At 40.1% G+C, this 144,179-nt stretch overlaps 1 long non-coding RNA gene across 1 annotated transcript; it reads left to right on the top strand.

Moving 5' to 3' along the window:
* Positions 1 to 50,439: 50,439 nt before the first annotated feature.
* Positions 50,440 to 118,600, top strand: LOC102147320 (uncharacterized). Its single transcript, XR_006698843.2, has 5 exons — positions 50,440 to 51,722; positions 52,010 to 52,091; positions 54,273 to 54,374; positions 113,186 to 113,354; positions 118,083 to 118,600. It is a non-coding gene; the product is annotated as an uncharacterized lncRNA (long non-coding RNA).
* Positions 118,601 to 144,179: the final 25,579 nt, after the last annotated feature.

The raw sequence follows: 144,179 nt of genomic DNA, 5'->3' as shown, positions 1-144,179 counted from the left end.
ATACCGATGACAACGGCTTGTGTTTATTGAGCCTGTATTCTATGCCAGGCATTGTTACAAGCTTGACACGCAATACTCCATCTTATCCTCAAAAAAGCCCTGAAAGGTGAATACAGTTAGCTTTGCTATTTCCTATGGAATCTCAGCAAAGCTAAGAATTTTGCTGAATGTCAGATATCTAATATGTAGCATACCAGCTAGGATGTTTCCCAGGTCTAACAATTATACTTTATTGGATTTCTGTCTTTTCAAAGAGGATCTTCAAGGTAATTTCCGTTTGTAAAATTCAACAGTTGTGAAATCTGAACATATGAAAGTCACTTTAAATATGTCTACAAATAAAAAAGACTTAGACTTACCCTTGGTTGGTTATAATTGTGAATATGCATAGATATCTACATTGCCTCATTGCAGTTTACCATAAATAATAACATATAATTTTTTATCAAATTTATGATAAAATAGCCTCACTACATGGTATTTGCTTACTCAGATTTGGGGAACTTAAATCTCTGGAATGTGGGATTATGACCTTTTACAGAGGAAGAAATTCAAATTATAGTGTATAGTGTAGGACTTTGAGATATACTTGCTATCTCATATAAGAAATGGCCAATGTCACTGTCTTTGTTGTATTTCTTACTATTTATGTAACTTAATTTTAATTTTATAATATGGATGATATTTAAGTATAATTAGTCTGTATTTAGAAGTTATCCTACTGCAGCTTTATTGGTAGCAAAGAAAGAAAGGTTTCCATTGGCTTACTTTAAATAAGTAAGATCTTTTGACTTATCTCAAATATATTCTCATGTGGTATGTGAATATATTTTCCAAAAACCATGACAGCATAGCTTTGTTGTTGTTGTTGTTGTTTTGTTTTTGAGACAAGGTCTGGCTCTATCACCCAGGCTGGAGTGTCGTGGCACAATCTTGGCTCACTTCAACCTCCACCTCCCAGGCTCAAACCATCCTCCCACCTCAGCCTCCTGAGTAGCTGGGACTACAGATGTGCACCAGCATGCCCGGCTAATTTTTGTGTCTTTTGTAGAGACAGGGTTTTGCCACATTTCCCAGGCTAATCTCAAACTTGTGAGCTCAAGCAATCCACCCACGTCAGCCTCCCAAAGTTCTGGGATTACAAGTGTGTGCCACTGTGCCCGGCCAACAGCACAGTTTTTATTGAAAATATAAAATTTGAAATGTCAAAGTAGCAACTGGCAGTCCACTTCTTCCCTGGCTGTGTTGTCAATGTTAGTGGGTTACCCAGGTCTTTGGCAGACCAGACAGGATTATAAACATGGATTCTACTGGCTTTATTCTTAGAGACTAGCTAGAGTGTTCCATTAATGCAAAGTCTAAAAGATTGGTTTGAAGAATTAAGCATGCACCAATTTTATATATCTGTACATATTTATTAATCACATAAAATGTATTTAATAATTACTTCTTGTGCAATTGTTTAAATGACTTATGGCAGTGTCTAAGCTCCCATAATCTTTACCTGAAGACAGTCAGCCTGGATAGCTTCATTTCTAGTCCTCTTGCCTTAGTTTTACTTCTTTTGGCTCTAACCCTGCTCCCTTGTAAATCTCATTCCTAACATTTGGAACCACTCTACATCTGCTGTTTTTCTCTCCTACCACTTCTGTTCAGGATAAATATCTTGAAATTCTAACCTCAGCCATCAATCTATCCTGGATCAAATGATGAAAGGACTTATCCAAAAAGCTATTTTGTTTACCACAAAAATAAGAGGGCATTTCTTCCCAAAGAGGAATCTATTGTTTTGTCTTATCTCCTTTAGAATGAAAGAATTAAACAATTGAACCAGCAGGGTCACTTGTTTATCCGCATGCTGACACAGTGCCAGGCAGTTGGTATTAATAGATAACAAAGGAATTTCAGCATAATTACTTCTTACATACATTCTTGGCCATGTGTCATGTAATTTCCCTGGTTTGATTTCCCCAGGAATTCCTAAAGCTAGGAATTTAGATTAGTTTCTGCTAACATTTAAGATCACCAAATTGGGGCTGTGATCTCCATTTCATACATAGCTCAAAGATAAATACAAATAATGAGCTCGAATATGTTGAGTCATGGTTAGGAAAAGTGAGGTCCAAATCTTCAGAGGCCGTCGGTCTAGGATGAGTCATGTGGTCTGCCCCTTCCACAACTGAGTATTTACTCGGGTGAAATCAGGGTAAAGCAGTGATCTGAGACAGCCCACAGAGCAGTCTCTGAGGTAGGGGTGTGTGAGGCATGCCTGGATATTTGAGTTGATTTATGGGGGACTTGTGTGTTTATGAAACTCATGGGTTTTTTGGTTTTTGGCATCACTGTCTAGACTGCTTCCTTCTTCCTGCTCCTCACCCCTATTCCAGAACTAGTGCTAACTTGCCTACTGTTGATCCATGGATTGTGCATACAAAGCTCCAGGCCAAAGATGTTCACCAGGGTTTAGAGAGAAACAACTTAAAAAATATATCTTTCAAGCAGTGCTTCACCCACTTGAGTTATTTGTGAATCCACCTTTCTAAAATTTACCAAATCTTAAAAAAAAAAGTTGACTCACATTTTAATTTAAATAAATGTATTATAGAAGGAAACAAGATATCCTATGCTATAAATAGGAGACTCCATTCAAAACTATGGAGAGAAAACAATGGTGTTTAGACTTTAAATGCTGAAAAGGATCTGAGATTGAGGCCTGTTCTTTTTTCTGAAAGAGATGTCAAGGTTAGAGAGGTGGCAAGGGCATACCAGTGCCAAACTAAAACTTTCTCCTTGGCTGGACGCGGTGGCTCATGCCTGTAATCCTAGCACTTGGGGAAGCTGAGGCAGGTGGATCTCCTAAGGTCAGGGGTTTGAGACCAGCTGGCCAACATAGTGAAACCCTGTCTCTACTAAAAATATAAAAATTAGCAGAGCATGGTGGGTGGGTGCCTGTAATCCCAGCTACTGGGGAGGCTGAAGCAGGAGAATCACTTGAACCCGGGAGGCAGAGGTTGTGGTGAGCTGAGATCGCACCACTGCACTCAAGCCTGGGCAACAGAGTGAGATTCCATAAAAAAAAAAAAAAGAAAAAAAAAGGCAGTGCGCGGTGACTCACGCCTGTAATCCCAGCACTTTGGGAGGCCGAGGTGGGTGGGTCACAAAATCAGGAGATCAAGACCATCCTGGCTAATATGGTGAAGTCCTGTCTCTACAAAAAATTAGCTGTGTGTGGTGGCATGTGTCTGTAGTCCCCACTACTTGGGAGCCTGAGGCAGGAGAATTGCTTGAACTCAGTAGGCAGAGGTTGCAGTGAGCTGAGATCGCACCACTGCACTCCAGCCTAGGTGACAGAGCGAGACTCCGTCTCAAAAAAAAGAAAAACAACTTTCTCCTTGATGTATTCAGAAGGATTGAGAGAAAACTGAAAATAGAATAACTTGCTCACTGTGTAAGTTAGCGTTACTTAATGCTGTGTTTGTGATCGACTTCATTTCACACACCTTCAATAGCATTTGTCTCACACAATGAGAAATGTTTTTAACTACTGTCTGGACAAAATAGTAGCTGGCAGTAGATTCAACATGGATTTATTGAATGCCTATCATGTGTATCATTTGTACAAGGTATTACGGGGAATACAAAGAAAGCAGATTAACTTGAATTGGGGTTAGAAGACATAAATAAAAGACATAAATAATATGTATTATGTATATTTGTGTGTGTGTGTGTGTGTGTGTGTGTGTTCATATATTGAGTATTTCAAGGATGTACTTTCCTCCTGGTGTTTACCATTCTTAAAAAATATGTAATCTTATTTTTTTTCAGAAATCCTTTGAGAATTGAATATTACATTGATTAAAACAATGAGGCAGTGCCGTGCGCATTGGGCTTGATAATCTTAGAGAGTAAAATAATATTAGATTTGGTGACATGACTGGTGTCTTGTTTTTTCCAGCTTTTAAGTCTAGCATTTCATAGAAAACAAAAAAGTTGCGTTTCATTTGGAACTTTAAAGTGCTCTAAGTGAAATCCACATGAGTGAAGGGGTGCCCAGTGGCTCACAGCTCAAGAGTGCCCCATTGACTGTGCCTTCAACTCATTTCAGAGAAGTTGCTGGCCACGCTTGGCCAAGTGTTAGCCTTCTGAATGAAATATAGACACCAAATAGGAAATCAGAACAGGTGGACTCTCTAAAGAACAGTTCTTTTTTTTTTCTTTTTCTTTTTTTTGAGAGAGAATCTCGCTCTGTTGCCTAGACTGGAATGCAATGGTGTGATCTCGGTTCACTGCAACCTCCGCCTCCCAGGTTCAAGCAATTCTCCTGCCTCAGCCTCCTGAGTAGCTGGGATTACAAGTGCATGCCACCACGTCCAGGTAATTTTTGTATTTTTAGTAGAGACGGGGTTTCACCATGTTGGTCAAGATGGTCTCGAACTCCTGACCTTGTGATCCACCCGCCTCGGCCTTCCAAAGTGCTGGGATTACACGCGTGAGTCACTGTGCCTGACAAGAACAGTTCTTTGATACAGTTCTTTAGTGAGAAGGACTTTCATCATGGAATCTGGCAGTTTTTATCTATTTTAGTGAGGACGCTCTCCTTCCAGGTTGCAGAAGCAGGACACATATCCATGCATTTCAGAGGTCCTGGAAATAAGGCTATTTTGGGCTATGCAGGACACTCAGGACATAAATCTGGCACCAACCCTGGGGGTGTGGGACAGCAGACAGCTCCTAGGTGCAGTTTTCTCCTCACCATGCCCTAAATGAAGTGGAAAGGTCACTTGGATAATGAAGCAACAGGCTTCGTGCTTGTATTCAGGCATGCTTTTACTGCATTTGGTTTAGTACCCCTAGACTTCAGTATCATACTCTGAATTTAAAACTCACCTTAGGCTGCCCTTTGGGACAGGTGTGTGCTCATCTGCATGTGTGTGTTCCAGTAAGGTCTGTCCCTGGATCCCTGGTACAGCTTTGAAGTGGAATGGTGGCTCCACGCACAACAATGAACAATTCTTTTCCTTTGTTTCCCCACACTTGCTCCCCCTGCCTTCTTCCCGGATTCCCTCTCTACTGTTCTTGTCATCTTCCGGTGCCCTGTCTCTCAGCACCATTTCTCCTTCCCAAGCAACTGTCCAACAAACAATTGCATCTAAGCAAACATTGTTCATCCAGAATCCTTTTGGTTATTTCTCAGAGGACTCCATTTGGAAAACCGTTTCTCCTTTCAGATTTGGGGAATCACAGTCTTAATACTTAATTCATTTATTCAATAAATGTTTCTCGAAGGCCTACCCTATGCCAGGTACTGTGCCAGATAGACACTTAAATAAATAATACATGTTCAGCACTTTAGGAATTTTAGAATCCGATGGGAGGAGATAAGCAAGTAAATCAATGATAATTATAAGTAATATATTAGTCATAATAAAAACTATACCAGGGGGCTGGGCAGGGTGGCTCACGCCTATAATCCCAGCACTTTGGGAGGCCGAGGCTGGCAGATCAACTGAGGTTGGGAATTGAAGATCAGCCTGACCAACATGAAGAAACCCTGTCTCTACTAAAAATACAAAAAAAAAAAAAAAAATTAACCGGATGTGGTGGCACATGCCTGCAATCCAGCTACTCTGGAGGCTGAGGCAAGAGAAGTGCTTCAACCAGGGACGCAGAGGTTGCAGTGAACCGAGATTGCGCCATTGCACTTCAGCCTGGGCAACAACAGCGAATCTCCATCTCAAACAAGCAAACAAACAAACAAAAAACAGACAAAAAACCCCAACACTATAGTAGATCTACTGGTATGCAGCTGTGCGAACAAGGAGAGACATCTCAGCCAGATGCTCGGGGTTCTCCCTTACTGGCCCTTTTGCCACATTGAGCCCCACATAGTGTTTACCTCACTGTAAGAGCAGAGTGTGGGAGCAGGGCTAGCACACACTGGTATGACTGTTCCCGTTGTTAAAACATTGAAATACTCCTGTAGCAGTAGGTGATGACTTCAGTGTCCCTTCTACCTCAGGAGCCCCAGCTATTTCCCACAGACTCAGTAACTAAGGACAGACTGAGGCCCTGCAGGCATAGTTCTAGCATTTTGGCCTGGGGCCATTCTGTTTAGTTGTCATCTGGGCCATAAAGATTGCTCGATCGTTTGAATATCCTCCCTGCGTACTGGACTTGTTGGACGTTGAATCTGCTGCACCCAGCACAGAGACTGCCATGTAAGTACTGCACAATAAATATTAGGTGGATGTTTAACGAATGATGTAATTCCTAGGATTTGGGATGGGGAAGTTAATAGAGCAGGCTTCTTGAATGAAGTAAGACTTCAATCAAGTTTTGGAAATCTTAATATTTTTAATTATGGAAAGAATAAATGCACATCATTGCATTTTATGAAAATTCTGTAAAGTACAAAGAAGAAAACAACAATCAGCTATAATGATACCACCCAGAGGCGGCCACAATTGACAATTCGATGTGTTGTCTTTTGGAATTTTCAATATGTGTATTTACTTCTCTCTTTCTCTCTCTCCCTCTCTCTTTCTGTGTGTGTGTGGGGCGGGTGGGGGCATGTATGGAAGTGGGCCTGTAAGAGGGGTGTGGTGGTCATAATAGTTTAAAATTGTTTGATGTGGCTTCTTTTTTTTTCTAAGCACTTGACCTTGGCCTTATTCTGCCTGATGTACCACCTATCCATCAGTCAGGAATGCAGACAGGGAACACAGTGATACTCAATTTTTGATATTCAATGATATGATTTTGCAGCAAATCAATAGTCTTGAAAATCAGGATATTTCTTGGAGAAAAATAATTCAAAATTACTTTGTTTCCTTATTTTTTAGCATATCAAAATCCATACTTAGTGAACTAGACCATAGGTAATTTCTTAATAGAGGGCCAGTCAGGAAGATTACAACAGTCTTCCAGTCTAGGGAGTTTGGGGGAAGAAGAAGGAAAGAGAATTGGGAGACAGAAAATATCAGATACGTGCTGTGAGTTAGAAAAATGAGGTGAACAACAGGAGTCTTGCCCACCTCCTCCTCCTGATGCCCATTTGGGGAATGGGGGAGGTTGCCACACTGGCTACCATGTATCAATCAGAAGTGAAGCCACAGCAAAATAAATGGTGGTACAGCAAGCTCAGGTGGAGAGAGGTCTTCAAGTTTATCTTTGTGGAGCTGTCCTTGGTCCCTGTGGAGTCAAGAGGGACCCAGCATGACTGCGGAGACTGTCAAACAGGGTTACCAGAGTGGAGGTGGGGTGCCTCTGTCACAAAAGATGTAGAGCTGACAGCTCAAGCTGGGGCTCAGTGGGAAATGTAAGACCTGAGAGAAGTCTAGAATGTCAAGCTTATCTAACCAAGCTGAGAGACCAGGTTGCCAGCTCCACCAGCTACAGATACATGCTATGAATGGCATTTGGGACTGTAGCATCTAGGGGGTGAGGTTGCTCCAAGGGCAAGGGAGGCCAAAGAACTGAAAGAAATTGACTTGGCTTTTCTGCCCTGAGGTCACATCTCCCCTCTTACCTTGAGATGTTAGCATTTCTATTCAATACTACTTAAAGCAGCAGTCTAATTTATAAAATCAGATTAAATGTTATATCTGACAGGGCACTTAGTTAATGTTTTCCCAGATAATGATATCTGAGTACTGGAGGGGAGGAACACATCATCCATAGATGAAAGAAATGATGTGTTTTCTCCATCTACCTGGGTTGTGTTACTTAAAATTATGCATGCACACGCACATTCAGTAAGAACATGATACTGGCTGCAGAGTTGTTCCTGTTAAAGTTGTTTTGTTGGCAAAGATCAGAAACTCCCTAAGGTTCACTCAGGTAACAGAGTAAGCGATAATTTAAGAATTCCAAAAGGCAATTTCATGGATATCTACAGATGAGAAGAAGAGAAGACAGGTTTCAGGAGACGTAGAATGGGAAATTAAAGACCATGTTTATACTCACAACCTCAGCGATCACAGGATGTCTCTCATTTCTGCTTCCCTTTGCTTATTAAGCTTGTTCTTGGTACAATATGTACCGAAGGCAAATAAACACACGAAAAGATGCTTAGCATCATTAGTTACTAGGGAAATGTTCATGAAAACCACAACAAGCTAACATTACACACTTATTTAAAAAAAAACTGGCAAAAATACAGAGCAACTAGAACTCTCAAACAGTGTTGGTGGAAATGCAAGAAAAACATTTTTTTATCTTGAAAATTTTTTTTATCTTTGGAAAACAGTTTGTAAATTTCCTATCAAGTTAAACATACGCTTCCTGTATGATGCAGAAATTCCACTTCGACATACTTACCCAAGTGAAATGATTTTTTAAAAGTCTACATGAAGGCTGGGTACAGTGGCTCACTCCTGTAATCCCAGCACTTTGGGAGACTGTGGCAGGTGGATCACCTGAGGTTGGGAGTTCAGGATTAGCCTGACCAACATGGAGAAATCCCCTCTCTACTAAAAACACAAAATTAGCCAGACGTGGTGGCGCATGCCTGTAATCCCAGCTACTCAGAGGCTGAGGCAGGAGAATAGCTTGAACCCAGGAGGCAGAGGTTGCAGTGAGCCAGGATCGCAGCATTGCACTCCAGCCTGGGCAACAGGAGCGAAATTCTGTCTCAAAAAAACAAAATAAAAACAAACAAACAAAAACGAATAAAAAGTCTACAGGAATGCTTATAGCAGTTTTATTTATAATTTCTCCAAACTGGAAAATAAAACAAAACAAATGTTCTTTAACTAGGAAATGCATAAACAAGTTGTAGTACATCGAATACAATGGAATACTACTTAGTAGTGAAAAAGAGTAAACTACTGATATATGCAATAAGATAAATGAGTCTCAAATGCATTATGCTAGTAAAATAAGCCACGTTTAAAAGGTGACATTCCATTTATACTGCACTCCCCAAAAGGTAAAACTATAGAAATGGAGAGTAGGTCAGTGGTTGCCAGGAGTTAGGGGTGGTTGAGGACATTGTCTGAAAAGGAGAAGCATAAGGGAATTTTTTAGAGTGATGAAGATGAGGAAAATATTCTGTCACCTCATTGTGATGGTAGTGATATGGCTCTATGCATTTGTCAAAAATCATAGCATTTTACACTAAAAAGAATGATTTTATTGTATCTATATTTTTAAAATTTTGAAAAAGGTTAAAAAGGAAGTAGAAAAACAATTCCAGTAAGACAGAAAATATAATTGACACTTCTCAGGTCAGATTACAATGTTGCTCCAATGGTGGATGATTCCTCAGCAGAGCCCTGAGCTGTTTCTCCAGATTTTGAGTGGTTCAGTAACCATGGGTTTGCAAATGAAGGGACTTGTCCAGTTGTACCTTGTGGCACCACTGATTAAGATGATTTAATGAGCATTTTCCCACGTCTTTAAAATTATCTTGTATGCATCTATTGAAAATGTTGCTAGTGACCCATTCTACCTATAAATGTATCTGCCAAGTTTCAAAGAAGAATTTGAAAATCATGTGATAACTAATTATCAGAGATATGCAAATCAAAACCACAATGAGATACTATCTCACTCTAGTCAGAGTGGCTACTATTAAAAAGTCAAAAAACAACAGATGTGGGTGAGGCTGTGGAGGAAAGGGAATGCTTATATACTATTGCTGGGAATGTGAATTAATTCAGACATTGTGGAAAGCAGTTTGGAGATTCAAGGAACTTAAAACAGCTACTATTTGACCCAGCAATCCCATTACTGGGTATATATCCAAAAGAAAATAAATTGTTCTACCAAAAAGACACATGTACTCATATGTTAATCATAGTACTATTGACAGTAGCAAAGATATGAAATCCACCTAGATGCCCATCAACAGTGAATTGAATAAAGAAAAGGTGGTACATATATACCATGGAATACTATGTAGCCGTAAAAAAAGATGAAATCATGCCTTTGCTGCAACATAGATGCAGCCGAAGGTCATTGTCCTAAGTGAATTAAGGCAAGAACAGAAAATCAAATACTGCATGTTCTCACTTATAGGTAAGAGCTAAACATTGGGTATTCATAAACACAAAGATTGCAACAATGGACACTAGGGACTACTAGAGGTGCGTAGGAGGGGAGCAAGGACTGAAAAATAACGATTGAGTACTATACTCAGTAGCTGGGTGATGGGATCAGTCATACTCCATACCTCAGCATCATATGATGTACCCATGTAACAAACCTGTGCATGCACCCACTGAATCTAAAATAAAAGTTGGGCCAGGCGCGGTGGCTCACGCCTGTAATCCTGGCACTCTGGGAGGCCGAGATGGGTGGATTACGAGGTCAGGAGATTGAGACCATCCTGGCTAGCATGGTGAAACCCCATCTCTACTGAAAAATACAAACAATTAGCCAGGCATGGTGGTGGGAGCCTGTAGTCCCAGCTACTTGGGAGGCTGAGGCAGGAGAATGGCGTGAACGCAGGAGGCGGAGCTTGCAGTAAGCCAAGATAGTACCACTGCACTCCAGCCTGGGCAACAGAGCGAGACTCCATCTCAAAATAAATAAATAAATAAAATAAAAGCTGAAATCATATATCTATATCTATCTATATATATGAAAATAACTAGATAAAGAAAGTAAGGAAGGAAGGCAAAGAAGCAGGAAAAGATCTAGATGCCATCTACTCTCAGAAGTGTCAGAACCAGCATCCACTCAATCAAAGACTTAATACAGAGAAGCAATTTTGAATATAACATTGTGATAAGTAGTTTGTATTGCATCAAAATATATACTAAGATGTAAACTTCAAGATGCCAAGGAGCTATCTAGTTAGAGGGTAAAACTAACACATAGAAAAAAGATACAAGTATTCCTATTTTCTGCTTAATATATGTTTCTAACAGTTTGCCTCTAAGCCTTGTAAAATTGTATTATATTAGGTACAAAAACCCTATAGAATAAGCCTTAGAAGTATCAAGGTCTGAAAATCTTTGAAAAGTGCAAACATGTTTCAGGTACTCTTTACCTTGTTGGTATAAGGCAGAGATGTTACATTTTGCTATTACTTATAGTTTGAAATAGCTTCCTTGATTTTTGTAATCAAGTATCTTTGTGCAATTGCTGAGCATCTTGAAAACACTTCAAAATCAACATAACTATATATTCGGTAGAAGTACCAAAGCAGCAGCAATTAAGCCCAGAGCTGCTAGCTGATATTTAGGAGTATCAAGTCACATTTTCTGCCCTATGAGAAATTGTCCTAACTTTGGTTTACAACATAAAAATGGGTGAATCAGTGTTATATCAGGAAATGATTAACACACTCTCTAGCTACTTCTCTCAAGGGAAAAGCCACATAACTAATGTCACTAGGTTTATATCTCTTCTTTCTAGGAATAATGTTTCTAGGTTAAGACTGAACTCAGTGGGAAGCGTGTGTGTGTGTGCATACAGGGGGAAGATGGGGGGCAGCCCAATCTCTCTTCACGCATCCCTCAAAGTGGCAAATATTAGAATGTTCTCATACTTGATTTTCTGATGAGCAAATACAGTCCTCATTTAGTAGGCTGCGTAAAAGAAAAATAGGAGATTTTCAGTAATCTCCTCTTGTCAGACTTCGCATAACATAAATGTATCAGTGGAAGATTAAAGGCCAATTCATGAAAATAAAATAGAATGACTTGAGGTGATTCAGGGAGAAGTGAACACAGTCATTGTTTGTAAATGAAGGTTAATGATACCTTTGCACTAGCTGCAATTTTGTAGCATGCATATTTTAATGAATTATACCAAGGATGTATCATAATTTGTGATCTATATTCAAAAGACTCAAAGTGAAGTAGTTATCCACATTTTATTGTCAGTCATTTCTTTTCTCTGATCAGAACCCCCCTTCCCCATATCACTAAACTCTCTCTATATGGGTGTATATATTTTTTCAGACTATTAGTTCCCCCTGGAGACTATGATAACACAGACACAACATGATAAAAGAGAAAGAAATAGTTGTATGAGTCACCTACACATGTCAACAGGGGCTCAAAGGGATGGCTTTAAATTTTTTAAATTTAGGTTTATTTACTTTAAAAATTGTTGATAGAGGCCGGGCACGGTGGCTCATGCCTATAATCCCAGCACTTTGGGAGGCCGAGGTGGGCGGATCACCTGAGGTCAGGAGTTTGAGACCAGCCTGGCCAACATGGTGAAACCCTGTCTCTACTAAAAATACAAAAATTAGGCAGGCATAGTGGCGGGCACCTGTAATTCCAGCTACTCAGGAGGCTGAGGCAGGACAATCGATTGAACTCTGGAGGTAGAGGTTGCAGTGAGCCGAGATAGCACCATTGCACTCCAGCCTGGGGGACAAGAGTAGGACTTGATCTCAAAAAAAAAAAAAAAAAAAAAAAAATTGTTGATAGAATTTTTACATTTCACCTCAAAAAGACTGTACAATATCACTGCTGACAGTACATTTACCCAGAGACTGACTTTATGCTAACAAATATTCTGTTCAGATTGTCAGCAAAACTGAAATGAATGAGCTTAGCACAATTCAAATGGATCTTCGGCATATCATCAATCAATTAAGTTCTCCCTGGCACTCTTAGGTTAATATCAAAGTATACAATACAACATCATCCATTTTATTTAGCATTCTTTGTGTGCAGTCCCATAAAACATGCTACAGAGGTTTCCTGATCCCTCGCTTCTAGACGAGAGTGACTCTGACAGTGACAAAGCAGAAGCTGAAGAGATGTGACCAGGGATTGTTCCCACAGGCGTCTTTGTCTCTGGGGCAAGGTGCGTGTCTCCACAATAATCAATACTGACCCTTGGTGGTTTGGATAAAGAAAAAAAAAAGACAAAAATTAAAGTTCAAAATAACCAAATTCAAGGATAAAAGTCCAAAAAGCAGGAAGAAATGGATGAGTGTGAAAATGTCAGAGAGATGGAGTAAACAGCCCAGAAAGCTCCACTTCAGTTTCTTTGACTCAGTTGCAATCCACCTCAATGAAAGAGGAGCAGAGAGAAATGCTGCGAGGGTGACGCTGAGACCATTTCTGAAAACTGGAAAGCCATTTTGAAAAAATTCCAACATCGATTCTTATTTAGCCTGGATTTAGTTTACTTCAGGCAAATGTATTAAATTCAAATTTCATTCAGAAGCAAAGTCAATCTTATTGAAATTACAGAATAGCCATTCTTGCCACGTTCAGTTTCTATGTGGCAGAGAACTACCTTGGGTTTACCTGCCACAGTAGGATAAAAACTTCTGCTTCAGAGGAAGCAAGAAAGAATAACAGGATAATAGTGACTGCAAACTCTGCTTTCTGACATGATTATTGTAGCTTGTGACTCTGGAGCAATGTAATGTTTCTCTTAACTATGTTAAATGTTAGCACATTTTGTATTTAAAGGATCCCAAAGGTGAATCTTCTATAGCTGCTATTCGTACTCTAAAAGTCAAGTACTCTTAGGCGTGAAAGTGGGGAGCATGGGGTATGATTGCAAAAGGGGAGCATGAATCTGTGTGGTCTCTGAGTGTTACTGATATGGACAGGAGACAGGGAAATACTGGGTAGAAGAGGGCAGTTCCCTAGCAAATTCCCCACCCTCAAGCCTGGAGACCCATGGCCCTAACTTGGAACAGGCATTTCTGTTTTCTGCCGAAGAGTTGCCTTTTGGCCCACCACAACCCCCTATCCTGTACCCGTGTAAACTGCAAACCCCAGGCTCCAGAAGCCGATGAGGAGAAGAGCAGACAAGGAGACTAGGAGACAAGCAGACGAACAGCAGAACAGTGTTGCAGAGAAAGAGAGAAGGGAAGGAATGTCTGAAAGCTGAGAGGAGTTTGGCTGGGGCCGGTCAGAGGGGAATTTAGCTGCTGGACGGCCAAACTCCAGGGGAAAATCATCTTCCCATTCCATTCCCCCTTCCAGCTCCCCATCCATTCTGCTGAGAGCCCTCTCCACCACTCAATAAAACCTCTCATTCATCCTTCAAGCCTGTGTGTGACCCAATTCTTCCAGGATGCTGGGCAAGAGCTCAGGATACAGAAAGCTGTCACACTGGCCTTCTGCCTTTGTGAAAAGGCAGACGGTCCATTGAGCTGGTTAACACTTTAACACTTAAGCTGTCTGTAGACAGCAAGGCTAAAGGAGTATTGTAACACTGGGGCTGCAGGCACCCACCCGTAAGCATGGGGCTGGAGCCCACAGCACTCACCGTGGCTCCTACACCTGCCCATCTGTGTACTCCCCCTCCAGTCAGGGGTTTGAGCAGCAGCAGTGACCAAACAGGCTAGCCACAGCCCTGCTGCATGTCCTATGAGGGGGATCAGGGAACTTTCCTGTTTCATTACTAGTAAAAAGGAATGTCACATACATATATACTATGTTAAATGTATGTATAATATTAAAAGAAATTAGAAGAAATTCCTTTAAAATTGTGATTGGGTTCATAAAGTTGCCTTTTAGCTTTATGTACTTTCTTTTACTTATTTTTAAGAGATGGGGTCTTGCTTTGTTGCCCAGGCTGGAGTACAGTGGTGCGATTATAGCTCACTGCAGCCTCAAACTTTCCAGCGCAAGAGATGGTCCCACCTCAGCTTCCTAAGCAGCTGTGACTACAGGTGAGTGCCACCATGCCTGGCTAATTAAAAAAAAAAAAATTGGAGAAGACACAAACCATCCTTGCTATGTCCTGACCCACAGACTCTATAAACATATTAAAATAGCTATTTTATACCATGAAGCTTTGAGGTAGCTTGTTTTGTAGTAAAAATAATGGAAACAGGATTCTTCTAACCTGAATAAAAACCATAACACTAAAACAAAATAGACCATCAAACTCAAGGAATTTGCAAACCAGTGTCAGTCAGTATTCTTTGGTTGCATGCAACCAAAATCCACTCACTTAAGCAAAAGAGAATTTGCTGGCAGGATTTGAGGCTGGAAAGGTCTAGAGGAATTAAGAATAATTCCACTTAAAAAGGCCCTCTGAGGGCCTGGGCAGAAGGAACTGATGAAGAATTTCTTCAAGTCTCAAGCACTGCTATGAATGTGCCCTGACCAGAGTCAGTTGTGTCACTCTGATTAAGATTTTAATTACAAGGAAAGCAATCAGTCAACCCAGACTGAGCCACATGCCTGCACCTTGTCTAGCAGAAGACGGGCACAGTGATTTGCAGCTTCGCCAAGATCAGCATGCAATGGGGAAGGGCTAAGTACCCCAAGGGAAATCAGGGTGCTCTTATTTACAAAAGGAGGACTAGATATGCAAGCATCCAAAACTCATGTTGTATGGAACTAGTAATTCAAATGTTCTCTCACTGCACCATGAGGCTGGTGGCTTCAGGTTCTGAAAGCAGCTTTATTCCGGTGTTGATAGTACTCAAAGGTGACTGAAGTGGATTAGGTTTCTGGTGGTTGTTCAGTGCAGACTGGAGTTTAAGGTGTTTCCTGCTTCATATTTGCATAACCAATACTGTCTTGGGTACTGAGAGTGAGTAGATGAGTCATTCTTTAGTTGATTCATAGTAAAAGTAGTGGAGCTTGTCTATTGCTGAAGCTGACTTTTTATATTGGCAGTAGTAGCGCTCACCCAGGCGCCCTATCCCACAGCTATGTGACTGTTGGTTGCTAATGACAACTACTTTCCCTTCTCCAGATAACTGGCCTCAACTGGGGAGGACTCTGTCCTCCCTATAGTTAGTGACTTAGAAGGGCTTATGACAAAGGTTAGCCCTTTGCTTCAAAGGGAGATAACTCTGCTGCACTCTAGAGTTTGCAAACTCTAGCTGGTTCCATATGGCAAGCTTATTTTGAGGAAATACACCAACCATATGATTTCACTGGGAAAGCAGAGCCCTCATATTGTATTTCAAGATCTGCAGTACTACTGCTGAGAAAACATGCATTATGAAATAGAAAACAGGATCTGGCTCCATTGTTTATATAAATGATGCTTAGTAAAATCCATGTTAGAGGAATACCAATGTCATGGGCCGAGTACAGATTTTTTGATTCTAGAGTTTGCACTCTAGAATCCTCTTCCTGTGAATCAGGCCAAGGAGAGACTTCACCTGAATTCACATCACATGCTTGCTTGTCTCTGTCCCTTTCTTTGCTCCACTTCCTTTCTTACAGATTTCTACTGAGAGACGGTCCTCAATAAACAACTTTCATAAGAATCCCCATCTCAGGCTCTGCTTCTAGGTAACACCACTTAGAACATGAATCTGTGTCTGTGGTTCTCAAACTTTTGCGTTCATCAAAATCATTTGCAAGGCTGGTTAAAAACACAGATCACTGGGCCCCTTATCTCAGAATTTCTGATTGAGTAGGGCTGGGGTGTGGTCAGAGAATGTGCATTTCTAGCAAATTCCCAGGTAATGCTGATGTTGCTGGTATAGGTACCACATTTGGAGAATCATCGTCTTGGCGATTGCTAGGTGGTATGAGAAGTCTCTTCCTTACTTCATTCCTATGGCAAAACTATTTTGCCAAGTAGCCCTGCCATGGAACCTGAAATTTATGCTCAACTCTCTTGGGTTAGGAGGTTGAAGACTGAAGTATAAATGCAAATGTTATGCAGAAAAACATAACATGTTATGTTTTATCCGTTACATTGGCTTTAGTACAGTATGGTTTACTTAGCCAGTTACCTGGTAGAGCTCCGAGAGAAAAGGCAGTAAGAACAGGAAGGTTTTGACAGGGTAAAAACAATCAAGAAAGTCCCATCACGGTATATTTCCAACTCACTTTAGTCACAGAATTCTTTCTTCAAACAAAAACTTCAGAGAAAGTCCAATATAGGACCCAAGTGGAAAGACTAAAGAAATCATTAGGGCTGACTGGTCTTCACACTGGCTGAGTTGGCTGGTTCAAGAGGTGCAGGATCTTTAGCTATTTCTGTTTGATCCAGGCCTGCTCTGGGGCTGGTTCCATATGGCAAGCTTATTGTGAGGAAATACACCAACCATATGATTTCACTGGGAAACCAGAGCCCTCATATTGTATTTCAAGATCTGCAGTACTACTGCTGAGAAAACATGCATTATGAAATAGAAAACAGGATTTGGCTCCATTGTTTATATAAATGATGCTTAGTAAAATCCATGTTAGAGGAATACCAATGTCATGGGCCGTGTACAGATTTTTTGATGTTTTCCCTTCTGTGTATTTCATGGTCTTGCTTTTTGTTCCATTAAAAAAGTCTAGGGCATATGAAAATGCTTAAGTAACCACACATTGCGGCCAGTGATGGCTTGGTTTTGATGAATGATGTGGGATTGCGCAGCTCATTGCAAAGTAATGCTTTTAACTTAAATCAAATCAGTTTTAAGTGAACATGTTTTGCACATTTATGCTCCAGAGTTTGAAAAAGCTTTCTTCTAGGAAACAGCACTTCTTCAGACACTCCCACCAGTGGGGGGTTGGGGGGCCGCCTCTCTGGCTCAGTCAAGGAGAGTGTTTACTTGCTTTGTCTTCAAACTGCTACAAGTTTAGGGCCCACAGGGCTGCTGTCTTCTTAATGAAGCGGTTAATGATGTGTGAATTATAGATCCTGACAACCCCTTTAATAAAAACAACAGGACTGCATCCACAGTATAGTGTGGCTGCTAAGTAATGACAGACTGTCTACTTAACATAATGCAGTGTCTTTAAGTAAAGCGCCATTCTTGCATGGCGGCATTGAAAATTCCTAGTCAGTGCGGAGAAGAACAAGCATCCTGAAGAACACGTTGATGCACAGGACACTTCTTTTCCACTCAGCTGGGGCTTGGAGTGCAGGAGCCACAGAGGTTTTAGAGACACAGCAGAATCACGAACAAGCAGCTGTTTATACTCTTTGCTTTGTCGCCTTTGCTTTCCTGTGAGGTGCCCCTGATAGCAAAGGGCTGTATGATGGATGTTTTAATAGTCTAAAAGTTGCCCTCTTCTCCCCCTCCTCCTCACTGGAGCACAGGAATGCTGGCTTTCCAGTTGATTTCAAAGAACTAATTGTCTGCTCTGAATACCTACTGATGCTTGGATGGGATAATATGTGCGCCTGGACTTAGCCAGACAAGCCGTGCGGAGGCCCAGCTGCGGAGCCAGGCACATTCTGGTTGCTGACCTGGACAGTCAGAATGCATGAAAGCCAGGCTTGTGGGGAGCTGAAACACAAACCCAAACCTAAACAAAGCCTTTTCTCCATTTAATTTGGTGGCCACTTTTAAGAAAAAGTGAATTCACTTTCAATCCCTCTATAGGCACTGAATGTGGATTCACAGGCCAAAGTCCGATCTCTTTATCGTTATCCCGGGGATGAGAAAATCCAAGTCCGCCTTGTTTAGGCAGGGGTAGTTTCCCTTTAAACAGTTCAAGGAACTGTTTGTCTAACCCTCACCATTTGAGGTGACAGATAGCAAAGCAAAGCAAAGAGAATGGCATGCATTCACAAGCGCACACAAACCTTTCCGTTTGTTCCCAGAGCTGGGAGACCAGCCCAGCAACAAAATCACTACACCACTGAAAGGGCATTGACATGCAAATGAGGCTCGGGGCACCCTGCTTGGTTTCAGAAAAGCCCTGCTTGCCACGCTGGGAAAGGCTGCCTGATGGGACAGGGGCTCGCTATGCCTTCTTCTGAGGTTCTCTCAAGCTGGAAAAGCACCTCAAGGGGAAGGCCAGGATCAGCTCAGGTGAAGCTGAGTTTTGGGGAAGGGGAGGGGAGGGGAGGGGAGGGGAGGAGATTGAGTATCAGGCAAGTCATTGCAATTAAAGGGTGAACAACTGTCCTGAAGACTGAGGGGAGATCTGGGATCCAGGATTTCTCAAACTGGGACAAGTTGGTCACCCTAGTTAAGAATGATTTGCTACCCTTAGCTTTCTCAAGTAGAAAGCAAACAGGAATCATTGTCCATTGTGGAAACAATAAAATCCACCGTGAATCTTGTTAAAAGCTGGATGTGGTTGCTCATGCCTGTAATCCCAGCCCTTTGGGAGGCCAAGGCAGAAAAGAATCACTTAAGGCCAGGAGTTCGACACCAGACTGGGCAACACAGCAAGACCCTGTCTCTACAAAAAAATTTAAAATTAGCTGGGTGTAGTGGTACACATCTGTAGTCCCAGTTACTCAGGAGATTGAGGTGGGAGGATTGAGGAGGGAGATTGACCTGCTTGAGCCCAGGAGGTCAAGGCCACAGTGAGTTATGTTTGTGCCATTGCACTCCAGCATGGATCACAAAGTAAGACCCTGTCTCAAAACAAAAACAAAAACAAAAACAAAACAGGCAGGATGTGGGTGGCTCATGCCTGTAATCTTAATCCTAGCACTTTGGGAGGCAGAGGTGGGTGGATCACCCGAGGTTCGGAGTTCAAGACCAGTCTGACCAATAGGGTGAAACCCCATCTCTACTAAAAAATGCAAAAATTAGCCAGGTGTGGTGGTGCGCACCTGTAATCCCAGCTAATTGGGAGGCTGAGGCAGGAGAATTGCTTGAACCCAGGAGGTGGAGGTTGTAGTGAGCCAAGATCATGCCACTGCACTTGAGCCTGGGCAACAGAGCAAGACCCTATCTCCAAAAAGGAAAAAACAGAATCTCTTTATAATCTGCTATTTCTGCTATTTCTTTGTTCTCCTTCATTGATTTCCGTATCTTAAACACATCTACTATAAGTAGCAAAATTAACTAGTTAGATTTTCTTTCTATTTTTTAGTCTCTGAGCTCCTCCCATGGGGAGAAGGCTAATAAATCAAGCGACTGTCTGTGGGAAACAAAGCACATAGAGCATTCATTATAATTATTAGTGACCTACTATATGCTGGGTGTTAAGTTACAGCTCTCCTGTTTATTCATTCGCTGACCATTGTCAGTGGTCCTATGAAGTAGGTGACACTTTGCCTGTTGTGCAGGTGATCAAACAAGGAGCTGATAGGTTGAGTATGATTTTCATAAGTTTATACAAGTGGCGGATCTGAAACAAAACTCTTGATTCTCCATCCCCAAGTCCTGCGGTGCTCCTCACAACATCACATTGTGTCTTAAAGCATTATTGGCGATTGGTGTAAGGAATATCTGTATAATACTGAGCCAGACAGTTTACAGGTTTTGAAACAATAATGTCATTCATCAAATTCTACATTTTGCATAATTATGATCAAATTAATACATGAGTGTTGTAAAATCATTAATATAGCTATGAATATAAAATGAAAGAAAAAAGTTTCCCTACTCAATCTCTCTCAGCTCCCCAGTCCCTGGAGGCAACCACAGCTATCAGTTTCTCGTATAACTTTATGGAGACTTCCACATATATAAATATTATCTCCATGTCATGTCAGTACATAGTATGCAAAGAACTTTTTATTTTTATTTTTTTAGCAACTGGGCTGCACCTCAATCAGATAGTGGTATTCTGACACAGGAATGTATCACTCAATTTAAACTGTTTCCTATTAAGGATATTGAGGAAGTTTTCATTTTTTTTCTATTACAAACTATACTATGATGAATATTCTTGTACACATATTTGTGCTGTTTTTTGGGTATATCTGAAAGGCAAATGTCTAGAAGAGGTGCGGACATTTAAAATTTTGTTAGGTATTGCCAACAATTTGTTCAAACGCATTAATTTTTATGCTAACCAACAAAGTAGGAGAGTCCTTGTTTTTGTTTCTCATCCTGGAAAACACTAAATGTTAGAAAATGTTCTAACATATTGGTCAGTCTAGTAGCTAAAAAACCCTCCAATTTCATTGTTGTTTTACTTGCATTTATTTATGTGAGCACTTGAGTATCTTTATATATGTTTATTTGGCATCAGTATTATCTTTCAATAAATTCTTGCCTGTGCCTGGTATTGTGGTAAGCTCCAGGAATACAAAGATATACAGGATAAGACGCCTTTCTTTAGGGAACTCATGGTCTATCAGACACATAAACAAAAACTGCAGTGAACTATTATAGGCACCACAGAAAAAGTTCATATAGAACACTGAGAGAGTCCAAAGAACCGTGTGGGCAATTCTACTACGATAGGTCAAGGCTACAGGTCAAAGGGCACGGAGGAGCTGACCCTTGAATGGGACACAGTGGGAAAAAAATGAGTTTTAGAGATGGGGAGGCTGAAGTCCTGACTATGTTACTTATTGTGTTATCTTGGGGAATTTCTGTGACCTCTCTGACCTTCAGTTTCTTCACCTGTAAAATGGGGATTACGCTTTCTAAATCACATTGTTAGGAGGATTACATGAGGGAATGCTGATGTGTCAGTAACTGCTCCACATGAATTTTGTTGTTAAGAAAAAAAATTTTCTTGTTTATTAACTAGCTTTTCTTATATCCAGGTGATAGTACTTCCACCCTCATCCAATTTTCAATTTTCAAATACAAATTGGTAAGTATAGGGACTTCAGAGCATACCCTTGCTTCTTTGTGGTAATGTCCTTAAATCACATAACTGCTGTTATTGTTTGTTTGTTTGTTTGTTTGTTTACATGGAATCTCACTCTGTCACCCAGGCTGGAGTGCAGTAGCACGATCTTGGCTCACGGCAACCTCTGCCTCCCGGGTTCAAGGGATTCCCCTTCCTCAGCCTCCCAAGTAGGTGGTATTACAGGCATGTGCCACCATTGCTGGTTAATTTTTGTATTTTTAGTAGAGACAGCATTTCACCATGTTGGCCAGGCTGGTTTCGAACCACTGACCTCAAGTGATCTGCCCACCTTGGCCTCCCAAAGTGCTGGGATTACAGGCATGAACCATTGTGCCAGGCCAACTGCTATTATTGTTATGTAATGCAGCTGACTTATGTTTCCATAGTTAAAGACAATAATTACTTCCTGATAGAAATGGTTTATGAAACTGTTGAAAGAATGCTTAATGCCAATTGGAAGATAAGAGGAGACCGAATTCTGAGTTGTGATTTGGAGAGAAGTGTGGTTGAAGCCATGTCTGTGCACTTGTGAGAAGCTAGAACATCTTCCGTACCAGCAGTGCCTTGATGCTCTCCATCAAAGATTGGGAACCATTTAGGATTTCCCAGTACCAAGTGAAGTGTTCAGATATGCTGAAAGCAGACCAAGAATCTTCCAAATGACATTACTCTTTTAGCTTCCATTTTAATGTAACACGGATTTACTGAACTGCTTACCAAAAGGAACAGTTACTCTTTGGGAAAGCTCCTGGGGGACATTGGGGTCCAAGAACTTTGCCTTTATGACTGGAAAGCAGCAGGTTTAATCGTTTTAAACAAACATCATTCATTAAAATAAACAAGTATCATTTGTGAAAATATTTGTGTATTCTGTTTTCCTTAAGAGAGCATGAATGGATTTGTACACTTTGAATGTCTCCCAGTGGGTTTTGATACTTGAGAAAATCCACTTGGTCATTTGCTGATGTATATAACATGTTTGCAAATGGGCAGTTTTCACAAGAGGGCTGCCAAAACTACCCGTGGATAACGAAGAGCTCATGTCAAGAAGAGTTTGTTGCTTTCACACTCTGAACGGTCAGTTCTGAGGTCACATGTGGGCGGGCCTATGCTATACTTACCACTTGTGTGCCCTAACCAAGAGTGTAGTGCAGCCAATGGGTGGTTTGCCCTAAATATAGCCAAGTTCCTATAATATTTAAGAGACAGTAACCTGCAGGGAACGCAAGTACTTTTCTTGGAAGTCAGTCATCCAAAGCCTCCAACCTAGAGCTCAAGGTGTGCTGAAAGTGGCAGAGTAACTTCCCCAGTGCTCGTTACCTTCCCATAAAGAGGAAGGCCTTTAGAAGCCCAAAGTGATGACACATTCAGGTGACTTTTTTTGGTCTTCTCTCCATGTCATTTTTATCGAGGTGTAGCATGCATATAGTAACCTGCACAAATCTTAAGTTTAGATTGATGAATTGATATCTGTCTCTCATGTGATTTGACATAAAACTTGAGTGCAAGCTGTAAAACACAAGCTTTGCAAGTATTTTGATATTAAAAGGATTTCTTTTTATATTTTCTGATTGCTAATTCTAGATAAGTTAATTAAAGCTAAGCTTATCTCTCTTCCTCTCTGTGTGTTTGCTTTTCGTGTCTTAAGCACCAGGCTGATCTGACTCTGTTTAGTATAGCCCTGCCTAAGAACAAGAGAGGGAAGATTGTCTCCCCTTAGTGGTTCCAGAGGGTGTGCTCTTGTACCCATGGGAGCTCAAAAGAGAAAATCAGGCTGAGAAAATCTCTGAACATCTTGGCAATGTGTTTGAGGTGCTCTTAGGCAGTGCTTATTGAAAGCTACAGAAATTGTGACTCTGGGTTTGAAGCAATCAGTAAATCAAATGTAACATCTAAGGTAATTTTAGAGCATTCCCTGGGAAACGTGGCTCATTCGGTTACTCCTCTATCACTTAAAACAGAGTTCTTTGTCTTTGGGGTTGATGAGTAGGTATAAAAGCAAATCCAGAGCAAACTGTCAGATAAAGCAAACTCAATTCTCGTCCTATAATGACAAGGTCGTGCACCACATAGAACTGCTTTTAGATTGGCTTTGAGTAAACTCAGATGGAGAAAAATTTGTATTGGAAAAAAAAAAAAAAAAAACTGAGAAAAAAACACCTCCCACCTCACCTGAGAATACACTGGCTCTGGCAGGGACACTAGCAAATAGCTGTTTCCATTATGACTTCTTTACATTATTGAATACAATGGGAACTTTAAGGGCGACTGCAATAAGAGTTTCTCATAAAAAATTAACAAAGAATTTATGGAAATGTAGGAAAAGTCCCAAAGCAATTAGCTTAGATTTCTCTGGAGTCTGAGAGAAGCCTGGATAATTGCATGCAGAAACCGCATAAAGTGGCTATTTTCGTTATCGCTGGATACAGAAAGTCCATTTTCATCACAATGGGATATAATGATGTTAAAGCTAACAGGGAGATATGTTTAAAAAGGTTACAACACGGTTTACCAAATGGTTTGATTTATGTAACTTCGGAGATACACACTTAAGATTAGTGTTAAGGGGACTGGAGAGGTTACCCTTGAAATTTCTAAAGACTTCTATATGATAGGAAAATATATTACAGTTTCTGAAAGCTAATTGTACATTACCACTAGGATGCACAAGAATGAATTTAATTTGTCTCAGAATTGAAAGCTGAATGGTACTACAAGCTGGCACATGAATATCCATTCTGACTGACTCTCTTGTAAATTGGCTATTATGTATGTTTAGAGGTGCACCTAGGGCTGGGGTCCTCTCCCTGAATTTCTTAGAAACTCTGAGGTCCTGGCACCCTAAGGAAGCAGAGGCAACATTCTGAAAACCTGCAGAGTCTTTACTAGGCCTAAAAAGAAATTAGACATCATTATGTAAATGTCACTATTTTCAGTAAAATAAAATAAGACGAAGCGCATCATCTTTTCTTGTGATGTTCATTCACCAGCACTGGCAGTTTAATGACTCTTCCCAAGTCCAAGAAAGCCATCTTCTCCCTCGCTGTCTGTAAAGAAATGGGGAAAAGACATAATACAGTGCGCTTTTATCAACCCCCAGTGTCCTCTGCAATGTCACAGACACGTACAGATCTGGATATCCTTTTCTAGCTACAAAAAGCTGTAGTTAAGGCTGTGCCTGGGATTTGAATGATTCTGGAAACCATTAAATAGATTCTTGCTCTGAAGCCCACAGAATATTAATAACTTTTGTTAGCTACAGTGTCAAAAGGATCATACAGTCTCAATCTTATTGGGTAAACACTCACTGTTAAAAAAAAAAAAAAAAGAAAGAAGAAAGAGATTATTTAAGTGGTTCCAACAAAAGCCTCAGCAGAGGTCCTACTCTGAATGGACACTGCTGCCTGGGGACAAATGTCAACACAGTTCAAGCTTTGTTAAAAGGACTGAAAGGATCTCCACGCCTGCACATGGGCACGCTTATGACCAGCATTAAGAAAATCAATCTAAAATAACAACACCTCATTCACGTCCCAACCTGGCCAATACACTTCCAGCAGATGTGACAATCATATTTTGACAGTTCAGATAGCTGATAACGGATGGCAAAAGAAATTTCTATTTGACATGGGACCTGAGTTTACACAATTACAGCCCTTCTGTTTGTCTGGGGCACATTAAGGACACAAAAAGTGGAGAGAACGAACAGAAGCCTGTATCTTGGTATAATCAATGCAAAGTGATATAAACCCCATCAGGATCATTCCAGTCTACTTTCAATTTTTATTTCCTTCTGCATTTAATAGTAGCCCAAAGAATAAATTAAGATTCCTGCAGTCCTCCTTGTTTCCCAGTCTGCCATCTTTTTGCTAGGCTCTTTGTCATTTCAAATACATTTTTTTAAGCACATCATTCACCTGGCTAATGAAAGAAAGGAAGGAAGAATGAATAGAAAGCTTTGTTGTAAATGGAACTGGCATTTCACTCAGGCATTCTGAGCAGCTCTGACATTCAACACCCTTGTTCCTGAAACTCCTGGACATCTCCCATTCAGGCAGGTCAAATAAAGCTGTTCCTAGGGGGATAGTTTAAAACTACTTGTAACATGTTTTGATTTACAGATTATCAATTCTGCTGAGCAACAGAGGGACATATTTGGGAGTTGCATAAACAAATATATTCAACGGTGTTGTGGATTAACCTAAAGTGACACATTTATTTAAAAATCTGCCTACTACTTGTCCTCATTGATTAAATGCCCTTAAGAAAGTAAGTCTGATGAAATGAAAGCCATTAAGATGCAGCACACCTCCTCTTCTCCTTTTGATGGTTGACACATTCCCTGGAGTGGGAGATTGGACGGCTGATAAGCTAACACTGAATTATAAGCATTTTGTGGAATGTCACTGGCAAATGAAAGATCTACTGTTTTGCTTGCAAAGCAACCGTATGCCTTAACAGCACAAAAATGGACACAGTGCAGAATTATTTCATCCTCTGTGCTTAGAATATAAACGAATGTGTACACTGTGCGTGCATTTTCACAGTAGAGATCAGCTCAGAGCCAGCTAGGCTTGTCTCTGGCTGCAGTACCATTGATCATGAAATTGAAGGGCCTGCCAAGGACTTTGTCAATGTTGTCAGGACTCCAACAAGCATTGGTTGATTTTGCTGTTGCCTGTTGTTACCTGAGCTTTCACAGTTTTGGAGAGGGGAATGTGTAGGGGTGTGAGAGTGTGTTGGTGGTGAAACTGAAGCATGGAGAGGTTAAATGGAAAACATTTTTTATTTTTTTAAATTTTTTTTAGGAATTAGAGGTGTAAACAACACTCGAAGTGTAGAGGATAGGATGCCAACGTGGAGTTCATGCCATGCGTTTCCTTACTAGCCTTATGGCTTCGAGAAAATCACTTCAATTTGCTGAGTGTCCAGTTTCTTAAGCTGAAAAATGGAGCTAATAATGTTTGTTTTTTATTGGATTGTGGAGAGGATAGTGGGGGATAATGTACAAGGATGTGCTTTGTAAACAGTGCAACACCATATAAACATCAGGGGTCATCACTAACCACAATGAACTAGAGCACCAGGTGTTTGCTCCAAGAGGCAGACACTCCCATTGAGGGGCAGTGGGTCCCGAGGACACTCCCACTGAGGGGCAGTGGGTCCCGAGGACACTCCCACTGAGGGGCAGTGGGTCCCGAGGACACTCCCACTGAGGGGCAGTGGGTCTCCCACCGGCGTTGGCCTCCCTGCCGTGTCCTAGTTCTCCTGCCTGGTGTCAGGCAGAATCACCGTGAATCTCCTTTGCAGACTGTTCAAGGCCCTAACAGAAACACAGAGAAGATCTGAAGCATAGTTTAGACCTCAATCTGAATGATGTAATGATGTTTAAGATTCGCAGTAATCACACTGTCTAAAATAAAAATAAAGGGACCCTGAAGTGCAATGAAACACTAGTAAATTTTGGAATTGCTTTGAAACTAAATTGGTGACAAGACTTGAGGAATAGTCAAACTACTTTTTTGTTGCCGTTTGTCTTTATGAGCAACAAAAATAAAAATAAAATCTTTAGTGAAAAGTTAAAAGGCTGGCCAGTGGCTCACACCTGTAATACCAGTACTGTGGAAGGCCAAGACAGGAGGATTGCTTGAGCCAGGAATTCAAGACCAGCCTGAGCAAAACAGCAAGGCCTCATTTCTACAAAAAATTTAAAAAGTTAGCCAGTAGCTGGGCATGGTGGTGCGTGCCTGTAGTGCTAGCTACTGGGAGGCTGAGGCAAGAGGATTGCTTGAGCCCAGGAGGTTGAGGCTACAGTGAGCTGTGATTACACCACTGCACTCCAGCCTGGGTGACAGAGCAAGACCGTGTCTTAAAAAAATAGTTATTTTAGGTCTATCCACATAAATATTAATTTTCCTTCAAACCTTTCTCTTGGGTTTTGCCCATCAGGCACAGGCTTTTTTCCCCCCAAAAGCTGTTTTGATAGCATTGTTTGTTCCAAAACATCTGTGATTGGATCAGGAAGAATTTGGGGCTGAGCTGACCCGTGTCCATATTACTATGGCTCTCATGAGGCTTTCTCTCTGAGCCTGATTCTGGAGAGGGCTCCGGCTGTCCTGTTCCAGTCTGAAACTCAAGGTGGGGGTAGTACAACCAGTCCTGTTTAACCTCCTCCCATGTGGTAGCCATAAAATGAATTTGGCTCTGGTTTTTGCTTAGCCACTGCTAGCTGTGTTGCCCTGGACTTAGCTCTTAAAATTCTCTCATAATAATAATGATGCTACTAACTAGGATAATAGCAAGAACAATGATGATGACTTCCCATTACTGAGTGCTTCTCATGTGCTGAGCATTTTTATAAGGGTTCATATGTTGTATCTAAGGCCGGGCATGGTGGCTCACGCCTGTAATCCCAGCACTTTGGGAGGGCAAAGCTGGCGGATCACGAAGCCAGGAGTTCGAGATCAGCCTGGTCAACATGGTGAAACCCTGTCTCTACTAAAAATACAAAAATTAGCAGGGCGTGGTGGCACGTGCCTGTAATCCCAGCTACTTAGAAGGCTGAGGCAGGAGAATTGCTTGAACCCGGGAGGCAGAGGTTGCAGTGAGCCGAGACTGAGCCACTGCACTCTAGCCGGGGACAGAGTGAGACTCTGTTTAAAAAAAAAAGTTAATAGAATTCTCCTAGGAAGCTGACATAGTGGGTACTGTTATCACATCTGTGGTACCAGTTCAAATTCCTCCCTCAGATTCTATATCTGGTAGATTTGAAAAGAGGGATCAAACCCAAGGCTGGGTGACTGAATCCTGAGCTGCATCCACCTTGCTCACCTCACTGGGCTGTGGAGAAGATTAAATGTGATCATGCCTGTGAAATCATTTTTAAAAATATTTATTTATTTATTTAATAATTATACTAGTGGCTGGGTGTGGTGGCTCACACCTGTAATCCCAGCACTTCGGAAGGCTGAGGCGGGCGGATTACTTGAGGTCAGCAGTTCGAACCCACCTGGCCAACATGGCGAAACCTCGTCTCTACTAAAAGTACAAAAATTAGATGAGTGTGGTGGTGCACATCTGTAACCCCAGTTACTCAGGTGGCTGAGGCATGAGAATCTCTTGAACCAAGGAGATGGAGGCTGCAGTGAGTGAGATCATATCATATCACTGCACTCCAACCTGGAGGGCAGCGGGGGAGACTCTGTCTCAAAATAAAAGATAAAAATAAATTTCAAAAATTGTTTTAGCAAACCGTTTCTTATAAAAACTTTGAAATCCCTAAAGGAAGGAAAAACCACTTATAACTCTATTGCTTTTTATAAAAAGATGTAAAGTCAAAAGTCCAAATCCCTTCCTATACCTCCCACCCCATCCCTCAGAGATAAACTCTAGTTAATAGCTGTTTTGTGTGCACTTCCAGATCTTTTTCCTGACGAAAGTTCGTTGAAGAGTAGCACACTTCAAAATCCAAGTGTGAGCTTGATTTGCTGCTGCTGCGGCATGAAGGTCACAGGCTGTCCTTGACCATCCAGCGTGTCAATTTCAGGATGCTCTGGCTGGCTTGAGCTGTGTGACGCTTCTGCAAGACCATCTGTGTGTGTCGAGGGACCGACGGCCCCCAGCTGGCCCATGTGCTGGGGAACGTGCTCTGACCTGTCTAGGATGTTTGTCCCAGAATGTGTCTCTTTGCCTCTTTCTTTCTTCCTCTCTCTCTTCCTTGCCTGCTGACCCTCTTCTTTTAGATTGTCCCCCATCTTGATGTCAGCAGAAAACATTCTGAAGTGAAAGTGACTGGTGGGAACGGGAGAAGGGGAAGAGAAAAAATTATCAATGTTCTATTGTTATTTTTAGCTGCTGAGACTCCCTTCTCGTGATTTAGCTAAGTGCTTTGGGGCAGAACCAGCCACCACACTTGGTAGCTTCAGCAGATGTCCTATTGCTCCCAAGGGAATAAACCAGATACCTGGAAGGAAGGGGAGACCTTGGAACTTTATAGGAATTGATGAATAGGTGGAAGAATGAGCTCATGTTTATTCTCCAAGTGCCTGGTGAAACCCCTGCCCAAGCTCAGAACCCGGGCATAGAGCTCACCCTGGGCTTCTCCTGGCTGAAAAGCCCTGAGTGACAGTGGAGCTAGTGGCAGCAAGACTGATTTTCAAAGGATAAGTCCAGTGAATTTACTTGGTCAAATGGGGAGAACCAGTAGCACATATTTCTGCTGTTAGGGCCATTTTATGCTGAAGGTTGGAAGGCATTCCATGGAATTCAGAGCAGCCCAGTGGGCTTCCCTGGACACCCAGAGCAGCACTGCCTCCACCGTGGTCCAGGCATTCTATCCATCTGGAAAACACAGTTTCTTTTTCAGAATAATTGTTTAAGTCAATACCGAATAGAGGAAATTGTAGTGACAGGACCTGTATACTTGATGTACACATCTTCTGCTCTTCACTTCTTTTTTCTTTTTTTTTTTTTTGAGACAATTTCACTCTTGTTGCCCAGGCTGGAGTGCAAAGGTGTGATCTCGGCTCACTGCAAACTCCGCCTCCCAGGTTCAAGCAATTCTCCTTCCTCAGCCTCTCAAGTAGCTGGAATTAAGGAGATAGAAGTTCCACTAAGAGAGGTTAGTCACTCGTGGCATCGTAACCATGAGAGGGAATCTATGAGTGGTTTATCAATGTCAGAAGGAGCCAGAGATCGAATTACAACTTAATATGCACAGTTGGGTGTATTTTACTATTTATAACACATGCTTCATTTTTAACACTCCTCTGAATGCAATATCATTCTTCTGATGGGTCTCCTATCCTGAACCCCTCCCTCGCCCAACCTCCATCGTTTAAAATACTGTGAACTGTTGCTGTCAGGCAGGCTAGTACACATGGAGCCAGAGATATCTGGTTTCATTTTGGCTTTTTTTTTTTTTTTAAATAAGTCAAGTCTAGGTCTCTCAGTTGCGTATTCCAAAAGCTTCATGAATTGAAATGAAGAAGAAATATTCTATTTTTGCATTAGTATATAACAAAAAGAGCTCGTGCTTACCTAGGAGATTCAAAAAACAAAAATAATAGACTCATTCAAAACTATCTGTGACTCTCCGGGAGACATTGTGCTAGGCATTCGGGATACAGACATAAGGAATTTGACAGGGATCTGCCCTCATAGAGCTTACATTCTTGTTAGGCAAAAAGCAAGATAATTATAGATTGCAACTGAATGCTATGATCGAAAAACAGTAACTCTGTATGATAGAGAATCAGGGCCAGGCAGAGGAAGGGGCAGCTGTCTGGTGATTCTCCACACAGGGAGGGGGCAATTAAGCTGGTTGGGGCAGAGATGTTAATTTTCAGATCCCTGTTAGACCATTTATAAACTCTATTGGCAGGTCTCGAGCAGCTCATCATTGTAACATGGACAATGAGCAGGTTGCAGGAGGGTCACATGGAGGGTTCCCCCTGGAGATCTACTGGTTTGCTAGAGCTGCCATCACAAGGTACCACAGACTGGGTGGCTTCAGCAACAGACATTTATTTTATCGTAGTTCTGGAGGCTGAGAAGCCTGATATCGAGGTGTTGGCAGGGCTAGTTTTTGGTGAAGCTTCTCTTCGTTGCTGTAGATGGCTGTCTTCTGCCTGGATCTTTATATGTCACCGTTTGTGTACGTGCAAGTCTGTGTCCAGATTTCCTTTTCTTCTGAGGGCAACAGTCATATTGGGTTAGGGCCTAACTTAGCGATCCTATTTTAAGTTAATTACCTCTTTGAAGACCTTATTATCTTCAAATACAGCTACTTTTTGAGGTACAGGGGGTGAGGACCTCAACTATGACTTTTGAAGGAACAAAACTGAGCCCTGCAGGAGGGGAAAAGAAGAATGTCTGCCTTTCTGAGAATGGCTGTAGATTTTTGTAGGGATGCAGTTTGGGAACGCTATCTTATCCTCTAGGTATCTTGTAATGTGCTGCACCTTGTGTCTAAGAAAAATGGCCATCAGATGACACATTCAGGGACCATTTTGCATTTTTCAAGTAGACTGGGCATCAGTGGGTAGGTCCTGTCACGGGTGAGCCTCCTAGGAACCTTGGACTGGGCTGCAGATTTTTTTTCTTTAACAAAGTTTTACATCTGTCATTCAAAATGGGAAGTTGATGTGACTACCACCTCTGAAAAGGTGCTGCCAAACATTCTGTATCTAATTGAATATATATTAAAATTACCAAGCTAAATCATTAGAAAAAGAACACCTACTTTAAAAATTTCTGTTGATACATTCATAATTTTGTACCACAAAAGGAAATCAATTGACAATTGATTGAAACCTATATGGTCAGCACTCTGCTAAGGGGGAACTAGAAACACACAAATTGATTTATTTTTTCTTTCACTCAGCAAATATTGAGTCTTTAATGTAGGTTTGATCTACCATGTCCATTTTAGAAAACCAGAAATTAAAGCCAGAAATTATCTGGCTAAAGATAATTCAAGCATGATCCGAGTTCACTAATTGTGGTGGAGGTGGATATTAAAGTAAACAAAATGGGCCAGACTCAGTGGCTCACGCCTATAATCCCAGCACTTTGGGAGGCCAAGGTGGTCTGATCACAAGGTCAGGAGTTTGAGACCAGCCTGGCCAACATGGTGAAACCCCATCTCTACTAAAAATACAAAAATTAGCCAAGCATGGTGGCGGGCGCCTGTAGTTCCAGCCTCTCAGGAGACTGAGGCAGGAGAATCATTTGAACCCGGGAGGCGGAGGTTGCAGTGAGCCAAGATGGTGCCATTGCATTCCAGCCTGGTTCGCAGAGCAAGACTCCATCTCAGAAACAAACAAACCAATTAAAACAATGTGACACCTGAGTAGAGTAAGTGCAAATGCAGGCATGATCTGAGTTTATCCAATTTGTTCCATATGCTTTTTATTGTAAAATCCCACTACAAACCACTGTGCTGGGGGCGTAGTAGAGATAAGACCAGAAAGGTCTGGGATATCACATAACTCAGAGAAGGTTTCCTGAAAGAGGAATCCCCAAGAATGAGATTGTGAGGGATGTGTGTAGTTGGTATCTACACAGAACAAAGGAGATGGTAAGGATGGAGCAGCAAGTTGTGAATAGCTGGGAAAGGAGTTAGAAGAAGAGTGGCTACAGAAAGGGATACTGGCTCCCATGGAGTTTCTGGGCAGAACCTGTGAGTCTGCGTGTTTCTCTTAGTAGACTTGATTAGTAAGTATGTATCAAAGAATCAAATAAAATGGCCAGGTCTTTGTTTTACAAAGACACTCACATGAACATATTGAAACTGATACTCCCAAACTTGCTCTTACTCTACTCAGGTGTCACATTGTCTTTTGTTTTTGAGATGGAGTCTCACTCTATTGCCCAGGCTGGAGTGTAGTGGCACGATCTTGGCTCACTGCAACCTCCGCCTCTGGGATTCAAGCGATTCTCTTGCATCAGCCTCCTGAGTAGCTGGAATTACAGGTGTGCACATCCACACCTGGCTAAGTTTTGTATTTTTAGTAGAGACGGGGTTTCACCATGTTGACCAGGCTAGTCTCGAATTCCTGACCTCAAGTGATCTACCCACCTTGGCCTCCCAAAGTGCTGAGATTACAGGGATGAGCCACTGCCCCCGTCACATTGTCTTAATTGTTTACTTACATATCCACTTCCCACGTTTAGTCTGTGCTTTTCTGTAGTGCCAGAAGTGAAACCCATTGAATGCTTGATAAACATTTGTCAAATGAATGAATGAATCAATTTGGAATTTCTTGGAAAGCTTTTCTTTGTGTAGGTTCTTTCAGAATTTGTAGTAACTATACACACACACACACACACACACACACACATCTATACACACACACACGTATTTGCATTATTTTGTATTTTTTAAGAGACTGGCTCTCACTGTATTGTCCATGTGGGAGTGTAGTGGCCATTCACAGGTGTAATCACAGTGCACTACATCCTCAAACTCCTGAGCTCAAGCCATCCTCCTGTCTTAGCCTCCTAAGTAGCAGGGACTACAGGCATGTGCCACTATGCCTGGCCAATATATTTTTGAATTAGATTAAAAATGCATCCCTAAATTGTGGCACACAATAGTATCTAGACAGAGTTCTAAAGTACATTTGGATGCATGCATGACAAGCGCGATCTGTTAAAAGGGTTTTGGAAGGTATCTTTTATGCATTGCCTAAATGGAAGACTACTAAAAATGCATGAGAAAGAGAATGAGAGCACAAGTGAGAGTGAATTGAACTTAGCATTTGGAAAAAAAATGAGCACCTTGGCCACATTCATCAATTGTACCAAGATATTGTTCAGGCCTTGCAGAGATGGGAACACAGAGTACCGTGGACTCTTAGTATTCCCAAGTGTCAGAGTTCCCTGATATGCTTCTCTGTCATATTTGTGGGCTCACATAAAATCAATAGAAGTTCCAGGAGAGTCAGGAAAATATGTGAGGATAACTTCTGGTTTCAGGGGATTTCAACTGATTCTAAGAAATTTGGACAAAAGACCAGTGAGAATCACTTAGCAAAACAAAAACCGCTTTTGGGATGAATTGTAACTAAATGAACGGGAAACACCAATAATTATTCCTATGTTGAAATTAATAGTATCTGGAGACAAAGTGATAGAAGATGAAATAGGTACATTGGAAATCCATAATATAAAGTTTATTTAACCTTTATAAAATCATCATATTCAACAATAAGGGGTAATTAAATTATGATACATCCTTATGATAGATTACCTGATAGCCATTAAATATTATATATTTTTTAAATTTAAAAGCTATGAAAAATACTTGCAATAAACTAAGAAGTAGGTTACAAAAATATATAAATATTAAAAACACAGTTGTGTAAAAATATGTATAGGAGAAAGATCAAAGGCCTGGCTGCCAGAATGTTAACTCTGGTATTTTCATGTGTATGTATATGTAATATGCATGGGGGAACTATGGTCAGTGGTTTTTCTACATAGCTATTTTCTTATATTTTCCGTGCCTTAAAAAAAATTTCTTTTAGGCCAGGCATGGTTGCTTATGCCTGTAATCCCAGCACTTTGGGAGGCCAAGGCAGGTGGATTACAAGGTTAGGAGTTTAAGACCAGCCTGGCCAACATGGTGAAAACCATCTCTATTAAAAACACAAAAATTAGCCGGGTGTGGTGAGGCACACCTGTAGTCCCAGCTACTCAGGAGGCTGAGGCAGGAGAATTGCTTGAACCCAGGAGGCAGAGGTTGCAGTGAGCCCAGATTGCGCCATTGCATTCCAGCCTGGGTGACAGAGTGAGACTCTGTTTCAAAAACAAAAACAAAACAAAAACAAAAAAAAAAAAACAAATTTCTTTTAAATTATGAAAATTTCAAAGAAATAGACAAGATTGGAAATCATGGAAATGATACTTATGCACCCATCACAAAAATTAAACAGATGCTGATAATAGGCCATGTTTGCTTCTGGTCTCTCCTTAAAACATACAAGAAATTTGACATTATAGGTAACAACTTTAGTCTCACTACTCTCTCCTATTCCCCCACCCCCGCTTTGTAGAAGTAATCATGGTTTTTTTCTTTTGGTACATGTTTGCCTAGAATAAACATTGCATCTCCCAGATACTGCCATTTGAGTAAATTCTGGCCAGTGGAAGTGGAATTAAAGTAGAAGTTATATGTACAACATCCTGGAAGATTCCCTAAAGAAAGAAGGGCCCCTTCTCTTTCCTCTTCCTTCTTCACACTGGCTAGAGTGGGGCTATCATGGTAGGAGCTCTTTTGGACCACTAGGTAGAAGCTATGGGCTATGGATGGTGGAACCACGAGACAGAAAAATTCTGTTTTCTTCATGCCTGCAGAGTTGCCATCTCAACTTAGGCAACTTACCTAGACTTCTATTTGACAAATCTAATTCCAATGTATTTATGCCACTATCACTAAATTTCTTGTCACTGGTAGCCTAAGTTAACCCATATACTGTGCATTGTTCTGAAATATGTCTTGTATTTTTTAACAAATATGTATGTATCCTAAATAATATATAGTATGTGTTATTATTATAACTAAATATTACACTGTACATATCCTTTTGTAATTTGCTTTATAAAAATATAACAAGATATTTTTCATAATCATTCGTGTTGATATCTGTAGATACAGTTCACTAATTTTGACTGTTATATATTATTCTACAGTTTATGTCTGTCCCCCTTGAGGAATATATAGATTGGTTTCACTTTTTTATTATTATAAAAAGTGCTATAACAAACATCTTTGTACATGGTTTGTTGTGTAAAATGGTGAGTTTCTCGAAGGTGGGTACCTAGTGGTGGAGTTTCTGGGTTAAAGAGTACACATGGCCAGGCTTTGTGGCTCATGCCTGTAATCTCAGCACTTTGGGAGGCCGAGGCGGGTAGATCACCTGAGGTCAAGAGTTCAAGACCAGCCTGACCAACATGGTGAAATCCCATCTCTACTAAAAATACAAAATTAGCCTGGCGTGGTGGTGCATTCCTGTAATCCCAGCTACTTAGGAGGCCGAGGCAGGAGAATCTCTTGAACCTGGGAGGCGGAGGTTGCAGTGAGCCGAGATTGCGCCACTGCACTCCAGCAATGGGTAACAAGAGTAAAACTCCGTCTCAAGACAAAAAAGAAAGAAAAAAAGAAAGAAAGAAAGAAAAAAGAGTACACACATTTTAAAATTTTACTAGGTCTTACCAAAGTGGTTGTTCTAAAATCTACTCTTTCCGGCAATATAAAAGAGTTTCTATTTCTTTTTATCCTGATTAATGTTTGATATTATTGGGCTTTTCAATTTTTGCCGATCTGATAAATATGAAATGGTGTTTTACAGTCATTTTCAATTTCTCCATTTTTCATGATGAAAACGTATCACCTTTATAATTAAGAAAGATAAATATTAAAACCTCTCCCAGCTTGAATCTCAAGATGTACATTAAGTTGCTTCAGGGAGTCTAGACATGTATCAAGTATCAGTGGGGAATCTTTCTCATCCATATGGTTCTCTCTCTAAGCTCCTAGAGGCATCTAATCTATTATTCTAGAAATGCTGTGTACAGTAATACACGACAATAAACTTTTGTTCTGCTTAACACACTTTTTATGAGAGTTTCAAAATCATAGTGCTGAAGCCAACTGAATTGGTGACCTGTGACTTGGTGTTTCTGGATGCCGTGCTACAAAATTGTCTTGTTCTGCTGCCATTGTAAGCAAGTCTCTTAGCTCCCTTGTGTTATCTACCCTTCCAAAATATTGTGAAATGGAGAAGCATGGTTTTGCTTGATCCCCCTTCTCCCCGGCAATGTCTTCTGTGATTCTCTCCTCTTGGTGAATATCTGCCTTCCTTCTTCTGCTTCCAGAGTCATCTCCATCTTACCCACCTTCCCTTTTTCCTCCCTCTACTGATGGCCCTATCTTGATTCAGATTTCTATAGACCAGGGATCTGAGCCCAACTGACAGTTCATCATGCAAAACTGCTCTCTTGAGGTCATTGCTTTCTGAAGGCCTTTTGTACTTTATTTTTGAGACAGTGTCTCACTCTGTCTTTCAGGCTGGAGGGCAGTGGCATAATCACAACTCACTACAGCTTCAACCTCCTGGGCTCAGGTGATCCTCCCACCTTAGCCTCCCTGGGGGCTGGCTCTACAGGCACATGCCACCACACCTGGCTGTTTTTGAATTTTTGTAGAGACAGGATTTCACCATATTGCTCAGTCTGGTCTTGAACTCCTGGTCTCAAACTATCCACCCGCTCCGGCCTCCCGTAGTGCTGGGATTACAGGCGTGAGTTACAGTGCCTGGCCAGCATTTGCACTTTAATAGGGGACTCTGAAAGACAGAAGTGTCTTTGAGAAAGGACTAGATCTCTTTGAGTAGAATTTAAGATATTTGATTAGTGCGAGAGGGAAAGGTTTGGAGCTTACAGACTTCGTTGAAGGTGCCTAAATGATAACATAAGATTTAACTAATGTGAATCAACTTGAGATTGGCCCAGCACTTAAAAAATATGTGTACATGGCTGGGTGTGGTGGCTCACGCCTGTAATCCCAGCACTTTGGGAGGCCAAGGTGGGCGGATCACAAGGTCAGGAGATTGAGACCATTCTTGCTAACACAGTGAAACCCCATGTCTACTAAAAAATACAAGAAATTAGCTGGGCATGGTGGCGGGTGCCTGCTGAGGCAGGAGAATCACTTACACCTGGGAGGCCTCAGAGTTTGCAGTGAGCCGAGATAGCGCCACTGCACTCCAGCCTGGTTGACAGAGCAAGACTCCATTTCAAAAAAAAAAAAAAAAAAGTGTACATGAAAATAATATGGTAGTCAAGTCTTGTTAAGACAATATTTCACATAGTGTATGTTTATTTCCAGATCTTTAAGGTAAAATTCTGGCAATGACCAGAAAAGCCACAGTTGTATAAAGTCTGAAGGTGCTGAAATGATAGCATAAGATTTACTAATGTGAATCAATAGGGTTTTTCTGTGTCACCCAGCCTGGAATGCAGTGGTGCCATGATGGCTCACTGCAGCCTCTACCTCCTGGGCTCAATTGATTTTCCCACCTAAGCCTCCCAATTCGCTGAGACTACAGGCCCATGCCACCACACCTGGCTAATTTTTGTATTTTTTGTAGAGACAGGGGTCTTTCTATGTCGCCCAAGCTGGTCTCGAACTCCTGGGCTCAGGCATGCCTCTCACCTCAGCCTCCCAAAGTGCCAAGTTTACAGGTGTGAGGCACCACGCCTGGCCTAGAAGCACCATGTCTTATTGTTTCTGAACACACAAATCAAAGACACAAAGGGTGACAAAATTTAACAATAATTTTGGTTTAATACAATTTAGATATGATTGTTTTCAATATTTATAATTTTGTTCCCTCTGTGAAATAATTATTTTTTTGAAAAAGAGAAGAGTGAAACACTGTAGAATTTATAGCTGAATTTCGGACAGATTAATACAGTCTTCTTTTCCACGCCTCAAGGCCACCTGCAAATATCTTACATAAAAGTTAAAGGCATTTACCTATTTTTTCAAATCCAATGGAAACATTCATGTTAAAGAGGTTTTATACAAGTCAGCTTCACTTTAAAAACACTTCCAAGGGCAAGTTGATGATCTAAGTGTCCTTATGTTCTGTTTTACTCCTAGAGTGTATTTAGACTTTTGCATTATAATGGGCAAATCTATATACCAGAGGATTTTAGTGTTTGAAATTTATTTCACTTTGTTCACACAAACTCAATTATTCCAGAAATAACAATTCCGGTGTGAGTCACTTTTACAGAGTTGGGGCTTTGCTGCATGTGAATTTCTGGAAGCTCAAAATAAGGTTTCTCTAGGGGAAATATGTAAATTTGTTTGTTTTACTAGCAGCCTTTAAACTTACATGATATTTGACACATATGGAAAAATACACACACACACACACACACACACACACACGTATGCTTATAAGCATGAATAAAACTACAACAAATATCCACCAAATTACCTGATCTCCATCATTGTGTTATCAAAGGCAACCACTCTCCTAAACTTTTGTGTTTAATCATTCCCTTGCTTTTTCCTTTAAACAGCTGTATTGAGATATAATCCACACCCATACCATATGCCCATTTAAAGTGTACAGTTCAAAGGTTTTTTTTATGATATTCACAGAGTTCTGCAACCATCATCACCATCAATTTTAGCATATTTTATCACTAAAAAAGGAAATACTGTACCCGTTAACAGTTAACTTTCTTCCCCATCTCTCAACTCCTCCTCCCATTTTTAAATATAACTTTTAACCACAGATGCACAACACATATGCCTTTATCACTATGTATTTAGCTTTGATTTCAAATATAATACAATTTTTTTCATACTTTACTTTTTTCATTCAACATGTTTCTAAAATTCATCCATGCTCTTGTACATAGCTATAGTTAATTCATTTTCATAACAGCATATTTGTACTGTTTGAATATACCCACAATTTGTGCATATCCTTAATTTGTTTGGTTTTAGTTTTTTTGCTACAATAATTCTGTTATGAATAATTACATACATGTCTTCTGGTATACATATGCAAAAGTTCCTCTAGCATAAATTGGCACTGCAGTTTTTGGCTGCGAGTTCACTTTTCCAAACAATACAAAATTTCATTGCAAAGTAGTTAAGATAATTCATATTCTCATTAGTGGAGAGGTAGATTCTTCTTCCACACTCTTGCCAACATTTAGTGTTGTCAGGTTTCTTAATTTTTGCTGTTCTAATGGATGAAAAATGGTATCTCATTGTGTTTTAATTAGTGTTTCCCTGACTGTGAATGATGTTGAGCTCTTTTCATAGGTTCATTTGCCAGTCTTGTTTCCTCCTCTCTAAAATACCTGTTCATATCTTTTCCCATTTGGTTGCTTGTCTTAATGATTAACAGCACTTCTTTATATATTCTGAATACCAATCAGTATTTGGCTCTGTATGTGGCAAATACCTTCTTCAAGTTTCTAGTTTGTGTTTGTGCTTTTCATTGGTGCTTACCTCTCTCAAGTTAACAATTACTTGTAAGTATGTAAAAATATCAATTATAATGTTTTTGACTTATGCGTTACTTAGAAGTCTTTTAAAAATGGCTATACGAATTTTTCAAAAATTCACATAACTTATTTTAAATTATTCATTTCTAACTTGATTACATTATGGTTAAAATCTGAAATTTGTTGGTGCTTGCTTTATGGCTTCTGTGTGGACGATGTTTTTGTAAATGTTCCATGCGTGCTTGGAACATTATATATTCTCCAATTGTTGGGCACAGCATCTTATTTACATCTTTTTATTATTTTTTTTTTTTTTTGAGACGGGGTCTTACTCTGTCGCCAGGCTGGAGTGCAGTGGTGCGATCTCAGCTCACTGCAACCTCCGACTCCTGGTTCAAGCCTCCCTCAGGCTCCCAAGTAGCTGGGATTACAGTCGCCCGCCACCACGCCCAGTTTTTTCCTGTATTTTTAGTAGAGACGGGGTTTCACCATGTTGGCCAGGATGGTCTCGAACTCCTGACCTCATGATGCACCCACATAGGCCTCCCAAAGTGCTGGGATTACAGGCGTAAGCCACTGCGCCTGGCCGCTATTTACATCTTTTATGTCGAGCATGTGGATTGTGATTTAAAATTTTACGTATTTACCACTCTTTTGTAACCTTGAGCCATCAATTATGGAGAGATATATACTGAAATGTTCCACTATAATGATGGATTTGTTACTTTTTATCTGTAATTTTATCACTTTATTGTTTTGTACTTTTTGAGTCCCTATTTGGTGCATATACATTTTGAATTTTTACATGTTTCTGTTGAGAACAACCTTTACCATGGTGACACATTTTTTTTTGAAAAACGTGTGCTTCTTAAGGTCATGTTTTTCTGATTTAATATATTTAACCCTGTTTTCATTGGTTCATTTTAGTCTTACATTTTTTTCTCCTTTGACTTTCAACTTGATCAATTTTCATTCTTTTACTTTCAATCTTGCCATGTATTCATTTTTAAACTTTACTTTGTGACCAGCATATAGCCGGATGCTTTCCCACCCAATCTGATTATCTCTATTCCTTGGCTGGACAACAGAAATCATTTACATTTATTTTTATTAGTAATATGTTTACATTTGTGTTTTCTGCATTACTTCGTAGTTTCTATATCATGACTTTTCTGTGTGTACAAATTTGAGTTTATTTGTTTATGTTCTTATTCTATGTTTCCTTCCACTTATTTGGATAATATTGAGAGGTGAAGCCAGCTGGACTTTTCAGTCAGGTGGGGACTTGGAGAACTTTTCTGTCTTACACAAGGATTGTAAAATCCACTAATCAGCACTCTGTAGCTAGGATTGTAAAACGCACCAATCAGCACTCTGTGGCTAGCTAGAGGTTTGTAAAATGGAGCAATCAGCAGGATGTGAGTCAGGAAAAATAAGGGAATAAAAGTTGGCCACCACAGCCAGCAACAGCAACCTGCTTGGGTCCCGTTCCACACTGTGGAAGCTTTGTTCTTTTGCTCTTCACAATAAATCTTGCTGCTGCTTACTCTTCGGGTCCGTGCCACATTTAAGAGCTGTAACACTCACTGCAAAGGTACATGGCTTCATTCCTGAAGTCAGCGAGACCAAGAACCCACCAGAAGGAACCAACTCCAGACACAATATGACTGTCTGTTTTTGTAGTGGCTACATGTGAAATTTTACTATGTATTTGGATTACCACTACTATTTGGACTTACCGAAGTCCAAAGTTAGTCTTATCTAAATGTCTTTCCAAACCGTACACAAACTTAAAACATTTGTTATTCTGAGAACCATTCTCCAAAATACCTTTTATTTTTGTTCATTATTTTAGTTTTTAATCCAATGACATCAGACATTAGCATCATTATTATTGTATAGAATGTTTGCTTAAATTTACATACATGTTTTCCAGTTTCGTTTTTCTCATTTTCTTCTTCTGTATTGGGCAGCTGTCTTTTTTTCTGAAATGTATTTTTAAAAGTTTCAATGGTGAAAGTCTGCTGAGTAGACTGTATCAGTATTTGCTTATTTAAATATGTCCTTATTTCATCCTCATTCTTAAAGGGTATTTTGCTGAATATCCTGTTTTAGGTTGATGGTTGTATACCTTAGCATTCGGATGGCATTCTTTCACTATCTTCCAGCTTTCACCACAGCTTTTGAGAATCTTGCTTCCCATTTAATTGTTTCTCTGATTTGCAGTTTTCCTCTACATGCCTTATAATCCTTTATTTCGTCATTGATACTCTGCTCTTTGACTATAATATGTCTAAGTGTGGATTTGGCTTTATCTATGCTGTTTGATACGAGTTTTGCATCCTCTGTCTGAAGATTCTTGCATTTCATCAGTCGTGGAATATCATCAACCATTACCTTTCTTAACATTATTCTTCTTCTTATTATTTTTTGAGGCAGAGTTTCACTGTTGTTGCCCAAGCTGGAGTGCAATGGCGCGATCTTGCACTGCAACCTCGGCCTCCTGGGTTCAAGTGATTCCCCTGCCTCAGCCTCCCAAGTAGCTGGGATTACAGGTGCCCACCACCACGCCTGGCTAATTTTTGTATTTTTAGTAGAGATGGGGTTTCGCCATGTTGATCAGGCTGGTCTCAAACTCCTGACCTCAGGTGATGCACCTGTCTTGGTCTCCCAGAATGCTGGGATTACAGGCATGAGGGATCGCACCCAACAACCATTGCCTTTTAAAATTTTGCCTCTCCTCCATTCTTTCTCTTCTTTCCTTCTAAAAATTCAATTAACTGATTCTTAGTCTTCTCACTAACTCTTCTCCATATTTTCTATTCTCTGCACTGCATTGTGAGTAACTTTTAAATATCTATTACCCCATTATCTAATTTTTTCTTCAAGTGTATATGATCGACTGTCTCATACTTCAATAGAGGTTTAAATTTAAATGCTTATAATTTTTATTTTTGAAAGTTGGTTTGATTCTTATTTAAATCTTTCTGATAATTTTGTAAAGTCTTTTGTTGCTTGATAAACCAAAAGTTGTTTTTGAAAAATTACATATTTTTAAGAAGTACATCATACCTATTTTATATTCTCTATCTTAGAATTATTCCAACAGTAAAATCATCGAGACACTAACTTGATGGATTTTTGTTTCTGCTGACTTCGCTTATAGCTGCTTATTTTCTTGTGTGGTTGGTAATTTTTGTTGTTGCTGTTGTGAGCTCCTGTTTTGCTCAATTTAATCTCTAAGAATCATGTGAGACTAAACTGGCAATACTTTCTTTCAGAGAGAATTTGTGTTTGCTTCTTGGAGCTGGGAGTGGGGTGCTTCTAACCTGGGATCTCTCTAGCTGTTTTGGAGGATCCATACTAATGCATATTTCCCAGATTCAACTCCCTCAACCTGCGGCAGTGACAAAATTTAGCCACCCACGTCCTGCACTGCTGTTGAAATTTACTCTAGGTTAACTCCAGATTTGATGATATCATTCACCTATCTGACTTCAGTTTCAGCTTGCTACTCCTTTTCTATTTCTTTTTATCTCTTTAAATTGTTTTTTTCTTAATTCCCCACACTACATTAAAAAATTGTTGTTGTTGTTGTTGTAGTTTACCCAGGATCAGTGTGTCCCTAGTCCTATGTATTGCCAAAATCTGATATCCCAGACCTTTTTCACTTACAGTAGTAAACATGGCTCGGGGGCTTTCTTCTCACACACGCTGTTTCGAAAAGCGCTTACCATGTGCCAAGCTCTGTACTGGATGCTGTAGAGAATAATGTTTTTGTTTCTGAGAGCTTGGAATCTGATGGGAAAAATGGACATGTGCACCAGTAATGATTCTATAAGGCAGCCTGAGATGTGTGTTGAAACAGCCACAACTACCAAGCACGGCCAAGGCTAAGGAGGGAGGACTTCGCCGTCCCTGGGGAAAGCTGAGATTGTGAGGCGCAAGCTCGTGCATTGAATAGAAGCTTCCATTTCATAACAGTCCAAGGGTGTACTGCTGGGCAGAAGTTAAATCAAGTCTCTTTCATGTTAAGAGTGACTGAGGTGAAGGGCATAAACTTACTGCAGATATCTGAAGAAACATTCGAGACAGCCCATGCTGTTCTCCTAGTCACAAACCTCCACTTGTACTAGGAGATTATTTAGAAGGCGCATGGCTGAGTAAAGATGGAACACATTTAGGTATTTCAAATATTTCCCAGGAAGAAATATCCAATGCTTATACTGCTATTAAAGAGAACTTCTGAAGTGACTACTGTTTGTCTAATGGTGTTTTCTATTATAACCCTATTTTAAGAGGGTTGTAACTTGACTGTAAAAATTCCCTCTGGGTGAAAACTTGGCATACCAGAGTGCTCCCTTTGAATAATGCTTACTTTTTTTTTTTTTTTTTTTTTTATAACAGATTTGTTTTACAGTAGCCAAGGTCTTTGAAAGTCAAAAAAAAAAAAAAAAAAAAAAAAAGACAATGAAGCTCTTAGTATTAGAGGGAATTGATTCTTTCTATGAATGTTTGCACTCTGTACTGCATGGAAGATAAAAAATAAAACAAGAATCAAACCTATTTATCTTCTTAATGTACAAAACAAATATCCAATTTTAGATAAGAGTCTTCATGCAGTGTGCCCAAAATTACAATAACAAAGCTATATAATGTCTACTAAAGGAAAGAGTGTTTTTTATTTTTTTTTTAAGTAACAGATGCAGTTGTAAGACACCAGCTGGCTAAAGTAGTATAACCCAATAGATGGAACTTACATAGAAGCAGACAGCAGTTTTGCTCTTTCTACTGAGTTAGATGAGTTCTACCAAGACAGTGAACAATATTGTAAAAACTCCAGCGATAATCAAAGAAATCAATATATTTAACACTAGGCATTATGTGCTTTGCATTAAGGAACAGAAGGAGACAGTGAGGGATGGAGAAGATATTCTACTCAATGGGCATCACATAAGGCATAAGGGACTTGAGATAGGAACCTGAAACTGTTGTTTTTTTTGGTAGCCTCAGTTCCCACATGCTGCTTTTCTTGAAGGGCTGAGTGTAATTCCAGTGACTGAAGATATATAATCTGAGTATGAGTAGGTGCCACAATAGAGACAAAGCCATCTGGTCTACCACTGAAGGAAGTGCTGGCTTTACTCTATTTCGAGTGAGTTGGCATGTATATCTACAAAGTGGTGCCTTTCTAAGAATTGTTAAGGTTAAGTGTTCTTATATACAATTAAGTTTGAACTCATTTACCAGTTTTAGAATCTAACGCAGAGTAAGATGTGACTTTGTATTCTGTGTTAACAGAAATCATAGTAGGAAACAATGTGTTCTTACCCTTTAAAGTTATAGAGATGAGAAGGAAATTATAAAAATAGAATTATAGAAATAGAGATTAGTGGTTGCCAGAGGTCAAGGAGGGGCAGGTAGAGAGGGCAGTGGGCGTGGCTAGAGAAAGTCAACATGAGGGATTTTTGTAGTACTGGAAATATTTTGTATCTTGCCTGCATCAATGTCAATATTTTGGATGTGATACCATGCTATCATTTCTAAAGATATTACCACTTGGGGGAAAGGTGCACAGAATTCCTCTATATTATTTTTTACAAATTAATGTGAATCTATAATTATATCAAAATAAAAAGTTGAATTGAAAATAATATCAGGTTTACTTTAATAATACATGTATTAAGAAGTGAGACCAGTAACAACATGGATTCTAGTAGAACAGGGATCAGTAAGTTATGGTACACAGGCCAAGTCTGGCCCACTGCTTGTTTTTACAAATAACCTTTCATTGGAACACTGCTGTCTTCCTAAATTATGTATTGTCTATGGATGCTGTTGTGCTACAATAGCAAAATCAAGTCATTGCATTGGAGACTGTATGATCGACAAAGCCTAAAATAATTACTATCTTACTCTTTACTAAAAAATACTAAAAAATATTTGCCAGTATAGAACATAAACTAGGCTGGGCCGAGTGACTATTGCCTGTAATTCTAGCATTTTGGGAGGCTGAGGTGGGTGGACTGCTAGAGTTCAGAACTTTGAGACCAGCCTGGACAAACTAGGGAGACCCCCGTCTCTATAAAAAATAAACAAAGTAGCTGGGTATGGTGGTGTGTGCCTGTAGTCCCAGCTTCTTGGGAAGCTGAGGCAGGAGGATCGCTTGAGTCCAAGAAGTTGAGGCTACAGTAGTCATTATCACACTACTGTATTCCAACCTGGGCAACAGGGCAAGACCCTGTCGTAAAAAAAAAAAAAAAAAAAAAAAAAAAGAATATAAACTCTACCAGGGTAAGTACCTTGTCAGCTTTATTTATCACGCTTTCTTAGCACATTGCCTAGCACATTGCGGGTACACAATAATCATTTGTTAAATTAAGGAAGCAGCATACTAAGGACATTTGAGGGTGCTAAGAAGAGGATGATTGAAAGAATTTAAAAACATCATCTTGGGATCATGACTGTACATTTTCTAAAGCTCATGGCACTGAAAAACAATGCCTCCTGCCTTTTATAGACCAATGGAGGAAGAGGAGTGTAGGTCTCACATAAGCCCACAGGAGCCACATGAGACCTATGAAATGAAAAGAATTTTTAAAGGCATGAACTAACTGTGTAGAGGGTCTAATATAATTCAGGCATCTTACTTCCTTTTAGGTGTATAACATGTAGCAATAGTTCAATCTTTGAGATACGCTTATAATTAAGTCACTAAAACCAATTAATTTGATCAGAAGATTTCTACCTGTTTTGGGGGAATGCTCCTGTTATCTCATTACACAGGCATCTCACTTTGTTCAGGAGAAGAATTATTAAAAACAAGAGTGAAAAAAAATCCAAACTTTGAAGTTGACTCTAGTTTTGAAATTTTGGTTATACCAATGAAGGTTTCAATTTAAATGGACTCTTTTACAAATACTCCGTATGGTGAAAATGTTCTTTGATAATATCAAGAATAAACTTCTAAATTGTTCGCTAAGTTTTGACTTCCTCCAAGGCAGGAATAATATGATCATACTGTAGTCTCAAGAATAGTTTCTAGGAAATACAGTTGGCGCTGGGAAGATGAGAAGAGGAAATAATGAAAGCAGAGTCTGGAGCCAGACAAAACTGGATTTGAATCTCTGGGCCTGGAACAATTTAATTTTCCTTGCTGTGGCTCATCTGAAATGAAGCAAATGATTCCTGTCTCATAGGTTGTTCTGAGGATTGAATCAGGGTGGAGAGTGCTTGGGCCATGGAATATACTCATAGACGGTCATTTCCTTGAAGTAAAAGACAAAGGACATAGGGATAAGAGAGAGGAGGATCTTCCAGGATCTGCAGTCAGCAAAAAGGAATACCTTGCCTGCGTGACACTATCTCCTAGCTGTTTCCCTGGGAAGGAGCAGGACTCTGCTTTGTGTTGTACCTGCAGCATTGTTCTGCAGTTTATCTAAATGATTGATCGGGCGCGTTGGCTCAGGCCTGTAATCCCAGCACTTAGGGAGGCCAAGGCACACAGATCATTTGAGGTCAGGAGTTGGAGACCAGCCAACATGGCAAAACCTCATCTTCACTAAAAATACAAAAATTAGCTAGGCATAGTGGTGTGCGCCCGTAATCCCAGCTACTCAGGAGGCTGAGGCAGGAGAATCGCTTGAACCTGGGAGGCGGAGGGTTGCAGTGAGCCGAGATCACGCCACTGCACTCCAGCCTGGGCAACAGAGAAAGACTGTCTCAAAAAAAAAAAAAAAAAAAAAAAAATTAGATTGGCCTCCATGATATTTCTAAAAGATCATTTTGTTCATGGAACATAACATAGCGGCCTAAACAAATCAAACAAACAAAACCTTCTTGTTTGTGTGGGACGTTGGGCTGAAGAGAAGTTTCCAATAAAACTCTCATTTGCAGGTGCTAGCCTAACAGGAATGACTGTCACGAGCTGACCATGCTGGAATCCATTCCTTTAGTTTCTTGAGGTACCCTCTGCCCTCCCATTTTGGGGCTCTGTCTAAACCCACAGGAAAATTGTTTCCCAATTTGTTTGATTAAAATGTCTATTTAAAAAAAAAAAGAGATTTGTTACAAAAAGTCTTTCTTATGCCTGGTTTCCTTTCCTTTTATCGTGTTAAACACGAAACAGTAAGAAACAGCGTTCCCTGAGAGGCAGTGTTTTTGTACTTCCCAACGCTGAGGGTTTGACCTTGAGTCAGTTCTGTGGCAACTCTGTTTTGTTGCCGTTACAGACTGCCCATCAACGACTGTGGCCGTTGACGAATTCAGCATGAAGCCAAATTATGATGAAGCACCTTTACTATGGATAGCAATTCATTATTATACTAAAACATCTTTAAGGAGAAAATGTGACAAGAAGAAAGGTAGACAGAAGGTACTGTGACTCTCTGGGGATTATTACCTTACCTAAACTAGGGAGAAATAATAAAGCAGGCTGCAGACTGTGAACTGTGTCAGCTCTGGATAAGTAGCGAGTCTAAGACCACAAGCTTACCCTGTGACAAAATACTTAGCAGCCACCAGGCAAAGCGAGTACGGGGCATACACCAGCTTTGCATTTTTAAGAAATGTTTTTAAATTATTAAATACAGCCAGTATTTTTTCCTGCATTTTCTTTTGTAGCTCTGTTAGTCATTTTTATAATATCCAAGACCGAAAGCCACATTGTTAGAAAAATAATGCACAGAACTCCTGTTTTCTCTTCCCCAAATGGCTGTTAGTTTCACTCTGAATTATTGTATTCGCTTTACAAATAAACGTTGAATATTATAGGAAGAAACAGAACTGAGGAATGGGGTGCTTCCAGCTGGTATGTTAATTGGACACTGTTTATTCAACAGCAGCATTAAGAATATAAAAACCTCATCACCAGTCTTCTCTGGAAAGAAAGCCTCTGCAAATAATAGCACTTATGTAAAACTTAAGGCCTGAATGTTTCTTGTTTATGAGTAACGTAGTATTAGCATATTAAAATCATTACTAACCAGTGCTGGAAGATGTGTTCGGAAGCCTGTCAATGTGCTAATGGTAGTAGTCTTGGAAATCCACATCTGCCACAGGATTAATTACTCACATAAAACATTATCATTTCCCACATATCCTATGAGAAGGAGCTGCTGCTGGAGTGATTAATGACTCTGAATGATATACAAAGGAATACATAGGAAGGGTACCCAGAGAGGGAGAGATCTGCTCCTGACTCATACGAGAACAAGTTGAAGGACCTCAGTGGTGTAACATTTATTTCTCGAGGCCTTTAAGCAATTAAAAAGAAATATCTGGCACAAGCTCTAAGAAACTTATTGTTTAAATGGCCAATAGTGCCTTCCCCCAGAGGCCTTTAAATACGAGAGGATGAGGGTGGAGAGAAAGTTAGGTCAGAGTGAAGCTGGCCGCTCGGGGTTGGTGAACTAGCTACTGCTTGTCGATGCCACATTTTCTAGGTCCTTCTGTCAGTGTGTCTTAGTCACTGAAGCTCAGCTCAGAGGTGACTGCCAAGGTCTGCACTGGCTTCTCTCCTTCTCACCACTACACCTTCTGTTAGATGTCAAGCTGAGGCGGATTCAGTTTTGAGAGGATGGAGGCAAAGAAAAGCAAAAACATTTGAAAGACAATTTATTGTTTACAATTAAAACTAGGGGATTATAGTTCAAAGGTGAGAACCCAGTCTGCAATTAAGGCCTGCGAGAAGACTTAAACAAGCTATTATATGACAATTACCACAAATGAGAATAGGAGGTAATCTATCGATTGTGTCCCTGAGCACCCCTCCATGTTGTCCATCATTCCAGCCAAGCACCTCTGTCAATCCCTATACACTACCTCCAGTTTACAATAAATTGACCAGCCTGATTGTTTGTTTGTTTGTTGGCTCTTCTGTGTTTCAGAAAAGAGAGAAACAGACTTTCCAAACAAAACCAGTCTTTGAGTTTTGAAAATGTATCCAATTTCATTGCTTCTATCTTTCCTTTATTTTCCATAGGCCTTTTCTGTGGGGGGACAGACTCTCACAGTTGAGATTTGGGAAGTTAAAGCTGTAAGTGCTAAAGAAGTCAAGACAATTTTCAAAGCCTTTCAGCATCATTATAAATAGAGACAGAATTATAGTGAAGTTAGTGGTAATTCAAATTGATCAGCTAGATAGCAGATGATGAGTGGTTTGAAACTGGCAAATTTAATGCATATCTACTTGGTTAGTGGATGTGGGTTAGTTGGCCAAATGTGTAAGCCCATGAACCTGTGGAAATGCTACTTATGCAGGTGACAAAGCTTAACACTCTAGGGTTTTCAGGGAAAATGACACTGGCAGGGCATCCTGTTGAGTTTTCTTACTCCCTGCTAAATGACTTTGATTAAGCATTTAAATGCTACTCTTTCTGCAGAAGATCTTGGGAGAACCCACTAGAACCTCAAGTTGTGTTCTTAAAGTGTCTCCATTTTTATCTAGTTGAGTGTTATTTTTTCATTAGGTGGATCCATTGTGGCTCACAGGCACTCTGATTTTCCAAGGACTTACATAAGCTTGGGCAGAATCATCTTGGCCCGAAGGATTGAGGTAATGAGGGGGCGATGGTGGAAGTGGGAAGAAGAGCGGGGAGAGAGATAGAGATAGAGAGAGAGAGAAACCCCAATGAGAGTCCTCTTAGAGGATCATCTGTTTTCCATCACAAAAGTATTCCTTGTTCCACATTATTCTTTTGAAGTAAAAGAAGATAAAAAGGCAACCTAAATCACAGCTTATTTTCTGTTATGCCATTATTTTATTTTCAAGTCTCTCTTTTTTTGAGCAGGGAGAAAAAAACAAGTCTCATGAAGAAATAAATAGGAGTCGATACAAGTATGGTTGGGAAATTATACATTCAACCTGAAGGATGAAGGTTTGGACTTTTGTTGCTGGGTTTCCAAGAGCTGTGTTGAAACTTGAATTTCGTGGTCAGATTCTTAGCATTTTATAGAACTCAAGAAAAAGACTGGTGTTGAATTCTTCAAAGCTTTTGGCTTGAATATGGTTTAGGTTGGAGCTTCAGCAGGAGCTTGCCAGGGATTGGAGAAAATGTCCCTTGAACCCTATTACCCATGGATCATTACATCATTGATCTCTCAAGGTGGTGGTGCTGCTACTCATGACGTTGACATGTAGTCTCATTATACATTCTTTGATACAAGAGATCTTGATCTTGAGTGATTTAAATTGTTCCTTTTTGGCTTTAAGGTTTAGAAAGCAATAGATCTAGTTACTTATTGTAATTTCCCAAACCTTGAAGAAAAACATTTTTTAAAAAACTAGCAGAAACTGTGGTTTCCTTTTCACTTTCTTGTTTGTAATTCCAGTTACAGGGCTTATTATAATAAGTAAAAATCCTCTGAAGTTGACATTTTCTATCACACAATATTACTGCTTCAGAATCCATGTATGTATTTTCACCAGAAGTGCTAAACCTTTGAGAGAAGCAGGTCTGACGATTGAGTGTCTGGCTGGAAATCATTTACTATCGATGGTCACTCAGCTCAAGATTGTATCGCTGAAATGACTTAGGAAGAAAAATCAATAATACTCACAGACTGTGCAGTCCTCTTAGAGGATCATCTGTTTTACCTCACAAAAGTATTCCTTGTTCCAGATCATTCTTTTGAAATAAAAGAAGATAAAAAGGCAACCTAAATCACAGCTTATTTTCTGTTATGCCATTATTTTATTTTCATGTTCTCTTTTTTTGAAGGGGAAGAAAAAAACAAGTCTCACGAAGAAATAAATAGGAGTCGATACAAGTAAAATGGAAAGCTAACGTGAGTGTGCTTGTATTATAATGTAAATTGCTCATGTTTTCAACTGAGAGAAAACCTGCCTAGTGTATAATTAATAATATCTTAATTTCAAATTGTTAGATGAAAGGTGAATAGTTTTCTCCCCATAAAATGACTTTTGTGAGTGGAAGATTGATTTTACACACACACATGCATACACACTAACACAAACATACACAGGGCACACATGGGCCACCATCACTTCCATTCTCAGTTAGACATTACACTTTCATTGTTTCTCTAAATTGAATTCTTTTGTTTTACCCTAGCCTGGATCCAGACCACATTTTGGAATAGCATTCTGGTGAAATGCAGTGGGATGGGACCTGCCTAATCTGGGAGAGGAATGACGTAAGTTATTGAGATATAAAATTGAAATCCTCCTGGAGTACATGCACACCAAAAGCTAAGTGAAGGAGTGAGATGGACTGGATTTTCCTTAGTTGCTCAGAAGGAAAAGCACAAATGGCCTGCTATCGCAATTGGCCTGGAGCTCTCCTTGGTGCTGAGATAGCACCCGAGGGAGTTTCTCACATGGTGCTGACCTATGCGTGCCTGATGGGTTAGACTGGATCAGTCATTTTTATAGGGGATGTGTACCACAGAGGCATAGGAGGTGGTTTGACAAGGAACAAGGGCAAGAAACAGCATGAAAAGAGTTTGAATTTATGATGAGAACATTATTCCTTTACTAAAGTCCTCATCTTCACCTCCTCACCATCAGTGTTCATGTGACTGTCAGAACCCAGATGATCCCATCTCCTTTCACCTCCCTCATCCTTGTCTTTTTTTTTTTTTTTAATGAGATAAAAGCTCTGGGGATGCTTATTCCTTTATCTAGATTTTACCTGCATTTCTGGTTGCTAGCTTTGGAGAATTTCTGCTCTGGTTTTAATTTGAGAGACCTAATGCATATCTTAATAGAAAGTGCAAAGAGATGAATCCATTCTACTCTTTTGGTCTATTTTTAACACCATGGCTGATTTACTGGCTTTAAGAACTATGACATTTTTCAATGTGTTAAGCTATCTGAGGAAGCTGAGGGTGTAGATAAAAAGACTAAAAAAATTTCTTTCTGTAGGCCAGGCACGGTGGCTCACGCCTGTAATCCCAGCACTTTGGGAGGCCGAGGCGGGTGGATCATGAGGTCAGGAGATCGAGACCATCCTAGCTAATACGATGAAACACTGCCTCTACTAAAAATACAAAAAAATTAGCCAGGTTTGGTGGTGGGTGCCTGTAGTCCCAGCTACTTGGGAGGCTGAGGCAGGAGAATGGTGTGAACCCGGGAGGTGGAGCTTGCAGTGAGCCGAGATTGGGCCACTGCACTCCAGCCTGGGCAACAGAGCAAGACTCCATCTCAAAAAAGAAAAATTCTTTCTGTATTAAAACAAAGGATATAGTTTTTGGTTTTGATGAAACTGGTCTCTATTAGAAGCACATCATGCCTTCAAGAGCTTATTTCATTAAGGAGGAGGAAGCAGAAGTTTCAGGTTAAGATTGCAAATGATAAACTGTGGCATTGAGTGCTAATGCCAATAGAAAGTTAACTGTGACTGTATATTTATGAGAGTTGTTATTGTTTTTCTTAGGGCTTTAGTGACAAAGTTCCATAGATTTTGTCCCAACACTACCCCCAAAGCCTTATTAAGTATAGTACGCAATTGTACAGAATCTATGGCTTTTGAGTGTGTGTTCATGGAGTTATCACAGAAATGGTTGTAAAACATCTTGAATAGCTCAAGTTCATATCTTTGGGCACGAATGTAACCAGTCTTTTGCCAGTACAGAAAAGGCAACTGAAGAGAGCATTGCATAGACATGAGACACTTTGCAAAGTCCAAGGGCCTCCAGTATTCAGCCCATGCCACAAATGCACATGGGCCTAGACACTAGTGATTTTGGCTTGTGGAGCAGCCGCAGCCTTTGTATTCTCCTTCCTACCCTGTGGGAGAGAGATACTGCTGGCTAGGCTCAAGGACTTACAAACCTTCTAGTCCAGGAGAGTTAGCCCTTGTTCCTTAATGCATTGTTTTTTTTTTTTTTTTTTTTTTTTTTTTTTTTTTTTTTTGAGACAGAGTCTTGCTCTGCTGTTCAGGCTGGAGTGCAGCATTGCCACCATGGCTCACTGCAGCCCAAACTTCCTGGGCTCAAGCAATCCTCCTACCTCATCTTCTTAAGTAGTTGGGACTACCTATGTGCACACTACCATGCACAGCTTTTTTTTTTTTTTTTTTCTGTAGAGACAGGGACTCACTATGTTGCTTAGACTGATCTTGAACTCCTGGGTTCAAACAATCTTCCTGCCTTGGCCTCCTAAATGCATTCTTGGTTGCATTTGAGAACCAAGTCATCCGCTTTTCAGGTATTGTGCCTTCTGCATGGGCAATGCTGCCACATCTCTATCTGGACACATCAGAAAAAAAAGTCATTGGAATTTTGGCAAACTTGACAAGTGTTATGTATGCCCCTCATTTTATACGTGTACTGTATACTTTGAGTTCTACAATAAAACCTGTTTTTTTATTCCAGATGAGTTGTGTGACATCAGCTGGATTACTTCATCTCTGGCTTTTGGGTCCTAGGAACTGAAATGCAGACAGCATTTTAATCCTAACATCCTTTCCTAGCCTGGTATGTAAAGCACCTGACAGTTACTCTGTTTCTTTCTGTGAAGTCTCAGCATAGTCACCACACCACAGTCCTTCTTCTGGGTTTGGTTTCACTGGACTTGACCAGTAACTGGTGTTCTCTCCAATGGCAGCTGACTCATAGGCTGACATGTGACCTAAAAAGAGTGTGGCCCTAGTCTTCATTTCAGCTCTTCATGAGCTAACCGGCCAACCCTGCCACTTTGTCACTTGAGTGGCTTTGAACTTCAGACTCTTGGCATTAGTTGGTTACAGCAGAGGGAGACCAATTAGAGACTCAGCTACAGGGAGAGAAGCTGCATCACCCACTCTTGTGCAGCACCTGAGAGGGCAACAGCAGAAGTTAGCTGCTGAGGGGACAAGATGGTTTCGTGGCTGCTCTTGGTGGCATTGTGTCTTGAATGATATTCTGGCCTCTGTGAGGTTTGGCTGGGCTTAATTGGGATGATTTGCTGACTTCCTGGCTTTCCTGTGAATTCTTATTTAATAGTGTGTTTTACCATTTCCTGGTTCAGGGGCCGAGGGTGAGAAGGAAGTGGGGTTTGAGGAAGCTTAAGCCCAGTTGTATCCGCGTACAGGTGCAGGGACGTTTCTTTTCATCCTACTTGTTCCCCACGGGGTATCCAATTCCCTGTCCTTCTTTGAGGCTTATTGAAACTGGGTAGGTTGTTGAGACTGACAACATCTGGGGCCAGATTGGCATTGTACTCCCAGAGGTTCACTGAGGAAGTACTGCCTGCTGTCACAGGGGGTTTTTGTGGGGTGCAATATGGGAAGGAGAGACAGCACAGTTCTTTAGAGAAGCGGGGTGCATTGCTTGCAGGTAAGGACTAGACAGTCTGCAGAGGTGAGCAGTTCCCAGAAGCTGCTTGCTGCTGGCAATACAGGGGATATTGAAGGAGGAGAGGCCAGGCAACCCAGGGACCTGATGTCACTGCTGCCTCACGGTCACTCCAAGCCCCTTCTCATTGCAAACCTGTACATGTCCCTTTCCTTTGGTTCCTTCCCTCAGCACCCTTCTTTCCCCACCCTTGGGAAGCCAAGGTGATCTTGATGTATACGCAGGGGAAGGGGCAGTAGTTCTTATTCCTTTTGCTTTTTCATGTATTTGATTTCTGGCTCTTCTCAGGATACCAGAACCTTGAAACTCTACCCAGTCAGACTTTATTTTTCTTTACTTTTTACTGCAGTAACCCTCCCTTGAGGCAGTGAATGCCATGAGCCTTGTTATTTGAATGAGGGAAAGAGAGTCCAGGGAGTGAGGTTGATAGGGGAGCCTCTACCATAATGAAGAGAGGATGAAAAGAACTCTGGTTAATAAACATGTACAACAAATCCCATGACCTTTTACAAGTAACCTGAGCACGTCTCTTTTGTGCATCTTGAAAGAGCCTAACATGTATCTTTGAGTCTCTATAGAGCAAAATATTTCCAAACCTCAGTGAGCGGGCCATCTTTTTCAGATGATAGGAGAAGTTATAGTACATCTGAGTTACTTGGAAGGCCTTTGAAGTTTAAAACACACCTGTAAAACTGAAATGGAGGAGAATAAATGAAGGCCATTAAACTCTTAAGATATTGATCAAATAATATCTTGAATACCAGGCTTCCGTTTAGGATGGATCCAAATATAAGAATTTATTCAAGTGGCCAAGTCAAAGAAATAACTTAGGAATGAGCAAAATCAACAGGATAGAATCTCTGATTTGGAGCATGAAAGCAACTGCAAGTTGTGTTAAAATACCCACCAGGTTTTCTCTTAAATACACTCAATTACAGGTGAAGCTCCTAATGAAGATGAACAATCACAATCAAATGGAGCTAGCTAGTGAAGACCGCAAGGCCAGAGGCTGTGTTTACCAAAGAGGCTTTTAAAAATAACAAAAATACATAATGGTGAAATCTTCCAGTTTTTGTGAAGTGCAATTATGATCATCTGGTGGCAAATGTATTACTCCTTTTGTAGATAGTTGCCGTCAAATACACATCTCTTCTGTTTTGCAATTTGAGTCAATTAAATGTTTTATACAAAGAATGCATAAATCAGTTGCTGCACAGCCCTGTAAAGTGCCTAAGTTTGCACAGCGAAAGTTTATAGTACACCACATTTCCCAGGAAGGCAGAATTATTTAAGAGGGTTATGCTGAGGACACAAGGGACAAGAATAAAACGTCATTTGTGTTCCATGGTTACTTACCAGGTAAATATGCAAATAGGAGATGCTACTAAAATTAAATGCATCTGAATGCAATCAGCAGCCATAATTATATCTTGCACCAAACTTCTCTAAAAACTATGAAGATACAGGTCGGTTGTTCACGGAAAGCTTCCCAGAGGAACTGACTTGTAAGGTAAGTACTAATGAGTAGGAGGAAGAGTATCCTATAAGGTGAGGGTAAAGTATTCAGCAAGGTAAGGGAAAAAGTGTGACTCATTCAAAGAGCTGAATATTTAATATGGCTAAATCATGGAGTGTATTATGTGTCTGCATATGTGTTTGTATGTGTGAGTGGACTGGTATGTGGAGGGATGAAATGTAAATACAAGGAGATGTGATCTGAAACACTAGCAAAAGCTGGACCATGAAGAGCCTTGCTGGCAAGAGTCAGGAGTTTAGACTATCCTAATGACAACCAGTGAAAAGGAATTGATAGATTTTAATCTGGAAGAGGGCGACATAATTCTGTTTACATTTTGAGAGTATACTTCTCTGGACCTGTGCAGGATGGACAGGAGACGATGGTGGCCCAAGCTAGAGTTGAAACAAGGATGATGTTTAGAAGGCAGATTCAATAGGATTTTGTGATAGATTGAATAGGAGGTGCTAGTTGTAGAGACAAAGTAGGGTTTGAGTTTCCTGGATTAGGCAACAGGGGTGTTGGTTATGGCATTAATTAAGTTGTGAGGAACAGGAGGAGGGAGAGTTGAGGGACGTGATTGGTTATAATCCTAGGCTTTAGTCCATTCATCTGAAGGGAGCCTCTCACCTAGATGTGGAGGATGATTTGGGTCTAAGAGACCCTAAAGAGAGGTCATTAAATGTCTTTTTTTTCTTCTAACAAATCGCCTTCATATGGTGGATCATGAGAGCTGAGGAAATCTTCCTCTTTATGCTTAGTAATTAAGTTCCTAGCATAAAACCCCAGCTAAAACAACCAATGGACCATCCTGTTGCTTCCAATATGGTAGCCCAGGCCACTCCCCCGAGGACAGCCCCAGTGATTGCCCTCCAGCTCTAAGTGTGACAAAACTGCCAACACCGTGGCTATACAGGCTCTTTCAGATCAAAGTCATGGAGAACCCAGTTTACTGGCTGAACTTGCCATGTTGGCAAAGCTGGTTCCACTTTTCTCTTCCCTATGGAGAAGATGGACTAAATTGAACAAATTGTCTCATGTTATTTTTTTATCTGACTTTGAAAGAGCAATAACTTCAGGGCTGGCACTCCACAAGCACACCCTACTGAGCCCAGACTGATTCAACCCCCCTCCCTCAGCCCCTTTGTCTCTCTTTCCCAGCGTCCTGACTCTCTCAAAGGGCAGAAATGTTGATGTCGCTTGTCTTCTAGTTGGTCCTGGGATATATTGATTCCTACTCAGTCCTGTCCCTGCATAGCTGGCAGCAGAGCAGATCTGCTCAGTGATTATCGATGTGAGCTAATGCCTTGGAGAGGTGTAATGCGGGAAGGCAGGTGTAGTGGGGAAGGAAGCTGTGCCATACACAGCTGTCAGGAGCAGTCTCAAGTAGGCTGATCCTAAAAGGGATCAGTGAAGTGAGAGGAGCAAGGGGCTGCTCAGGGAAGAGCAGGAGTGATGAGTAGCCAGGACCTTTGTAGGTCTCAGTGACGCACTGATTGCCTTAAATGACATGTGGCATAGGGAGGAGTCAGATTTTGCTAGAAACTATTGCCTGAATGGTGTCAGTTGATTCTTTACTGTGGCTTTAAGCCTGAGCACAGGACTTAGAAGAGGAAAGAAGGGGGAAACTTCTGTTATTAGAGAATAGGCAGCCCTCTTCATGAAGGGTAGATTCAAATTGGATTGTTTCAGAGTTGGTGAAAACATGGCTATTGCTACTCCACACAGAAACTCTCTTCTCCGTAGGAGCTTGGAGAGCTATGGGGTCACGGGGAAAATGACAAATAGTTATCCGTGGTATGAGTGTCTGACTCCAACCCTGCTCTGCTACATGTTACATTTACTTCCCACTTTTCTGTGTGGTCATTAATATCCCTTGAGTCACTTAGAGAGTTTCTTGAAATTATATTCCATTCTCCTTTAGACAAAATTTTCACATAATTTGTTTTGTATGCTTATTAGCTAAGCATAAAATTCACACTTATTTGTATTCCCCCCAACTTGTCAATTAAATGCTTTCCATTGTCCAATTTGTACCCAATAAAAATATAGAAATGTCCACAGAGTAGCCACCTTTGAAATTGTTCTACTAATAGCTTTCTTAGTAACCTTTTAAAACCAAATCCCTTTCACCTTCAATTTTAAATGTCTCTTGTCCTATAGCCTTAAGTAGCCTATGGCCTACTTAAATTTTAAATGTCTCTTGTCCTATAGCCTTTGGGAAAAAAATAAGTCTGATCCAGACAAACATGTCCAGTATATGTGGTATTATATTAGGAATAATGCATTTATTAAAACAGAGATGGGATTTCAAATGAAATATGTACTTGTCCAGTAACATACATTTTCATAGTTCATAAGACAGGAATCTCCAGAAGGTTTTGGGATGAGAAAGAAACTTTTGACTTTCATGAAAGGATAGCAGTGGGGAAGGGTAGCCAGTGACGAAGTGATGACGAAGTCCAACTATGGAGATCAAATTTCATACAGTTGCTTCCTTCCTTCTGGAAATACTGGCAAATCTCAGAGAAGCCACGTGGAAGTAGCCATTGGCTAGAACTTTTACCAAAAAATGCTTCTTGATTTACAACTTCAAGTGCCAGTACTAATTTATGTGTTTGCTCTAAAGGAATCTTGCTTGGAATGCTTCTTTAGGAAGGGACAGTATTGTATCTGATAAGAAGACATCTGTTTGTTAAATTAATTTCTCTTTAATAATCTGGAGAAGTGGTGACCCTAGGATGGGCTAACTGACCAAATTGTTTATTTAAGGGAGACACGGATTTAGATGATCTTGTCAGATTGAAGGTAAGGAAAAACTACAACCTGAAAATAGAATTTTTGTTCTGTTTTATAATTTACAATACAATGTTACAAATTCTACATTTAACATAAAAATAAGAATAGTGGTTGAACTAATTCTGCATTTCTTTTTCTTTTCTTTTCTTTTCTTTTCTTTTTTGAGACTGAGTCTGACACTATTGCCCAGGCTGGAGTGCAGTGGCCTGATTTCATCTCACTGCAATAATACTACATTTTTTTGTGGATGTCAGAGACTCTAGGGTAAGATATTAGTATGGCCAATAAAGACCTCTCCTGCCTCAATTTCTGTTTCCTATTTCTTGGTTTGTCAGGCCTTTGGACAACCTCTTCTTGCATCAGGAATACTTCTCTCCTTGTCCATCTGGTAAACCATCACTCATCTATAAAGTTCTGTTTATTCTTCACCTCCATAGTGGAATGGTTCCTGGCCAGGTCTCTCTCTGCGGAAGTTGGCTGCCATCCTTAACTACCCTGCACAGAGTCTGGAAATCAGTAGGGGTTAAATAAGGGTTTGTTGGGTTAAAAAATATTTACTCTGTAACTATTAGATAAAGCGTAGTGAGGGAACCATATAAAATATAAGGCAAGATTTCAGTTCATTTCGAGCTCATATCTAGTTATAGTGGCAAGACAGAAGCATCTAAAAATGCAAGTGAACAATGCAAGGCAACAAATGATGAAAGGCAAGAGGGATGACTCCAGGGCCACAAATAATAATGTGATAGAGATCAGCATTCCTTCTAGACTGGCACAGCAAACAAATCCTTGAAGCAATTTCCCTGGAGAGAAGTCATCTGTCTCCTTCTTTTGAATTATAAAATTATGTATCTTTCAAGACATGCATCATCTTCTACATTGTTGTATAGATATTTGTGTCATGTGATATCTTTTCTTCTTTGATAAAGTAGATTTTATTCATTTAGAAAATGTCATACAGTGCAGGGCTTGGCATTATGTTAAGGATATAGTAGGTGCTTAAACAAGTTCCGTTGCGTGAATGAAAACCTTGCTCTGGACAGTGAGTGCTACATGAATTCAAGGCAGAGAAGTCCATGACCTGCTCTTTTGATCATAGAATGCTTGGAAAAAGAGAAGCAATTAAGTTGTATTTTGAAGTGAAGAGTAGATTTATATAAATAGATTCAGGGAGGGCATTCTGTAAAGGGAGAATGATATGAGCAAATACTTCAAAGAAGGGTAGCAAAGATGGGGGAAAGTGGGTAGAAACAAAGAAAACTCATGAAAGAGAAGAGCAAGGAGTTCCTTTGCACAGTGCAGTGGTTAAAAATACACAAGCATGACGGCAAAGTAATAAAATAACATGATTATAGTTATTTTCTGGGCACCATTGTTTTAGAGAGGAACCATCTCACACTTAAATAACACTCACTTCCTGATCATAAGGCATTTGCTGCCATGGATTCTGAGCACGAGATCGTTTCCCAACAACTCTTTTTTTGTCTGCTTGGTTATGAAGAATGCTTTGGTGGGGACAAGAAGTTTGAGCTGCCCTATGAATGTGTGAGGTTCATTTTTGGAAAAATGAACAGTGTTCTTAGAAATCTGACATATGGCACATGAGGGCAAGCTTGGAAGCTGGGCAGTACAAATGTCCCCATCCTGGCATTTTATCTTGCCACGTGCAACCTATGGGAAAGGCGGAGCTTGATAACATAGAATCAATATGCATTTTCCATGTTTATGGGGATTGCATCCCCTTGTCTGACTTCCCAAGTAAGTTTAGTTCCTGCTGATACCACAATGGCAGCCATCTTTGCCCACCTTCACCACTGAGGTGTGGTAGATCAAGAAGGATATAAAGGAGTAGAAAGTGGAGGAGGCAGAGGACAGAAAGAAGAAATAGACAAATAAATGTGGAAAAGGCCCGGTGTAAAGAGTTAAAGGGTCCTGGAGAGTTTTTGAGCTAATCTGGCAGCAGTAATGGCCTGGCTTCTGAGGTTAATTGAAAGTTGATAGAGTTGCTGAACTAGAAAATTTCCAGAATTATGAATGTTTTTTCTTGTTTGGGTAGATCCAGGGCAGCATGGAATTTATATCTTTTTTCTGTGTAAAGCAATTGCTATCTCAGCAAAAAGACTCATTTATTAAAATCTTGCTATGGTGAATTGTTTGACAAACTATTGGTTTCTGCTCTGGTATTTTTTATAAAGAACAAAAGGGACTCAGTGCTCCACATTCTTTGATAATCTTAACATAAGCATAGTGCGACATGGTCGAGTTCAACACCATGACTGTATTAGACACGGGCAGGCAAATTCACTGGCCATAAAATAGTAGTGGGGGTTTCTCTGTAGGTAAAAACAGTTGTAATTGTATCCATCACAGAGGGCAGAAAGTGATTGTACACAGGGGTCAGGAGAGCAATCTGCCAGCCCAAACCTCATGGCATCATTGGGCGGTGCATTCATTTTAAGCCTGCTTCCCCTCCTTTGAAGCCGGAAGTTATTGGCTACTGCCGGAGGCCTGTTATGACCATGTGAGGATCAAAAGCCCAACCAGGGGTGGGAAATCCTTTGTTCCTGGCTCTCTCATAATAGTTTTTTCCTTTTCTTTGACTGAGAGAAGCAAGTCAAATAGGATTATCCTAATGGAACAGAAGTGTTTTATATAAAAAGTTCAAAAAAGAAATCCAAACAAATGCCAATGTCTTTCATTTACTGAATACTGTTTTATTACAGAGCCGAAATGGAAAATATGTTGGTGGCCAGAGGGCCATTTTCTGAGGCTCTAAAGAAGCTATCCTTTCTCAGCTTATGACTGATTAACAAGCAAATGTAATGGTCCTTTTAACCACAGTAAATAAGTAAAACAAATGTTTTCCCCAAACTCAAAGTCTTTAAAAGTACAGACTTCCAAGACTGGCCTCTTCTCAAATTACTTTACTCCAACTCCAACTTATTTCAATTGTTGAAAAACTGCAAACCATATGCCCTAAAATGAAAATATACACTTAAGTGATACCTTCAGGGTATAATAAAGTACAATATAGGTGCAAAAAGCACCATGCAGTGGTTAAAAATATACAAGCACAACGGCAAAGTAATAAAATAACATGATTGTAGTTATTTTCTGGGCACCATTGTTTTAGAGAGGAACCATCTCACACTTAAATAACACTCACTTCCTGATCATAAGGCATTTGCTGACATGGATTCTGAGCACGAGATCATTTCCCAACATTTCTCTTTTGTCTGCTTGGTTATGAAGAATGCTTTGGTGGAGACAGGAAGTTCCTATGAATGTGTGAGGCTCATTTTTGGAAAAATGAACAGTGTTCTTAGAAATCTGACGTATGGCACACGAGGGCAAGCTTGCAAGCTGGGCAGAACAAATGTCCCCATCCTGGCATTTTATCTTGCCGTATACAACCTGTCTTGACTGTTTCAAAGTAAAGGACAGACTCAGGAGTGCTGGGGTATGGGGAGGCTTTCTTCAGCAAGGGGCTTGGCAACATGCTTTGGTGAAAATCCTGGAGAGAGTTTGGCTATCTCTTGAGATGCCTCCAGAGAGCAAGTTTACAAAGAAGGCAGAGGAATAATTAAAGCAATCTACTATTTATTTATCTGAGGTGGAGTCCGGCTTTGTCACCCAGGCTGGAGTGCGGTGGTGCGATCGCAGCTCACTGCAACTTTCACCTCTCGGGTTCAAGTGATTCTCCTGCCTCAGCCTCCCAAGTAGCTGGGATCACAGACACACACCACCATGCCCAGCTAATTTTTTTGTATTTTAGTAGAGATGGGGTTTTGCCATGTTGGCCAGGCTGGTCTCAGCCTCCTGACCTCAGGTAATCTGCCTCCCGAAGTGCTAGGATTCCAGGTGTAAGCCACCATACCTGGCCTAATTTACTCTTTTAATTAAAATTTATCTGGGTAGCTGGCTGCCAGTTTCTATTTTTTCAGAAATTTAGGTAGAAAGTGAGGAATAGCTGGATTGCTGGATGGATATATGGAGTAAGATAAATCCTACCATTTTCTTTTCCAACCTCCATGCCATTTTAGTATTGGTAACACCAGGGTAAAATGACGAGCTACAACAGCCTGGAAATGGGAAAGGTATGCAGGCGTTTGGGCATGGGCAGTGGTGCCTTACTTTGGTCTTGATGCTGCGGTTTATGGATTAATTTTGTAATTAATGTATAATACATAATGTATAGGATATATAGTATATTGTGAAAGAGAGTGGTAGGGAGAGAACAGGAAACAGTGCCAGGTCATGAGGGAGATTTTGTGTGTGCTTGAAGTGGCCTCTCCTTGGGGCAGGTGGTGAAGCAAGACCAGAACAAATGGGAGGCTGGAGGGGCAGGCTGAGCTGAGGTTTCCCTGTAGAAAAGGCAGCTCAGTCTAGGACAGAAATCTTAAGGCAGAGGATGAACTCAAGGGCCTACAGGACCAGTGCTAATGCGGTAAGTGCCAGAGGCCTGGAGATAAACTGGATGTGAATTGCAGAATACATGAAGGCCAAGGTGGGCAGCCCTGCTACTCGTAGCTCTGGACTCACGCTACTACGCCAGAAACCGGGCTAATGCTGCCAAAGAGAAGCTGGGAATTCCGATTTTTTAATATACGAATATCCTTGTTTTAAAAAAGTGGCAATTGGTTAGATTTTTTCTTAAACATTGAAAAGCCAATTCCAGCTGTAGTGTTAAGTTTTGCTTCTGATTGCCAGTAAGACCTCTGTTTTGGTATCTTAGTCCTAGGATGGTCACATTCAGGTGATATGGGAGCAAGTCAGGAAAAACATCCCAGGTAGAAGTTTCAGAAGGCGAAAAGACACAGGGGTAGAAAATAGCCTTGGGTAGGACTGGGGCACAAAGCCAGGAGGAGAGCCAATGATGATGGAGATAGCCAATGGAGGGGAGCTAGATCGAAGGAGGATGGGCCCAAGTCACAGTAACCATGGGATCAAGATTTACAAGGGGGGGTGGGCACGGTGGCTCGTACTTGCAATCCCAGCACGTTGGGAGGCCGAGACGGGTGGATCACCTGAGGTCAGGAGTTCAAGACTAGCCTGGCCAACATAGTGAAAACCCATTTCTACTAAAAATACAAAAAATTAACTGGGTGTGGTGGTGTGAACCTGTAATCCCAGCTACTTGGGAGGCTGAGGCAGGAGAATCACTTGAATCCAGGAGGTGGAGGTTGCAGTGAGCTGACCACCATTGCACTCCAACCTGGGCAACAGAGTGACACTCCATCTCCAAAAAAAACATTTACGAGGGCTTGGGATTTATCTTGTAACCGTTATTGCATATATTGGGTGTTGCTAGTTAAATTGCATTCCCCCAAAATATACGCCCAAATTCTAATCCCTGGTACTTGTCAATGTGACCTTATTTGGAAACAGGGTCTTTGCAGATGTAATTAAAGATCTCAAGATATCATTTTGGATTAAATGGGTGGATTAATTGGATCCTAAATCCAATGACTAGTGTTTTTATAAGGGAGATTTGAGACATACAGACCCTGAGGAGAAACACAGTGGAGAAGGCCATGTGAAGATGTAGGCAGAGAGTGAAGGGATGTGTCTACAAGCCATGGACACCAAGGATTGCCACAGTTAGCAGCTGCTAGGAGACAGGCGTGCAATGGACTCTCCTTCAGAGCCTCCAGAAGGAGCCAGCCCTGACCACACTTTGATTTGGGACTTCTGGCCTCCAGAAAGCTGAGAGAATTAACTTGCGTTGCTTGAAACCATGAAGTTCGTGGTAATTTGTTACAACAGCCATTGGAAATTAATACCCTGGGCTTCTATGTAAGTTTCATTGGGAAACCACAGGGGTAGATGAAGGAGAACTCCTGCAAGGTTGAAGAGTGGGGAGTGACTTGGTCAGATTTGAGGGAGGGGAGGATCCTTCTGGCAGCCACTCAGGAGGGAAGAAGGCACAGGCTGGAAGAGCCTCTTAGAATCCCTTCGGGCTCCACACGAGACATGATGAGGACCCTGACCTGTGGGACTAAAGATGGAGCTGAAGGGACAACTTAGAAGAACACTACATTTAGAAGGAAGAATTGGCAGGATTTGGCGATTGCTGTGGGATGGGTGGCACTGAAGGTGGGAGATGAGATAAGGGCAGGGATTGGTTATTTCGAGGTCACTAGGGTGATGGCAATGGTGGTTGCACTTGCTGAAATAGAGACTCCAGGAGAAGTAGTAGGCTCTGTGCACATGTGGTGAGGTCTGTTGTGGATGAGTTCAGCTTGAAGTGACTGCTGATCATGCGGGTGAGGATGACCAGCAGGCTGCTTGTTTTTTTTTGATCTTACATGGAGGATTTGGGGAACTCTAGGAGGGACAGCTGTAAGGTGAAATCGTGAGGTGGTTGAGGTAGCCCAGGAGTGTGCATCTGTTGAGAAGAAGCACATGCCCCCTGCCTTCATTTCTGCTTTTTCTTTTAATTATGTAGAAAACATGTTTACATCTTAGAAGAAAAAGTGTGACTCAACGTTGTAGTCAACCTTTTTTTTTTTTTGCCTTCTCAGCATCCCTTCCCTTCTGGATGCAGTGCCCTGGTTTTTTGTTAGAGGATTACCTGTTTCATTCTCAGTAACCCTCTTCCCAGCTCCAGGAGCCCCCAGCTGACCTAGGCCTGACAATCAGAGCACTATCTCTCTGGCTACAGTGACCAGGAATTGGTTATTTTGTGATAGTCATGTGATCTAGAATGGACAGTGGCAGCCCTGCCTGGGACCTTTGTTCAAAGTTATCATGAAAGAGAAGATCTATGTCGTGGATAGGTTGCTAAGTGTGTAAATCTGGGCCATGACACAGGAGATCCTGCTGGAGATAGGAGCTGATGGAGAGGAAAGCAGAAAGGAGAGATGATCAGGCAGGTTCTTGATGGCTTTGAGTCACCAGATCCCCTTTTGCCTTAAGTCAGTGTGAGGTGGCATTTATTTCTTTTACAACTAAAAAGGCTGCCGATTAGCGCATCAGTAATATATTGTTTTCTGCTAGCTCCTGGCACCTGGAGTGGATTTCTTCAGCGGCACTTTGCCGGACGTCAGCATACTCTGGATTATGCATTGAAGAGAGGACAAACCAAGCTTTCAGGGCCATAGTGTGAGGGAGGCCAGCATCTTTCTCAGAGAAAAGGAAGGCTGTCACAGCAGAGGCAAATCAAATGCTATCTTTTTTTTTTTTCCTCCTGGGACGTTCGGCAGTATTTCCCTTGACAGAGAGCTACAAAGTGATTCTTTCAGAGGCTACAATTACTAATTGGTCTGCCTGGGAAAAAAGTGAATCAAGCATCTCTACAACTTCATTACTGTCATGCTCATCTTTTCATCTGTGGCAAAAACAACCCACTAAAAATGTATAGGTGCACATTTTAAAGCTATCAAAAATAGTGTGATGCTTGTATGTATATTATTTCATGATGCTTTGAGATATTTCCTCCAAAACTGACTAATGAAAGTTAATTTTCCCTCTGCTATGACACTATTCTCCCGTTAGACATCTGACTTTGAAAGTGGCTCTTTGGGATCCCTTTGAGCTTCCCCGCATCACTTATTATGCAAGATGAAGTATTGAAAATATGATGCCAATGATATGTTTTTCTTACGTCAGTCAAATGCAAACTAAAATGAACTGTCATTGACTTTTTAGTCTTTTGAAAGTAATTTTTTCTGATCATCAAACTAAGAATTCTATGGATTGATTCCAGTGTTGCTATATAATTGCTGTTCTGATCCTATCAGTATGCATATGTATATGTAATTAACAACAACTTTAGCTATTAAATCTATCTACCTTGATTTTAAAAAAAGGCTTTAGAAACAGGGGCACAATGCCAAGATTTACATTTGTTATTCAAAGTGGAGGATATAATAAACAAGGTGATTGTATTCATTCATTTATTCTTTCATTCATTGAATGCTCCCGTCTTCATGAGCATGGAGTGGCCTAGGTAGCTTGACATATAAAGAACCAAAGGCCACAGGTGGTCCTAGCAGACTTGTGTTCTGGTGTTCACAACTTTAAGTGTCCTTCTTGAAAAAAGAAAGGCCATGGCTGCTATCCTAGACATCACAGATTTGTAGAATTGTATTTGGAAACTGGACAGAAAGTCAGATCCCTTTTAACCATTTATTGTCATAATTTTATATTTAAAGATTCTAAGCCTTAAGGAGGTTGAATAGAATGTTGTACTGCTGAGAAAAGCAGCCTGGATTCTTGTGTCCTAGTCTATGAAAATGTCTGCAGACAATTAAGCCATTACTATGTTAACATTTATTGGAGTATGGTTTATGCCAGGCACTGTGCAGCATATGTGAATGACATCATGGTCCCTGTCCTGGAAGGGAGTCATGAAGTAGTATGAAGACGGGCATATCAACAAACAGTTTCAGTGTATTGGAACAAGTGTTCAAAAACAGGTAAGTACTAGGATGTGAAGGGATTTCATAGGCAAGGTGGCAATTGAAGTGAATCTTGGAGGATAAGTGAAAGCCTGCCAGGTGAACAAAGCAGAGGTCTTCCCCATGAGAGATGAGTGAGCATGTCCAAAGATGTGAAAGGTGAGACATGGTCGTGGAGCTGAGAGCCTGGCTGACCATGGGAAACACACTTGTGAGTGTCGTGGGGCATGAGATCAGAAAGGTAGACAAGGATCAGACCATTTTGTATGCTGTGTTAAGGACTTTTCACTTTAGCATGAAGGCAGTGGGAAGCTAGGGAAAGATGATAAACAGAGGCCTGATTGGATTTGTGTATGGTGAGCATGGAGCATGGATTAAAGGAGATGAGGAGTAGGAAGACGAATTAGGAGCTGGCCCAATGGTCCATTTAATACACAACAAAAGCCTCAACAATGGCAGTGGCCTGGGAAGGATGCAGGATTGGGATGTAAAATAATTTGAAGAGCATTTAGACAGGAGAACAAAACAGGACATGGTGATTAATTGAATGGAGGGGTGTTGGCGACAGAGGAGCAGGAGTATGAGGCACATTGAGTTTTGTAGCTTGAGAAATTAGGGATTTGGTGGAGCTATTTCTCAGGTCAGAGGCTAAATGAGAAGCCAACTTGGAGCTGTATGACTCATAGAGGGCTCTGAAAAAGTCTGCAGACTCGAGGATGATGCCTTCCTATGGTACCTGACAGCTATGTTTCCAGAAAGGATTTGCCACTGTCCAATGCAGCGTTCCAGCTCTCAGCTAGAGCTGGAGTGTAAACAGATTACTTTCTTTTCATTTTGTACTTTTTTATTTTGAGAAAATCAGGAAGCCCAGTGTTCTATAGACCTAACTTTGGAGGATTTCTTTCTCCATTTTGTCCATGGATGAGGTCTTACAGAATAGCCTGACATTACTGGCAAAAATAAACAAACATGCTTGGCGTGGTGGCTCACGCCTGTACTCCCAGCACTTTGGGAGGCCGAGATGGGTAGATCACGCGGTCAGGAGATTGAGACCACGCTGGCTAACATGGGGAAACCCCATCTCTACTAAAAATACAAAAAATTAGCTGGGTGTGGTGGCATGTGCCTGTAGTGCCTCCCAGCTACTTGGGAGGTGAAGCAGGAGAATTGCTTAAACCTGGGAGGCGGAGATTGCAGTGAGCTGAGATCGTGCCACTCTACTCCAGCCTGGGTGACAGAGGGAGACTCGGTCTCAAAAATAATAATAATAATAAAAAACGAAAAAAATGAATAAATAAACAAACACTAGGTTTAAAGGAAGACAATTGTATTTTAGCAGATTTGTTTCATGGTATGTTGAAAGCAGAGTGCAATGTGGCTAGAACAGAGAGAGCACATTTAACCTCTGTGTAATGTAGAAAGTGTCATAGATGCTTCCAGTTGCTTTTTCCTGCTTATTAAGTAAGAATGATGAAAACCAACATTTTAATCTATCTCCCCTAATCTCTGCTCGACAGGCAGATGGGATTCTCCTCTTTTCAAAGCTCGTGTACACACTAGAGATAAATTTATAGAATACATTAGATTCTCACTAAATTGGTAGAAGCCCCACTCTCCTGCTGTTAAAACATCTTATGGATTTTTAAACAAACAATATTTCATTTTAGATTAAGTCTTTATTATTGTTTGACAATTGGATATGAAACTGGAATGAAAATCTGAATATAAAGGCATGCAAAAATAAAACGAGTCAAGCTAAAAGTGTTAATGTCATTTAGCATGAACACACTTGATTGGCAGGGCTCAGAAATGATTGTCTAGTGACTTGATTTAACATTCTTTGGGCAACCAATAATGAAGGGTGTTTGGAAGAAACTTAAAAAAAAATTTTTTTTGGGTAACAGTCTCTAAAGGTGGTTTTCACTCCTGTTTAAGGAGCAGAACTCTTCTTCAAGTGAAACCGCAGGAACCACACCATATATTCAGAACCCAACTGACGAAAGTAAAGCTGTGACTCATAGCCTGGATGGAAAGGGACAGTCAAGCTCTGTATCCCCTTCTAAGTCCCTCAGCATCCTCCCCAAGGCAAATAGTGGAATGTCTAAGGCAACTCAGAGAACACTTTGAAAACCACTCATAAGGAAAAGCAGAGATGGCCATGATCTCCCACATCTTAGAAGATTCACATTTCGGCCGGGGGTGGTGACTCACGCCTTTGGGAGAGTGAGTTCCAGCACTTTGGGAGACTGAGGTGGGTGGATCATGAGGTCATGAGATCAAGACCATCCTGGCTAACACAGTGAAACCCCAATTCTACTAAAAATGCAAAAAATTAGCCAAGTGTGATGGCATGTGCCTGTAATCCCAATTACTCTCCTGAGGCAAGAGAATTACTCGAACCCAGGAGACGGAGGTTGCAGTGAGCCGAGGTTGCACCACTGCACTCAAAATGGCAATTCTCTTGGTAATACTTGGGTGTGCCTTTTAAAAATTACCTCTGATCGCTTTGGAAGATGATATGTTTTCAGGGCTGGCCACAGCTCTTCCTCTGTCTAGGTTGGTGCATTCAGGCAAATTATCCTTTCTATAGTCACATGGAGAAGTTACTTTGATCATTTTGAAAATGTAAACATGCTACATAAATGCAAGGCAAAAGGTGCTCATAGAGATATTGGTGACATTCTATTGTTTGGTTTCTATCATAGTAGGTATGAATCTTATTCCTGGACATGAATGTGTGAGAGATGTCATGCTACCTTGTTTTCCTAAATTAAATGAAATCTGTCTCTGAGTTCTTATCCCATTGCAACTGCAGGAAATTTAGTATCATCCTTGCTTCGGCTTCAATCTGCCTCTGCCCCAGGGTTGTAAGAAAGTCCCAGAGATCTTGAGGTGGCAGATCATTTGGTGTAGTTGTCCTCCCTGGTCACAGGCAAATTGCTAATTTCCTAAGAACTTCATGTTAAAAACCAAATGTTCTTGAATTTGTGCCATTGCTTCTGAATCTTTCTGGGGGCAAGAATGCTGTACATCCTCAAGGTTGACTCATCCCAGGGTAGTTTCCCAGGGAATTTATGAAGAGATCACACTAATATTCTCCCAGGATGGCTGTAGATATTCTCTACTCAATGATGAAACCCTTTATAACAGGTGATTTGATTCTTTACCAAAGGATCATGAGACCATTTTGCCCCAGTTCTTCCTTCATTTCTGACTTAGTTCTGAATGCTGCTGCTTTTACCTAACTATCAATATCACTCGTTTTTCTATCGCCACACAAGTAGTGTGTATGCACTCTGAGTTATTTAAAATATTGGCAATGTCTTGGTTCCTTCCCTGCACCCCCACACCTCCGGTCTCTCTTCCGGGAGTTATTTGCTATAATAGATGTGCTGGCTGTTTTCTCACTGGCACTCTTGATAGAAGCTGCCTGACAGTAAATACTGCATACTACTACAGACTGCCTCCAACCGGATTTCTTAATCCTTAGCTTGTTCCAATACTGGTATGGCTGAGTTAGCACATGGGGTGCAATAAAACACAGGCTGGTCTGAGATAGAGAGACAAAAAAGCCTTCCTCATTCTCCAAATTCTTTCAAAAGGCTTTATTTCTGGAGTCAGAGATAAAACAAGCTAAAGTCCATGTGCAAACGACGAACTTTGAAGTCCAGGCTGCTGAGACTCCGGAGGGCTTTAGATGGTGAATGCAATCATCATTGCTTGTAATAAGTTTGCGTTGCCATTTTGTAAGCTGCCTTCTTATGTGTAAAAATGGAATGGAAGGCTTTAAAAAACATCTTACTGCCTCTTGGCCACCTTTAAAATACACTGGTCTCAAAAGCCATTTTTCAATGGAGCAGAAAATATGGGGCCATGTAGAATCTCCAAATTCCATTAGTAAATAGAGTGAAAAAAGAAAAAAAGGACTGATATAAAAAATTTTAAAATCTCCCGTTTGCACAAGAAGTAAGGTGATTTCCATAAGGAGATTTCTGGTTTGTAAGTCTGTGGAAGGCATATAGAAAAATCAGAATTACTGACATATGTGTTATTAACTAGTAAACAAGTTGTGGAGACTGCTAGCTGTCCACCAAAACCACTTCTCTATTTCCTTCACGGTAACGGAAGCTGTATGATGACTGCCTAGACAGCTTACACTTCCCAGTTGCCTTTGCAGTTTAGTGAGGCCAGGAGGTATAAAAGGAGAATATAGTAGTTTCTAGTCTCATTCCTGGACTTCAGAATTTTTTTTTTTTTTTGGCAGTAATGATATGACTTCGGATTGCAGGAAAAGCAATCAGAAGTCATTATTTCCTTGAATAGCAAAATCTTTAAAGCACAGTATTGTTAGGAATGCATCTTACCGATCAAAAGCTAACAGCATGTGTGGATGTGGTGAGCATCCAGCTCATAGCTATATTTGATTGTACTCATATTCCTCACCAGGTGTTCAGTTCAGAATAACATAAACTCTTTGTAAGGTGTGATCATATCCTTAAGTCAGTGAAAAATGTAGGGGTTAAGCTGGATAAAGAGCCATTTAGAGAAATATTGAAGGCGGATGGAGATTTAATTCACATTGAGAGACCAAGGTCAGGGTGTGCTGGCCTGGCAGGGGATGGAGGCTTGGCATGGTGGTGGAATCCTTGAGTGTGGGCTGGAAACATGGGGGAGAAGGCTTATATTCAAAGCAGAACTGGAAGACTGGGGACAGGTGAGCAGATAAGAGTATAAATTGACAGCAGGGCTCAGAACAAAGGTTTCTGGAAAGAGTCTAGCAGTTTGGTGTTAGGAGAAAGTAGATGTCAAAGGGATATTAATGCAGGTGGCTGCAAAGCCTGAGCAGGTGGTCAGAAACCTGGAGATGCACGGAAACTGAAGAGGCAAGACAAAGAAGGCAAAACGGATGCACAGTGAAAACATAAAGGGGAGATTTTGACAGGGAGGCCAAGCTGACCTTAGCCAGAGGCTTTCTCAGATTCACTTAGGGCAGTGCCAGACCTGCAAAGGGAGCCACCTGCTGCTTCATCTCTGTTGCCTTTGTCAGCTCTGGTGGAAGGAGTCATAGCAGAAGTGAAACTCAGAGAGCTCCTGGTGGCCGGAAAGAGAGTCATCTCATTGTTCTTGTAGTGGAGAAAAGAGGTGCGCCGCCTCAGAAGGTACAGTCATAATGGCATACCGCTTTCGGGGCTTGATGGGCTTCAGTCTTAGCCCATGTCAAAGTCCTGGTGCCGTTTCCAAACGGAGTAGTCACACCGAGGTTAAAAGCAGAGAAAATACAAAGGGGGCCTTCACAGCCCTTTGGGACCCAACCATACCAACTGTTTGGCCTATGTTCCTTGAAGTTTTACATGGAAGTGATTCCAGAAAGAGAGTACTGTAGCAATAGACTTCTCTCATTTCCAAATTGTGGTTGTGATCCTAGAATCTTCCTGTCAACAGGATAACTCACTCTTTCAAATGGGAAATAAGCTCTCTTCCGATCATTCCTAATAGAAAGTAGGCCAAAGGTTTTTCTAGGACAGCAATGTCATTTTGAATTTCATGGTTACCCATGGCAGCTTCCAGTGGAGGCTTGATTCATATCCGGATCCTCGTGATTTTAGAGATGAAGTCAATTTTGCTTTGGGATTCTAATTTCCAATTAACAAACACATTATTTTATGATAACTCTGGTTTAATGACTAACAAGGATGATTAACAGGTCAACTCTATTCAAAAGGGCAGGGCAACCCTCAGAGTCACATGTACTTCTTTCCTTAGAGATAACAATATCCAATGTTGTTATGAATTTTCATGAGAATTACTACTTGGATTTGCGTCTCTGCTGAAGGTCTTTGATGATGGAACTAAAACAAGCAAGCAAATAGCTTTTCAAGCTTCACGTGGGAAAAGCCCTTAATTTATTACTGATGTCTTATTAATCGTAGAAAAACTGGAGCAAGGGAAATGGGACCAGTTAACTGTGAGTATGTACAGTGCTGTGGCGGTTTTGTACCTTGAAGATAACCTTAGTCAGAGTGGAAGCCAAATACTTGAGTCCCAGTTGGGCGCAGTGGCTCACCCAGTAATCCCAACACTTTGGGTGGCTGAGGTGGGAGGATTGTTTGAGCCCAGGAGTTCAAGATCAGGCTGAGCAATATATTCAGACCCCATCTCTACAAAAAAATTTAAAAAAATTAGCTGGGTGTGGTGGCATGCACCTGTAGTCCTAGCTGCTTAGAACGCTGAGGCAGGAGGATTGCTTGAGCCCAGGAGTTTGAGTCTGCAATGGGCTACCATTATGTCATTGCACTCTAGCCTGGGCAATAGAGTAAGACTTCATTTCTAACAAACAGACAGACAAAACCTGGGTCTAGATTAGTAACAAAACACTTATGCTCTGCTTCTTTTTATCATAGTCTTATTGCTCTTGACCCCAAGCTTTCCTCCCATTTGCACTCCTGAGACAGTCCATGCACATTTTAAGTGGCCTAAAAGGAATCTTGCCAATCAGATGGTTTGTTACTAAACTCTCAGAATCCCTAATTAAATGTCCAGCCCCTGAGATCAAGGCTTTGGCTATGACTGGATATTTTATAGAGCTTTTGTTTAATGAGCTTGAGAAATATTCCTGTTCTTTTCTTCATGCCAATCCACATCTCCAGAAAATTGAGGAGATGGCAGTCCCTGGGCAAGCCTTCTTGCTTTTACTCAGAGACAATTTTTTCTTGCCAATTTTCCTGATGGTCTTTGCCTGAAGGGGAAGGGAGTTCCAGTGGGAGCCTGATTTATGTGTTTAAGATGAAATCTGGATTGTAATTTCCCAAGAACAAACATATTACTTTATAACAAGCAAATACCCTTGCAGCCTTGTCTTTAGTTTAGAGCCAACAAGCATGAGTAGCAGAGGGTCAATGTGGCAGATCCTGCAGATCTTCCTGCTTAAGACCTCTTCTTTCTTTCTAGCATGTCCTCCTTGACATGGTAGCCTGGAAAGCTGGAAACTGTATCTCACAGATTCCTTTGCAGTTAGAGGTACCTCTTACCCTCATTCTTCAAGTGGACACATCCACATGAGATTTGGAAGGAGGAAAAGAGCAAGTGACTGTGGCTATATGCATCGAGATCTAACCTTTTGGCCAGTGTAGGTCAGAGGCAGTGTAGTTCTGGGGCTAGTGGCTGCAGAGGCATATCCTTGTTCCGGTACTTTGTAATTGCAACAGAGGACCGTGCGTCAACCAAATCTTTTTTTTTTTTTTTAACCAAATCTTTTAATGTGGAAATTCTCTGGAGGAGTTAAGGAAGTTGTTTCTGAAATTTCTGTTTAGAGCCTGTTCTTTCAAATCACCCAATGGCTTTGTGAGCTCAGTTACTTTCTATAATAATTCCCTTTCTCTTTAAATTATCAGTAATAGATTCTGTCGTCTGCAATAAAAAGCACTGACTGATAAAGTGAATCTCTTTGGGTAGTCTGGATGATAGAATCCTTTCAGTCATGTTAAAGGGTCACACGTAGGCTTCCCTGCTCTGTCTCTCTTCCATTTTTATTGCTGGCCTCACCCCAGGGATGTGGCCTATACACCATTTTTTTTCTGGCTATCATCTTTCTGTCATTTTCTGGGATCTAATTCTTAGAAGATTATCTACAAGAGAAGGATATGAATATTTACACATCTGTAAGCTACAAAACTCATATTCATTTTCAATTTCTTGTTACCCTCCATGATAGAAAGCATAAAGGGGCTGCTCACAAAACCCAGTGGACGGCAGAGGTTTAGGCCTCCTTCATGAAGTTCCACAGGACTTGTTCCCTGTCCACAGTGAATTGTAGCAGGACTAGAATTTCACGCTGCTCGTCTCTTCTTTCACACGCTTCTTAGGGGAGTCTCACACTGTTGTTATACCATTTTCAGTCCCTAGGATTGTTCCCCTTCAAAATTACTCCTTCTTCTAGTGAGTGAAGTTCTCTAGCAATTACAACTCTGCTTTCAAATTCTAGTGGTTCAATTGTGTATAAAGAGGAATGGAAATATGCCTGTTATTCTGGTGTCATTATTCATGCTCTTGCTCTGTTCATCTTACCTTATAGCCACAGTCATTTAAGTCCATCTCTGATACTTACTAGCTTAACCAACCCTCAGACCCAGGTGTGGTGTACCCCTCACACACCACTTGCAGCTGGGGCACTCTCTCAAACTTGTTTCTCCAAGTTGCTTAGTTCAGGTAACTTTTCCTGTACTCTGTCTTTGCCAAAACGTCAGCGTTTTTAAGGCCTGCTCATTGTTTTAAGAAGCAAGATTAAAAGACAAGTGTTTAGATTAGAAGAAGGTGTACAGGACAGACTTCAGACAGGTGGAAATTTAGAAAACAGGTTAAGCCTCTTGGATGGCATTTTAAAGAATTTGTACTTCTAGAATTCATACTCCATCCAGATCCGAAAGAAGTCAAAATAGCAGGGACAAAGGAGGTGATACGACAATATCAAAAAAGTTACAGGCCGAAATGAAATAGTAAAGAGGAAGTTTTCCACCTTTTTAAGGGGTCACAATCAGCAGAGCCATTTGGTTTCTGTGGCTCTGCTAACCACATAGACTGTTAATTGTCATGAACCTGCTTCTCCTCTGAGGGTCTATTTATATCCTGTTGGAGAGCCAGTGGCACTGAGTCATGGCAGTGTGCAGAGCTAGAATTAAGCAAGCTGCTGATTACTTATGCTTGCACAAGCAAAGGGCCAGTCCTTTGGGAAAAATTCCAGGAGCATTCCCTTCCATCTGCTGATAAAAAAGCCTTTTCTATGTTGGGCTATTGCAGTTAAAGCAACTCCTTTGGAGAAGACAAGGTGGTATAGTAAAAAAGGACTGAACATGGAGAGATTAGTTCTGGTTATGAATCTTGATTTATTCCTTAATACTGCATTGACCTTGGTCAAGGCAATTACTATTTGGGAACCTTAAAGTTACTACCATTGAGTTAGAAATATTTATTTATTTTTCTTTTTATTTATTTATTTTTTTCTTTAGAGATGGGGTCTCACTCTTTTGACCAGCTGGAGAACAGTGGTGCAATCCTAGCTCACTGCAATCTCAAACTCCTGGGTTCAAGTGACCCGCTCCCCTCAGCCTCCAAAGTAGCTAGGACTACAGGTACATGCCACCATGCCTGTTTAATTTTTACATTTTTGTAGAGACAAGATCTCGCTGTGTGCATTATTTAACAATTGAGTCATTTGGACGATTAGCTGTTTGTTTCTAACATTTGGATTTCTGAAGGAAGCATAAATATTTGCCCATGGTTGGTATTTTGGGCCTTGATCAAGTGTCTGTTCTCTACAACCATTTTGACCTCTTGCTGGTCTCAAACTCCTGGCCTCAAGTGATCCTCCTGCCTTGGCCTCGTGAAGTGTTGGGATTACAGATGTGAGCTTCCATGCCCAGCTGGAAATACTTCTATTTTTATATCTTGTGCTCTTCTGGGATTAATGAGAGGATCAAATGGGATAGCACATTTGTTGACACTGTAGAAACAATAACATGCTTTAGGCAGACCAATGGTCAAACCAGGCAAGCTCTGTTAAGAAGAAATATGTTCTGGTTAGAGTAGCAAACTATCTAATTATCAGCCACAACCTCTAAGTTCATTAGGAATCTTTTAGTTGTGAGGGACAAAAATGGTCTCCAGTATTGTTAAGCAAATAGGTGAAATTTCACAAAGTTCTTGGGGGCTTCAGAATTGATAGGAGGTTGAAGAACTGTAATTGGGAAAGTGAACAGAAGCCAGGAGAGTCAACAATCAGGGAGTAGTACCGTCATGTTTTAGCAGAAGCAGCCTGACCAGAATGTCACTACCACCACTACTGTAGGACAGGACCTCTGCTACTGAAGGGACAACCTCTCCATCTGCAGCCTCCTCCTCAATTAATGAGGATATTCCTTCCTATCACATCTCCTCCTGTAGGTAAATCCAAGCAGTCCTTCGTGCTTTGGCATTACTAGGCTAGGATTCAAAGCTCTGGACAAGAGCATCTTGTTGGCCAACTCTGGGTCACATACGCATAAGGTGGCTACCACTGTTTGTGGCGAGGGAGGGTCTGGTGCTTTCAGCTTCCCGAAAAGGATGCAGGGAACTGCTACCATCAATACACACTGGGGAATTCCAAATGTTTAGCTGACATTTATTCTTTAGAACGTAGCTGATTCCTATGTCAAGGAAAACAGGAAAAATAAATAAGCTTTGATGTGAATTCAGGATAGTGAATTTTCAGCTAAACAATAATGGAGGAAGAGGGAATGCTGGATGACCAAGGGCCACAGTAAGCAGGGCATGGAAACAAAAAAGGGCCTTAACAAGGAGAGGTAAGAGGATGCTAAATATTACTTTTTCCCCAAATTTTCTTTCTCCAGATCTCATTAACAAACACCAGAAAGTTTTTGAAAAAATTATCTAAAAATTCCTGTAGGTTGCACAATTCATGCAGTATTGCATGTGTGAGCTGGAAAGGACTTCAGAGGTTCGACTCCATCCCTTTATGTCTAAAGAAACTAAGGCTGGGTGAGTTGATGTGAATACACAGGTGCCACAGTGAGTTAAGGCCAGAATTGGAACAAGAACTCAATTTTCCAGACTCTAGCCCAGTGTTATTTTCATAGCACCCCATAGCATCTCTTTTGTGAAACTGCCTTTTTATTTTATTTTATTTTTTCTGGCAGAACAAGAAAATATGCTCAGTACTATTTACTGATGCAGTCCAGGTGGGCCACTGAATTCTGCACTTACCTATAACTTCTGTGTATTCAGGCACTGAATAATTTTCCAAGATCATAAGCTGATATTTACACCAAGAAAAGACAGAGAAACCTTCATGATTTCTTAGGAAGAATAGTTTCATTTAATTAGATTAATATTTATAGAGTACCCACTATATGCAAGGTCAGTGGGGTATTAAAAATTGAGCAAAATGTATTTTCTAATCTCGAAGATCTCCCAAGCCATCAAGAGTGAAATAGATAAGCCTACAAAGAGACTTCAAAAATGAATGTTGAATATGATAGGCAAAGTACTAAGTATACTATAGATTTTTTAAGGAGAATAATCACATTGAATACCACTATATTCTTCTGTGCAAGAGACTTTCTTACTAATATCTACTTCTCTAGGCCCTCTGAGAATATGGGCCGGTCACATATTGCTCTCACTGCCATGTGACTAGTTTTGGCCAACAGGGTGCAAGAAAAAATGATGTGTACTACCAAGCCCAAGTATTTAATTGCAGTTGCAGCCCTCTTCTCCCACTGTGGCAACAGAGAGGCCAGTAGCCTCAGGATGGTTACAAGAAAGTGGACCCCTCATGATTCTGGATGACTTGAGTCACCAAACGGAGATCGGTTACCCTGCAAACTCTTCTGGACTCGCAGTGGATATTGACTGAGCAAGAATAAGAATAAATTTTCATTGGATTACATCAGTGAAAATTCTGGGCATTTTTGTCATGGCATTATCTAACTTATCCCGAGGAATAGATCTTCCTCCTGGCCTATTCCTTATGGAAAAGAGAATATATAAATAGAAATATAAACACATATATATTTATTAATAAATGTTTGATAATTTAAATAATATTTAATAAATATATAAATAAATATTTGAAATGATAAATATATTTAATTTAATAAGCTAATAATTTAAATATGTATATCAGTATAAATAAACTGCAGACCACGTATTTACTAATTCCAATGGACAATTTAATGCTTGGAAACCGAGTCTGTTCAAAGTCCAAGCTGTCTCCATTTCTCTCCTTGTTCTTAACCTTAACTCTTTCCGCTATTCAGGGGAAAAAATTTTGTACTTTTTCACTTTCTAATACCATCAGATGTCCTGGCATAGAGTAAAATCTTTTACAGAATGTATCCAACTCTGGTTATAGTCTAAGGGTTTGAAATCAATGGCAGAAAGCATGCAGATATGGAATGTTTGAACTGGATGAGTAGGAGAAGCAGACAAATAGTCTTAAGATTCCTAATGCTATCTCAAAGAGCAATAAATAGAAGAATGGGAGAACTGGTGTCGAAAAGAAATATTTATTTAAATAAGAAAAGATTTTCATTGTGGAGATAATAAACATAGTTCGTTGAGTTAATTTTTGTAAAGGCTTTATTTTCTTTTACTCTTTTTTCCTTTTGGCAAAGAGATGGTGGGGGTTGGGTGGGAGGGTTGTTGGACTATATGCAGCCAAGGAAATAAAATGATCTTTCTAGCCAGTTGCACTCTCCAAGAAATGTGAAATCACTCCAAGTTAAAGAGCATATAATACTGCCTGAAGTCTATTGAAATCCTTCCAAAATATGTCCAAATTAAGTCTTCCAAGTTCCATGGCTCTGTTGGTGCTGTCAAATGAAGCAACCGCAAATCATGAAGCCTACAAGAAAACTGAAGCTTTTTTTTTTTTTTTTTTTCAAATATAACAACCTGTGTCACAATTTATCCATTTGGAAGTATTTGACACCAACAGATCTTTTTTTTTTCTGTTCATATATCATTACCAGCCCTTTGGCCTTGTTATTTTGCAATCATTTCTTGTCAACTTTTTTGGTTGCATCCAAGGGAAACTTGGAGAGGTACCTAAAATAGAAATAACTGGGAAACTCTAGGATGTTCTGCTTTTCTTAATGCCAACACTTAACCTTTGTTGATGTAATGTTTTCTCTGCAAATAGTGCAAATTGGAAATTTCCCTAGGATCACAATCCAGCCTTCCCCAGAGCCAAATACAGTCTCAAAGTTGCTGTTCTCAAGTATGGTGATATTTATTCAGTCTCAGCTCATTTCCTACTTTTTTTTTTTTTTATTGTTGAAACACTCTCCCTACAGTACTATTTAATTTGGACAATTAGCTGTTTGTTTCTAAAATTTGGATTTCTGAAGGAAGCATAAATATTTGCCTATGGTTGGTATTTTGGGCCTTGATCAAGTGTCTGTTCTGTACAACCGTTTTGACCTCTTACTTCTCCTAGAGACATGTGTAAATTCTCCCAAATTCATTCATTTGGTTTCAGCTGCTGGGAATCATGTTTACATACAACAATACTGTAAGAACCTATTGAGAAATCCTCTGTGCTGTTGTTAATGTGTTTTCATTTTCGTGCAGGGGAGGTTTTTATTGTGCAGCCCTCTGCTGACACCGTATTCATGCTTTCTATTATCCCTTTAGCTTTGTCTTCAGCTAAACACATTCTCTTTTTTTTCCTCCTCCAAATTATTTGCATGAAGATTTGCATTTAAATGGATGTGGAAAGTACATTAACAACACCTACACTAACCATGTAAAAGCTGTACAGTATTTGTTGCTGCCAGACATGAATGGGAAAAAAATTCAATGAATGTTTTGTAAGGAGAGTCCTCAGGTAACTGCATTTTAGACACAAAGGCACTTCATTAGATTGTATTTAATACAGATTATGCATATAGAGGTATATGAATACAAATGCCCTATTCCCACAAGGGATGTGAAATTCTCTTACATATTTGTGCACACCCCAGAAACCAAATATATTTCAGCATTTGGGGTGAATCCAAAGGCCCCTAAGTGGATTGAGAGCACATTCCAGGGTTGGTCCATTTTGAATGACCTTTATGTCCTCGCTAATAGAACAAGGAAGAAAAAGGAGAGAGAATTAAAATATACTGTATTTTGTGTTTGCACCTTAGGACATTTTTTCCTGAGCAGCTCAAACAATAAACATTTTATAAGAAGGCTGGATACCAAAGAGAGGGAAGGGGACAAAGGAGGAGAGAGAAAGAACAAAAAATAGGGTGAGAAAGGAAAGAAGAGCGTGTGTAGTGAGATTTCAGATATCTATTCCATTTTTAATCAAAAGAAAACAATTGGAAGAAAGAAAGAAAAAGACAAAGAAAGAAGAAAAAATGAAAAGAGAAGGAAAAAGTATAATAAAAGGTCACATAAATCAGAAAACAAGTCTTCATGAAGAAGAGGGAGAAAGGGATAGAGAGGAGAGAAGAAAAAGGGAAAAGAGGGGAACTGAAGAACGACTATAAAAGAGCACTTGCATTTCATTTATGAAGCAGAGACCTCGAGTTATCATTCAGTATTATGAGAGAGAAAATTAAATTGGTCTTGGCAAAAGGATTCTATTAAGGGATAATATCTTCCCTTTTATTGTTAATTATTTTATGTTTACAATAGTCAGTGTAAATGTATATTATTTTTACAGTAACACATGGCTTAGCATAAATAATTTACCCAGGATATATGGTTAATTTCTAATTAACTTCCAGCTCTGTTAGTTTGCTTTAGATTAAAGCCCTTTCTCTTTCTAACAAGTCCTTGAAGGGAAGCAGACAACCTAATTACGGACTTTCATTGTGGAATATTTATATTTAGCAATTTAAAAAGGTAATATCAAACGAGAAATGTAGTGGAAAATAAAGTGGAAGAGGAAAAGGTTGCAGTAGAGGAAGGAAAATTTATTGTTTGTCTTTGTATTTTTATGTCTGCATAAGAAAAAAAATAGGCCAGAGAAATTTATCCACAAGCTGAATGTAATACGGCAGCAGTACCTCTGTGTCCCCAAATACAATTATTGTTTATTGCTTAAAAACAATTTTCCATAGGCTGTACGTACTAAAGAGAAATCCATAAACATCAGAAACAAGTCTCTAACAAGTCTTCATTTTTATATGGATAAAAAAATCCATATTTTCCTTCCTGTTATTCCAGAATAGACCTGAATAGAGCAAATTCACTGCAACCAATGAGATTTGTAATGCAACAGTAGAAGAATCTGATTTCACACATTATGGTTAGGGTCCTCCATATCCCAGCCATAACAAGGATAATAAATAAAGTCTACTCTAAAACCAGGCATATAGCCTCAGTAACTGACCCGCCGTCTGCATGAAACACAATGATTTCCAAATGTGAAGGGCTAATCTGAGTCAGAGGGCTTGCAGAAATTCACCATGGGAATGTCCTGGTATAAACACTCCTTTGTGCGTACAACCTCATCCTAGGTGCTGAAGCTTCTTTAAAAAGCAACAAAATGGGATCAGGTCTTTGCTTTATACCTGTATCATTGTAATTGACACAGCAGAGGAAAGCCCTCTCCCCCTGGGGTCTTATATCTTGAACTAATCTGAGTCACGTTTGGACTTGTGATACCATAGCTGTGAATTCATTGAGGTTTAGATAAGTATGCTGTATTAGTCTTAATGCGCATTTACAGTATATGGTGTAATTGCTCCTTTGGAGCTGTTAATGCATTTTTATAGCCAAAGACAATTTCCTGTGTACTGTATGTATGAAGGAGAAATGTCTGCCTGAAAATTTATGTTGAGAATGCACGAAAACAAAGCAAAACATCCTAGTGTGTGCATTCATCTTGTTAAAGACCATACACTTGGGTGCATTTGTTCTTCAAAGAATGTGAGGAACATCAAACACTTAGGGTTCTTTGTCATCCCTGAGGCTGGCTTCAGAGCTTCCATGCTCCTTTTCTATTTTCTTCTATATCCTCGATATATAAGGCTATCTAGGGAACAAGTGAGAAAATGCTGAGTGAAAAGGTTTATGTGATAACAGTAAAACAGAAAATGATGTATTTTAAGTTTTTAAATCATCTCTGAAGAGATGGTGCAGATTCATACGTGCAAAGACAAGAAGGAAATTCTGGACAGTGATCATTCTTGCACCAAGGCATGCAGGGTCAAAAACAATATGCTCCCCCCACGTTTTATCCCAATGATTCTTTAATGGTGTTATATAATTTTTACCAAAACAGGAGGTGGGCAGGTGTCCCATTCATTCTTGGTTTCGTTTGCTGATTCTTTTTCTGCACTGCTGTCTGTTCAAGGGAACTGACTATTTGAGGTCTGCATCACTAGACTCCCTGCCAGTTGGCTTCCAATTGGGTTTGGCCAATGGCACACACAGGCAGATCAGAAGACAGAAGGAGAGAGGGGTTGGGTCACGTCTTCCTTGCTGCTTCCCTGCCTTGGTGCTGTATCTCTGGCATGCATTCCTCCATGACGGCAGCTTCTGCTGAGGGGCCCTACCAGGGTTCCTGCTCTCTCTGAGGATTGTAACACAGGTTGGTAAAGCCTTCTCATTGTTGCTTGTCTCTGGGTACCCATCCTTGTGAATCCTGCTCACCTCTCTATAAGTTAGCACTTGATTAAGTATACTTGCTGGCACCCTGACTGATACACTGGGTATATAGGCAGGAGAAAGAGACCCCAAAATGCCCAAACCAGTGAAATCACACGGTGGCTGAGATACTCTAATAGCTCTGTTGACTGTAAGGCTTTGGCAAATGCAGCCTTGTAGCTGCCAAAATGATGCATCCTCCTAGGTGTTCAGTGAGTGTGTTATCATGTAGCTGGGATGCTTTGGTTTGGTTTGACCTAAAGCAATTGTGTATTAATTAGGACTTTATAGCTACAACTGCGGAAACCCAACCCCAAATAGCCTATGAAGGAGCGGGGAGAAGATCTTATTGACTCACATAACTGAAAAGTCTAGTGGCACTGAGGCCTTAGATCCAAAGGTTCAAATGATTTTCCTGGGTCATATGCTTACGCTGAGTTGGAGGAATTGGAGATATTTCCACTAAATCCAAAAGTGAAACTTTCTCCAAGGATAAAATAGGACTGGGCAGAACAAGGTAATATGAAGTAATAGATGCACACTTTATATGTTCTAAAGGGTTCTCAGAAATATTCTATCACTGTGTGCAGAAATGACACACGAAGGCCATGTGTATATGCCACTGAAGAAACCTGTGAGCAGTCTATACTAAACACATTTGTGACCTTCCTAACTACCTTTTAACACCTGCCTGTTGTTCGAAGATCAATATCAGCGAAAGCAGCTGTGGATATCTAGTCTCTGCTTTATGGGAAAATGAAGATAAGAGATTTTTGGAAAGAGCACTGAATATAATACCTTATGTCCAGCGGATGCTCAGTCCATTTTAATTACCCCACTTATGAATGGGAGGGAAAGATAAGAGATGCAAAATCATTTCTGGAAAGGAAAACATCTGGCTTGGCAACATGACTTAGAACTCACATCTCATTCAGGCACTGGTTTGTGGACCCTTGAGCATGTTTATGAAAATCCATGGCTCTTGGTTTATTCCTATGAGAAATGGGGAGGAGTCTAGAATTAAAAGAGAGGAAAGGTCCTCTTTGTTTTCCCTTTTCATGAGACTTCTTTGACAAAAAGCTTAATAAAGCTTTTGGCTGGACGAAATCAGCAGGCATTGGGCTTATTTCTGATTTTGCTTCATTATTTGAGAAACAGATAATATATTTCTACACAATATTTGCTACCTAAATATTTCTTTTAGGGAAAACATTTAGAGAGAAATGAACATTCTGGTGTCGAAACTCCATCTCAGACCAGGGGAAGCAGATGAAGTGTTGGTTTTCTTTTTTTTTTAACTTCTTACCTGTCATTTTTGCTTAATAACTTCTCTGCCCTTCAAATGGCTTGTTTTGATTGTGAATTTCCAAATCTTAATAGAAATTTCTTAAATTCCTTCCTTGATAGGCAATTTTGTCCAACGATTTTGAGGATTTAACAAAGACAGAGGCTTTTACAAAAAGTATTTTTGGTTTGCCCCCTTTCCCATCTGAAATTGGCAGGAAACTGTTGGCAAAAGATGAGATGTCTTCCCGCGGCTTCCCCATACACGTGAGCCAGGACTTGCCTGAGAAGCTTTGAGGCTATGGTAGTTACTCTCCAAAGATAACTCCCTCCCTAATGAAGCATAACTGGAAATCGAGCCCTTGTGTGGTTTCTGCCCCTTGAACCTGGATTGTCCGATAAAATGAGGCAGAAGTGCTGCTGCCAGACTCTTAAAGTGCATTATGAAGCCCTGTAGATTTTGCCTGGGTTTCTTGGGATGCTTTCTCTAGGGGGAGCAGCCATCATATAAGAAGTCAGCCTGCTAGCCAGGTGTGGTGGCGCATGCCTGTGGTCCTAGCTACTCAGGAGGCTGAGGTGGGAGAATTGCTTGAACCCAGCAGGCAGAGGCTGCAGTGAGCCAAGATCATGCCACTGCACTCCAGCCTGGGTGCCAGAGCCAGACTCTGTCTCAAAAAAAAAAAAAAAAAAAAAAAAAAAAGTCAGACTTCCCTGAGACCATACATCCTGAAGATGGCTAAGCTAGCCATGTGGAGAGGCTGCATGGAGACAGAGGTGTCTGAGCGCTGCCCAGTGGTGCCAGCCATCTGAGGCATCCTACATGTGAGACATGAAGCCATTTTAGTTGGCCAGCCCAAGTTAAGAATTCAGGTGACCCTAGCCCCATCTGCCATCTGATTGTAACTGCTTGAGAGAACAACATGAGAAAAATGTCCCACTGAACCTGTGGCCAAGTCAAGAACGACATGAGAGAATAATAAATTGTCATTTAAAGCCACTGAGTATTGAGGTGGTTTGTTGTGTAGCAACAGAGAACTGAAACAGGGCTTATAAGCAAAAAGGTAGATGGGTCCATAGGAACTGAAGTGATCCACAAAGGATGGGTGACTTGCTGTTGTCTGAGTCTCCTCACTTGGCTGTGGCTGTGATGAATGAAATGGTGACCTGAAGACTGGACTGCTTCATCTGTTGAGCCCTCTGTCCAGGGTGAGGGCCCTTTTTCCTGCTCTGGGCTCTCCCCACCTGTCTTCTTTGTACTCTGGGTACCTGGTCTCCATAGATATTTATTACTGAACATTACAAATGATTCTCCCCTGAGTGCAATCTCTGACCCCAATTTATCCTTAATCTGTTTAATTGTCACCCACTGTTGTGTAGAGTTAACAAAGGTGAATTTGTGCTATAAATGTATTTTTTGAGTAATATAAAGAAATAAATCATTTATATTTGATATATAATAATAATATACTCAGCAACATTTCACAGTTCCTTAAAAGGGTGAAATGAGTGGTGTCATAAATAGAAAATTTCCTGCTGAATGACCCATAGAAAGATATTGTCTAGTTTAAGGGAAGTGCTAAAATTGCTCAGCAAAACTAACAACAAGCCTTCCAAACCCTATCATTACTATAAAGTGAGGTTAGATGGCAAGTTCTGAGGATGCAATGTGGTATAAAACACAACCTCTGTGCTTAATAAATTTAGAATCTAGTTGGAGAGATGATTGATGACAATGATAATAACAACCAGTATTTATTGAGCACTTATGTGCCAAGCACTATGGTAAGTATGTTACATGTGTTTATTCATTTAATCCTCATAACAATCTATTAAGTATGTAATACTATTTTGAGTATATGCATCATAAAAATTCAGGAATAGAGATTATGTAACTTACCCAAGATCATGCAGCTAGTAAGGGTGGTAGTAAGTAGATAACTACTATGCAGTATTATCATACGTTCTGAAAACAGAGGTCCCCAACCTTTTTGGCACTAGGAACTGGTTTGTGGAAGACAATTTTCCCACAAATGGTGGGGGTATGGTTTTGGGATGAAACTATTCCACCTCAGATCATCAAGCATTAGATTCTCATAAGGAGCACACAACCTAAATCCCTCATATGTACAGTTCACAGTGGGGTTTGTGCTCCTGGGAGAATCTAATGCCCTTGCTGACCTGACAGGAGGCGGAGCTCAGGTGGTAATGCTTGCTTGCTAGATGCTTGCCTCCTTCTGTGCGGTCCAGTTCCTAACAGGCCAAAGAGCAGTACTGGTCCACAGCCTAGGGTTGGAGACTCCTGCCCTAAACCCCTGCAATGCTCCACCTCACTAATTCTGGCACACATAATATGTCAGCTTGGACCAGGAAGATGGATGGACATCCACATGGCCATTTGGCTGCATCTGGTGATCTGAGAATAGCTGCAATACTTTCTATCCAGTAGGAAGTGTATTCGTTGCTTCAAAAAAATTTATTCCAATCCCTGAAGAAATTTGACTAGGTCATAAATGTTTAAAAGACAAGAAAGCATTATATGTGACATTACTGATCAAGGAATAAGGTCAGTAAATCTTTGGTATGTGGGAGCAGTTAATAAAAAAAAGGAGAAGCGAAGTGGGTGAGAAAAGTCATATTACATAATTTGCTGTCTTGACTTTGTATATGGTTTTGAGACCTCCCAAAGAACTTTAACACTGTTGAGACAGTTATTAGCAGAAGAGGTGAGGAAGCTTAAGAAGCTAATGCAAGGGAGTAGAGTCCAGGGGAAATTTATTTTCACTGGTATATAAAAAGCAAACCAATGGACAGATGCTACAGAAAAGGAATTTTGTCCAGCTAACTTAGGAGGAAGAGGAATACAACTGCATAAACTACAACAGAAAAAAAAAAATCCTCATCATCCTTTACAAAGCCAACAGGGGAATCTTGGTTAAAAAAATAGTAGTGGTAGGAGAACATAAATGTTATAAGGGTTATGATGCCTACTGGAGCAGAAAGTATAATAATAAAGGTTAGTTCTGTGAGCAAAGGTTAAGAACAGAGAAAAAGAAGGACCAATACAGCGAGAAAATGTTCACACATATGTGGGTGACAGTGTTGAAGGTCATGTTCTGCTTCACATGAAACTTGTCTCATGGAAGAAGACATGGGCTTCTAACTCAGATAGACATGGGTTGGAAGTCTGATTTTTGTCCTTTTTGCTTTCTGAACGTTTACTTCCTTACATATAAAATGACGATAATCTTATCAACCTTACAAGGCAGTTCTGGAAACTATTCTACAGAGTGGATACGAAAGATCTCATTCCTGCGTATTCAATTCATTTCATACTCTGTCTGTTGACCTTGTTAAGATCTTCTGAATCTGTCTACCTTTTTTTTTTTTTCCATCATTATCACCTCTTCTGTAGTCTAAGATACCAAGATCCAAAATCCTTCTGCCTGAACTACTGCTATAACCTTCTAAATGGTCTTTCCATACCCACTCTCTTGCTTGCTTCTAGACCACTCACATAGCAGACAGCAAGGATCTCTTTCATACGCACATCTGTCATGTTACACACACCTCCCCAATACACACACACACACACCCCTTAAATGGCTTCACACTAAACTTAGGAAAATGACAAAATATGGCCTGAACTTGCCTGCTGCTTGAACATTATTTTTCACAACTCTTGGCCTTTTATCACTTCATTAAAATTCATTTTGTTGCTGGGTTAATGTCTGTTTCCATCATTAGAAGTTTAGGTTCATGAGCTCAGGGTCTGTGTCTATTTTGCTCACAACCGTATCTCTGGTATCCAGCACAGTGCCAGATATATACGAGGTGCTCATTTAGTGTTTCTGAATGAATGACAATGCCTATTTAGTAAAATCTGCCTCTTTCTTGCCAACCAGGAGGGACAACAAATCTCAAAACGGTGTGAGGCATTGATAATATGTGTTTGGTTACTAGTCCGTCATTATTGGATCCACCCTTCATACCCTTGAAGGATAGGAGTGGTGGCTGTAAAGATGCCCTACCTTGAAAACTTCTAGAATGGCATTCTCAATCAGACATACTTATGAATTTCCTAAAAAGGAGTCAGTTAAAGAATTGGGAATGATATGTGATGCCTTATGTTGGGGTAAAACTTCCTGGGTAAATAGAATTGTGCTATTTTATATCTCAGTTTTCACAATATCAAAATATTCTTCCAGCATTAATTTTTCTTCTCTCTTGTAGAACTTAAGGTAAGTGGCAAAAACAATAGCACAGATGACTTATCAAACAAAATACTGCATTTTTAAATACATAGAGATTTAAATGAAGAACATCTTAATTGCCTTACCAATTCTTAATTTTTATTCTATGCTTTATGTTTTATTAATCCCACTTGGAAATAGCCTTCTGTCACTTTAATATTGGCTTATTCACATTTCAAAATTATACCATGTAATCTAATCTCTGGAAGTTAAGCTTTTGCAGTTGTTAATAATAATATGATATGATTGATTTCCAAAGACTCTCATTAGTAATACTATTCATTTCAAATCCTCATTAACCTGTCAGATAAGAGCTTTGGATTCTTCACTGCTAGAATCAAGACAGGTTCTAATATGCTTAATTACTTGAAATGAGGTGTTGCATCTTATCTTTTAGAGTGTTTGTTGGTTCAGGGATTGATAGCACTTGGGTTAAATTTGGTCTTAGATACATATTTTCTGGAATCTGTTGAATTGTGGCACTATTTATAGAATAGTAAAATTAAGACTATAATATAAGAAAAAAATATGTTTTGTTTTTCTGAATGCTTTGCCTAGCCCTCTCTGTTGGGGTGAAATCTCTTTACACACACTTTAACAATCTTGATTATGTCATGCACATGTAGTTGTGGATGTTAGAAACACCGCACCTTTAATCTCTCAGCTGGTCAGACTTTAATACTGTGTGTGGGAAAGTTCGAGAATTGGTAGAGCACAGGACTATGCAATGAGGCAGAAACAGCGAAAAATGTTCTTGTTGGATTTTTACGTTTGAGTTCTGAGATGGCACTAACAGTGATATAGCTTGTTTAAGACCATTCTCATTCAGGCCCGTGGTGTCTGGTGGAATCTTTTGAGAATGCTCAGAATGCAGTCATCTCTCCCTAGATACATCATTTAGAAAAGAGAATTTCTAGAAGATGCATGGCCAAGTAGTGCCAAGTAGAAGTCTGGACCTAGTCAGAGTTTGATAATTTTGAAAGTAATAATCTTTGGCAAGATAAATGGATATATATGCCATTGTCATATATCTCCAGTTGAAAGAAGGGGTTTCTGGGTCCTTCTGGAAGGACCTGCTCCTTGTGAGAATTGACTTAGCCTTGGTTTTAAGCCTTCTATTTTCATACTTAAGGTCATCTGTGGCCAGTCACTGGTCAGGGGTCCAGGAAAACCAGGGGAATTAAGCTTTCATCCTAGATTCTTTACAAAATGCACCAGGAAGAAGGCTGGGTGGCTGTCTAGAATATAAAAAGGGGCACCTCTTGAGAAGCAGTGAATTCTCATTATTTTTGAAAAATAACTCTCTTTACAGATGAATTACATACCATTAAAAGTAGGTTCATTATTCTAAATTAGAAAAAATGAAAGAATCAGCAGAAAGGAAAAAATTAAAACTTTTCTATAAACCTGTTATCCAGAAAGAATCACTTCTGCATTTGTTGTTTCCAGTCACTCTCCATGTCTCTTTCTCTTTCTTTATGTAATTTTGTGTGTGTATGTGTGTGTGTGTGTGATACATATACACACACAGAAACATGCAGAGTAAGGTCACTAAATTACATGGACTCAGATTACCCAGACAAATGTACCTTTATTCTCCATTATTCTTCTATAACTGATATGATCTTCTCTGTGAGACCCTATGTACTGTCTGTGGGAACAAAACCCAAAAAATGTAGCTTACTCTGATAAACTCTGTCTGAGCTGATGCAAAGACTTGCAAAGTTTCTTTGGATAAACCAGCTTTTTCCTGTTTGCCTCAGGTAAAATTTAGGCTTCCAGAGTTTACAGTTCTGTGGAAGTGTGCCCTTCCTCTCACTTTTCTCCAAAAAGTGTCTGGGTGATGCATGTGACCTCAGGGCAGTGGGAGGAAGGGGTTTCTGGGTCCTTTTAGAAGGACTTGCTCCTTATGTCAGTGATCTTTGAGGTGCTATAGGTCCTAGGTGGCCGTTTCAGGTCAGGTATGACCATCTCCTCTGGGCCTATTTGTTCACAGTGCATGGAAGTTTCTTCATCCAGATTGCAGCCCTGGGGTCCTTTATAGAGGTCTCATCCCCCGAGTCCCATCATCACCAACTCTAGCTCTTTTGTACCTGGTACATAAACCTTGGGGAGCCAGGAGGTCTGCTCCCTTGCCACACCAGAAATCTTGCCGAGCCGGGTTGTATCTCTACACCCAAGAAGGGTGGGTGGAGGAAGCGCAGCCGTATGAAAATAGTACTGCAAGTCAGTCTGGGATTTAGAAATTACTTTAAGTATTGCTCAGAGTGAAAAACGAGCGGTCTAACAATTGAGCATAGTTAAACTGTCCTTTTCTGAATGGGCTTTATTCTGTTTTGTAAATTCCACATTCCCTGCCTTGACCTCTCATGTGGGTCAAGATTTGTTCTTATAGAGAATGTTGCCGGGGTAACAATGCCTGTGGCTTTTCAAGGAATTTCAGGAGTGACTGAAGAGCTCTCTTCATCTGCTGGTGAAGCTACTTGGGGATAAGAGAGAGGCCTTATGTCAATTTGTTTCTTATTAAGATCACATTAATAAGCATCACTCATGCAAATCTCGCAGGCAAGTAGTAATTCTTGGGCTTGTGCTTCTGTGTTTCCTGACAGAATTCTCCGTTTCTATGCCCATGCATCACAACAGCTCAACTCTGAAAAAAACAAATAGGTTAATTCACTTTACTTGCTCCGTGTCCGCTGAAAGTTACAATCCAGTTTTGTTTAAGTGGCCATTGAAGACAATCTGGAGAAGTGTGGATCCTGTAAGAATTCAGTGGTGGAGCACATACTGTGTGCCTGATTGTATATGGACTGACATTTAGGGCAATTAAAGGATGTACTCTTTGACAGGCACCAATAAATTCCTGGGATTGACATCAGGAAGTTGCCCCTGAATCAGGATGGAGGAGTAGGTGATGGAGGAAGCTGGAGACCACCCCAGTGCCCTATACCCAACCTGAAAGGAACAAACCACAGGGGTCAATTCTGATTTGTGTCTAACTGACCATGGAGTAGCCTGGAAAAGAGGCCGGTGGCAAGGGTTAGATAGAACAGAGATAAAAATCTAAATGCTCTACCAGTTTCTCTTTGTGGGAAGCAGATATGCCCTGGTTCTTATGGTGTGTGCATTTAAGGGATAAAAGAAGAAATTGACCTCCTCTGATTTGCATTTGTGAGTTAAATCACTTTTGTACCATGACCCCATCCCCTCAAGAAAACAAATCTCTATTAACATGCTTACAAAATATAGCATACAGCCATGAGCCAGGCTGAACTTGATGGCAGAAATGCCAGAAAAGGAGAGGGGAACTTGTGGCTTTCTGACTTTGACTTTAATCTGGTCGTCTTGATTACACAGCACAGGCAATGAGAGGCTTGATTAAATGACTTTAGTTCATTGACATCGTTAAATAGCGGAATATGTAATTTGCAATTTTACCAACTCACTTACCTGTGGGTTACCATGGTGATAAAGTATATACTGAAATGACATTTGACATTAATTTTATTATTCTAATTTACAATCAGTGAAACAATAGCACTTCCCTACCAATGTACTTCATTTTAAGGTAACTGTGGAAGACTAAATGTACTCACATCCTCAAAGTAGTTATGAATTATGGTATATTAAAGATAAAAGGTTAAGACCAATTCATCCATCATCCAAATTAAACTTTAAATTGATATAGGTGGTTGGGTTAAATGGGTTCTCTCGAAACAGGTATCCATCTGGCTTTTTAACCTGTGGATGGGTGGTATTTGGTCTTGAGATGAGTTACATTCAAATCCAAAATGTGTTATAATGACATGATAGTACCCTAGCTCCCCGTATTTAGTATTTCAATGCAAGATTGAGGTATATTTATACGTTGGTGGCAACCCATGGCTGTGAAAAATAGGCCTTGGTTGAACTTTAATGGCTTAGTTAATATTCTAAGAATAATTACTCATACATAATAGAAACATAGGGAATTTTGGACATTGTTTTATCTAATGGTAGATTTGTGACAAAAAGGTAAAATAATGAGGTTACTTAAAAGTTTTTTTTTTGTTATGACTACCACTAATAATATAGATTTCAGTAATATAGAAGATCAGCATGAAAAACGACCCAGGGCTTCATACTCATTTTGGAAATGATTCCACATGGATTTGCCATCTTCCAAGGAAGGGATACAATGGACTTTGCTTATGTCTTGTGAAAAGGGTGTTGGGTCCCGGCCCCCATTTTTATCTCTGCTCTTGACCACATCTGACTCTCAGGGTGTCCATATTGCTTCTCTTTCTCTCAGCATTCATGCAAGTTTGTTGAGAACTTAGCTAATTTAAAAAAATTTCTTTCTGTGAGTTATTATTATAGTGGGAATACATTTCAGGATACTTCTTTTGCTTTTGACTAATAAAGGAAACTAAGTCCTATCAAAAATAGTTAACTATTTCCTCCATGTTTTACAATGGTACATATTTTCTTTTAAATTTGGGGATGAGGAAGCATAAAAAATATTTTAGGTCTGGCTAATACATTGTTTTGTCAGACAGATATGTGCAGAAATACTCATAAAAATAGATCCTATAATATATTTTAATGGTAAATGTAATCCCTATAAGCTGTGAACAGTGATAGAAAATATAGAATCCAACTCTCTTTCCTTAAAAGAAGCATTTATCTCAAAAGCCAATAAAAAAAAATTGAATTCAATACACCCCAACTACCTTTTAGTTATTTATTGAAAAGTTAATTCAAATTTTGTCACCAAGTCCTCACACTGATTATTTTTCCATGTAACCACTCATACAACCAACAATAAATAATCAAACCAAAACAACAATTGGCAGTCATAGAGAGAGAATGATATTAAAAGGTAAAAAATAAATGTATCCATCAGCTAATGGAAGTAAAACCAATAACCAATGAAAACAGTAAAGAAAACATTAATTCAGACGGCACCTTTTCAGCTTGCCTTAGGAATCATGAGTAGCAATTTGAAACCCTGTTTTTCTCCTGGGAAGAAGTGCTGCCTAGAATATGATATAAACTATACTGATCAAATAAAGAGGAGAGCCTCAGGCTAAAACAGAGAGAAAGAAGTTACAACAAAGAAAAACAGCTAGTTGTATGAAATGACTCATTTATACACCAGCAAAGTAAAATTAGAAATCTCCCTCCACATAAATGTTATATTAGCTGCAGAAGAAAAATAGCTGTATAACAGAGACCAGACTTGAAAAAGAAGACGACATAAAATAGAAGATGACTTCAAATAGTTCCCAGAGCATGCCTCCTTAATATATACATATATTTAGATTTTGATCATGATATAATAATATTAGTTTTGTTACACGATATATAGAGTTACCAGAAATAAAATGAATATTTTAGGAAAAATGTAATGAGAACCAATATGAAAAAGTACACATTGGAACAAAAAATTTGATGAATATAGATTATTAAATTTAAGCAGGGATTTGACATTCTCTTTCTTCTTTGGAAATATAAAGCTCTTGATTCAAGCCAAATTATATCCTATGATTTTTGTGAGCGTCACTGAGCTTAGAAAAGTGTAGCCAATGACAATGCGAAATATTGCAGAGGTATGCTTTGGATGTGATGAATTTGTTATTGCAGAAGTTCCCATTAGAAATTCAATGTCATCTACTAGGAAGGCCTCTGTGCCTAAGTTTATGCAGTACATGGCTTCTGAAAGGCAACAGATACGTACAATTTTTGTAAATTAAATGAATGTACTTGTCATTTGTGGTTCATCATTCTGTAAAACCATAGTACATTTGTAATGTCAATGATTAGGCCTAAAATATCTAATTGATTAGATTTTCTAAATCAGATTTTATTAGAGTAAAGCATAAAAATATTACTGAGAGCAATTTAAATGTCTGTAAGGATACTAAAATGACAAACAGAAAAGATAATTATAGGAAATCATGAATGATTCACATCATAGTCAATACAATGTAAACAAGATTTTATGAGTGTTTAATCTTTGCACAACTGGTAATCACTTCACTTTTCTCCCTTCCTCAAACTAAACTCTTTAGAGTCTCAGTTCACATTTTGATCTATCAACAGCGTTTTTTTTAAGTTGATCACTCCTTACTTGAAACACTCTTAAGACACTACCCTCTGCTAGAAGTCCTCACGGCTCACTGAGACTTTTTTTTCATCTTCTTTCTGGTTGTATGTCAACATTAAAATGTCTAGGACCTAATCCTTGGATCATTTATCCTCTATTTGACCTCATATACTTAATGATCTCATTGGACTTTACAACTTTATTTGCCATGTATATGTGAACTGCATTCTCTTCATCCCTGAGCTCCAGACTACTCACCCATGCAACACAGGCAGCATCTCCTCTTGGATGTCTAATAGGTGTCTTGAGCTTAAATATGTGCAAAACTGAGTGCTTAATTTTCCCCTTCCCCCTACTTGCTCCTTGACATTGTTTCATTTCCGTAAATAAAAACTCCATCCTTTCATTTACTGAAGCTCCAAACCCAAAGCCATACTTGAAGCCTATCTTTTTCTCGCACCCCACATCTGATGCACTAGTAAAGCCCTGCCTCTGCTAATATCAGCCTGACCTAAACCACTAACTTTCCCGTTTTATTGCAATGGTCTCCAAAGCCATCTTTCTGCTTCTTCTCTTTTCCACATACAGTTTTTTTCCCCTCAAAGCAGTCAGAGTGATTTTTAAAAAAATCTAAGCAAGATTAAGTCACCTCTCTACCCAACCCCCTCCAATCACTTCCTGTGTCATTCAAAATAAAAGACCAAGTCTTTGCATCAACCTATAAGATCTGTGCGATCTGACCACTTGACCTCTCTGATTTTGTTCCTTAAAATGGTTGCCCTACCTCCCATGCTGTTCTCCAGCCACAGCCTCCTAGCTGTCATATCAGGATCACTCCCACCTCACAGCTTTTGCACCCTCAGTCCTGACCACTCTGCTTTCAGACACCTACATGACTACATTCATCTTTACTCAAATGTCATCTTCTCCATGAAGTCTTCTCTAATCACCCAATGTAAATGGAAATTTCCAGCCCTGCACCCCCTACACTCCCTATCCCTTTCTTACCATTCTCCATGGTGGACATCACAATCTGGTGTGCAATATGTTTTATTTCGCTTAATGCCCATCTTCCTCCCATTCTGACATATATTCCACGAAGAAAGGAAGTATTGCCATTTTTGTTCACTGCTCAGCACCCAAAGAAGTGCCTGACATAGAAGAGGCTTAATTAGTATTTGTTGAATAAATGACTAAGTGTACCAATAGGGCTACTTTGTTTTTTTTTTTTTAATTAATTTATTATTATTATTATACTTTAAGTTCTAGGGTACATGTGCATAACGTGCAGGTTTGTTACATATGTATACTTGTGCCATGTTGGTGTGCTGCACCCATCAACTCGTCAGCACCCATCAACTCGTCATTTACATCAGGTATAACTCCCAATGCAATCCCTCCCCCTCCCCCCTCCCCATGATAGGCCCCGGTGTGTGATGTTCCCCTTCCTGAGTCCAAGTGATCTCATTGTTCAGTTCCCACCTATGAGTGAGAACATGCGGTGTTTGGTTTTCTGTTCTTGTGATAGTTTGCTAAGAATGATGGTTTCCAGCTGCATCCATGTCCCTACAGAGGACACAAACTCATCCTTTTTTATAGCTGCATAGTATTCCATGGTGTATATGTGCCACATTTTCTTAATCCAATCTGTCACTGACGGACATTTGGGTTGATTCCAAGACTTTGCTATTGTGAATAGTGCCGCAATAAACATACATGTGCATGTGTCTTTATAGCAGCATGATTTATAATCCTTTGGGTATATACCCAGTAATGGGATGGCTGGGTCATATGGTACATCTAGTTCTAGATCCTTGAGGAATCGCCATACTGTTTTCCATAACGGCTGAACTAGTTTACAATCCCACCAACAGTGTAAAAGTGTTCCTATTTCTCCACATCCTCTCCAGCACCTGTTGTTTCCTGACTTTTGAATGATCGCCATTCTAACTGGTGTGAGATGGTATCTCATTGTGGTTTTGATTTGCATTTCTCTGATGGCCAGTGATGATGAGCATTTTTTCATGTGTCTGTTGGCTGTATGAATGTCTTCTTTTGAGAAATGTCTGTTCATATCCTTTGCCCACTTTTTGATGGGGTTGTTTGTTTTTTTCTTGTAAATTTGTTTGAGTTCTTTGTAGGTTCTGGATATTAGCCCTTTGTCAGATGAGTAGATTGCAAAAATTTTCTCCCATTCTGTAGGTTGCCTGTTCACTCTGATGGTAGTTTCTTTTGCTGTGCAGAAGCTCTTTAGTTTAATTAGATCCCATTTGTCAATTTTGGCTTTTGCTGCCGTTGCTTTTGGTGTTTTAGACATGAAGTCTTTGCCCATGCCTATGTCCTGAATGGTACTACCTAGGTTTTCCTCTAGGATTTTTATGGTATTAGGTCTAACATTTAAGTCTCTAATCCATCTTGAATTAATTTTCGTATAAGGAGTAAGGAAAGGATCCAGTTTCAGCTTTCTACTTATGGCTAGCCAATTTTCCCAGCACCATTTATTAAATAGGGACTCCTTTCCCCATTTCTTGTTTCTCTCAGGTTTGTCAAAGATCAGATGGCTGTAGATGTGTGGTATTATTTCTGAGGACTCTGTTCTGTTCCATTGGTCTATATATCTGTTTTGGTACCAGTACCATGCTGTTTTGGTTACTGTAGCCTTGTAGTATAGTTTGAAGTCAGGTAGCGTGATGCCTCCAGCTTTGTTCTTTTGACTTAGGATTGTCTTGGAGATGCGGGCTCTTTTTTGGTTCCATATGAACTTTAAAGCAGTTTTTTTCCAATTCTGTGAAGAAACTCATTGGTAGTTTGATGGGGATGGCATTGAATCTATAAATTACCTTGGGCAGTATGGCCATTTTCATGATATTGATTCTTCCTATCCATGAGCATGGTATGTTCTTCCATTTGTTTGTGTCCTCTTTGATTTCACTGAGCAGTGGTTTGTAGTTCTCCTTGAAGAGGTCCTTTACATCCCTTGTAAGTTGGATTCCTAGGTATTTTATTCTCTTTGAAGCCATTGTGAATGGAAGTTCATTCCTGATTTGGCTCTCTGTTTGTCTGTTACTGGTGTATAAGAATGCTTGTGATTTTTGCACATTAATTTTGTATCCTGAGACTTTGCTGAAGTTGCTTATCAGCTTAAGGAGATTTTGGGCTGAGACAATGGGGTTTTCTAAATATACAATCATGTCATCTGCAAACAGGGACAATTTGACTTCTTCTTTTCCTAACTGAATACCCTTGATTTCTTTCTCTTACCTAATTGCCCTAGCCAAAACTTCCAACACTATGTTGAATAGGAGTGGTGAGAGAGGGCATCCCTGTCTTGTGCCAGTTTTCAAAGGGAATTTTTCCAGTTTTTGCCCATTCAGTATGATATTGGCTGTGGGTTTGTCATAAATAGCTCTTATTATTTTGAGGTACGTTCCATCAGTACCGAATTTATTGAGCGTTTTTAGCATGAAGGGCTGTTGAATTTTGTCAAAAGCCTTTTCTGCATCTATTGAGATAATCATGTGGTTCTTGTCTTTGGTTCTGTTTATATGCTGGATTATGTTTATTGATTTGCGAATGTTGAACCAGCCTTGCATCCCAGGGATGAAGCCCACTTGATCATGGTGGATAAGCTTTTTGATGTGTTGCTGAATCCGGTTTGCCAGTATTTTATTGAGGATTTTTGCATCGATGTTCATCAGGGATATTGGTCTAAAATTCTCTTTTTTTGTTGTGTCTCTGCCAGGCTTTGGTATCAGGATGATGTTGGCCTCATAAAATGAATTAGGGAGGATTCCCTCTTTTTCTATTGATTGGAATAGTTTCAGAAGGAATGGTACCAACTCCTCCTTGTACCTCTGGTAGAATTCAGCTGTGAATCCATCTGGTCCTGGACTTTTTTTGGTTGGTAGGCTATTAATTATTGCCTCAATTTCAGAGCCTGCTATTGGTCTATTCAGGGATTCAACTTCTTCCTGGTTTAGTCTTGGAAGAGTGTAAGTGTCCAGGAAATTATCCATTTCTTCTAGATTTTCCAGTTTATTTGCGTAGAGGTGTTTATAGTATTCTCTGATGGTAGTTAGTATTTCTGTGGGGTCGGTGGTGATATCCCCTTTATCATTTTTAATTGCGTCGATTTGATTCTTCTCTCTTTTCTTCTTCATTAGTCTTGCTAGTGGTCTGTCAATTCTGTTGATCTTTTCAAAAAACCAACTCCTGGATTCGTTGATTTTTTGGAGGGTTTTTTGTGTCTCTATCTCCTTCAGTTCTGCTCTGATCTTAGTTATTTCTTGCCTTCAGCTAGCTTTCGAATATGTTTGCTCTTGCTTCTCTAGTTCTTTTAATTGTGATGTTAGAGTATCAATTTTAGATCTTTCCTGCTTTCTCTTGTGGGCATTTAGTGCTATAAATTTCCCTCTACACACTGCTTTAAATGTGTCCCAGAGATTCTGGTATGTTGTATCTTTGTTCTCATTGGTTTCAAAGAACATCTTTATTTCTGCCTTCATTTCGTTATGTACCCAGTAGTCATTCAGGAGCAGGTTGTTCAGTTTCCATGTAGTTGAGCGGTTTTGATTGAGTTTCTTAGTCCTGAGTTCTAGTTTGATTGCACTGTGGTCTGAGGGACAGTTTGTTATAATTTCTGTTCTTGTACATTTGCTGAGGAGTGCTTTACTTCCAATTACGTGGTCAATTTTGGAGTAAGTACGATGTGGTGCTGAGAAGAATGTATATTCTGTTGATTTGGGGTGGAGAGTTCTATAGATGTCTATTAGGTCTGCTTGCTGCAGAGATGAGTTCAATTCCTGGATATCCTTGTTAACTTTCTGTCTCGTTGATCTGTCTAATGTTGACAGTGGAGTGTTGAAGTCTCCCATTATTATTGTATGGGAGTCTAAGTCTCTTTGTAAGTCTCTAAGGGCTTGCTTTATGAATCTGGGTGCTCCTGTATTGGGTGCATATATATTTAGGATAGTTAGCTCTTCCTGTTGAATTGATCCCTTTACCATTATGTAATGGCCTTCTTTGTCTCTTTCGATCTTTGATGGTTTAAAGTCTGTTTTATCAGAGACTAGTATTGCAACCCCTGCTTTTTTTTGTTCTCCATTTGCTTGGTAAATCTTCCTCCATCCCTTTATTTTGAGCCTATGTATGTCTCTGCGTGTGAGATGGGTCTCCTGAATACAGCAGACTGATGGGTCTTGACTCTTTATCCAGTTTGCCAGTCTGTGTCTTTTAATTGGAGTATTTAGTCCATTTACATTTAAGGTTAAGATTGTTATGTGTGAACTTGATCCTGCCATTATGATATTAACTGGTTATTTTGCTCGTTGGTTGATGCAGTTTCTTCCTAGCCTCGATGGTCTTTAGATTTTGGCATGTTTTTGCAATGGCTGGTACCGGTTGTTCCTTTCCATGTTTAGTGCTTCCTTCAGGGTCTCTTGTAAGGCAGGCCTAGTGGTGACAAAATCTCTAAGCATTTGCTTATCTGTAAAGGATTTTATTTCTCCTTCACTTATGAAACTTAGTTTGGCCGGATATGAAATTCTGGGTTTAAAATTCTTTTCTTTAAGAATGTTGAATATTGGCCCCCACTCTCTTCTGGCTTGGAGAGTTTCTGCCGAGAGATCTGCTGTTAGTCTGATGGGCTTCCCTTTGTGGGTAACCCGACCTTTCTCTCTGGCTGCCCTTAAGATTTTTTCCTTCATTTCAACTTTGGTGAATCTGGCAATTACGTGTCTTGGAGTTGCTCTTCTCGAGGAGTATCTTTGTGGCGTTCTCTGTATTTCCTGGATTTGAATGTTGGCCTGCCCTACTAGGTTGGGGAAGTTCTCCTGGATGATATCCTGAAGAGTGTTTTCCAACTTGGTTCCATCTTCCCCCTCACTTTCAGGCACCCCAATCAGACGTAGATTTGGTCTTTTTACATAATCCCATACTTCTTGCAGGCTTTGTTCATTTCTTTTTCTTCTTTTTTCTTTTGGTTTCTCTTCTTGCTTCATTTCATTCATTTGATCCTCAATCGCTGATACTCTTTCTTCCAGTTGATCGAGTCGTTTACTGAAGCTTGTGCATTTGTCACGTATTTCTTGTGTCATGGTTTTCATCTCTTTCATTTCGTTTGTGACCTTCTCTGCGTTAATTACTCTAGCCATCAATTCTTCCACTCTTTTTTCAAGATTTTTAGTTTCTTTGCGCTGGGTACGTAATTCCTCCTTTAGCTCTGAGAAGTTTGATGGACTGAAGCCTTCTTCTCTCATCTCGTCAAAGTCATTCTCCGTCCAGCTTTAATCCGTTGCTGGCGATGAGCTGCGCTCCTTTGCCGGGGGAGATGCGCTCTTATTTTTTGAATTTCCAGCTTTTCTGCCCTGCTTTTTCCCCATCTTTGTGGTTTTATCTGCCTCTGGTCTTTGATGATGATGTACTGATGGGGTTTTGGTGTAGGTGTCCTTCCTGTTTGATAGTTTTCCTTCTAACAGTCAGGACCCTCAGCTGTAGGTCTGTTGGAGATTGCTTGAGGTCCACTCCAGACCCTGTTTGCCTGGGTATCAGCAGCAGAGGCTGCAGAAGATAGAATATTGCTGAACAGCGAGTGTACCTGCCTGATTCTTGCTTTGGAAGCTTCCTCTCAGGGGTGTACTCCACCCTGTGAAGTGTGGGGTGTCAGACTGCCCCTCGTGGGGGATGTCTCCCAGTTAGGCTACTCAGGGGTCAGGGACCCACTTGAGCAGGGAGTCTGTCCCTTCTCAGATCTCAACCTCCGTGTTGGGAGATCCACTGCTCTCTTCAAAGCTGTCAGACAGAGTCGTTTGCATCTGCAGAGGTGTCTGCTGTTTTTGTTATTGTTTACTGTGCCCTGTCCCCAGAGGTGGAGTCTACAGAGACAGGCAGGTTTCCTTGAGCTGCTGTGAGCTCCACCCAGTTCGAGCTTCCCAGCAGCTTTGTTTACCTACTTAAGCCTCAGCAATGGCGGGCGCCCCTACCCCAGCCTCGCTGCTGCCTTGCCGCGATATCGCAGACTGCTGTGCTAGCAATGAGGGAGGCTCCGTGGACGTGGGACCCTCCCGGCCAGGTGTGGGATATGATCTCCTGGTGTGCCTGTTTGCTTAAAGCGCAGTATTGGGGTGGGAGTTACCCGATTTTCCAGGTGTTGTGTGTCTCAGTTCCCCTGGCTAGGAAAAGGGATTCCCTTCCCCCTTGCGCTTCCCAGGTGAGGCGATGCCTCGCCCTGCTTCAGCTCTCGCTGGTCGGGCTGCAGCAGCTGACCAGCACCAATCGTCCGGCACTCCCCAGTGAGATGAACCCAGTACCTCAGTTGAAAATGCAGAAATCACCGGTCTTCTGTGTCGCTTGCACTGGGAGTTGGAGACTGGAGCTGTTCCTATTCGGCCATCTTGCTCCGCCCCCTCCTCAGGGCTACTTTGAATATTTAAGGAATCTAACCTAGATGTACATTCTATTGTAAGATCTGAACTTTGTGACTTACGGAATCAATAATCTAAACTTGGGACCAGGGTTTATATAGTGGAGTATATACCACCAATATAGGTGGGTTGGAGGCTATTCAAGGAAAATAAATGCAAAATCAGTATCTGGCCAAGGCATTTGATTGCTCATCCAGCAGCTCTTTCCTCTTTTTTTCTTAGTGAAAGACTTCTGATTTTATGACAGTTATAGTGAATTCCATCCAACTCTGGAATGAATTATGGTAAATTTAAGGCAATCATGAAAATGAAAATGTCATTTCTCTTTGCCCAGTGACTGACTAGGACAGTTCTTAGTCAATGTGATATAAAGTTTCTGGGAAAAATTTTCTACCCTCATAAATTAGGGAGTGGTACACAGGAAAAACTCTCTATTTGTCATCTTCCTTGCTTCTTGCTTTGGATATTGCTTTTTGGAATGCACTGCTTGGAGTTGGAACAGGCAACTTGTAACCATGAAGGAAACATCACCAACGTACTGAGGATGCCTGATCGGAAACATGGAAAAAGTTAACATGCTTGCTGATAGTGTTGATACTGGTCAACCTCATTACAGCCTGTTTGCAGATTTCTTGATAGGGAGGGTAATTAATGTTTATGTGGCTTATGCCACTCTTAATTGAGTAAAATTGAGTAATTTTTTTACCTATTGCAAAATTATCCTAACTGAAACAGAGGACTTGAAAAAGTGAGGACATGGCACTGATTCAAATAAACCTCAACTGTAACAATTTAATCAGGGAAAACAAACATATAACTGTTCTGGTGAAAAAATCCTGCAATCATTTAAAATCTTGGAATCGAGAGATGTGGGGCCAAGATGGCTGACTAGAAGCAGTGGCGATTGGAGGCTCCCATGGAAAAGAACCATAACAGTGTGTGAGTCCTGCACTGGTATAATCAGTTTAGAGAGGAACATAAATGACCTGATGGAGCAGAAAAACACAAGAGGAAAACTTCGTGAAACATACACAAGTATCAGTAACTGAGTCAACCAAGCAGAAGAAAAGGTATCAGAGTTTGAAGACCATCTTGCTGAAATAAGGCATGCAGACAAGATTAGGGAAAAAAGAATGAAAAGAAACATACAAAGCCTCCAAGAAATATGGGACTATATGAAAAGACCAAACCTTCAATTGATTGGAGTACATGAAAGAGATGGGGAGAATGGCACCCCACGCCTGTAATCCTAGCACTTTGGGAGGCAGAGGCAGGCACATCACCAGAGGTCAGGAGTTTGAGACCAGCCTGGCCAATATGGTGAAACCCCATCTCTACTAAAAATAAAAAAATTAGTTGGGCATGGTGGTGGGTGCCTGTAATCCCAGCTACTTGGGAGGCTGAGGCAGGAGAATTGCTTGAACCTGGGAGGCAGAGGTTGCAGTGAGCCGAGATCATGCCACTGCACTTCAGCCCGGGCGACAGAGTGAGACTTTGTTCAAAAAAAAAAAAAAAAAAAAAAAAAAAGAAAGAGACATAAATGTAAAACCCCAAAGCATAAAAATTGTAGAAGAAAACTTAGACAATACCATTCAGGACATAGGAGGCACGGGCAAAGACTTCATGACGAAAATACCAAAAGCAATTGCAATAAAAGCCAAAATTGACAAATGGGATCTAATTAAACTAAAGAGCTTCTGCACAGCAAAAGAAACTATCATTAGAGTGAACAGGCAACCTACAGAATGGGAGAAAATTTTTGCAATCTACCCATCTGACAAGGGTCTAATATCCAGAATCTACAAGAGACTTAAACAAATTTACAAGAAAAAAACAAACAACCCCATCAAAAAGTGGGCAAAGGATATGAACAGATACTTCTCAAAAAAAGACATTTATGAGGCCAACAAACTTGAAAAAAAGCTGAATATCACTGATCATTAGAGAAATACAAATCCAAATCACAATGAGATACCATCTCATGCCAGTCAGATGGTGATTATTAAAAAGTCAAGAAACAATACATGCTGGCAAGGCTGTGGAGAAATAAGAATGCTTTTCCACTGTTGGTGGGAATGTAACCCATTTTAGAAGACAGTGTGGCGATTCCTCAAGGATCTAGAACTAGAAATACCATTTGGCCCAGCAATCCTATGACTGAGTCTATACCCAAAGGAATATAAATCATCCTACTAGAAAGACACATGCACATGTACATTTATTGCAACATTATTTACAATAGCAAGGATGTGGAACCAACCCAAATGCCCATCAATGATAGACTGGATAAAGAAAATGTGGTACATATACACCATGAAATACTATGCAGCCATAAGAGGGAATGATATCATGTCCTTTGGAGGGACATGGATGAAGCTAGAAGCCATCATCCTCAGCAAACTAACGCAGGATCAGAAAACCAAACACTGCATGTTCTCACTCATAAATGGGAGCTGAACAATGAGAACACATGGACACAGAAAGGGGAACATCACACACTGGGGCCTGTTGGGGGCTATGGGGCAAAGGGAGTGAGAGCGTTAGGACAAACAGCTAACACACGTGGGGCTTAAAATCTAGATGATGGGTTGATAGGTGAAGCAAACCACCATGGCACACACATACCTATGTAAAAAACCTACACAGTCTGCACTTGTATCCCAGAACTTAAAATTAAAAAAAAAAAAAAAGAATTAGAGGTAAATTGTAAAATGTTAACAATAACAAATAAATAAAAAAATAAATTCTTGGAGTCCGCAGGGTGATTATCCTGCCCTCTAGGCAGTGTTTTGGGGTCTCTTCATAGAATAGAAAATATCATGAAGCAGTATACAAAGTAGTGCTACACTCTCTTCTGCAGTCTAAGCTCTGGGGCCTTCCTTCCCCCAGAAGAAGCATGCCTTGTTTTATTGCTCTGTGCTTTATTGTGCTTCACAGATACTGCATTAAAAAAAAAAAAAATTGAAGGTTTGTGGCAACCTGGCATTGAGCAAATCTATTGGCACCATTTTTCCAACACTCTGTGCTCATTTTGTGTCTCTGTGTCACATTTTGGTGATTCTCCTATTATTTCACACTTTTTCATGATTATGTTATCTGTTGTGGTGATCTGTGATTAGAGATCTTAGATGTTACTGTTGTCATTGTTTTAGGGCATCACAAACCGTGCACACATAAGACAGCAAACTTGACAGATAAATCTGTGTGTTCTGACTGCTCCACTGACTAGCTGTTCCCCTTTCTCCCTCTCCTCAGGCCTCCCTATTCCCTGAGACACAACATTATTGAAATTAGGCCAATTAATCACCCTATAAGGGCCTCTAAGTTCAAGTGAAAGGAAGGGACACATATTTTTCACTTTAAATCAAAAGCTAGAAATGATTAAGTTTAGTGAGGAAGGCACTTTAGAAAGCTAGGCCACTTGCACCAAATAGCCAAGTTGTGAAGTGAAAGAAAAAGTTATTGAAGGAAATTAAAAGCACTACTCCAGTGAATACACAAATGATAAAATGATGCTGAGTATCAGTCCTGGATGCAGCTGGAGGCCATCATCCCAAGCAAATTAAAGCAATAATGGAAAACCAAATACTGCTTGTTCTCACTTATAAATGGGAACTAAACATCAAGCACACATGGACATAAATATGGGAACAATAGACACCGTGGACTACTAGAGGGAGGAAGGGAAGGGACGGGGATATGGGTTGAAAAACTACCTATGGGCCACTATGCTCACTACCTGAGTGTTGGGATCCATAACCCAAACCTCAGCACCATGTAATATTCCCATGTAACAAACCTGCACATGTACCCCCTGTATCTAAACTAAAAGTTGAAATTAAAAAAAAAGAAAATGAAACACCCTTATTGCTAATGTGGAGAGCATTTCAGTGATTTGGATAGAAGATCAGCCCAGCCACAACATTCCTTTCAGCCAAAGCTTAATCCAGAGCACAGACCCAACATTTTCTAATTCTATGAAGGCTGAGAGAGATGAAGGAACTGCAGAAGAAAAGTTGGAAACTAACAGAGGTCTGTGCATGAGATTTAAGGAAATAATCCTTCTTCATAGCATAAAGTGCAAGTTGAAGCAGCAATTGCTGATGTAGAAGCTGTAGCAAGTTATCCAGAAGATCTAGTGAAGATAATTGAAGGTGGTGACGCTAAACAACTGCTTTTCAATGTAGATGAAACAGCCTTCTATTGGATGAGGATGCCATCTAGGACCTGCCTAGTCAGAGAGAAGAAGTCAATGCTGGGCTTCAAAGCTTCAAAGGACAGGCTGACTCTTTTGTTAGGGGCTAATGCAGCTGGTAACTTTAAGTCAAATACAATGCTAATCTACCATTTTGAAAATCCTAGGGACCTTATGAATTATGCTAAACTTACTCTGCCAGTACTCTAGAAATAGAACAACAAAGCTGGGTAACAGCACGTCTGTTCATAGTATGATTTACTGAATATATTATGCTCACTGTTAAGACTTAATGCTCAGGAAAAAAATCGTTTTAAAATATTACTGCTCATTGACAATGAACCTAGTCACTTAAGAGCTCTGATGGAGAAACACAAGAAGATTAATGTTGTTTACATGTCTGATAACATGACACCCATTCTGTAGCCCATGGATCGAGAAGTAATTTCAACTTTCAAGTCTTATTATTTAAGAAATAAATTCATAAGGCTATAGCTATCTGCCACAGATAGTGATTTTTCTGATAAATCTGGGCAAAGTAAATTGAAAACCTTGTGGAAAGGATTCACCATTGTAGATTCTATTACGAACATTCTTAGCCAGGCACTGTGGCTCATGCCTGTAACCCCAGCACTTTGGGAGGCCAAGGCAGGCAGATCGCTTGAGGTCAGGAGTTCAAGACCAGCCTGGCCAACGTGGTGAAATTCCCATCTCTACTAAAAATACAAAAAATTAGCTGGGCCCTGGCAGGAGCCTATAATCCCTGCTAGTCAGGAGGCCGAGACAGGAGAATTCTTTGAACCTGGGAGGCAGAGGTTGCAGTGAGCTGAGATCATGCCACTGCACTCCATCCTGGGCAACAGAGTGAGACTGTGTCTTAAAAAAAAAAAAAAAAAAAAAAAAAAAGAAAGAAAAAAGAAAGAACATTCTTGATTTATAGGAGGGGGTAAAAATTTAATATTAATAGGAGTTTGGAAGAGGTTGATTTCAACCCTCATGGATGACTTTGAGGGGTTCCTAACTTCGGTGGGGGAAGTAACTACAGATGTGGTGGAAATACCAAGAGAGCTAGAATTAGAAGTGAAGCGTAAAGATGTGACTGAATTGCTACAATCTCATGACCTAACTTGAATGTATGTGCAACTGCCTTTTACGTGTGAGCAAATAAAGTATTTTCTTGAGACAGAATGTAATCCTGGTGAAGATGCTGTGGACACTGGTAAAATGACAACAAAGGATTTAGAACATTCCATATACTTAGTTGATAAAGCAGTAAGAGGGCTCGAGAAGGCTGTCTCCAACTTTGAAAGAAGTTCTACTATGGGCGAAATGCTATCAAACAGCATTGTGTGCTATAGAGAAATCTTTTGTGAAAGGAAGAGTCAATCAATGTGGCAAACTTCATTGTTGCCTTATATTAAGAAATTGCCACAGCCATCCACCTTCAGTAACCCCCACCTTGATCATTCTGCAGCCATTGACACTGAGGCAAGATCCTTAGCAAAAAGACCAACCAGCAAAAGATGCCAATTCCCTGAAGGCTCAGGTGATCATTAGCATATTTTAGCAATAAGGTATTTTTAAATTAAGGTATGTACATTGTTTTTTTAGGCATGATGCAATTGTACACTTAATATCCAATAATATAGTGTAAACATAACTTTTATATGCCCCAAGAAACAAACAAATTAGTGTGACCTGCTTAATTGTGATATTCATTTTATTGCTGTAGTCTGGAACCAACCCCACAATGTCTCTGAGGTACGCCTGTGTAATGATGAGCATGAGTGGTGGTGCCTGGCTGGGGTCTCCTCTCAGCCCTTCATACTCAGGACTTAGGACATGGAATGCCCTGTGTGAGATCATCTGCACAAGGAAGATCTGCGTTCTGTAGAGTTAAAACAGTGGCTGCTTTATTTTTGCTAGAATTTCTATTTCTCATTATTTTTCCTCTTGAAGTCAGTTCCAAATCCTCTGGCTTCAATAAAACAACTCTCTTCTAACATTTTCTTTACAGTGTGGAGCCATTGTTCATGCTCAATTAAAGATGATGACGAATAATGCAACCAACAGTAATTAGTGGCTTGAAAGAAAATGATGGCTGAAAAAACGGTAGGGAACTTCCCAGGAGAGTTTTATTTCTATTTTGACTAGCCTTATGAAAAAATGTAGCGGAAGCGTCATCCACCTGGGATGTAATGAGTCTGGACAAATAGCAAGAATAGATGACAGTGGGGAATTCTGCAATAGTGAGGTAATGAGCTGAGATGCCCAGTGGTTTTTCATCCCATTTAATTTCAAAGGTTTAATTTTCACCATTACCAAATGGTGATTATTACATCCCCTCCTGAACACAGCATTGACCTAGATCCTACCCCCTAGAAGGATATTACGCAAGCATGCATTTTGAATTTCCCTTGGTTATATTCATAAAAAAATAGTACGTGGCAAAATGCTCTTAACAGAGCATGATCTTTCTTCTCTGCCTTTGGCCTTGCTGTCTCCCATGTTTGGAACACCTGCCCTCTTCCACTTATGCTGCTCTTCAGATCCTTCCTACTCAGGCCCCTGCCCTCCTGGAAGCCTTCATGAATCTTTCATCTCCCACAGAATTGTTTCTTCCTGAGTTCTCAAAGTACTTTTTATGATCCCACCCTCAGCAAATAATTAACATTTTCTTAAATTTAAAGAATATTTTTTAAAAGTCTTATATAATTTATGTACAATAAAATGTATGTATCTTGAGTGTACAGTTTGATGAACTTTAAATGTAACATTCACTCAAATCAAGATCTAGAACATTTCCAGAAGGCTCCCTGAGCACTATTCTAGCCTCTAATGCCATAGACTAGCTTTGACTGGTTTTGATCTTCATATAAATCAGTGGCTCCCATCTGAAAGTGGTTTTATCCCCAAGAGTACATCTGGCAATGTCTGGAAACATTTTTAGTTTTCCAAATGGGCCTTGGGGTGGGGGTACTATTGGCATCTGTTAGGTAGAGACCAGGGATGCTACTAATATCCTACAATGTACAGGAAGATGCCCCACACCAAAGGATTCTCTCACCCAGAATGTCAATAGAGCTGATGTTGAGAAACCTTCATATGGATAAAATCATAAAAAGTATGTACTCCTTTTTGTCTGACTTCTTTTATGCAATATTACATTTGTGAGAATCATCTAACTTGCTGCATGTATCAGTAGTTCTTATTTATTGCTGTGTATTTTAGTATACAGCAAATGAGTACACAAAACCTTTATTTTTTCATTCTACTGTTGATAGATATCCCAAAGTCATTTTTTAATAAGGCATTTAAAGTAGCTATTTTATTGGTAAATATTTGTATACACTAGATTGAAGGAAGTTAGTATGGAAAAGTGGTTAAGAGGTCAGTTTGCATGCCAGACTATCTAGGTCCACTCCTTGGCTTCACTGTATTTTAGTTATAGGACCTCAGTGGCAAGGTACTTAACCTCCCTGGGCCTCAAGTCCCTAGTCAGTACAATGGAGATAATGAGATAATAGTACCTATTTATAGGGTTGTTAAGAGGATTAAATAAGTCACCATATTGAAAGTGCTTAGAATAGAGCTGAATTCGTTTTAAGTGTTGAAAAAAAAATTGGGCTATGTGCCTACCTAGTTCACTGAGCTTAGTTACTGGTCAAAAATATTTTTTGTAATAAAAAATTACTGGTAAGATAGGGAAGAAATAATTTTTGGGCATTTTTCAAGGCTTCAAAAGGCACTGGTGTTTAGCAAAGGGTCTCTAAGGAACTATGTCCATCCCAATTTGGAGCTATCTCTGATAATAAAAATATCTGTAGACAAATTGTTGTATACATCTTAAAATAACACAATTTATGGACTTTAAAGAAATCTCTCTAATGAGAAGAAAAATTCAATGTCAGGATTTTACATCAATTTTAAACTAATCTAGAACTTTAGTCATGATTTTTAAGAAATCTCCAGGTTGAACCAAGGTGATTAAAAATAAATGTTCTAATTCTTCTTGATTATGAGAAATAACAGCACATGGCAGGGGGAAATGGCCCAAACTATTGTAGATATGTACTCAATGGTTTTGAAAAAAATTAGATTAAAAGAAACATAAACAATTTGTGTGGTTGAAATAGGAGTTTATTGGATGACATTATTATTACTATTATTTATTATTATTATTATTATTATTATTATTGTTATTATTTTCAGAGATGGGTTCACTCTGTCACCCAGGCTGGAGTGCAGTGGTAGGATCAAATTCACTGCAACCTTGGACTCCTGGGCTTAAAGTGATCCTCCCGCTGCAGCCTTCTGAGTCGCTAGGACTATAGGTGTGTGCCACAATGCTTGACTAATACTGGATCACATTATTAACTCCACTTGAAGATTATTGTTAAAATAACTTTTTGCGCCAAGTATAATTTTTCAGTCCTCCTTTATGTGTTACCTATGTCCAAATACAAAGGAGATGCTTGGCCATATAACACACCTTTTTGGCTGAGCATATTGGTAGTAATTCTGTTAAATAAGACTATGTAAATGGTCAAACCTGGTTCTGAGAAACAATTCAATGTATGATTCAGATTGTTCGAATATAAAAGTTTTGCTTCATTATCATATGATGCTTGTGTGCATGTTGGTAGTGGTCACTAGCCCTCGTTGTCTAATTGTGGAAGGGATGTGAATGGCACTTGGTGGGAAAGATGAACTTAGTGCATATCATCTGCTGTATATAAATTGTGGAAGCAACTCCTGGCTATTCTCTGTTTAATTTTTCCCAGAGAAGAACTTCTTTATCATGGAAACTTGGGGATATGGCTTTTTTCACCTGTTAAGAAATAGGGGGCCAGGTATGGTGGCTCACATCTGTAATCCCAGCACTTTGGGAGGCTGAAGTGGGAGGATCACTTGAGGTCAGGAGTTCAAAACCAGCCTGGGCAACATGGCAAAACCCCATCTCTACTAAAAATATAAAAATTAGCTGGGTGTGGTGGCACATACCTGTAGTCCCAGCTACTTGAGAGGCTGAGGCAGGATAATTGCTTGAGCCTGGGAGATAGAGGCTGCAGTGCACTATGATCACACCACTGCACTCCAGCCTGGGTGACAAAGCGAGCCTCTGTCTCAAAATAAATAAAAATAATAATAATAAAATAATTAAGGGCAGTTTCTAAACTTTGTTGATTCAGTATTGTGTTCATGGGTTGTGATAGCACTTTTGAGCAAAGCTAGAATCTTGATAACAAGTCTTTTCTGTAGGTGCCTGTATATATCACCAAGCTAGAGGGTAAGTACGCTTTTGCCCACGGGACTCAATGACAATGTTTAAATGATTCAGACATTTAGATACTGGGCTGTTGCTGCTGAGAGAGCCAGGTTGCTCTTTGGTGGGAGTACCTGACCTGGTGGAGTCAGGTTATTCCAACTGCGTGTTTCACAGAGGCCTCTGAGCACCGGGTGCGGCAGTGAGCCCCAGGTGTGTCCCTGACTGCAAAACTGTTGATGTGGTCTCTTTTTGGCTCACACAGTTCTTCCTCAATGAACAACTGTATAACAAGTCAAAAGACTTCTAAGAAACATGTAGATTATATTACAACCAGGTGTTCTTATGGAGGAACCACAATTTCTTATTTGGTACATGGAAAAAATTGGGGGGAGAGAGACTGTCTTATATGATCCCACTAGTGAAAAATTTTTTTTAAAGGAACATTCCCCAGTGTCACTGAATCAATGACAGAGGTAAATTGGGAAAAACTTGTGGGAGTCACTTGCTGTGGCTTTTGTGACGGGTTAGAGCAGAGCAGAAAGTTATTGCCTCCTGACATAGAGATTTGAAATACATTTTCTTCCCCCAGGTCATGGCGAGACTGTTAAAGACAGAACTGACAGTAAGCCACAGCACAGCCAAAGCTGAGGCCTCCTCCCAGCTGAGGTTTGATTAGGAGGACTGCCAGCAAATGTGACCGACTTTTATTTCACAGAAGAAAGAACAGAGCAACAATGAAGACACAGAAGGAAAACAAGGTCAATGAGCTTTCCCTTAAAAAAAAAAAAAAAAAAAAAAAAAAAGCCTGGTTTCAAGTAGACAACATCGTTAAAGATTTTAGTGTCCAATCCACACTGTAATTTACCCTGGAAGATTGAGGAAAAACAGTCATTGATTCATTTATTCTTTTTTCATATATCTCTACTGAGTGCTATTACCATGAAAGCCGAACTTATTTTGATTTGCTTGATGTGTATAAACATCGTGAATGTCAGGTTTTCCTGAGGAAAATCCTTAGCCTCCAGAGGATGGAAACCAGCAAGGTCTGCCCATACCCAGCCTGCAGACTCACTTATAAGGTGGCGTCTTGCAATGAAGGTACATCCCTGAGCAGGGTTCATCACTCTTACAGACATTTATGAGCCAGCAGGTCCAGTGTGCAGCTCTGAACTCCTCTCTTTCTCTTTTTCTCTCTCTCTCCCCCACATTAGGCACATTGACCAGCCTCTTGTATGGAAAAGGTCCTCTATGAAGCAAACGGTAGCTTCTTCCAGGAGTGTTTTCAGTCTTTTCTCCTGACAAGCCAATGGATCCTCTATGGGAAAGGGTGGGAAGAGGCAAACTTGGCCCTCTAGTGCAGCAATGGAGAGAGAGAGTTGATTTATCCAAGTCATTTAAGAGCACTGAGTCCTTGCACGTCACTCCCAGCCAGTTGTATGTCTCAAACACCGTACATTATACCAATCCCAATGTAGTTCTAACACTTCTTATGATAATAAAGTAGCCCTCAGGTATTAATCCTTTTGAGGATTAGCTTATTCCCACATTCGTCATCTCACACTTCTCACACTAAATTATTTCAAAATAAATCACCACAGATGTAACACAGACCTACTATGTCCTAGGCATTGTTCTGGAGATTCAGAAATGAATAAAGTCGCTGCTATCATGGGACTTACATAAAAGTTACATGTTAATTAATTGATATGTAACTTAAGGTTAGGCAGTGAAAAAAGCTATGAGGAAAAATGAAGTAGATAAGAGGACAGAGAGGAATGAGTGAGGGTGCTCTCTTGGATAGGGGTCAGGAAAGACCAATGTTGAGGGGTGCATTCAAGCAGGGTTTGGTGAAGAGAATCGTGGATATCTGGGGGTGGAGTTTGCTCTTGAAGAGGAAACAGAAAATGCAAAGGCTGTGAGGTCTGGTGGCTCAGAATGTTTTAGGAACAAGAGAGCCCATTGGACACGTCAGGGCTGAATCTGGTAGATCTAGGAGACTGAATTCTAAGCTTTGAATCTTATTCAGAATGTAACTGGAGGCCTGGGAGGGCTTTGGACAGAAAAGGAAGACAGTCAGGGGTACCTGCTAAAAGTCCACAAGAAAGTGTCATTTCTTTACATGACTGTCCCAAGATTACATCTACTTTCTGGCAGACTTATCTATGAATAACTTTTGGTGATATATTCAGAGCTCAACTCCCAGTTATTCACAAAAATAGCATTTTTTGGAGATAGGGTACCATGGCATTTTTGAACTCTCATTTCATTTTTAGAAAAACCCTGTGAGCAAACCTACTTACATTTTATTGAGTTGCTACATGCTTGCAATTGGCTGGTTGGTTTATACATATTTTCCCTCATTTTCACAGCTACTTTGCAAGGTAAACCTCACCATTGCTGTTTGGTAAGTGAGAAAACAGAGGCCAAGAAAAGTTAAGTGACTTGGCCAAGGTGACACCATCAGTAAAGTGGAGCTGAAACTTTGACACAGGTTTGCCTCAGTCCAAACCTGGAGCCCTTCTTTACTTCAAGACAGGGCTTACACTATGATTACTCACATTTAATAAAGAAATGAAGTGATTTACTCAACGTCCTCTGGCCGCTGCTCTTCCTACTTACAACTGTCCTAGGAAAGTTATCAGGCTCAAATAAACCTATTTGGAAATGTTTTCTAGCTCTTGTGATAGGACTAGGGCAAGAGTCTATTTTATATTGCTTTCAATGTTCTGGAGACATGATCATTTCTTCTGCTAAAGCTAATGCCATGAGTGTAACTTGTAGATGAGTAAGAGCTAGAATGAATGGATGCCTAGTGCTCCTTTAGTTCATTTCAAGTACAGACAAGGATGGCAAGGCATTGTAAACTATGCTGTTTAATTAATTTCCCATAGAATGTTGTCCTAGAGAGTCATGGAATGCAGAAGCTCAATGGAAAACAAAACTCCACAAACATACGAAGGAGGGACAGGATTTGGTTTAGCTCAGTTTAATTTAGTTTAGCTATTTGTACCCACCATTCCATTCCAAATGGAATTTCCTTTACTGAAAGTTCATGAGAAGAGAGACCTTGTCTATGCAGTGGATTTCATCTTTGGTGCTTGACCTGTCTTTGCTGCTATTGCATTAAATGCAGCACGTGCAGCTGCATGGACACCTTGGGAGAGCTCGGCAGCCCACAAAGCCCAAAAAATAAAGCTCGTGTTTCTTGTCACTTTCAGGATTTTTAATAGTGGCTTTATTCTTACTCCGTAGTAGCCTTTCTTGGCTGAATACTGACAGAATCCACTGTAGTTCCCCAGAAACCTAAATTAAAAAGTTACATTGGATGTGGAATCTTCATAGACTTCTGGGTAAGATGTGAAACAGTAGAACCATTTTGGAAATCTGTTAGGCAGTGTTTTAAATGGTGAATATGCACAGACCATATGACCTAGCTATTCCTTTCACGGGTATTTAGTTAAGAGAAATGGAAACATATGTCCCTCAACACAAATATTCATAGAAGCTTTACTGCCCCAAACTGGAAAAAACAGGCAAACAGATTAAAAGATTTCAGTACACTCATACGATAGAATACTACTCAGCAAATGAAACAGAATGAACCATTGATAAAACCACATGAATGAAATATAAATGTATTATGCTAAGCAAAAGAAGCCAAACACAAATGACTCCATTTATATGAAATTCTAGAAAATGCAGAGTAATGGATAGCAACAGAAAGCAGATCAGTGGTTGTCTAGTTGTGGAAACAGAGAGGGTATGGACTGCCCCGGGCTCAAGGGAACTTTCTTTTCTTCTTTTCTTTTCTTTTTTTTTTTTTTTTGAGACAGAGTCTTGCTGTGTCACTTAAGCTGAAGTGTAGTGATGTGATCTCGGCTCACCGCAGCCTCATCTTCCTGGGCTCAAGTGATCCTCTCACCTCAGCTTCCCAAGTAGCTTGGACCACAAGCACACGCCACCATGCCCAAATAATATATATGTTTTATAGAGACAGAATTTTACCATGTTGCCTAGGCTGATCTCCTGGGCTCAAGTGATCCACCCACCTTGGCTTCCCCAAGTGGTGGAATTATAGGCGTGATCCACCCACACCAGGTCAAGGCCAAGGGAACTTTCTGAGAGTAAAGGAAATATTCTAGATTTGATTGTTCTGGGAGACATATACACATACACATACACATACACACACACACACACACACACACACACACACACAACTTGATAAAATTTGTCCAATTGTACACTTAAAATGGATGAGGCTTATTATATCTAAATTATGTGTCAGGCTGTGCACAGTGGCTCACACCTGTAATCTCAGCACTTTGGAAGGCTGAGGTGGGCAGATCACCTGAGGTCAGGAGCTCAAGACCAGGCCGGCCAACATGGTGAAACCCCGTTTCTAACAAAATATAAAAATTAGCCGGGTGTGGTGGCGAGTGCCTGTGATGCCAGCTACTTACGAGGTTGAGGCATGAGAATCAGTTGAACCCAGGAGATGGAGGTTGCAGTGAGCCGAGATGGAGCCACTGTACTGCAGCCTGGAAGACTCTGTCTCAATGAGACTCTGTCTCAAAAAAAAAAAAAAAAAAAAGGAGTCAACAAAATTGATTTTTAAAAAAGTTATGTTAAATACTTTCTTTGTGTTGCCTTGAATGTCTGAATCCCCCAGCTCCCTTTGTCCAGTAATTCACTGGTTCCTCTTTTTGCATCTGGAAGCTTCAAAATGGTATGATCAAGCTGATGTCTAGCTGCTTTCTTCCGATATTTTATCAGTAGAGGAGTGATGGAAATATATGGGCAAAGGTCTGTATTCTGCTGATGGGTTGGCCTTTAAGAATGAATTCCATTTTAAGCATGGGTCCTAGCTTTATTCCTTCTGGCCCTTCAGCATCATATACAGATTTAAACAGATAGGGATGGAGATGACGAATGAACAGAGCAAGGAAAACATTTAAAATTGGATGAGCCATGAATCCTGCCATTCCATTCTATGAATGACTATTCTGGGAAGAGCCAGAAATGGAAGTGATGAAAACTGTTACCTAGGGTCTCCTGCAGTGAGCGTCTCGCTGCTTTAAAAGATTGTAACACTTTTAAAGATACGTGGCTTTCATATAACATATCTTCTTAAACACAAGCCTATTGCTTACCTGGTGCAATAATATTGAGGAAACACTATGTTTCCATGCTAGAAAATTTAAGGTAATTTATTCTATCTTTTATCAGAAGGAGCTGCAAACTTCTCAAAAAGAGAAATTTGGGTTCAATTCCAGAAAGGTAGCAGTGTGGGAGCCAGCCTCCAGGATGGCCCCAGTTGGGCTTGTCTCCTGGTGCTCCTGCTACTGAGTGGAGCTCCCACAGGACTTTTGTACAGAACCAGGTTGTTCTACTGACCAATAGGAAATGGCAGAAATGACGGTGTATGTGTGATTTGGGAGACTAAGTCACAGAAAACATGGCCACTTACGTTTGATTTCTCTTAGATCAGTTGCTGTGAGGGAAGTTGACACTCAAGCATCCCATAGAAATGTTTATGTGTCAAGGAACTGAGGCCTCTTGCCAAGGACGGGCTCTAACTTGCTAGCTCAGGTAAGTCATCTTGGAAACAGATCTTCCAGCTCTTCGGGGATCAGGATAACTGCCATCTGGCTGCCATGTTAACAACAGCCTCGTGAAAAATTCCAAGCTAGAACCTCCCCACCGGCCCCTGCTGAATTTTTCCTGAATTCACGACCCACAGAAACTGTGAGCTGATAAATGATTATTAACTTAAGCCATTACATTTTGGAGTAGTCTGTCATTTGGCAATGGATAATGAACACAATTAGAGTCCTGAGGACCCTTGGGGACTCTCTGCCAACCGACTACCCCCAACCCCCTTTTCAATTTTTGAGATGGAGTCTTGCTCTATTGCCCAGGCTTCGGTGCAGTGGCACAATCTCGACTCACTGCAATCTCCATCTCCTGGATTCAAGCAATTCTCCTGCCTTGGCCTCCTGATTAGCTGGGATTACAGGTGTGTGCCACCACATCTGGCTAATTTTTGTATTGTTGGTAGAGACAGGGTTTTGTCATGTTGGTCAGGCTGGTCTTGAACTCCTGGCCTCAAGTGATCCTCCTGCTTTGGCCTCCCAAAGTGCTGGGATTACAGGCGTGAGCCACCACACCCAGCCTACAACCAACTCCCTTCTAAATAAAAGCATTCAGTCTGAGTACAGCTATGAGTATCCTGATTACAGAAACTTCAGGCAAAGCTTCAGGCATAGTTCACGTATTGTTTCATTTAATTCGTATAACAGTGTTATAAGGTACATATCCCTTTTACCCCATTTTACAGATGAGGAAAAAGTGTAGTGCAGAAAATTCCAAGGTCACTGAGGTAGGATTGACTGACTGCAAGGCCCACAGTCTTAACGTTGAATGGAATACAGCCTCACTGTCTGACATTATTTTCACTCTAGTTATTTCGTATTCTATTTTATGTGAGATTTCAATTTGTTTTCATTTTTCTCTAAATGAGATGCAAAGTGAATTACAGGAACACAGCTATTTCACATCCCCATTGTCTGCAATTCCAGCAACACAACAGACTAAATTTCTGTGAAATCTGAGCTCTTAGTGCATTGTATCTGTGAAACATGTAACCATTTTCCTAGTAAAACAAACCAGGTGAGGGGAAACATATTTCTTCTCTTCTGGTTTTTAGTCAAGTTGCCTAAAAATAACTTTGCTTATGCCAAGTAGAAAGATGTTTTCTAGAAATTATCATTTCAATATGTTCACAAAAACTTTAGAATATCAGTCAAAAAGCCTTAGTTTCACACTGGAAAGTAGAATTCATCACACAGTCAAAAAGAAGTTATTTTCATGTCTTAAACAAATGCAGTAATTCATTTATTCTTTTTGTTTGTTTGTTTTTTTGAGAGAGGATCTCACTTGCTCACCTATGCTGAAGTGACCAAGTGAGACTATAGCCTCGACCTCCTGGGCTCAGCTCATCCTCCAACCTCAGGCTCCCAAGTAGCTGGGACTACAGGCACACACTACCATACCCAGCTAGTTTTTTTGTATTTTTTGTAGAGATGAGGTTTTGCCATGTTTCCTAGGCCTGTCTTGATCTCCTGGGCTCAAGGGATTCTCCTGCCTCAGCCCTCAAAGTGCTGGGGTTACAGGTATGAGCCACCATGCCAGGATGATTTGTTCTTTAGTTACTAAATCTCCATAATTTTTGCTTTATTTTATTAATAATAAATGCTTTTGTTGAACACTATCATAGCTGAACTTTACAAATGTGCCTTCAGTACATCATTTTTAACAATTCTTCATCAATAACTATGAAATAAATACTAATGCTACCCTCGTTTGACAAATGATGAGAAAAATGATGGGCAAGGAAATAATGGCCTTGCCCAGTGACACCCAGTTTCTAAGTGGCAGACTTGGGATTTGAACCCAGGTCTGCCTAAGCCCAAAGCCTACACTTTTTTCTACCACTCACTGCTCCTGTGTTACTCTGAAAGAACTGACAAAAAGTATTAAGCATACAAGAACCAGTGGTCAAATAGAGTAGAAACCTATTACAAATAGCTTTGGGATTCAGATACAATTGTTGAGATGAAGGGTTTCTATGTTAGAGTGTAAAAATGTACATACTTGGCCACAGCAAAACCAGCAATATGGAATCAGTTCTGTTATACCAAGAGTTTTAAGGTACTCTTCCACCGTATTTTAAAAAGTGAAGGAACACTGTAATATGTAGACTTCCCCAGTCACAGATGTACATCAGGCTGTTATTCACCTGTCTATTTTTTATTTGTAAAAACTAATTTTCTGTCAGATGAAGTATATACAGCCATAGATCTCCTTAATGGTAGAGTTAGGGCTGGAAGGTTAGTGTTCAGGTGCCAAGGATGGTGATTTTTGCAGCATGCACGTACTTTCTTTTAAAAGTATTTTAGACCTGCCACATAATGATTTTGAGTCAGTGTGTGCCTAATATCATGCTCACCATTTTAAAAAAATATTGGAAACTATCAACAGTTTTAGAAGTACACCTCACAGAAGTCTCAATCTATTGCGGTTTCTGCTAGGACAGTCCTTGATTTTTTTTTTTTTTTTTGTAAAGTAATTCTCTCGGAGTCTATGGTTATTAAATTCCGGGGGTAATAAACATATAAATATTTATGGAAGTGAAGAATAGCTTAGATTAGTTTTCTCAGACACAGACTTCAATGTCATTTTTTTCCAACTCATCTCACATCATTTCATTTGAATTTAATACCATTGACACGTGATGATTGCATACAAACTCAAGAGTCACCCTGAGGGTGACCATACTAGATTTCTTTTGGGAGAAAGGCCAGTGCAATTAACTTCATAGGTAAAAATTTCTTCATGAAATCCAGCTGTGACATATATACTTCAGATGGAATGTATATACAATGAGAGAGCTCTTTTAGAGGAGAACAAAGTAAAGGGGTTTGGTAAAACTTATCATGAAACTGGATTAGATCTAGACCCCAGAAACACTGGACTGAAGAAAGTAATGTGAATATCAATAATCTAAATAGGTCTTTTAGAGTGAGGAAAAATAAAAATTAACTAGTAACCACTTATTAATGGTTTATGCTTTTCCAACTTGCAAAACTACTTTAAGTGAGCTTTTCTGCTTCACTATTTATGCATGTGTGAAATCCATAAATCCAGTTTAATCCAGTAAAACACACTTCTGACTCCTCATTCACAATAAGCACAAAGATCTTTCACACATGTACAAATAATATGGAGCCTACAGAAGCACAGCTTTGTGAATTGCGATTATGACACAACTTTGAAAAAACTGCAGAGTATTCGCAATAGAATGTGAAATACACTTTGTGTAAAGAATGAGCTCGAGGGTGGATCAGGAGCTGTTCCCACTGGACAGTGGTGTGTTTAGAAGTCATTTAATTAATTAGTAATTAATTAACTAATTAATTAGTAATTAGTTAATTAGTAATTAATTAACTAATTAATTACTATTAATTTTTATAGTTTATAAACTACCTGCTCAGGCATATGATGCTCCATATAACCGACCTTCAGTGACACTGAGAATATTTCGGATTTGGCAGCTAACTCATTCTTCCTGCTCAATTCTGTGTATTTTTCTTAAGATACTCAGAGAAATAGTGAAGGAAGTATCCCCTGAGTGTTCCACAACTCTGAGCAGTTGTAGGAAACGTAGCTAGCCCTCCCTCTGCGGTCTGTATATCCTTGGTGTTGGGCTCATGGATATGACAGAATTCATTTCTATGCAGAAAGAGAGGATGAGTCATAGGGGTCAGGGTCCTGATGTCCTCCACACTGCATTCCTGTATAATGGCAAAGACTGAAATGGGTTAATGATCTGCAACTAGTAACTAGCTATTTTAATTTTTATTGGCAAGAAAGGCAATAATCAAATGACTCCTATGGGGAAGAATTATAATGATGTTAGCAATAAGCCTTCCAGTGAATTATACTAATTAATTTCTGTAGGTCAGCATTATCCATCACCTCCATCATAAAAGGCAGGGAAGCCTCAAATGGAGAAGCAAAGTTGCATTTCAAAAGCTTTTGAGTGGGCATCCAGGGATTGGAATTTGTAGCTTTGCATTCCAAATGGGATGTTGAATTTAGAGTATTAGGACAATGCCCAAGGAGTTTACTCTCTTCCTTCTCTATAGGGGTCAGGCACAGGGGAGATGAGGCGCAAGTACTTGGAGGACCCAATAGGGATGTTGTTAGTGCTGTCCTGGCAGTACTTGAGCTGCAAATAAACAAACTTCACTCCAGAAGACTCTCTAGTGTGCAACTTTGAAGGCATGAAATTCACACACACAATGGTGGTTCAATAGGCTACTGCCCAGTAGGACCACTCTTTAAAAATTAAAATAAGATTGAATTTTCTATAAGAGGAAGCAGCTCTGCCCTAGAAATTGGCTCTATTCAGCTTTCTGAATAAGAGCTAATGCAAGTCTCTTGTGAATATATTTTTTTACAGTGTTGTCTTATGTTAGTGCAAATGGGCAAAACAAAAAATTGAAAAAAACCCAAAAAACAGAAGAAAGCAAAAAGCTCAGATTGCATAGGAGAGAAAATGTGGGAGTTTCTTCTTTTTGTTATATGTGTCTTTATTTTTATTGTATATATTTAAGGTGTACAACATCATGTTTTGATATACATAGTGAAATACTACAGTAAAGCCAATTAACAAATCCATCATCTCACAGTTATCCACCCCCCCCTTTTTTGTGGTGAGTCACCTAAATTTCCAGTATATAACACAATATGATTAACTATAGTCCTTATGCTATACACTAGATCACTAGACTTATTCATCCTATGTAACTGCAACTTTATGTCCTTTGACCTACATTTCCCCATGACTTTACATTTCTCCCGTCAGCCTCCCCCAAACTCTCCCTCCTGTCTTTGGTAACCACCATTTTACATTGTTTTTTTTGCATATCAAGTTTTGCCAATATTCTGCATGTACGTGAGTTTTTACAGTATTTGTCTTTCTGTGCCTGGATTATTTCAGTTAGTGTAACATTCTCCAGGTTCATCTCTGTTGTGGCAAATGCCAAGATCTCTTTCTTTGTTAAGGCTGAATAATATTTCATTGTATATGTACAACGTTTTTCTTTATCCATTCACCCATTGACAGACACTTAGGTTGTTTCTGTATCTTTTATTGCGGATAATGCTCAATAAATATGGGAGCTCATATACCTCTTCAACATATTTCACTTCATTTGAATATATCCAGAAAAGTGATTGCTGGGTTAACCATTCAGTTCTATTTTCAATTTTTTGAGTATCCTCTATATTATTTTCCCTAATGGTTGTACCAATTTACACTTCCACCAACAGTGTGTGAGGGTTTCTTCTTCTCCATACCCTCACCAATAATTGTTATTGCTTGCCTTTTTGGTAATATCCATCCTAACAGGTGTCAACTAATATCTTATGGTTTTTATTTGCATTTCTCTAATAATAAGGGATATTAAGCATCTCATTATATACTTATTGGACATTTATATGACTTCTTTGGTGAAATATCTATTCAAGTCCTTTGTCCATTTTAAAATTTGTGTTTTTTTATATGAGTTTCCTTTATATTTTGGATATTAACTCATTGTCAGATATGTGGTTTGCAAATATTTTCTCTCAGTCTGTAGACTGCCTTTTCATTTTGTTGATTGTTTCCTTTGCTATGCAGATTTTTAGTCTGATGTATTAGTTCCACTCGTTTATCTTTGCTTTTTTTTTTTTGCCTGAGTTTTTTTGTGTGATGTCCAAGAAATTATCGCCAAGGCCAATGTCAAGGAATTTTCTTTTACATTTTCTCCTAGAAGTTTTACAGTTTCGTGTCTTTCAGTTTTCCCCCATTGACAATGATGTTACCTGTGAGCATTTTATAATGGTTTTTATTATGTTGAAGAAATTTCCTTTCCTGTACCTAAATTATTGGCAGCTTTTATCAAGAAAGGATCTGAACTTGGCCAAATGTTTTTTCTGCATCTATTGAGATGATTTTGGGGCTTTTGTCTTTTTTCTGTTACTGTGGTATATCACATTGATTGATTAGGTTATGTTAAACCAACTTTGCATTCCAGGGATAAATCCCACTTGGTTGTGAGTAAGCTCCCTGAGTTGAGCTCAGTGCTAGTGAAAACTGCAGGGATCCCCAGTGGTGAAGACTTGAGGTGTCTGCAGGGGTGATGAGGACAACAGGGGTCCTCCAGCTCACTTTTTGCCCTCAGGGGCACATTCCTCCAGGTTCGAAGCTGATCCTGACTGGGGTGTGGGGTGGTACAGATGAGGTGTTTCCTACCCTATTCTAAGCAGCCATCCTTGGTTTTTGTGCTCCACAGGGTTTCTGCTGTTCCTTTGCTGTACTCTAGAACTCTTCCTTCACTATTTTTGTTGACGTGTAGTCATTTTTTCTTTGTTTCTATGAGGGAGAAGAACATTGGGACCTTCTGGCCTTCCATCCCACTGATGTTACTCCTTCGGAGTTTATTCTTAAGGTGGGAAGACATCAACCATTCAGTCTTGATAATCCAACACAGAATGTACAGTCAGAGTATCAGGTTTTCTGCCATTTTATAGGGCAAATATACTTATACAATTTATTTGAGCAAGATAAAAAATTGCTAACACTAGAAGACTTTTATGTTGCAGTAATTCAGGAACTCAACTTTCAGCCTTCTTGGCAGTGTGACAAATACACTTGTGACCACAAGAGCATATGGTATTTAAAATGGTGTACTCTTTCCAAACTGAAGGCTCCTGTGTTTAGACACTTCCCCCGACTCTGGCTAAGGAATTTGAAACCATTTGCAATGAACAGTATAACAAATGCGTATGTGAAAATCTTGTTCCTTGCTCCTAGGCATTCTAGCTTTTGGAGTTTGGTAACATTTAATAGTGACCATCAGCTTTGTATGGAGAATAATACTTGATGTTACATCTTACAATTAATTATAAGATAAAGATATATAATGCATAGCTAAGTTGACTCTCCATTTTGATAATATGGCTGCTAGTTTGGGCAGCTGGTTTGAACTTTTTCATATGATATTCAGATTGAAGTAGTTATTTCCTCTTATGTAAAACTTTCATCAACCCTACCTGGGGCATTGATCAATTTTAGCACTTTTTTGTCTCTCTAGAACTGCAGTATTTTTGCTGTCAAAGCTGGCTCTACCGCAATCCTAAGGGCTATATTCAAGGTCACGTGACTGTTTACTATTTTAATAAAAAGGAACTTATAAATGCAAAATGCTATTCACTATGTATTCATCTCATGTATTCATTCAATGTTCGTTGGCTTACTGTGGTGTTTGCTTAATATGTATTCCACAGCACATCTTTTGTTTCTGCAAAACTGCACATTATATCATTTTTGCATCTGACACTGACTTTCTCCTAGGGAAATATTCTAATAACAAAGGAAAAAGGAAAAGGCTACAATGAGGAGCTACCAACCCTTGCAAATTTGCTTAATTTGCTGAAAAGGCAGGGAGATTTTAGGGGGCACACTGACCTTGAATAGTGAGAAATCCCACAGCAAAAAGTGTTAAACCATAGTTCATTGCCAAATCTTATTACTATACTTCCTAGTTATCTTGGTTATTTTCACTTTAAGTTCCTTATGATCTAGCAGATATATGTCATGGTTTACATGAAACCTCAAACAACCATGGGGAATCCAACATATTTATTCTGCTTTCCCCCATGAGAGACTGAGAATAATGATTTTAAGATTACTTCCTTATTTTTTCTTTGGAAGGCTTTGGATTAGAAGATTTAAATAGTGATGTCTCTAGGCCTGGCACTGTATGCTCACACCTGTAATCCAAATACTTTGGGAGACCAAGGTGGGAAGATCAATTGAACCCAGGAGTTTGAGACCAGCCTGGACAATAAAGCAAGACCCAATTTCTACAAATAATAATAAGTAGAATTAGCTAGATGAGGTGGTGTGGGTCTATAGTCCCAGCTACTTGGGAGACTGAGGCAGGAGGATCCCTTGAGCCCAGGAGTTGGAGGCTACAGTGAGCTATGATTGTGCTACTACACTTTAGCCTGTACAACAGAGTAAGACCCTATCTCTAAAAAATTAAAACAAAAAATAGCAATGTCTCTAAATTCAACAATGTCAGGACTGCATTTGGGACAGTTCTAGTCATTCATCAAATCTTCATAGATTTGAAGTTCTATTCTAACCCAGGTTTCAGTATGCAATTTGGGACAAAGCAGATCTCAGTTTGAGTCTAGCTCTGCTGCTACTGAGGTGGATGAAATTAACAAATCATTATCCTCTCTGAGCATTATTTTCCTCATCTACAAAATGCAGATAAAAATGCCCACCTTGAAGGGTTGTTGTCTGTGTGTATGTATTTAAGAGACCTAGTAAATGTTGATTACTTTTCCACTTTCTTTTGCTCTTAAAGAGGATAAGGTATTTTGTTGTTGTTGTTCATTCACTTCCCTGAGATGGAGCTAGTTATAATGATTTCTGTTGAAATTTTTAAGCAATAAAAAAGTAAAGATACACGTCCATTAGTTTTGTCTTTTCCAAAACTAATGCCAGTGGTCAAATCAAATGGACATAAGGCATCTTCAAGTATTTTGACTCCAAGAGACCAAAAGACCAGGACTCATACCTGGATTCTCCTATCACTAGCTGGGGAACTTTAAGCTATCCAAGACTTAATTTCCTCCTTTATAAAATAGGGCTTATAATACGAGAAATTTCAGGAAAAGCATCCTAAAGAGTTATGAAGATTAAATGAGACAATGTCAATATCAAGTGCTTGGAATGTTTAGCACATGGTAGAGGCTCAGACACACTCTCTACAATGTCACCAGCTGCTTTTCTTTTGGCCAGGATTGTCTGTTGGATTATAGTCTTGAATATCACAGACTGAGCCCTGGTGATTCAATCTCACAGAATTTGGTCACATTGGTAAAGATATGGCCAAGACCAACAGTCACATTTATTATCTATTTTTAACTCAGTTTAGGCAGCTTTTGTTTTAAATACAACCTCCCAGCTTGAGTAAACAGTGGGTACCATGTTACATGTCTGGGTGGCTCCACTTAATAAACCTAAAAATTACACTTAGGGTTCTAAGTGTGGAAGAGAGAGATTTCTCAGTTAATTACTTGAAGTTGAAACACAATTTTAAATGAGATCAATGATTGCTGTGATTTTTGTTAGCATCTCTTGAATCTTTAGTTTGAACATCTCCAGGGCCTCACTGGGGAGCTGCTGTGTTGCTCTGCAGGGACAGTGTAAGCGAGCCTGAAAGAAGAGCGACCCGTGGGCTAGTGATGGAAGGTAAACCTTTTCTGTGTTGCAAGCATGTATAATCTCCAAAGGTAAATATTGCTTGCAGTGAAGGAAGGACTCTGATCAAAGTTCATTTGCAGCAGAGGACAGAGTAGGGACAGCATACTGAGATTGGGGGACAGAAGAACCCCTGTTGTTCTTTAAACAATGGATGACAGAGTGCTTATTTTTAACCATTTCCAGATGCATGTAACAAAGTCACATGGGAGATTTATTTCTTTTACAACATAAGTCAATTGGGCATGACACTAATGTATTGTTTCAAGAAAAGTCTAACTCAACTAAATCAAGACTCAGTAAGAAATTTAAAGAGAAGCAATTTCTGTTATCGGTTTTAATGAATACCATTAAGTGATAACCAAAAAGAGAGAAGAAAAAAAGAGTAGGGATTGCTCAGAAAACATCCTTCCCACTTTTCTAAATTATCATGACAACACAGCCTTTAGCTGTGAAGTTAATTTCCTTCGTAATTACATTCTATTTAGAGGTGCGATTGCTTAGAAACACCCTCCTGGCGAGGAAGCTTTTTTTATTTTAGTGAGGGATGAAGACGAAGGGGTCCCCTGTACCACGTGGCAAGTATTTCCTTTCCCTGCTTCACCCTTGGGCACTTATCCATGGGGTGCTTTGGGAGTCCCTCCCATTCCGGTGGCTGCCTCTCATCCTGAAAGCAGTGGGCAGAATTCACTTTAGAGAGACTCTCAGGAGATGGCTTCATTGGCTGGGAGTGAATGGCACTTGCCTTGAATTCTAGGGGCTCTCTGAAGGCACTTACATCTCCCCCCGTCCCCGGGACTGTATGAAGGAGGGTTAAATGGGCCATAGTATCACTGTTGTAGTTATGTAGGTGAGAGAGCTGTGTACTTAGAAGAGAAATATTTTTTAGATCAAAATGAACACTGGTCTTCTAAGGCTCGTTAGCATGCAGTTGAATCATTGCAAGCCTGATTCTACTATGACACGGATGAATATGTTTTAACATTTCCACTACCTAAATCCTTGCTTGCAATCATTTCTCTCGCAGTCATTTGTGGGTGGGTGGGGGGGGGAACCAACAGTAGAAACAAAAAAGCCACAACCCAGACTAGCTGTCTTTGAGTTGGTCATGAGGTCTTTCACCCTAAGGACTAAAAACTAGGGCAAGATACTTTGTTGTGATGTAGGCCAATTTCCTATTTTCAAACCACCAGAAAAAAAAAAATGAGGCCAGAGGATTCTGATAAATGATTCTAAGAGATGAATCCCAAGGCTCTCTCTCACATGTTTCATGCAAAACCAGAGAATGTTCACGACAGTCCTGAGTCCAGCTTGCGGATGCTCTAATTCTATTACTGCCTCATCCAGGCACATTATTTTTGCTCATTAACGAGATGGCATCATAATGGAGCATGCAGCAGCCAGAGTGATTAGCAAAGCGCCTCCTTCCATTCTTCAAAATGTCATCAACACACTGGTCGGGAAACAAACTCATTTTCTGACTCTGCCATGATTTGCAGGGTTTCAGGCACTGATGAGAGCTTGTCTGCTTGGTTTAAAAGAGCTCCTGATATAACAGAACCTGACACTGTTTACTTCAGCCTATTATGCCTGCTGCATTCAGTGAATGCTTCACTGGAGAAGAAAAATCGAAAGAAAGCTATTCATTGTAATGCCAGCTGCTTTTTAAAAAAGGAAATCAATTTTTGCTTGAGCTCAGAATGTACTCCGCAAGTCCAGAGTGACCTACCACTTTTGATGTCAACAACAAAAGGTTCTGCCTGAATTTTCCACAACAATCACCCAACAGCTCAAAGAACATTGAAAATCCTAGATTAGTTTCATTTTAGTTTATGTTCAAATTGGTATCCACTCATCCCAACAATATCACAAAATAGAAAGCCTTGGGTGACACAGTCCTTGCACGCCAGGCTGTAGGAACTCTGGGCTTTGCCTTCTATGCCAGGTTTTGTTATAAATTACTTGGCAGGACCATTTTATGACGGAAATAATTAGTTATGTTTAGTATTTATAGCTAGTATCATGATGCCTTTCTGCACTGCTAATTAATTATTTTATGGCCAGCATGTTTCAAATGCAATTAGTTAGGTATGGCAATGATCATAATATTTTGCATATTCATGACAACATTCTGCCTATTTACAGCAAAACTTGGGTGTCAAAATCAGTCATTTTCCTTTTGTTATTAGGCAGAATAATTACAGGAAACAATAACAATGATGTCTTGCATGTGAATAACATTTTACAACCAAGCACCTCTATTCATGTCACCCATGCATGTACCCCTGTGGTTTCTCACAGGGAAATGGAAACTCTATATGGTGACAGATTTTGGTTGGGTCTTTAGCCAGCTTGAAGGTCACCAGCAGAGGCTTTTGCTCTTTTTACTTTGTAGTTGGAGTCTCAATTGGGCCATAGGGACGAACTGGTTCCTTAAGAAGTATTGTGAAGGTGAATATTTCAGCTGGGTAAGGAAACAAAAGGGTCAGTTGGCACTTGGCTATTTTGAACAAAGCCCCTCAGTGTTTTCTTTATTATTAATACTATTATTTTTTATAGTAGGTGTGGAGGTGTCACTAAACAGCAGCAAAGCCTCCTTAGTTTTTCTGCATTGGAGGCCTCGGAAGACAGATTGAGTTATTGCTTAACCAGACTCCGTATCCAGCAAGCACACTGCCTTATGTCGAACTATCAAGTGCTTCTTAAATTCTGAGAGTCTAGAAATAGTATTGCCCTGTGAAGCCTGGGAATGTTCTCAATTAGCTTGTGGACAAGATCAATGACATATGCTCTCTTCCAGATCTGTGCCAATTTCTCTTGACTTTAAGCCTCCCCGACTAGCCATAATCCTCCATTTCCTTTTCCCCATATGTCTTTGCAAAGTGCTGAAAATAGTAAAAATCAAGAAAAATATTGACCACTGAGAACTGAGATCTAGCCATGAGTGTCCTTTTATGGTACATTCGTAAGACCAGGCCGTGGGGGCCTGAAGAACAGGAATGGAGTGGGGAAATGAAACGATTACATATTTCCAGTTTTTGCTCCTCAGAGTCTAAACAACCAAGGAAAAAAACAATTAAAAAATGAGAAGTCAAATTTAATTATAAAGAAATGTGTGGTCTATCCCTCTGTTAAAATCTGTATACAAATGTGGACTCCATGACCTCAGATTGCCATATTTCTTCCTTGGAAGGGCAAGAAAGTCTTCCTTTTACCTCACCCAATTCTCTCCTGCTTTTAATTTGAGACTTTTTCCATTCATTGGGTTTGTTGCAGACATGAAGAGCAAACTGGCTTTGAAGTTAATAATCATTATTTTCTCATTTCTTGGGATAAAGGCAAAAAGAATCCCTTTAGCCCTCCCTCAGAAACCATTCTTTAGCCCTTTCATCATCTTTGTCACTTCTCTGAACTGGCTCCAGGTTCACCACATCTGCACGTTACAAGCGTGAGTTCTCAGTGTTCTCAAACATCCCCAACTCTGTTCTCAAAAACATCTGCCAGCACCTGGGGCCAAGTCTAGAGTTAATCCTTCTGTTTTAACAGCTCTGGTATGGGTCACAGACTAGCTGTTTTGTTGCCTTTAAACAAAACAAACAACAACAAAAAACCATAGGGAAGGGATATTTTGAAGGTGAGTGGCCAACTTTCAGAATGACAATGTTTTCTTCTGACCTCAAAGATGGGCTGCCTTCCAACGGGAGCCTTGAAGTTTCAGCCAGGCCCAGACATGGGGTGTAGAAATGGCAGTGCAATGGAGCATACTGTCAAGGTGTGAGACCCAGTGGGGGGGCTGGAGTTTGGAGGGCCAGGCTGGGTTTTCTGAGACTACTGAATTCAATTCAACAACTCATGGGATATTTGTTACTAAAATTCCAACTATATTTTGGGAGCTTCTTCAGCATCTGTAAGACAAGCTAAAAAATCAGAAAATGAATAGGGAGGAGAAATTTTGTAAGATACAGTTATTATAGAGATATACAGTATGGAAGCAGATGCAGTTAATCAATCCTTGATAACTAATGATCATTTGACTTACAGATTTACAGATTCTGCTCCAGTTAACACTTCTATTCCTAACTTAATATGTCTAAGTCCCCACCATGTTCTCTTCCCCCGCTTCTCCCTTCTAACACTCTCTCCTTGGTCCAAGTGCCTTGCTTACTCTTTGTTGGCATTAAGAAAAATTAAAAAGTGACTGATACCTGCTGGGGGTGAAATCGTTATGACTCATTTTTCTGTAAGAATCCATGCCAGCTCACTTGCATTCTATAGCTTCAACTGCAGTTGCAGATGTTCCCTTACTGAGAGACATTCAAAATACAAACATATTGTAGCCCTGATGAGCTATTCATGTTGCTTTTGTCATCAAAGAGCAGCATAAAAAGAAGAATGCCGGCGACGTGCCATTAGTAATTGAGAGCCTAATCAATTCCACATTGTAATTGCCCCTGTCATCTGTTTACACACCTTTCATCGGTTTACAATCGTGCTCTTAAAAGGCAGGCTTGCCCCAGCCCTGCAGGTTGGGAAACATCTGTATTCCTGCTCTCTGAACACAGCACAAAAGTTATATTGAAAAAGAAACATCAATAACGTTTTACAAATGGATTTTGTATTCATTTAATTCATAATTGTGAAATATTAATGTCAGGCATCACTTTCAGCCAAAACAGAGAGCTTTCTTGTGTTTGATTTGTATAAAACAGTTGATATATTTAGACAATTTGAAGGATTTTAATATACGTATTATTGGTTTACATTAGACTAATGTAGTTTTGAAAGAATCGTGGGTAGTTATTGTCATCAAGTGGAATAATTTTACATACTTCTAGATAAACTTAATTTTTTTTAAAGGCTTCTTTTTTTCAATTATAATTTTCACACTTCTTATATTTCTAGAAACTTCACAGGCATCACTAATATATTTCCATGAAGATTGACTTGTAGCAGCCTTCTATAGGGATTAGAGCTGACATCTGTGTAACAGTGCTTGAGAGAAAAAAATATTAATATAGTTCCTGCTATATGACGATAGACATTAGGATGTCATTAACAGACCAATTTCTTAAATAAAAACTGACACCACGTTGGGCATTTTGATCTTGGGTTTGACCCAGCAACATGGTCTGGAATCAGGACAAGATTGTTGAAGAACTATAAACAACTGAGGCAAGAGAGAAACTTTTTTTTTTTTTCTTTAAACTCTTTAGGATGTGATATGAATAAAATTAGAGAAGGCAGTATGTGGCTTTTCTGGTTTTCCTGCTTTCACTTCTAACTATTTTCATCAGGCAAACCCTCCACCCCCAAATCTCTTTTTCATTTTTCTTGGGAATGAATGGATAAAAGGCAGAAAACTCACTACACAATTTCATACTTCAGTTTATCTGAAATGCATATAAAATGAATATAAATGTAACAAATTCGAGAGAAACAGAGAAGCTCGAGCCAGTGTCCTTTGTTGCTGGGTCCTGTCAGTTACTCCCAGAGAGGCTCCATTGAGCACAGCTGAACTGCATTCCTGCCAATACCACACTTTCTGTCCGCATGTAGTGTCTTCAACTTTGATGAAGGCAGGGTCAGACCACAGGGTCAAACGGTTTTACCCTACTATTTAGTTGATGTTCCCTGAGCCCTTTAAAACTTTCTGAGCTCACAAATATTAAATCATTTTAATGAATGCAACTGTTTTAAATCTGCTGTTTAAAAATTTAAGTTAGCCACTTTTCCACCAACAAATATACATGAGTGTCTACAACTTGCAAGCTATTGCTCTGGCTGCCACAGAATAGAAAGATGCTTGACACCTACCCCAGTCCTTCAGGTTTCTTGCAGTCCAGGAGTCTTTAGCTGTATACCTAAATATAATGAGCTAGCTTTCTCTAGCTCAGTCTTCTGTTTTTGAAAATTCCATATTCCATTATCACAAAGTTATTTGGCTTGGTTTGTGTTAAGAGAGAGTCACCTTTGCTCTCATCTCTTTGAAAATTCTGTTTGTTTATATATTACCATTTCAATTTTGCAATCACCCTGTGGTGGGATAAAGGCTTGAAAGAGGTATGATGAGCACCTTAGAGGGGGATAAGAGGATCAGTTTCCTCATTTCACAGGTGAGGAAGCTGAATGCCAAAAGCCCAGGATGAGAGGTCCAAGACCTGCAGCTGGATACAAATGAGCAGAGGTCTCTGGATTGCTCACACCAGGATGATTTCCCTTCTCCTTAATGATTAGACAGAACCAAGCATCCCAGGGGTGATTGTTTGCAGGCCATACTACTGGTACCCAGGCAGCTTTCAGCGTGGTGATTTCACCACACAATGTAAACAGATGGCCCGTGGTTCCAAGAACTAGCTGAATGCTTCAATCTGTCCACTCCAGCCGTTAGGGTGAGCCGACCATCTCTAATTCATACTGCAGGCCAGAGTGCCGTAATTACTGCTTGATCATTTTAGATTTGGCGGATTTAAAGAAAGAGCACCCTTCTGCCTTTGCTAGAATTTAGAAAAGATATTTAGAAAATAGCAGGAATGTGTCATCTTTGTTGTTTTCGTTGTCCATGTCAACTAAGAATGCATTTTCTTAAGAGATTTGTGTAACTGTTCTTTTGTCTTGATCCAATTGTTAGAAACTAATTTCCCTTTGTTTTCACAGCACCATCCTTGACCTAACGGGGCGCCTTTGCTCTTTATGTACACACAAAGTCATAAAAATCCTTTAAGTCTGTATGAATATCCCCCACAACATCTAAGAGGAATCCATCCAGTTTGGAGTAGTTTGGCTTGAAGGGATTTAATTGCTGCAAACTGTATTTGTAAACTAGTTCTTTCCACCACATCTAACAATTTTGTGAAGTAATTGTTAGCAGAAACAAAATCTGTATTTATTAATGTTTAGTGTTTTTCAGCTGAAATTAATTTTCAAAGCATACTTTTGAGTGCCATTTACATTCAAAAATAAACACAGCAGATGTGTTATTAGGCCGGCTTCAGGATATTCCAGGAGGCCTAATGTGCCAACATTTACTGCATCAAGGCAAATGAGTAAACCTCCAGAGTGATCAGCTCCACGGAACTAATGTTTTATCTAATCCAAGGCTTGAATGAGACATGAACAGATTTCTGCTCTGCTACGCCACCAGTAATTAGCAAAGTCTCCCTAGGTCTAGTTACATTTAGAATAAAGTAAATAATATTCATGATTTGGCCATTTCTGATACATTCCTGTGGCTTCTAAAATTGAAAGAATGAATTCAAACAAGCTGTTGCATATAGCAATCACCATAAATGCTTCTCCAAGTATTGTAGATATTTTTTGGAAAATCTAAAGCTCCATATACCTAAGTCTTATACTAAATAATATTCATGGTAGAGCTGCTTAATGTTGCTTTTCGAAAACTCCAAGAAGAACCATGTATATTTTTTTAACTACAAGGGACCATTGTATACTGATACAATTTTATGTCTCATTTTCTGGCCTCACTGAACAGAAGAGGACCTGCTAGAAAGTCTCTTGTCTTCAGTTATCTTTTGCGTATTTCTAAAAATAAAATGGACATCTTGTTAAAAGATGACAAAATGCCTGTTTTATTGCAAAAGGCTTCCTTTTCACACAGAAAATGGATACAGACACAGGTTCTCAAATTGCTAGCTTTCCTCAACGAAGAGAGGTGACAGGGTGAATTAGTTCTCCCTCCTTCAGAATAATGCTTTCCACATATCATCCTCTGCTGTGGTTGGGCTCCACCTACCCAGGAAGGCAGGTTATCCTCCATGACAGGGGAGACATCTGCAATATCTCTGCTCAACCAGGATTGTCCACCTTCATAAAGTCCCAAAGGCATTGAGATGCAGCTTTTCTTGCTGCATCTGTTTTGATGCAAACCCTACAAATGGAAAAAAGAATTTCCCAGTCCCAAACACTCTGGGAAGCTCTTTGATCTTCTGTCTTGCAAGATGGGGTTTGAGTTTTAAGAAACAAATTTTTATGATGGCAAAGACCTTTGACGAGGCAAATAACATGTGGCAAACTAAGGGGTGATTTAAGATTTTGGTTTGCCAGGTTTTAGGAGCATCCCCCTTTCCTTGTAATGATGTAGTGGAACATTCTCCACTTCAGAGACTTTTAAATGCTGATGTTATTCCCCAGCAAACTTTCAAAATTGGTTTTATTTTTCTTACCTAACTGACGATTATAGGGTTCCTGTGAATTCTCTGCTCTTAGATAAGTTAGTGTTTCTGGATACAGAGAGTACTTGTTGGATGTCTGTTGGCTCAGTAGTTGTGTGTCACCCTGAGGCTCTGACTTAATTGGTAGCTCCACCCGTGGGCAGTGGTGCCCCAGCAAGGGAAGGTAGGAAAGTTAGGCAGAGCAGAACGGCTGTTTCATTAGGTTCTCCTGACTACCTGGATTATTTACTGTCTTAACCCCATGTGTTTTTTTAAAAAAAATTTTTAAATTATACTTTAAGTTCTAGGGTATATGAGCACAATGTGCAGGTTTGTTACATAGGTATACATGTGCCATGTTGTTAACCCCATCTTTTAGGGCAGTAAAAAATAAAATGAAATAAAGATATTTCAAGGAGAAGACTTGTGTGATTGCTCCATAACTGTGGATCTCCTAAAAAGTATTTTTTATATGTGCCCCTCAACATTCTCAGTTGCTAGTGTGCCAAAATTTTATGAGTTGTAAAAGGTAAATATAAATTGAAAACAAAAGCGCTACTGTAATATCTGGCACATAGTATTAAATACATTTTAGTTGATACTGAACTATAGAGCCCTATACAGAAATATCCTTTAAATGGAGAATTTAATATTGTAAAGGTCACATGATTATCTTTTTATGCTGCCGGCAGTTCTCCATGATAGACATTCTAAGTATTGAATATTACTATCTTTATTTTTGAAACGAAAGGGACGGGGAAAAAATGTAAAAGATTAGACTAAATGATGGTATGTGGTCACAGACAGAGGAAGCAGTGAAGACTGATTTGTTTTATTCCATTTCATTTTTATTCAGAAAGGCAGAGGTGAGTTAGTTTTTTAGGAAGTTGCAGTATCCAACTTTTTTTTGTTTAATTTTTGAAACGGTTTTGCTTATGTGGGTTATACTTGCTTTTAAGGTTTATTCCTGTTGAAACATGTAGATCTGGTTAATTAAAAAACTGCTGTAAAGTATTCCATTCTCAAATTCTCAAGTTTCTTGCCATTTTTTTTTAATAGTTAAAAAATTTGAATTCCTTACTAAAGCAGGAATGTGTATGACAGCCATACAAAGCAGTATTTCTCATGCTAGTCAAGATTTTTGGTTAAAATCTTAGCAAAGTCATGGCACTCTTAGGAATTTAGAATTTTAGGCACTGAGTAGTTGCATAAATTGGACATTGGCTCTTGGATTTAGTTTTGTACATGTATTCGAAGTAAGTTATTTATATAAATTACTAAACCTAACTCAGTATTTTTGATCATAATCTTCAGCATGCATCATTATATGTTGTAGAGGAAAAGAGCTTTTAATCTAATGGAATTCCAAATAATCTGTGTTGCCGTTCCTGAGAGAAATAGATAATGTTTGGGTAATGGTTATCATGCAGTTGGTTTAGATGACTGTTGTGAACTGAGTGTTTGCATCTGCCCAAAATTCACAGGTTGAAACTGAAACCCCCAATGTGACTATATTTGGAGATAGGACCTGTGAGATGATAAAGGCTAACTGAAGTTGTAAGGGTGGGTTCCTAATCTCACAAGGCTGGTGCCCTTATAAGAAGAGGAAGAGAGATCAGAGTTGTCTCTCTTCACCACGTGAGGACACAGCAAGAATGCTGTTGTCTGAAAGCCAAACAGAGAGCACTCAGCAGGAACCAAGCCACGCTGGCAACCCAGAACCTGGACTTCCTAGGCTCCTTCACTGTGAGAAATCAACCTCTGTGGTCTAAGCCACCCAGTCTGGTATTTTGTTATGGCGGCTCATGCTGACTAATACAATAATCAATGTATTATAACAGTTGTGGGGACCTTGCAATTTTAAGGAGTGACCAAAACATGAGTCGTCCTGGGTTTTGTTTATATTCTGTGTCTCAGAATCAGTGAAGCAAAGAAGCTGATGCTGGAGTAATCTTCTGCTACATCCTCGAAATGGCCCAATGAGGCCAGTGTTCTTAAATAAATTTATCGCTGCACATTATTATCATTACTACCTTAAGGATGAGGAAATTTACTTGCCAAGAGTTACACAGTTAAACTTAAAGTACAAATTCAGAGGTCTTTCTATACCACACTGCCTTTTAGTTTCAAAATTCCGTCCTGAATCATTTTATTGGTATGACTTGCATCACCCTAAAGAGAGCTCTGATCTCAGGGAAGCTTTGTGCAAAGAAAGGGAACCATAGGAGCTGGATGACATTTAATCGACCCAGAAACTTCTAAAAATTCCAAAGGCAATGTTATGTGGAGTAACATGCCACTTACAGAAACCAGCTTCCAGCAAGTGGCTTACCAAGACTAAGGAGGTAGCAAAAGGTAACTGCTGAAGGTGAGAGAGTGGCTTGGTGCGGTGTTTTCAGAATAGAATCTATCAGTCAAGGTCCTGGCAGGAATAGTACTTTCAGGCTGGGTGTTTGATGAAAATTTCTAGGAGAACATGAGCAGGTTTTCAAAAAGTGACTAAGGCTGGTGTAGCACCCCTAAGGGGCATTAAGAATGCAGGACCATTATTATCCCAGGCCTGAAGAGGACAGTGCGGGCGAGCAATTATAGGAGCCCAGAGAGAGAATTGTGTGAAAAGGGCTCCTGACAGGAGCTTTGACCTTCTGTGGAGAGTCACAGCCTGTCCACAGCAACCCCTCATTCTCTTCCTACCCTCTGCACTCTGAAAACCAGGGGAAGTGGGGCCGTGTCTCAACACAAGCAGAAGCCAAAGGACAAGGGAGTGCTGATAGCTATATAAACCTCCTCCTGTGCATGCACATGTATGTACACACACACACACACACACGCATGCGCAAGTGCGTGCACGCGAGGATAGAGAGAGGATCTGCCTGGACAGGCAGTTGAAATGTATCAGATTCCCTCATTGTGGCCCCTCAATACCCCATGGTCTGGTCTATCCCTGCCTTCCTGCTCACCACACAGCATTCACTCTGCTCAGCCACACTGACCCTGGGCCATGGGTCATTTGTGATATTCTCTGCGAGGCATTGTTCTTCCTCAGCTCAAGTACCTCCTTTTCAGAGAGACCCCTTTTCCTCACCAGAGTTTCTCCTCTTCCTTAAGTTCCCCATTTTTACTCACATGTGACCCCACTCACCCTTTTCTTTGATTCCCTTGTTTTGTTTCCTTCGTGCAGCTCCTAGTTTCTTAGGTTGGGAAGATACTTGTCATTCATCATCCCCTGTATTTTTGAAAACTCCAGGAGATCTGCACCTTGTCTGCTTTGTTCCCTGCTCTATCTCTAGCCCCTGGAACAGTGCCTGGCATTTTGTAGGCTCTTGAGATAGGCTTGTTGAACTGCTGAATGAGAGAATGAATGAACAAATGGAGTGTTTGGGGTGTGCAGTGTAAAGCACAATTTAATAACTAAGACTCTGGAATGTAGCAAATAAATAAGGTGGCCGAGGGCATCAGGCCAAGATATGTGGAGTTCTACAGCAAAGAGCATCAAATTATGTCTTTATGCTGTCGCTGTTGAATTTACTGGCCCCAGGATTACACTGAACAAAGTTATTATTGAACCCAGCATTTCAACAGTGCTGTCCTTGCTGCCTGTTCGAAAGCATAAACTGCAAGTCTTGATAAGTGGCAGCAAATGCTTTTGTTTTCCGTGAGAATCTCAGAAACATCAGGGACAAAGTGAATTTAATGCTTTTCTTGAGAAAGCCCAACAGTTTAGGTGATGTGTTTACGTTTTTTTCATACTATATGATTTAATTCTCCATACAGTTCCTATATATCAGAGTTTATGATCTTGATTCCTTTGACTAGGATTTTAAATATGTTTATTGAATTAAATTTCTTATTCAATTTATGGGTCAAGGGGGTCCAGTATGCCCCGTTAGCTGACAGATGGACTGACAATGACTCTATTTTTTTCTGCCAAGCTAAGCTTCTCTTAAGCTGCATTTCTGTTTGCCCAAGGAAATCCTCCCCATCTTTCCATCTCCACTTCCCTCAACGGCGCCTTTACTTAACACTTGTACATTTTTTTGATGATTCACAAAAATCACATTTTCCCTTTTAGAAACAATTGAACTTTGGATTCTTGCCCCACTTAAGATGCTTGAAGAAACTCTAGTGAGTGTGTGAATTAATTAAGAGGTATTGAGTGGCTCCACCACGCTGGGTGCTATCTGGGCCCTGAAAACACCAGGAAGAACAAGGCAGACTTGGTTCACTTCTTATGGAGCTTCTTGTGAGTAGGGGGAAGATTTTTTAAAAACCAAGAAAATATAAAACAAAGAAAGGAGTTATAAGCTGTGTAAGGTAGAGCATCCCCAGGGGCCCCACTTTAGGGAGAGTCATCAAGGGGGCCCTTTCTGAGGGGTAATCTAAAGGTAGATGGGAAAAGCAGGTGGGAGGGGGACACTCTGGACAGAGGGAACAAGGCCAAGCCCCTGAGTGAGGAGGGAATGCTGTATTTGTGGCAGTGAGAAGAGGCCACCAGGAGTGAGGTGCCCTGAGTTAGGGAAGAGTGGCTTGCAATGACCCTGCAGGCCATGGCGAGGATGTTTAATTTCATTCTAACTGAGGTGGATGCCTTTGATAGATTTTAAAGAGGAGAGCGATACGATAGCATTTCCATTTTAAGATACACTTGCCTGTCTGTAGTGAGTGAATCAGAGGCAGAAAGTGTAGCAGAGTAAATCAGTTAGGAGGCTATGACGTTGGGCTGTAGGAGGCTGAGGGGAGGCCATTAATGTTCAGGAGGGAAAAATGATAAACTGGGATTGTGGGTTTGGGGTGGTAAAATGAATAATTGCTGTCCCCTTTCTATTTGCTTAATGAAGTAAGGTAAAGTTGCCAGCTGAGAGTAAGGGCAGAGGGGGAGGTGTGGAAGGTCTGAGGCAGAGCTGTGGAACAGCCATCTTGGGAAGTGGGAAAGAGTACACTCCAGTAAAAGAGGAGAATTGCTGGCTGTGTGGAGTCCCCATTGAGATGTGAGATCCTGAATTTCACAGATGACCACTGTACTTGATTACATGATTTTCTCCTGCAGTATTCAGTTGTTGGGAACACTGAACTGTTAAATATAAGGATAGTCCTGTGTACTTTAAGCTGGAGGATTGAATTAAAACTAAGAATCTACTCATCTGACAGTGGTAGTTGCATTAATGGAAGTGACCATTAACATTTTGAGGAAGAATTGTCTTTTCATTGTGTTAGACAGCTGTAATAGTCACTTCCAAAATGAAATAGACACCAAGCAGGGATTGGTGACAAAGTGTTTATTTGTGACACGCTCTGAACAAGCAGTTGGTGAGGCCCGCAGTACTTCATCTTATAAAGCAGCATGCTGAGGAGGTGTTATAATTCCAGACATAGTCATGGAAATGACCCCAGTGTTCTACAGGGGGCCAAGGTGATGCTACATATATTGAGGATGTCGAGGACAAATATCCTAAATCAGTTATTTCCGTAACAGTCTTTTCACAAATGGAAAATCACCTGTAGCTGTGGCAAACCGACTGCGCTTGCTTTTAATTTTCTGGAAATGTCCTAACTACGGTTGGATTTGTTTTATGGAAATGTGTGTGTGGAGGTGTTTTCACATAGGCATGCATCTGTGTGAAAGTATGTGTGGGTGGGCAGTGGTTGTTTTCACTTCGTCAAAACCAAAGCGTCTGCTCCCAACATCAGTTCTTTCCACAGTATGCATACACAAAAAATAGATCCGGTTGGTTCTGAGAATAGGCCAGTGTTTCTAAATATTTTATCTTCTCAGGTTACCTGTTTGGGAAGCTTTTCTGCTTTCCAAGGGCTGTGTAACCCTGTTTTAATATTCTTTTCCACTATTGTGGGCAAATGCTCCTGGGAATATGGCTGTGAGTGGCCTTATTTGATACAACAGTGATTATGGGAAGCAGCTTTGAAATGGGATCCATATGAATTCAAAATGGATTAGAGCAATGATTTCCACCTTTTGGGAATCCCACTTTGTGAAAGGAAGGAGGTTTCATAGAGAGGTTCTGTAACTTAAACTTTAAATATTAGTGAAAATTAATATTGTTTGGAGACTTTTATAATTCCCCTTGAGAGGAATCTTGGTGGTGGGTTGTTAATCACAGCTGCAACTGTGAGGCCTTGGCTAATTCCTCTACTGAAGCATAAAGCTGTGCACACAAAGAGTTGCTAGAAATACCCATAGAAAGGCTTCTTCACTGGGGCTTTGAGCACCCAGGGGAAAGAAGGGCAGGAGAGAGTCCAGATTGTCTCCCTTCCTATCAGAAAAGCATGTCCTCTTGTCCTGGGTAACAAGATAACCTCTGTCTTACACAGGCAATGACTTAAGCCTTGAGAAGAGTAATGGACCCAGATTCAGGACCTGGCTCTACCTTACCTACAACAGCCATGAAACCTTGAGCTCCGATTCAACTGGGAGCTTGTCAAGTGTTGTAAAGCTTAAACAAGCCTTGCAGATTGGGCTACACAATTGTGGAATGTCATCTGAGTCCATCAGTGCTTCTCAGCTTCATTACTCATCCTTTGTCAGTTTGTCCTAATCAGTTTGCTCTTCTGCTTTCCTTAGCAGCATCTCTCCTCAAATGTCTAATCTCAGAAACTTCCATTTAACAAGGAAAACACTGAGCATAAACTCCCCCGAGTTCCCAACCTCCTGCCTACCAAATGATCTTTACGGGCTCCTGTTCCGAGATGGACTCCTCTTCTGAGCCAGTGAGCTGGGCCTCATCCCCTCCCATGGTCACATATCCTTACAGATCTTGCTTCATCATTTATCCTCTTGGTTCCTGTGTCAACTTTTCAGCCTGATTGTCTCCTTTCTGTCACCAAATTATCAAGACCCCATTCTTTCTCTTTATAGAACAGCCCCTCTCTTAGGGATGAATCTTAGCCTCTTAGGCCTAAGATGTAGTGGTATCTAAGAATCTTTTCTCTCTCTCATGCTCAGATCTGGTTAATCAGCAAATGCTCACTCTCTCTTTCCTCTCTCCGTTCCTCCAGCCACTTCCTTAATTTGGGCCCTCATCATCTTTAATTAGGATCATAGCAATAACCTCTTAACCAATCTTCTTGACTCTTCTACCCTTAAATTTGTACTCTGCAGATCTGTCTGAGAAAAGAGGGGATGAGGTCATTTCCTAAGGCAGTGGTCCTCATTGTGTGCTCTCCTGGCCAGGAGCTTCAGCATCACCTGGGAACCTGTTGGAAAGGCACATTATCGGGCCCACCCCAGACCCACTAGATAGAAATGCTGGGGAGTGGGCCTCATCGGTCTCTGTTTAATGAGTCCTCTGGGTGATTCTGATGAGGTAAAGTTTGAGAAGCACTGTCCTCAAAGATAATCAAGGTACTATTAACCAAAGGACGGGAAAGAGATTGTGGAAACTACAATCTTGTCTACTACAGGGTTCTGTGCTACAGCAAGCTCCCAAAGGACCTTATTTCTAAAGTGTTGCATCTCCAGGTGCAAACCAGGCTCCTGGTTTCTTGAATGAATGTCTGAATGTGCCCAGTGCTTGGCTGTTCCAGGGACAGAATTGAGGTTACTTTCTTTTCTTTCTTAGTTTTTTCAATGAGTTTTAGAGATTTACTCATGCTGGGTATCAACAGGCTATCACTTGGAGTCCTGAGAACAAATGACTTTTGTTGGCTGGAAGCTGCATCATCTCCCTAAAGCTTTATGACAGCAGAAGTCCCTGGTACTGTGACCCTTGAGACCCAACCTTTTGTAGCTCTCTCCCTTGTCTCAGTTAATTCTGACCTCACTGGGTAGATGGCATTTGAGTGAAGCTTGAAGGTTAAAAAGAATTCGGTAGGTGGAAAATGAGGGGAAGATCATTTCAGGCTCAAAGAATGCTATAAACAAAGACAAGAGGGATGAACTTACAAGACATGTTATGCAGCCAACAAAAGTAGAAGACATGAGACTGAAAAAGTAGTTTGTAATCAGTCCTGAAGAGTCCACTAAGGGAGTTTGGACTCTAAATGAGAAACTGAGTAAAGGATAAGTAAGAGTCACTGTGTGAGAAGTGTTATATCCCATATTTGTACCGTGGAGGTACCTCTATGTAATTTTATTTCCCAGCAAAAGACATGGATAGCAACTTATACGTAGGTAGATTGAGAGCTCAGTTGAATAAGTTTGATATAACCACCTTACCCTCTGCCTGGGGAACAGAGGTAACAGCTACCTACACATTAGCATACTAGGAAACAGTAAGAGATCCACTGAGACTGAGCTGCAGATATCTGGTTGTTCTTTCTTCGTCTTCTAAGGTGCGGACACTGGCTATCCAGGTGTGAGCATCTTTAGCAGTGACATATTAGCTCAGAGACATGGGAGCTGAGACAACCATGGGACTGTGAAAAAGTGCCTTAAATAAGGCTCGTTCCTCCTTGTAACACTCCCTCCCTGACTTGCCTTCGCTCATCTACCTGGACATCTCTTACTAAGGGAATGCTTCTGATCTTCCAGAGTAAGGATTGTGACTTATTAAAGAAAACAGCTGTTAGGTTCC

This window comes from Macaca fascicularis, chromosome 6 (genome assembly GCF_037993035.2).
Source record: "Macaca fascicularis isolate 582-1 chromosome 6, T2T-MFA8v1.1".
Classification (NCBI taxonomy): Eukaryota; Metazoa; Chordata; class Mammalia; order Primates; family Cercopithecidae; genus Macaca; species Macaca fascicularis.
Note: the sequence above shows the minus strand (reverse complement) of the source record. Positions and strands in the feature narration are given on the sequence as shown.